The sequence below is a fragment of the Antechinus flavipes genome, chromosome 1, assembly GCF_016432865.1.
Source record: "Antechinus flavipes isolate AdamAnt ecotype Samford, QLD, Australia chromosome 1, AdamAnt_v2, whole genome shotgun sequence".
In the NCBI taxonomy this organism is placed as follows: Eukaryota; Metazoa; Chordata; class Mammalia; order Dasyuromorphia; family Dasyuridae; genus Antechinus; species Antechinus flavipes.
In genome coordinates, this window is record NC_067398.1 from 656,654,039 (window position 1) to 656,791,574 (window position 137,536).

Below are 137,536 nucleotides of genomic sequence, written 5' to 3' on the forward strand. Positions count from 1 at the left end.
ATTAATTTCTATATTTAGGCCGGCTGGTTCAGCATTGCGAGGCAGCTATAAATACCTCCGAGTACACCGCTCCCTGCCCCTCCCCTCTTCTGGCCTGCCTCGGCTCCCTATTTCTCGAACGCCCCTCCCGTAATCCACACTCCCCCACAACCCTGAATTTGGGCCGGTCCAGAAGGGTTAATTGCCTTTAGGAAGAAGATCGAAACTAGCAGGTGGTGGGTGCGGCTTTCCAAGGCTGACAATGGGCTTTGGAGTCATAATGTGTGGGGGACCTCTGGTGGGTGCTAGCCTGCCCAGGCCGGGACTTTGAAAGGGAACCCCTATGTCTTGCCTTATAGGAAAACCAGTGGTTACTACACTAGGCACATATATATATATATATATACACACACACACATACATATATGTGTGTGAATGTATATGTATATGTGTATATATATGTGTGTGTGTGTGTATATATATATTATCCAATATCTTATTACCTCCTTTCCTAAATCATAGAAAATCCAAGAATAATCTATGACCCAGAAACAAACTCTGGGATATGTATGAAGCAGATTGAATTTTAAGGACTTCCAGTAGTAAAATCTCTTTGGCTTCTCTTCTGGGAACATCAGGATCTGGTTAATGTCTAAGATGATATTTTTAAAAGGTGGGGACCCTAAGTTCTTGTGTAAGCACTCAGAATAACACAACATGAAATATATAGAACAGACTTTATTTAGCCTAATCAATCAAGAAAAAAACAACATAATTCAAGAACAAGGTCATGAACAGTCAAGTTATTCTTTTTTTTTTGGAGGGGGTGTCCTGACACAGCACAAGGACAGTGAGGTGGAGAAGGAAGTTTCTCCTCCTGGAAGTTCATTTTGTGGGGGCTCTTTCAGCACATCAACTTCTAATAAGTGAGGTTCCATCTTCAGCACTTGAGAGGACACAGTTCTCCACTCCCCAAGCAAGACCTTGATCTTGAATTCTTCTCCATGTTCCCTTGGTGGTGGCAGTAATTCCTCCTATTTCTCCTCCTCTTCCTATGCATGGGAGGAGGGGAGACAAACATCAAGATAGAGCCCATGTTCGGTAGCATAGAATTCTCAGAAGGATAATAATAGATGCTCTGCAGGACTGGCTCCTTAAATGAAATTCTGAGCTGTTTGTGGCGTCTCTCGGAGGAACTCTTTGCCAGGCAGCTTCGGGTGAGGCTGATGTAATCCCCAACCACCGATACCTCCTCAGAAGTGGGGTACTGCTTCTTTCCAGGGCCAGGGAGCTGGGGTTTAGGTAGGAGAGAGGTTGCCTGAGGCCTAGACCCCAGGTTACTGTGTATCCCGCTGAACAGAATCTTCAGGCAGCTCTTTGGGGTCCACTGGATTGGTGGAGCAGGGAATAGGAGAGGTACCGAGAATGGTAGGGGGTGCTGTGGCCCTGAGTTTCCAATTCTAACTTTCTCGAGTAGGAAAAAGCTGGTCACAGAGGAGTGGCTTCTAAGGGAGCTTACCATCCTGCCTTCATCCCCAGCTTGTTTTTCAGCAGCCTTTGGTGACTGCAACTTCTTATATCTGGGATATAAGAACTCCAACTTCTGTTTTTCAGCTTCCGATCCCTCAGGACACCATTTTAGAGCCTTCCCAGAGTTCAGTCTGTCCTGTGCTTTCTTCAGTCCAGAACTCATTTTTACATTCTCTCTTGGGTTCAGTCTCCTTTCTGCTGCCTCTGTTACCCCTGAACTCAGTGCTCGAAATTCCTGTGTCTTCAAAAGGCCTGACTTCTCCCTGGATTTATTCTGTTCTGTCCTAGGTTCACCTGAGGTCCCTTTGCTTTCTTCTCCTGGGTTTAAACTCATTTCAGATCCCCCAGAAGCCTGTTCTGGAGGTTCTACTAGATTCTTCTTTTGTTCTTGAGCTTCCACAGAGCTTTTCTCCCTTTGCCCTGACTCCAATAATTCCCCACTCCTCTCCTCAGTCTCCTTTGGGCTTAATCTCCCTTCCAAGGTCTCTGTAGGCCTAAGACTCTGCTCTGGAACTTCTGCTACCCCCAGACTCTTCTTCCCATTTCTCCCCCATCTCTGATTCTGATTTCTTGATTTTCTTTTCACCAAACTCTGTTTCTGATCTTTTGAGCCAGGTCTCTGCTCTTTGGTTTCCACTCTCCCTGAAACACATCTTTGAACTTCAAGTGACTTCCTATTACTGAGCTGATTTTTGGTATACTTTTGGTGGTGGAGAAAGGGGTCCTGACAGACAGACTTTGGAGGGGCTTCACATATAACCTCATTCCCAAGACCTGGTTCTTCCACCGGCAAACTTCCTAGTTTGGTATGGGATTTCTTCAATAATAGCTCCCGGGCCATTTGATCCCTCTTGCCTCCAACATCTTGTTCAACAGCCTTCTGTTTTCTGACTAGTAGTTGTAATTTGCAATCTGGTACATCAGCCATGGTCCCAATGGGGCAAAACACTGAAGAGGAATAGATGGAGCTATGAGGGAGTGTTGTCAAAGGGAAGAAAGACGTGAGAGAGACTCAGAGGATGGGAGCAATGATGGGTCAGAGAGATAGACAGGAAGTGTGGTAAAGGGCTTGTATAGGAGTACAAGGAAAAATAAAGGAAGATTCATGACCCTTTGGGCAGAGGGAAAAATGAGAAGACTAGGAAAGGGGAAAGAATTGTTAGAAGAGAATGAGGAGAAAGGGAAGAGCCTAAGAAATTTTATTTGAGAAATGTAGGAGGATGGAAGAATCTGAGAGATATAGAGGAAAGGAAGAATATTGGAAGAAAGGGAGAGAAAAAGCCAAGATAGAGTATTAGGGGTCCAATAGGAGACGATAGAATGCTTTAGATGAGAGAAGACAGTTTGGAGAGGAACTGAGGAATAAAACCAAGTAGGATGGCCAAAAAGGAGGAGAGATGGATGTTAGGAAATATGGAGGTAAGAGTTGTGTCAAAGAGGTTGGGGAAAGGGTTTTTCTTACCTTTTTGGTGAGCTGTGGCTTCCCCAAGAGTCTATGGTGTCCTTCTGATACTGTCTTCAGGCTGAGTTCTTCCCCACAATCGGAAGTCCAGGAGCCCTATCTTATTTTTTATTTTGATCAGTACTTAGCACCTAGCCAGGCACTTAGATACTTAAATGCTTCTTTACTAATCTCTCTTTTGAAAGCAAAGAAAGAAAGTATGGTCTGGATGTGTTAACTATTTGTGATCAATCACCACCCAAAGTTTTATCAGTGGAGAGTGGGAATGGGTGGAAGGAGTGCCCTTATCAAAAAAATTAGCTTAGCTAAGGAAACAATATCTGATTAAGAAATTTAATCTACACCAAGACAAAGATGAAAGGAGTAGGGCAATGAGGACCTAGTATAAAGCCCAGGCACATCCTTCACACCAGGGCTTCTTAAACTTTTTTTACTCATGACCCAATTTTGTCTCACCTGAGTATGTAGGTATATAAAATAGGTATACAAACCAAACATTTACTGATAATAAATGATAAAGAAATTTATTTTAAAATAATTCTGTTGTATATAAAGGACTGCTTGCCATCTAGGGGAGGGGGTGGAGGGAGGGAGGGGAAAAAAATCAGAACAGAAACGAGTGCAAGGGATAATGTTGTAAAAAAAAATTACCCTGGCATGGATTCTGTCAATATAAAGTAATTATTAAATAAAAATTAAAAAAAATAATTCTGTTGTATATATAATTTTACCATTTATTAAAGGTGAAATCACATTTGCATATTAATGATATGGATTGCTTGTTTATTTTTACAAATAATTACAAAGAATTAAATTTTTATTATTGGTCAGAGAAATGAAAATTAAGACAACTGAGATACCACTACTCCTCTCAGATTGGCTAAAATGACAGGAAAAAAATGATGAATGTTAGAGGAAATGTGAGAAAACTGGGACACTAATATGTTGGTAGAGTTGTGAATTGATCCAACCATTTTGGAGAGTAATTTGGAACTATACCAAAAGGGCAATCAAAATATGCATACCCTTTGATCCAACAGTGGTTCTACTGGGTTTATATCCCAAAAAGATCATAAAAAAGGGAAAAAACCCCACATGTGCAAAAATATTTGTAGCAGCCCTTTTTGTAGTGGCAAGAAACTGGAAATTGAATGGATGCCCATCAGATGGAGAATGGCTGAATAAGATATGGTATGTGAATTGGTATGTTCTAAATATGGTATTGTTCTAAAAGAAATGATCAGTAGGGGCTTAAATCCCAAAGAGATCTTAAAGGAGGGAAAGGGACATGTACAAAAATGTTTGTGGCAGCCCTTTTTGTAGTGGCTAGAAACTAGAAAGTGAATGGATGCCCATCAATTGGAAAATGGCTGAATAAATTGTGGTATATGAATGTTATGGAATATTATTGTTCTGTAAGAAACAACTAAAAGGATAATTTCAGAAAGGCCTGGAGAGACTTACATAAATTGATGCTAAGTGAAATGAGCAGGTCCAGGAGATCATTATACATGGCAACAACAAGACTTTATGATTATCAACTCTGATGAACAAGGCTCACTTCAACAATGGGATGATTTAAACCAGTTCCAATTGTTCAGTGATGAAGAAAGCATATACACCCAGAAAGAGGCCTGTGGGAATTGAGTGTGGACCACAACATAGCATTTTCACACTTTCTGTTGATATTTGCTTGCACTTTGTTTTCCTTCTCAGGGTTTTTTTTTTTCTTTCTAGATCCAAATTTTCTTGTGCAGCAGGATAACTATTTAAATATGTATACATATCTTGTATTTAACATGTATTTTAACATATTTAACATGTATTGGACTACCTGCCATCTAGGGGGAGGGAGTGGGGTGAAGAAGGGAAAAATTTGGAACAGAAAGTTTTGCAAGGGTCATTGTTGAACAATTACCCATGCATATGTTTTGTAAATAAAAAGCTTTAATTAAAGAAAAAAAAAAGTAAATGATCAGTAGGATGATTTCAGAGAGGTCTGGAGAGACTGACATGAACTAATGTTAAGTGAAGTGCCAGAACATTATACACGTCAATAATAAGATTATGTGATGATCAACTGTGCTGGATTTGACTCTTTTCAACAATGAGGTGATTCAGGCCAATTCTAATGGTCTTGTGATGAAGAAAACCATCTGCACCCAGAGAGAGGGCTGTGGGAACTGAGTGTGGATCACAACATAGTATTTTCACTTTTTAAAATTTTTGTTTGCTTGCATTTTTTTCATAATTTTTTTTCCCTTTTTGATCTGATTTTTCTTAGGCAGCATATTAATTGTGGAAATATGTACAGAAGAATTGTACATGTTTAAAAAAATTAAAATTTGGTGGAATATAGGATAGTTTTTACTGTGGTGATGATTCCACATTCAGGTACACATCCTCAGATGAGGTCTAAGCCCCATAGTTTAAGAAGTTTTGCTTTATACAAGTCATAGAATGTGAAAGTTGGAAAGGACCTACATTTTTATATTTTACACATGGGTAAATTGAGGCTTAGGGAGAAGTGACCTACTCAAGGTCATACAAGTCAGTATCAGGTCTGGGACTCCAAGCTTCAGAATCTAAAGCCACTGTGCTAGGTTTCTTTTTCTGTCTTCCTGCCTTGGGACAGCTGTTGGGACTCACAATAGTGGGCGGTGATTCCTGCTGGAGCCAGTGATGGTGCTGACCTTCCCAGTTTGGCCCCTTCCTCTGCCATTGTCTGCGATTTGGGGGGTTGGGGGTGTTCCTGTTCCAGGTTTTGTATGATTCTCAGTCTTATTCAGAATGCTCCCTGTCTTTTTCAAATTCTGGGCAAGGGTTTGGTGCTTTCATTAGACAGTTCAATTGTCCTCCCTCTTCCAATTCATCGGTTTCTATTTCAATGAAAAGTTGAAGAGGATAGACAGTGAAATTATTCTAATAATAGTTATTTTTATATAATGGTTTAAGGTTTATGAAGTGTTTTGCAGATGTTGCATTTTATCCTGGCAACAATCTGGGGAGACAGGTATTATTATTGTCCCCAGTTTAGACAGATGATGAAACTGAGTCACAAAGGTCAAATAACTTGCCCAGGATCATACAGCCAATAAAATCTGAGATCATTTTTGAACTCAGGTCTTTCTGACTCTGGGTCCATTTTTCTATTCACTACAAAAAATGAAAAGGGTTTTATTAAATTTATTTTTACCGTTCTGACCCACCCAAACAGCAATATGCTGGTAAATGTTTAATAAAGATTGTTCAGAGAAAGAAAATTTAGGGGTGATATATTCCCTTCCATTGGGGCAGACAGAAATTAAGTGACTTGACCAGGGTCCCAAAACTAGTAAGTATTTGAGGCCAGAAGGGAACTCTGGTCTCCTGATTCCAAGCCCAGCACTGCTTCATCCAACTACTTAGCTCATTCTGAGCTCCTTTAGCTACTTAGCTCCTTTTTTGTTTCCTAGGCTCTGCCTCCAATCAAAACTTGGGTGCCCACTCCTGAGGCTTTGTCCTCTAATTGGTGAGCCTTGCCTTATCTCACCAGTTCTTCAGCAACCACACAACTGCCTAATTATCTCTCTCTCCAGTCATGCTAACCATTGTAAGTATTAAATTATCTTTCTTTTTTCAACTCTAGTTCTGAGAAAGATACTCAAATCGACACTTTTGTTGTTCAGTCCCACTCTCTGTGACCCCATTTGAGGTTTTCTTGGCAAAGATACTGGGGTGATTTGCCATTTCTTTATCTGGTTCATTTTACAAATGAGAAAAGTGAGGCAAACAGGATTAAATGACTTGCCCAGGATCATGCAGCTAGTGAGCGAATTCAGGTGTGAACTCAGGTCTTTTTGTTTCCGGACTAAATGCTTTATTCATTGAGCCACCTAGATGCCCTCAAATTAACACAATTAATCCTGTAAACCACACCAATCATTTGCTGCTGACTCCAATCACCATTTTCTTTGACCTCCCAGTCTAGAACACACTCTTTTGTGTCTATTGTCTTTCCCAATTAGAACGTGAGCTGATTGAGGGAAGAAATTGTCTGCTAGTTTATAATTGTATCCCCAGCTTGGTGTTTGGAATATAAGTGCCTAATTGTCTTCTCATTGATTCATTCATTCCTTAGTTGTGCAGGGAATTTGGACACCAATAAGAGGGATGTGTGTTTCAGGGGCTTGCTTAAAGAGGCAAATCTTAATAAATATTAAATAAACATCCGCTAGGTTCTAGATGCCATGCTTGTCTCTGAGAATGAAAACAAAATAGTTCTTTCTCTCAGTTAGTTTATACTCTACTCAGGGAAAACAAAGCATACTCTTACAAATACAAGGTAAGTAAGTATTCTTTCTGAGAATGGAGACAACAGTTAGCTAGTCCATTTGATGGAACATTAGAATCCTGACTGGCAAGGTAGTTTGGAGAGTGAGAGTTATGTAGGAAGAATGAAAGATTTTGTAATCTAGAAGCCATAGGGAGCCTTTTTTGAACCTATCTCCTTAGCTTGGGAAGAAACAAAATATATGAGCCACCTTGTCTTCATCTATAAAAAGAACTTGAAAATAGACCTCAAGATAGCTGCCTGCCAGGGTTGCCCTTAAGATTCCGATTAGATAACAGAGGTAATAGAGAGTTTGTAGATTCTCCCAATAGCCATCTCTCTCCTGGCTTAGGCCCTTTCTGCATCCTCTCCCCTTAGTTCTTACCTGCACTCTTGGGTTCTCTATCTCTACATCAAAGCCTCTTAAACTTGACCCCATGTATGTAGTCACTTAACTAAATTGTGTGTGTGTGAAAAATTTGGCAATAGTAAAAGGCACCAAATATTCTACCAAGATTCAATTCTTTATGTAAAAATAAACAAGCACATCTATATCATTAGTATGCAAATTTGTTTTCATTTTTAATGAATGGTAAAATTATGTGTGTGCCAAATAATAGTTTTAAAATAAATTTCTTTATGCTTTATTATCAGTTTTTCATTTATTTGACTTATGTACCTATTTTATATACCCAAAATCCTGTAAAGATTTCTTGAATAAGAAGGGGTCACAAGCAGGAAAAAGTTTAAGAAGTCCTACTTTGCCCCAAGTGTCTGCTAGAAATGCCTATCTTATCTTTTTCATATCTCAAACTCATTGCTGACACAATTGAACCGATTATCTCCCTTACCAGACCTCCTCCTCCTCCTCCAAACTTCCCTTCTTCTGTTGAGATCTTTTCTCCCAATCATTTGACATTCAAGTCACAATTATTTTAGATAGTTCATATTTTCTCACCCCTCACATCCTATCTTGATGATCCTCTCTCTATAACATCTCTTAAACTTGTCCCATTTTCTCTCCATTCATGAGAAATGCTATCCTGTTTCAAGCCCTTATTGTCTTTATTGTAGCAAACTATTGGTTTTTCTCCCTCCAGTCAATCCCCTCCCCAATCCAACTTCCTCACAGTTGTCAAACTCTTGCTCAAAAATCCTTCAATAACTCCCTATGGGTTCTAGATTACAAGACACTTTGACCTTCTATTCTCCCTACATAACGTATTCCCCAACCTACCTTACCAGCCAGGTCCATGTTCTATCAAATGATCTAGCTAACTGTTCCCCAAAAACAATATCCCATCTCCTGCCTGCAGAAGTTTGCACAAACAAATACCCAAGAAAGGTGCTCTTTCCTGCTTTCTGCTTCTCAGGAGTCTACGTTTGGGGTTCAATTCCATTACCAGCTCTTCTTTTTTTTTTTTATTCTAACATAACTTTATTTTATTTTTTTTGTGGTTATACATATACATTAATTTTAATACACATTCCTTTTTTATCTTATATTTTTTATTAAAGCTTTTTATTTTTGAAATATATGCATGGATAATTTTCAACATTCACCCTTGCAAAACCTTGTTATAAATTTTTTCCCTCTCTTCCCCACCCTCTCCCCAGATGGCAAGTAATTCAATATATGTTAAACATGCAATTCTTCTATACATATTTCCACAATTATCATGCTGCACAAGAAATATCAGATCAAAAAGGGGAAACAATGAGAAAGAAAATAAAATGCAAACAAACAACAAAAAAGTGGAAATACCATGTTGTAGTCCACACTCAATTCTCACAATCCTCTCTCTGCATGCAAATAGCTCTCTTCATCATAAGATCATTGGGACTAGCCTGAATCATCTCATTGTTGAAAAGAAATGTCTTTTCATGTCTCACTAGAATTGATCATTGTTAATACACATTTCTTTATGAATCATGTGGGGAAGAAAAATTGGAACAAAAGGGGAAAACCATAAGAAAGAAAGAAAAAAAGAAAAAGGTGAACATAGTTGATTTAGATTCAGTCCATAGATCTCTCTCTGGATGCAGATGACATTTTCTATCTAAAGCTTTTTGGGATAGCCTTGGATTATTGAACCTCTAAGAAATACCAAGTTTTTCATAGTTGATCATGGTACTTACCACCTCTTCTGTGAAGCCTTCCCTGATCTCCATACTCACTAGTTAGGCTCCTTCCATTGTAAGAGAGTGCTTACTTACCTTGTATTTATTGGAATATGCTTTGTTTTCCCTGAGTAGATTATAAACTACCTGAAGGAAAGGACTATTTTGTTTTCATCCTCAAAGCCAAGTATGGCATCTAGAACTTAGTGGACGCTTATTTAATATTTATTGAGAATTACCTCTCTAAGCAAGTCCTTGAACCTGCCCCCTTCCCTTTTTTTGGTGTCCAAATTCCCTGCAGAGCTGAAATTTCTGAAGTTGGGAGAGTTTGGAGATTGAGGGCTGGGGGTTAGAGTGGGAGTAGAATATTTTAACCTAATCTCTTGGCTCCCTTGAGTTGATTTAATATGAATGTAATGAAGGGTCCAGGTCCTCTGATAGTCTCCTCTGAGACTATGATTTGCCCATCATCAGAAGTCTGGAATTCCCACCTCTGACACTAACTGTGAGACCTTGGGAGAGCTGTTTGATTTCTCTGGGTCTGTTTCCTCATCTATAAAATAGGAATAATAACTCCCCCTTCCCTATCTAGCTGGGTTGTTGAATGGATAGTCCTGTGCAAAACTTGAGGCCCTATTAAAGAAAAATTTTTAATTCTAGCCAGGATTGAGTAGATACTGATTTTGAACCTTTGGACTATTTCTGACCACTATGGAAGCATATGAAGCCTTTTCCCATTTCAGCACAGCCCTGTGAAGTTGACAAGTGGGACTAGTTACTTCCATAGCAATTTCAGGTTAAGTGACATACCTCAGTTCACACAGCTGGGATTGGAATCCAAACCCTTCAGACTCCAGGGTTAGGTGTCTTTCCACTGGCTTATGCTGTTGCCTGTATCACCCTGTCCTTCCTTTTCAGTGGGCACAGGGAGCTGAGTGCTGGTATTCCAGGCATCTTAAAAAGGGGGAGAAAATCCAAACAAATGTTTGAGCCCCCTCATCTCCCCCCTCCATCCTTCCCTCCTAACTCCTCTTGTTTGCCTTCTCTTTCATTTATGACTTTCTCAGGCTACAAGTGAAGGGAAATGTAGTTCTTTGGCATAAGTTCTGGGTCTTTGGACAGGAGAACTGGAATTTTAATCATGCTACATGGTGGAATGAAAAAAGTACTAGATTTGGAGTTGGGGGGAATCTGGATTCTAAAACCAGTTCAGTTGCTTCCTACTTTTGAAACATTAAATCTCCTTTAGATTTCAACTTTTGTCTGTATAATAAATTTGAAACATATTTCTAAGGACCATTTCTACCTCTTAATCCCATGGTCCTATGAACTTTTCATGTCGCTAAATTTTAATCTCCTTGTATCAGAAAGATAGAAAATAACACTATCCCTGTTGGACCATGGGCAGGAAGGAGTTAATATCCAAAAGAAGTTTAGGGATCTCCTAAGTGAGGTTCTCAGGAAGTACCCTTGACCCTGACCTCTAGATTCTCCTCTTTTTTGGTGTCTAGTTTCTTTGAAGATCTGAAATTCCTAGAGTAAGGGAGCAGACTTCTAAGAATAAGGGCTGGGTAGGGGAAATATTTTAGCCTGGCCCCTTTCTTTTCAGTTCAAGCTCCCTCCCACCCAGCTGCCCTCAGCTCTACAGTTCTATTGCACCCATATATCACACACATATTATATTGGCTCCTACACACATCAAAGTCTCATAGAATTTAGAGCCATAAGGTGTTGTAGAACTCAAATTCAACCCTTCCTTGACTTTTACAAATGAAGAAAATGAGACACTCATGATTGGAGAATCGTTAAACAAATTGTGGTGCATGGATATTGTGGATTCTCACTGCTTCATAAAATGATGAAGAATCCCTGTGCATCCCTGTTGTTCAAAAAACAAATAGTACTAAATGTTGTATAAACATGACCAAGTCTATCTTTGAAGAAGATAGCTATGTGAGATGGATAGAGTGCCAAATGTGAAGTCAAAAAGATTAGAATTTGAATTCTGCTTTAAGATATTTAACTTTGTGACTCTGGGCAAATTATTTAATTTCACTGAACCTCAATTTACCTATTTGTAAAATTGGGATAATAACAGCACCTTCTTTATAGGATTATTTCCAGGATCAGTTAAAATACTATTTATAAAATTCTATTCAAATGATAATGCTGATGATGATAATGACAAAGAGGAAGATGAGGAGGAGGAGGAGAAAAAGGAGGAAAATGTACACCTCCCTCCCCTCTTTTCACAGGAAAAGGTGGGAATATAGGTACAAAAATATATTGGGTGGGGGAGCAGTTAGATGGCACATTGAATATAGGAGCATCAGTCCTGAAGTCAGGAAGACCTGAGATCAAATCCAATGTCAGACATTTAACACTTCCTAGCTATGTGACTCTGGGCAAGTCACTTAACTCCGATTGCCTCTTAAAACATAAAATCATAGGGGGTTTTGCATATACTGTCCCACAATCTATGTTTTGATTAATTTTGCTGAATTGCTTTTCTTCTATTTTTTTAAATCTTTGTTTGAAAAAACAGTTCACTAAATAGGAGAGAGCTGGAGGGATACATTGGAAACATGAAGATTAGGGAAAAACAAAAGATGTCAATACAAAATAAAAAAGAAATAGGGGCACAAAGAGGATCCTCTAGTCTAACCCCAACATTTTACATAGGCAGAAACTTTGGCCACAAACTTTGGTGTGTACAAGACTCAAGTGTACAGGGCCGGAACTCTGGACAAGTATACTTGAAACAAGGTGTTAACTCAGTGGAATTGATGAGATAATGGTTTTCTAGTTCTAAGTACTTAGTACTTATTAGTATGGAAATGTAATAATTCTCTAGTTCACACATATTCAGTATACTGTAATAATGTAATGGTAATAGGGCATTAAACTGGGGACAAAGTCAGACTCGGGGAATACTGTCAGATTGGCAGATTGCTGGAGGAAACTGGCTCCAACTATGACAGACACAGACTGTAAGAGACAATAAAGACTTTGGACTCTGTTCTTGTTCATTCTCGTGGTGTCTATCCTGCTGAGACCAAGGCCCTTCCGGAGGACCTCCAGAAAGCTAGCCAAACACTACACTCAAGGTCACCCAATCACTAGTGTCAAGATCACATTTTATATACCCAGATCCTCTGACTCTGAATATACACCTGAATATTGATGTCAATATTCTTTGATCTTTCCTCTTTTTTATTACAAATTTAACAAATCTTAACCAATATAAAATTTCAGTACACAAAGGAAAATAGAAAGATCACTCATGAGTCTGGAATCTTCTAAGAATTTGGTTTTTTCAAGTTTTCATTCACTTTTATAGGCAGCTAGATGTTGTGGGTAGAGCACCAGGCTGAGCAGCAGGAAGATCTGAGTTCAAATCCAATCTTGGGCACTAGTTTATGTGATCCAATCAAGTCACTTAACCATGTTTGCCACAGTTTCCCCAACTGTAAAATGAGCTGAAGAAGGAAATATCAAAGCACTCCAGTGTCTACTGAGAAAACCCCAATTGAGGGGGCTCTTTCAGGAAGAGTTAGACTGGATTGAAGAATGACTCAACAACAAACAACAATAAACTTCAACAAAACAGCAATAAAACACCCCTGTTAGTTTGTAAGCCCTTTGGAAACTTTTGTTTCCTTTCCTTTATTTTTGCAACAGTTTTGTTGCCACTCTAAAAAAAAAATGAGTTTTATTTTTTGTATCTCTATCATCCCTATTCACGAGGGTCCCCTTTTAGTTCCCTAGTACTTCTGTGTTATGTAAAGGATATCCTTTACATATCCTGGATGTGTGTGTGTGTGTGTGTGTGTGTGTGTGTGTGTGTGTGTGTGTATTGTCCAACATTCAAATCTGTGAGTCCCTGTGTGGGATCCACTAATTCACTGTCCCTGCTCCTGTCCCCAAGAAGCCTTCCCTTGGAACAAATTAATCAAGCGCAATAAATCAAAGCATTGGCCAAGTCTGAAAATGTATGTCTCACTCCATACCCAGTATTCCAGTCTACACCTTTGCTGATCATCAATCTCATACATATTAACACAAAAACTCTCTTTTCTTCTCTCCCTCTTTTCTTCTGGTGTCTATTTCTTTCTCTGTGTCTGTTTCTCTCCCTTTCTTTCCTGTGTGTCTCTATCTCTGTCTCTGTGTGTGTCTATCTTGATCTCTGTGTGTTTTTCTGTTTCTCTCTCTCTCTTTCTTTTCTCTCTCTCTCTTTCTCTTCTCTCTCTCTCTCTCTCTGTCTTTTCTCTCTCTCTTCTCTTCTCTCTCTCTCTCTCTCCTCTCTCTCTCTTTCTCTCTCTCTCTCTCTGTCTTTTCTCTCTCTCTCTCTGTCTTTTCTCTCTCTCTCTCTCTCTCTCTCTCTCTCTCTCTCTCTCTCTCTCTCTCTCTCTCTCTCTCTCTCTCTCTCTCTCTTTCACTTTCTTTTTCTCTCTTTCCCTACACACACACACAATACTCTCAATATAAATATTCCTTCCTGGATCTGAGAAACCTCTTCTTTGACCCTTTTCTAAAGTCCTTCCTCTCTTTCTGATTTAAAATTTTCTATAGGAAGCTGGACCTGGGATTTCACCGGAATAGGGGATTCCCATGTGAGGAAACTTCTTGAACCAAATTTTTTTAATTGAATCTATTTATTTTCAAAACATATGCAAGGATAATTTTTCACCATTGACCCTTGCAAAACCTTATGTTCTAACTTCCACCTCCTTCCCCCCACCCCTCCCCTAGATGTCAAGTAATTCAATACCAATATTTTCTTTTGAAAAAAGTTGCCTAAAGTATAAGAAATTAGATGCTTTGACCAGTCACAGTCAGTACTTCTGGACCTAATTCTATATCATTCTGGCTTCAAGGTAAACTCTCTAACTACTATACAACATTGCCTCTGACTTCTAGATTGTCGGGGGAGGGAGGAAGGAGGGGGGGAGGGAATAATGGCTTGTTCTAAAACATGAACATTCCCAACACGGACATTCACTAATGATTCATGAGAAGGTCTCAGCAAACACAGAAAAGTACAAACTCCTGGAAGCAGTTGGGTATCTCTGCGTGTTTAATTGTTGGACAAAAATACAAGTCTTAAATGTATACGTTATCTCTGTCCTTGCTTGTGTATTTTCATGGACATTCTTCCATGGGTGGTAGCCTGGGCTTGTCTCTGTTTGGGAGCATGTGTCCTGTGTTTATCTGTCTGTCTGTGGCAGTGTCCTGTTTATATGTGTGTGCTGTTCAGTGTCTGCAAGTGTGTGTCTCTGGGTTTGTGCTATTTTTGTGTCTCTTTTATGTTACATGCACTGCTTTGTGTGTGCTGTGTACCCCGAGTTAAGAATGTGTGTGTTCTATAATTCTCTCTCTGTTTGAGATTGTGCCCTATTCATGAGGTAGTCCCCCAGTACTTCTGTGTTATATAAAGGTTTTCCTAGATGTGTGTGTGTGTGTGTGTGTGTGTGTGTGTGTGTTGTCCAGGATTCAAATCTGTGGGTCCCTATGTGGGTGCTTCAATGCTGTGTGTGTGTGCTTGAGCTATGCTGTGCCATGTGCTGTCGGGTTCTGACTGTGTACTCCTGGGCTGGGCTGGGTCTCTGGGAGTCTCATTCCCCCTGCAGGCTGGCCCCATTGGACGAATTCAGGGGAGGGCCCTGACTGGCAGCCGCCCCCAAATAAAGGCTCAGCCGGAGCCCTGCCCCTCATATCACTCACTCCGACTCTTCCCGCTGCTGCTACCGCCGCCAGCGCTGCCACTGAGGACATCCAGGTCTGGCCTCTGGGAGCCAGCGAGCGACCACTCCCACCCCTCCCCGCCGGGCGGTGGCCCAGTCATGTCAAGCCTTCCCCGAAGCCTCTTTCTGGGTGAGACATTTGCTCCTAACTGCTCTTGGGCTCTGCCAGGGAGGGGGGGGGGGTATCAACAGTCTGAGGCACATGGGGAGGCTGCCCTCAGCAGTAGGAGCTCTTGGGAGGGAAGGGTTCCCTCATTTCTGTCCCATGATTGGGTCCTTTTGCCTTCTGACTCTTGGGCTCTTCCACCATCTGTACTCTGGTCTCTGGATCCCATCCGGCCCCCCACAACTGCCACCTGCCTCTCATTCCTTTCTGTTATCTTCTCTCTGCCTCTCTCTCCCTTTGTACCACTTTCTGTCCCTTCCTCCCTCTGACCTCCCCTCCCTTTATCTGCAGCCCTCTGTCCTCCAACTTCCATTTCTCTGTCTCCTCTCTTCCAGCCTCTTCCCCTTGTCCTATAACTAGATTCTGATCTCTTGCCTTTGGCCTCTGCTCTGACAAGCCACGAAGGCAAACTGGTAGTCAGATCAGAGGAGAAAATCATGAGGAACAGGTGCTAGCAGGGCCACACCCTAGGTGGGACCAGCCAGTGAGGTTCTTTTGATCAGCCTGATGAGGTGAGAATGTAGATACTGGCAGTACCCATAGAGATCACCTCTGGCTTCCTACCATCTTACACCAAGGATTGGTGCCATTCATGGAGGATGAGGAAGATGAGGATAGCCATGGAAGCTCCACATTCAGGAATTATTCTATCTTCCTCTTCCTCAAGATGTCCCTAAGTAGAAGTGGGGGTTGGGGAGGTGGAAGGAATTAGAACTGAATAGATACACAGAAGTTTGTAGATCAAATCAAGATTGCCCCATTTTGATCCAAGGTCCCCTGATCCAAACAGTCCTGTTTGGTCATGCTGGAGGTGTAAGATGCAAGCAAAAGAACAATGCATTTGTGCTTAGAGGACCTCCATTCAAATCCTGACTTGTTACTTACTCACCCATTAAGTCCAAAGATCTTCCCCAATCTGGCTTTAGTTTCTTAAAATGAGGGAAGACTGTGCCTACAGGATTTCTTTATGACCCTTCCAGCTCTAAATCCCATCCAGAGGCAGACCCTGTCCTTGGAAGGGATAAGACCTCATCAAAGAGAAAGAAAACTAGTCTCAGATTCTGGCTCTTCCATGTAGTTGCTGTGACTCTCGGCAAGTCCCCTCCCAGCTTCGATTTCTTCATGAGTAAGATGGGGACAAAAATGCCTGTCCTGCCTGCCCTGTGACCTTGTGTTAAGAAAGCTGCTTTGTCAAACTCCATAGAAACCAGTTTAGATTGTTATTTGTGAAGCTCTTACTTTCCTGGGTCATTGGTCTGAATTCACCATATTGTGGCTTCTTGACTTCCCCCTTTTCTCTCTATCTCCTGAGCCCCACCCCATGAGAACTGTGATGTGAGTCAGAGTTCCCTAGGAACAGAGAAAACAAAGTGAGTGAAAAAACAGTAATTTGGGTACAGGTAGAGAGAGGTCCAACCACAGAGACCTACCTTCTCTCCCTCCTCACAGCCCAATCCCCCTCTCCACTTGAAGCACTTGGTTCTCTTCTCAGTTTTGTACATGAGAACCAATTAGAAATTCAAGTCAGAGATTCCAGGTTCAAATCTCTTCAGGTCTCCTTTTTCAGCCTTTATTTGGAGGACTCTGCGATCTCTAATGATCTACTTCATACATTTTATGAGATAGATAGTTTGGTGAATAGAGTGCTAGACCCAGACTCAAGATGAGACCTGATTTAAATCCAGAATAAGATATTTATTTGTCCTGTGACCCTGGATAAGCCTCTTAGCCTGTATTTCTCCATCTATAAAATAGGGGTAATAATAACACCTCCTTCCTAGGGTTGCTATTGTGAACATTAAAGGAAATAATATTTGTAAAGCAATCTGCAAACCTACAAGTCCTACAGAAATGCTGACTTTTGTTTATCATTATGATCTCTCTGAGTTGAGGGCCAGGAGGGAGAGCCAATGTGGTTGGCACATGTGACTAGAAACTCAGGACACTTTCTCCCTTAAATTACTAAACTGCTAGAATTAGAAGGGACCATTCAACATGGTCCCAACTCCCACATTTAACAAATGAAAATGTGCTTTATGTACGTTATTCATTTTATTCTCTTAACAGTCAAGTGAAGTTGAAAGAACAGGTTGTATCATCCCATTTTACAGAGACAGAAACTGAAGCTCAGGAAGAATAAATGATTTGCTGCTGCCATGAGCTAAAATAGTTTCCTTCCTTCCTTCCTTTCTTATTTCTTTCTTTCTTCTTTCCCTTTTTCTTTCTTCCTTTCCTCCCTCCTTCCCTTCCCTTTTTCTTTCTTTATTCCTTCCTTCCTTTCCTCCCTCCTTCCCTTTCTTTCTTTCTTTTCTTTTTTTTCTTTTTCTTTCCTTTTCTTTCCTTCTTTATCTATCTTGCCCAGGCTAGAAGTATAGTGGCCACTCACACCCAGTCTTACTACTGATATATATATATATATATATATATATATCAGAACTTCTGCACTAACTTTAACCTCCCTCAATAGTAGGGCTTACAGGTATGCAGAAGAGATGTCTTCTGCAATCTCTTACCAACAAAGAACTTCTATGATACTAGGATCAGAATCAGGTCATCCAGGTAGATAGGAATAGAGTTGGGCTGGAGCTCAGATCTCCCAACTGCTCTCCATTACACGATGCTACTGCTCTCTTAGAAGGTATGAATCTGTAAAGTGCTTTAAGATCCTCAGAAAAAAGATGAGAGGAGGGTAGGGAAGGAGAGAGAAAGGGAAGGAAAAGAGAGAGAGACAGAGACAGACAGAAGGAGGGAAAGAAAGGGGGAGAAAAAGAAGGGGGAGAGAGAAAGAAAGAGAGAGAGAGAAAGAGAGAGAGAGAGAGACAGAAGGAGGGAAAGAAAGGGGGAGAAAAAGAGGGGGGAGAGAGAAAGAAAGAGAGAGAGAGAGAGAGAGAGAGAGAGGAGAGAAAGGGAAAGGAATAGGGAGAGAGAGAGAAAAAAAGGAATGAGGAGGAAGAGAAAGCATGCAAAGTGACATTTTCTCTCAGTAGATTTTCCAAATTATGCCTGGGACCCATATATGGTACCCTGGCTTGAAAGGTGGAAGTAGGGATGAGGCAGAGCAATTAACGAGGCTTTAGTGGGCCCAGGAAGTAGCTCCAGCCCCAGACAGCCAGGCATGGGGGTAGGGAGGGAAGCAGTAGGTTTTCCCGCCCGCTAAGAGGAAAAGTCTACCAGATGGGCTGGGTGGGGAGACTGGGAGCCAGGGTTCGGCTCCTGTCCCAGCTTCTGTTTGTGGAATTCCCAACTCCTTTTCCAGATGTTGACTAGAGGATCATTCCCATCTGAAGTGGGGCTTGAGGGTGTAGAATCTGGCTTCTATCCTTCCTTTCCCATCCACCCCCAAAATGGCCTCTGCCAGCATCACCACTACTCCTTCCGTCTCCCTCCCCCAGGCTCTTGCCCTTGCCTCCTCCCCACATCAAACTGAGAAGGGGAGAGGCCCAGGTTGGGGCCTCTACCAGATGTGCCGGAACTGCAAAGACTGGGGGTGGGGAGAGTGGACAACAGAAAGACGGCTGGTACTTTCAAACATTTGGCCAAACCCAAGAGCCAGAGAGGGAGCCTGGTGCTGATCAGGACTCTATTGGAGGGGATGCATGTGTGGTGGTAGCGTTGGGGTGGACTCTAAGGACCCAGGTGCCCAGGGTCATCCCTATTCCTCCTCCCTAGCTCCTCACCCTTGGATAGATAGTTAGGAGACAGCCTTACCAAGAAACCCTAGTGGTCAGTGAGCAGCCTAGAGCTGGAGGACCCATAGTGATCATTGAAGCCACTGCTCTCGCCTCAGAGAAGAAAGCTGAGACCCAGAGAAGGTCACACAGCTAATAAGGAGCAGGACTGACATTCAAACTGGAGTTTGCTGACTTTAAAGCCAAGTTTTTCCCACCAAGTGACCCTGCCCCAGATCTCTCTGCTGGTCACCCAGCCCGGAGGCTTCCAGCTCTGCTGTAGCCCTCCTGGTTCTGGAACTCTGGCTCCAGAATTTCCCTTCCAGCCTGAAACCCACCAGGGGCTTAAGCTGAGAGTGGCCCAGGGTGACTCAGCCAGTCCATTCTGTCCAGGAAATGACTCAGTGCCTGCCTTCCACTCCACCATTCTTCATGATCCCCTTCCCCCAATGCAGTCCCTGAGGATGCGTCTCTCTCTCCCATCCCTGACAGTTAGGGGCCCTCTCCAGACTGGAGATTGATTCTTATCAATCCTCCCTTGGCAGAAGCACAGAATCTCAGAGGCCCCTGGTTCAACCAAGCCTGGATGAGAATCCACAGCTATTGGTTGTTAGAGCCCTTGCTTAAAAACGGTCCCAAAATCCCTGGAGGAAGTCCGTTCAAATTTTGGATGGCATAGTCTCCCTGAGACAGAGGATTTCATCTGTATCCCCACCCCATCCCCACCCCCCACCCGCTCCTTCAGGCTCAAGCCTAAGCATTTAGATATTAATGGAATAAAGGAACAAAATAACATCGGTAACAAGAGTTATTAAAGTGCAGCTCTGGTCCAAATCCTCTCTGAGAAAACTGAAGCCCATCTAACTTTTGTTAAATTACTTTCCCAGGATTACAAAAGTGTCCCCCATTTCCTTTTCCAGCTCATTTTATAGATGAAGAAACTGAGACAAAAAAAGTCAATGGCTCTGGCTCTCATCTATGAACTTCTGGGCCAAAAGAGCTTTAAAGCAGTTTCCAGGAGAGTGGCTGAAGACTTGAGAAACTCCTTTCTGGGACTCTCTTGGTTTTTTATCTCTGTTTGCCCTCCTGGGCTCTTAGTGATCCATCCAACCAAATGTGGAACCATGATTTAGAGGCTATGCATTGCCCAGAAGGGCAACTGAGGCCTAGTGAGGGGAAATGCCCTTGGTCACCCAGCTAGATAGAACTCACTCCTGGTTTGCTGACTCCTATTCCAGTGCCTTTTTTCCTACTAGTCTAGAACTCCTTCTCTCCCTTTCAGTTTTTCCCTCATTTCAAACCCAGGTCTCCTGGCTACTAGGCATCTTTCAAATGGAATTCAGCTTCTGTTTTTTTACATTAAACTTTAAGCTCCTCAAGGGCAGGAACGATTTTTTTGGTCCCTTTATGTATCCTCATGTCTACCACAATGCCTGGCACATACTAGGTGCTTAATAAATGTCTATTAATGGATTGATTAGATTGAAACAAGAAGCCTAGGTTTGGAGTCAGAAGACTCAGATTTTATGTTATTTTATTTTTTTTTAATATATTTTTAAAATAACTTTTTATTGATAGAACTCATGCCAGGGTAATTTTTTACAACATTATCCCTTGCGGTCATTTCTGTTCCAATTTTTCCCCTCCCTCCCTCCACCCCTCCCCCAGATGGCAAGTAGTCCTATACATGTTAAATAGGTTACAGTATATCCTAGATACAATATATGTGTGCAGAACCGAACAGTTCTCTTGTTGCACAGGGAGAATTGAATTCAGAAGGTATAAATAACCCGGGAAGAAAAACAAAAATGCAGTTTACATTCATTTCCCAGTGTTCTTTCTTTGGGTGTAGCTGAGAAGACTCAGATTTAAAGAGGCAGAGCCAAGATGGGAGAGTAAAAGGAGAAGACATGGGTTAGAATCCTGTCTCTCCCACCTCTTGTCTGTGGGACCTTAAGCAAGTCATTTCCCTTTGCTTTGAGTCTCAGTTGCTCAAACTGTTAAAAGTAAAATTTTAACTAGATTTTCTCAAAGGTCCCTTCCAAGTTTAAATCCCATCATGATTCCCCAGTTCCCACAGAACAGGGGAAGACTGGGTCCTAGAATTGTGCTAGCAGGACCTTGTGATAGATCTAGCCCAGCCCCTTTTTTTTACAAATGGGGAAAGAGGGAGCACTCTCAGCCCCACCCGAGGAAAGTCCACGTCCTCACAACCCCTGCCCTGTGGAGACAGCACCCAGCCTGGCCCTTTATTCCTTTCTTTCCTTGGAGCCAGAGGTCTGGGTTGGAATCCTTGCACTACTGAGTAATTCTGGGATCGAAACCAAGGGCCTTGGCATCTTTGGGGATTGGGGAAGACAGTCACTAAGCTCCCATATTCCCCCTCTCTCTATTTCAGGGCTCTGTGTCTTGGTCCTTTTGAAAACTGCTGTGTTCCAGAACACCAAAGGTGAGTGTGCTGGGAGCCCACCCCATCTACAGCTGAAGACTGAGGGAAGCTCGACCAGGGAAGGGAAGGGCCTGAGTTGGGGAGAGGAACAAGGAGAAGCTTCCCTTACAATTCCACAGACCACACTGTTGAGTTTGAGAAGGGGGGACCCCCAAAAGTCCAGACTGGTGTCACGAGGTGTCTCGAAAGAATTTGCAGGCTTGAACCCATCTCCTAGTAAGGGGCAAAGTTTTATTGAAAGTAATGATACACCATTACAAAGCTGACTGAATTGTAAGGAAATTCAGTAAAGAAACAGAAGCAAAAGAGATATTTTTATTCAGCTTCTAACATAGATATGCTAATTCTGTAGCTCAAGGGTAGGGCTAAGGAGTAGTCTCCAGATGAATTGAGGGTGGTCTCTGAAATTTGATGATCACTGACCAGATCATCAGTCAGCAATGAACTGAGAAATAGTTTATTCAGAATCAGACAGATTGGGCATGGGACTTTCCTGAGGCCGACTCCAAAACCAAAATATTTAGGATTTTCTGACTCACTGCCAGAAAAGAGGCCTCTCAGGGTTAGGGGACCACAAAATCATATTACATCACCATCAAGTTCCTGGGGTTATATCCCTCCTCCAGTGTCTGCCATCCTGACTTGAGATTGAATTCCTGCTCTATCTTTGTCATCCAGAGCAAGCCAGGACCTCAGTTTCCTGATCTGTAAAATGGAGGTGATAATACTTGTGCCATGTACCTCACAGAGTCGTAAAGAAACCACTTAATAAGCTTTAAGTGGTAGTAGAAATGTGTTGTCTTTTAAAAAATTATCATTAGCCTCAATACATCCTCTTCACCCCAACTAAATCACGAGGAAAAATAAACTATTGTTGGTCTCCCTCCTCTTATCTGCAAGTTTTTGGGTGGCCAGTTAGCTAAGTTCCTAACGTATGGACTCCCCAGTTCCCCCACCCCCAATCAGGTGTAGACATGAAGCTAACAGAATATAATAAGGGCTATTCCCATTGGAACATCTGTAAGTGTCTTACCTGTACAATCTGGTTAATAATCACTATGTTTCATACATTACGGGAATGTTGTGGCAAATATACTTTAAAACTTTAAAGCCTTATGGAAGCACAGTTGTGACAATATTTTATTCTTCTGACTAGATTCTCAATGTCCTCGTGGTGGGTGTTCCCAAAATGCCATTTGTATCAACAAGACCCACTGTGCCTGTAAGGATGGATTTGTTACTACGAGTGGGGAGAAATACTTCAGTGACTTTCTGGAGATCTGTGACGGTAAAGAAGCCACGCCCACATTAGTCCAAGGGTTGGGGACAAGAAAGAGGGAGCAGCTGAGTGAGAGGGAGGGGGATGCAAGGAACCCTGTTAAGTGGCTGCTTTTGGAAAAGAGGGAAAGTGGAGGAGGCAGGAGACAGGGGGAGAAGGGAAGAGGGAAGGGGAGAAGCAGCAGCCAAAAGAGGGTAGCCTGGTGGCGATGGGGTCAGGATGCTGTTGAACCTCAGTGGCAGGATCTCATACTGTTGTCCCACTTGCTGTGATCATCTCAGTCATATCAATGCCTCAGTTTCTCCACTGAGAAAATGGTCACTGTGCTTGGTAATTAAAGAGATAACTCCAATGATCTGTGATGTCATCAATTTGGATATTCCCTCCAATAAAGCAGCCTTCCCTTCCATGCCTTCCCACTTTGATGATCCTCTTGTCTGATCCTGTCCTGGAGTTGGGCACAAACAGCCTTGTGGTTCTTCCCAAGATGCTTGAGACCTTTCTCACTTTCTCCTGAAAAAAGAGGAGATTTACGTTAACTTTTGATGGGACTAGCTGTGTGGCCTTGGGCAAGTCACCCCACTCTGCCTGCATTTACTCAACTGTAAAAAAGAGACCATAATAGCACCCACCTCAAAGGATTATTGTAACCATCGAATGAGATCATATTTGTAAAAAGTACCTGGCACATAGTAGGTGCTGTATAAATGCTTATCCCCTCCCCATCACCACCACCATGCTGCTCTCTATTTCTTTGCATCTGATAAACATCTGAAATTCTTCAAGGATTCTTATGTTCATGTCTTACACCCAAACCCCAATCCTGAGAGAGCCTCAGCTTACAAATATGGACTTTTGTTCAGGGGAAAAAATGGAGATTGTTAGTTTATTGAAGATAATCCAGCCTACTCTCCTCTTTTAATTTAATGCTAGGCCCAACTCACTGTCCATATGTGTTCTCTATCCAGGCGTACAGGACCGATGGACAAGCTGGACAGGTTGTCCATGTTCCTGGAGGTCACAGTTTGGGCAATAGACATGCTTCAGCCACCTTTTCTGTGTGGATGAATGGTCAGGTCAAATTCTTTTAAGTGATTATATATTGGAGAAAAGCAAAGAAGTATACCATAGATCCTGCCTTCAAGGAGTTTATGGTCAACTAGAAAGACACAAATAAATAAAATACAAAGAAGACTGTTGGTAGGTCCCCTCCTCCTCAAAAGGCAAAAAATGCGTGTGGACAAAATTTCATGGGCCAAGGAAATCAGGGAAGATTCCTGTAGAATGTAAGCTCTTTGGGGACAGCAGGACTGTTTTGGTTTCGTCCTCAATGCCTGGCATATATTAGGTATTCAGTTAGTGCTTGTTGAATTGAACTGAACAGAAGAGGATCCATACAAGAGGCAATGTGGCAGGAGACACAGCCTAGGTAAATGCTTAAAGGCAGAGCATAACAGGATGAGGAGAAGCACTGTTTCCTAACCTTGGCTCATGTCAGTATTCTTTTCCTACTATAAAAAATATTTACTCTTTAAAAATTTTAAGATGAAGCCACTTATATTCTTAGAGAGATGCTTAGTACATTAAGTAGTTAATTGGCTTTGTCAGGATCATACAGCAACATGTGTCGGAGGCAGGACTTGAATCTGGGTCTTCTGGCTCCAAGGTAGCTCTCTGTCCATTACAATGTCCTTGCTACTCTTCAGAACACCAGTGAAACATTTACAATCGAAAGAATGAAGCCCAAAGAGTATGTGCTTAAGGTGCTGGTGAACAGAGTGAATTCAACCCCGAATCAGAAAAACCTGAGTTCAAATCCACTTGCCCATGCTTTGTGACCCTGGGCAAGTCAGTTAACTTTTGCCTGCCTTAGTTTCATAAACTGAAAAATGGGGATAATAATAGTACCTAATTCCCAGGTTGTTGTGAGAATCAAGTGAGATAATATTTGTTTTTTTTTATTATTTCATATTTTATTTTTCCCCAGTATATGTTTTGTTTTGTTTTGTTTTTTGCTGAGGCAGTTGGGGTTAAGTGACTTGCCCAAGGTCACACAGCTACCTTCCCCAGTATATGTAAAAACATTTTTTAACATCTGTTTTTAAAACTTTGAATTCCAAATTGTTTTAATTTGCATTTCTCCAATCTTTCATCTCCAATGAGTAAGAACTTTTTTTCATATAGCTATAGATAGCTTTGACTACTTCATCTGAAAACTGTTTATATCTTTTGATCATTTATCAATTAGGAATGGCTGTTATTTTTATAAATTCAATTCAGCTCTCTACATGTTTGAAAAATGAGGCTTTTATTAAAGAAACTTGCTTCAAATTTTTTTTACAATTATTCTAATTGTATTTCTCCATCCTATTCTCCCTCCTTCCCACCCTCCCGCTCCATTTATTCTAATCTCCTCTCCTTTGACCCTGATCCTTCTCAAAAGTGTTTTGCTTCTGCCTACCTTCCTCAATATAACCTCTTTTCTATCACTTTTTCCATCATCTCTTATCCCCTTCCCCTCCAACTTTCCTGTGGGTAATCTCAGAGTTCTATCTTGAATGTGTATGTTATTCCTTCTTTAAGCCAATTCTGATGAGAGTAAGGTTCATTCATTCCCCTTCACCTCCTCACTTATCTCCTCCACTGAAAAAGCTTTTTCTTGCCTCTTTTATATGAGATAATTTATCCTCTTCTATCTTTCCCTTTCCATTTTTTCTCAGTACATTCTTCTCATCCCTTAATTTTATTTTTTAAAGATATTAACCATTGATATTCAACTCACACTTGTGTCCTCTATCTATATATACTCTTTCCAACTACCTTAATAATGAGAAAATTCTTATGAGTTACAAGTATCTTCTTCCTATGTGAACAGTTTAGCCTTATCAAGTTCCTTATGATTTCCCTTTCCTGGTTAGCACTTTGTACTTTCTTGAGTTTTGTATTTGAAAGTCAGATTTTCTATTCAGGTCTGGTCTTTTCATTAAGAATGGTTGAAAGTCCTCTATCTCACTGAATGCTCATTTTTCCCTTGAAGAATTATACTTAATTTTTCTGGTTAGGTGTTTCTTGGTTGTAATCCTAGCTTCTTTGTTTTCTAGAATATCATATTCTAAGCAATCTGATCCTTTAAGGTAGAAGTTGATAAATCTTGTATTATCCTCATCATGCCTCGGTAATATTGGAATTGTTTCTTTCTGGCTGCTTGCAACATTTTCTGTTTGACTTGGGAGCTCTTGAATTTAGTTATAATATGTCTGGCAGTTTTCATTTGGGGATCTGTTTCTGGAATTGATCAATGGATTCTTTCAATTTTCATTTTACTCTTTGGATTTAGAATACCAGAGCAGTTTTTTTGATGATATCTTGAAAAATATCTAGGCTCTGTTTTTTTATCATGGCTTTCTGGTAGTCCAATAATTTTAAAATTGTCTCTTGAATCTGTTTCCCAGATTAGTTGTTTTTTTCCAATGATATATTTCACATTGTCTTCTATTTTTCCATTTTTAAAATTTTGTTTTTATTGTTTCTCTATCTCTCCTAAAGTCATTAGCTTTCATTTGTTGAATTCTAATTTTTAAAGAATTATTTTTTCCAGTGACCTTTTGTACTTCCTTTTCCATTTGGCCAATTCTGCTTTTTAAAGAATTTTTTTTTCTTCAGTGAATTTCTATGCTTTTTTTTTTCAATTTGGCCAGTTCTGCTTTTTAATGAATTCTCCTCCTCGTTGGCTTTTTAAAAAATCTCCTTTACCATTTGGCCTACTATACGTTTAAGGAGTTAATTTTCTTCAGTTTTTCCAGCTAATGACTCATTTTCCACTATTTTTTTTGTATCACTGTCATTTCTCTTCCAATTTGTCCTCTGCCTCTCCTACTTGATTGTCAAAATCCTTTTTGAGCTCTTTTGTGGCCTGAAACCAAATCATATTTTTCTCAGAGGCTTTGGATGTGGTTATGTAGATAACTTTGTTTTCTTCTTCTGAGTGTATGTTTTGATCTTCTTTGTCACCATAGTAACTTTCTATGATCAGACCTTTTTTTTCTGTTCTTTGTTCATATTTCTAACCTATTTCTTGACTTCTGGCTCTTTGTAAAAATAGGGTTTTGCTTCCAGGTTGGAGAGTGCAATGTCCCAATTTTATGGGGTTTTCTGCAGCTGTTCTCAGAAATACTTCTAGGGACTTACTTCTAAGTTTTCAGTTCTTCTAAGGTGGTATCTTCTAAGGAGAGGTTTCTTTACTATTCTTCTGGCCTGTATTTTGGTCTATGAATGATTACAAACACTATTTTCTGCCCTGAAACTGAGGAGAATCCTCCCTCCACTGTGGTCATAAGCTCCGGTATGCTAGTATTCCCCCTCACCTTGGGACTGCCACTCAGGACTGAAACTCATATCCAAGTATAGGCTAAGTCTTGTGTCAGTGCTAGCAAAGAGATTCCTGTAATCTTGTGACCAGTTGTTCTAGTATTATTGCCATCTTTGGGTTGAGAGCTACTGAAGCAGTTGCCACCACTGATAATTCAGTGGATCCCAAACCCTGTTCCTGGTTTACAGGGGTCTGGTCTGTGCTGGCACAGTCTGGGACTGGCTTAACAAGCCTTTCCTATCAGTTATCTTGAGCTAGAAAATTGTTTCAACCCATCTTTTTTTTTTGATAGGTTCTACTGCTCTAGAATTTGTTCAGACCCTTTATTTTAAGGTATTTGGAAAAGTTTGGGGAAGAATTCAACCAAGTCCTTGCCTTTTCTCCACCATCTTATCTCCATGAGATACTATTTGTAAAATGCTTTGTAAATCTTAAAGTATTATATAAATTCTAGCTATAGTTATAATTTTTATCCATAGACAGGTTATAAGTAGCTGCCGAAGACAAATGTGATCACTGAGTGGACATAGTTGTGATGGAGACAATGGAAAGGGCATTGTCCCTAAAGTCAGAGGAGGGAGAATCAAATCCCACCTTTAATATTTACAGGCTGTGTCATCCTGGATGAGTTACTTTCCTCCATGGGCTTCCCTTTCTTTATCTGTAAATGGAGGAAGTCAGGATGATCCCTCCAGCTCTAAGCATGTAATTCCATCTCCTGGATGCAATTCCTGTTAACTGACTTTAGTTAGGTTTTCCTTGATAGACAATAGTGCTTTTGCGCTCTCTCTCTCTCTCTCTCTCTCTCTCTCTCTCTCTCTCTCTCTCTCTCTCTCTATTTCTCTCTCTGTCTCTCTCTCTGTCTTTCTCTCTCTCTCTGTCTCTCTCTCTCTCTCTCTTTCTGTCTCTCTGTCTCTCTGTCTCTCTCTGTCTCTCTCTCTCTCTCTCTCTCTCTGTCTCTCTGTCTCTCTCTGTCTCTCTCCCCTTGGTTCCCCAAGTACAGTAGCGACTCATAGTCCCCATCCCATTACTGATTTGTTAGCAGAGGACTTTTCTCCTATTCCATTTCTTTCCTGGGCCAGCTTCCCCTCTCTAGGCAGCCTGACAACCCTTTCAACTAGGAATTCCCATATTGGTGCCAGACTTAGTGTGGACACTCCACTGACTTTAACCCTCCTGTAGCTCAGAACTCCAGAACTCTAGAGAGCCATTGCAGCCACCCTTTCAAGTACTGCAGGGCATCCTACCTAGCTAAGCCTTTTATTTGTCCACAATTTGATCTCTGTAATGCTTCTAAAGCTTCTAACCTTCTAAAACCTTGCCCTATCTCCTTAAAACCATCATGGCCATGACCTCCTGGGTCTTAGCTGAGAACCTGGCCTTCTACTCCCCTGAGAAGATCAAAGCTGCCTTTCTAGAGCTTCCTCATCTCCTGGACATCATGCCTCCCAGACTCATCCTCTGTTCTTGCTCCTCTGATTCTGGGGAAGGGATGTCTCCTTTCCTTGCCAACCTCAGACCCTTTACTTATGCCCTCCATCTTATTCCCTGTCATCTCTCCAGGAGCTGGCCCAGGAGACCTTGACCCTCCCCTCCCCTCCAAATCATCAGCCTCTCCCTAACCACTGACTCCTTCCCTGCTACTTATAAACACCTAGATTTTCTCCATCCTTAGAAATCCCTGCCTCCAAACACCTCTGGTTACTATACCATATCTTATTTTCCTTTAACTGTCTGAGTCCTGAAAAGAGTTGTCTGTACTTATATGTCAGCAGGAATATCTCATGAGAGGATAGATGAGACTCGCCACTGTCCCTGAACTGACCCCCTTCCATTTTGCTGATCTTTTCCTTTCTTTTTTCTATTCCCTTTTTCTCTTTTTTCTTTTTTTTCATTCAACAAGCATTTCTTTTCTCCTCTTCCCATTCCCTTAGAAAAGAAAATTTTAAAAAAAAGCCTTTGTAATAAACATCATTCTGTAGTCATATGAAACAAATTCCCACATTGGCCATGTGCAAAAAATGTATGTTTCATTTCTTCTTTTCTTTGCTTCTTATGTTGCAGATGTTAATGAATGTGTACCACCCACTAAAATCTTTTGTGGTATGAATGCAGACTGTGTTAATACATATGGAAGCTACCGCTGCACCTGCATCCCTGGATATGCACTTCCTTCTGGGGAGAAAAACTTCCCAAATGCTTCTATGAACAACTGTCAAGGTAAAAAAAAAAACAAAACAAAAAAATCCAGCTGGAGAATCTGCTGAGGCTGAGGGCAGAGAAGTCCCTCCCTGCATGGGCCCCTTCTCCTCCCTGACTCAGGCCTCTGTTCAGTGTCCTTAGCTCCTTCCTACATGGGCCACCTCTGGCCAGTGCCCTTTACCTGCTCATAGGGGCCATCTCTGACCTTCCCTTTCTCCTCTCTGTGGGGTAGAACAGCTCCCTTCTCTCTGATTTCCAGCTGCCATTTTTCTCTTTCCCACCAATATTTCCCACAAATACCCCAATGTTTAAGGAGAGGAGATGGAATTTGTCCGTTTCTTTGAGGAAATGTACTGCAAGCTGACTTTGGAAATGAGTTATGAAGGTTTTATGCAGGATTTTCTCCTGACATTGCTCTTTGGGGGAGACACCAAAGAAACTAGAAGTTCAAGCTTGGGTAAAAGCAGAAGCATCTGGTCACTAAGGAGAAGGCTGTGGGAGTCCTCTGCCAATGTGCAAGAGAAGCCATCTATGAAGCATTTATCATGCACCAGCAATTCCATAAATATTGGCAAAAAATGCGAAGAGAGAGGCAGAGGGAACGGGAAGAGGAGAGAGACAGAGACAGAGATGGGGGAAGGGATCGGAAGACAGAGACAGAGAGAAAGAGAAGGGAGAGACAGACAGAGAAACACAGAGGGAGAGGAAAAGACAGACAGACAGATAGAGAGAACAACCATCTCCAGCCTTCAAGAAGCTTCTATTTTAAACATTCAGGGAACAGAGGCCTGGAGACTTAAGTCTCAAATTCAATGACCCCTGGAACTAGAGCCAGGAGGGAGGGAATTAGGGAGAATTCCAATAGAATAGAAGCTCTTTGGGGACAAAGGAGGGTGTTTTGATTTTGGCCTTGTATCTTCTGGGTATGGCTCATAGGAGGCAGGCACTCAGTTATTGATTGTTGGATTAAACTGGACAGAAGAGGATCCTAACAGGCAGGGATGAGGAGGCAGTGTGCTCCAGGCAGGAGGCACAGCCTGGGTAAAGGCATAGAGGCAGGACATGACAGCATGAGAAGAAGCAGAGTTTCCCAATCATGGATCATGGCAGAATGCTTTTCCCACTCCACCAAACATTTACTCATAAATTCTTACTTATGATCACTTATAGTCTTAGAGCTGCTTTGAGCTGTGAGAGGCTACTAATATTCCCAGGATCACCCAGCTAAGCCAGGTCTTCTGGCTCCAAGTCCAGCAATCTGTCCCTACAATATCCTTGTCTAAGAGCACTAGAAAATCAATCAGAATCCAAAGAACGGGAACCCCGGAGAGCTTGTGATTGGAGATAGAGGGTGGGCACACAGTGGGGAGAGTAGTAGACCCAGAGTCAGAAAGGCCTCAGATCCTGAGTGATCCTGAGCAAGACACTTGGACTCTGCCTTCCTCAGTTCCATAAACTGTAAAAATGGAAATAAAAGCACTTGTCTCCAAGTTGTTGTGAAGACCTAATGGGATAATCTTTGTGAAGTGCTTTCCCAAAGCAGTATGTAAGTGGTACCTATAATAATAATTACTCTCCATAGGCAGGGTGTAAGTAGCTGCTGAACTCAGAACTTGAGGACATAGGAACAGTGGAAGAAGCCTTGTCTCTGGAGTCAGAGGAGGGAGAATCAAGTACTGATACTGACCATGGGACCCTGGACTTGGCACTTCTGCACATGGGTTTCTCTTTATCAGAAGGAAGAGATCAGAATGGTCCCTCCAGCTCTGAGTTTGTGATCCCCTAACTGGATCAAATCTCTGTTGTCTGGTTTTAACTGGACTTCCCCTGCTAGACAATAGTACTTTTATTCTCTCTTTTCATTTCATTCCTTTTATTCATTCTTCCTTCATTCCCTCCTTCCCTCATTCCTTCCTTTCTTATCTTTTTTCCCTCCTTGCTATGTTCCTTCTTTCCTTTCCTTCTTTTCTTTTTTCTTTCTTCCTAACTTCCTTCTTTCCCCTTTCTTCATCTTTTTTTCTTTCTTACGCTCTCTCTTCCTTCCTTCCTTCTTTTTTCCTTCCATCCCTCCTTTCTCTCTCCTTCTTTCTTCCTTTCTTTTCTTCTTTCTTTCTCTGTCTCTCTCTTACTTTTTCATCTCTCTGTGTCTCTGTCTATGTCTCTCTCCCTTTTCCTTTCTCTGTCTCTCTTTCTTCCTTTCATTTTTTTCATTCTCCCTCTATCTTCCATTCTTTTTTTTTTTTTAATAATAACTTTGTATTGACAGAATCCATGCCAGGATAATTTTTACAGCATTATCCCTTGCAATCACTTATGTTTCGTTTTTTCCCCTCCCTCCCTCCTCCCCCCCCCCAAGATGGCAAGCAGTCCTATATATGTTAAATATGTAGCAGTATATCCTAGATACAATACATATTTGCAGAACCGAACAGTTCTCCCACTGCACAGGGAGAGTTGAATTCAGAAGGTAAAAATAACTCGGGAAGAAATCAAAAATCAAATAGTTCACATTCATTTCCCAGTATTCCTTCTTTGGGTGTAGCTGTTTCTGTCCATCATTTATCCAATGAAACTCAGTTAAGTCTCTTTGTCAGAGAAATCCACTTCCATCAGAATACATCCTCATACAATATCGTTGTCGAAGTGTATAATGATCTCCTGGTTCTGCTCATCTCACTTAGCATCAGTCCATGTAGGTCTCTCCAAGCCTCTCTGTATTCATCCTGCTGGTCATTCCTTACAGAGCAATAATATTCCATAACATTCATATACCACAATTTACCCAACCATTCTCCAATTGATGGGCATCCATTCATTTTCCAGTTTCTAGCCATTACAAACAGGACTGCCACAAACATTTTGGCACATACAGGTCCCTTTCCCTTCTTTAGTATTTCTTTGGGATATAAGCCCAATAGAAACACTGCTGGATCAAAGGGTGTGCACAGTTTGATAACTTTTTGGGCATAATTCCAGATTGCTCTCCAGAATGGCTGGATTCGTTCACAACTCCACCAACAATGCATCAGTGTCCCCGTTTTCCCTCATCCCCTCCAACATTCATCATTATTTTTTCCTGTCATCTTAGCCAATCTGACAGGTGTGTAGTGGTATCTCAGAGTTGTCTTAATTTGCATTTCTCTGATCAATAGTGATTTGGAACACTCTTTCATGTGAGTGGTAATAGTTTCAATTTCTTCATCTGAAAATTGTCTGTTCATATCCTTTGACCATTTATCAATTGGAGAATGGCTTGATTTTTTATAAATTTGAGTCAGTTCTCTATATATTTTGGAAATGAGGCCTTTATCAGAACCTTTAATTGTAAAGATGTTTTCCCAGTTTGTTGCTTCCCTACTAATCTTGTTTGCATTCGTTCTGTTTGTACAAAGGCTTTTTAATTTGTCTATCTTCCATTCTTACCAGGCTGGAAATTCAGCAGCCATTCATGGTCCCAAATCCCACAACTGATTTATTTGTGGAGGGGTTTTCTTGTGTTTCCTTTCCTACCTGGGCCAGCTTGCCCCACCCAGAAACTCCTTCCATTGGTGCCATACTAAGTGAGGACACTGACTTGACTTTAACACTCCTGTAGCTCAGAACTTCAGAGCTCAAGAGATCTCAGCCTCCCTCTCAGGTAACAAGGATCATAGGGCATCCTATTTAGCTAAGCCATTAATTTTCCACAGTGTAATCTTTGTAATGTTTCTGAAGCTTTAAGGGCAACCTGATGTCTCAGTGGATAGAGCACTAGCCCTGGAATCAGGAGGATCTGAGTTCAAATCCAGCCAAATGTCAGCGGGTCCTATGTGACCCTGGGCAAGGGACTTCACTTCAACTGTCTTGCTCCCTTGTCTCCTGGACATCATGCCCCCCAGACCTATCCTCTTCTTCTGTTCCTCTGTTTCTGGGGAAGAAATGTCTCCTTTCCTTGCCAAGGCCAGCCCCTTTACTTGTGTCCTCCATCTTTATGCCTTTTTATGTCTCCAGGAGCTGGCCTGGAGGCCATGACCTGATCCTTCCCCTCCAAACCACCAGCCTGCTGCCTGCAAACACCCAGATCTCCCCCATGCTTAGAAATCCTTGTCTTGACCACTTCAAGTTACCATATCATATCTTATAAAGAGCTGTCTGTATTTATATGTCAGCAGAAATATTCCCAGATAGAATTCAGAGATGAGGCTTGCCACTGTCCCTGAACAGATTCCCTTCCATTACCTTACTGATCTTTTCCTTTCTTTTTTCTATTCTCTTCTTCCCCCCTTTTTTTTCATTCAATAATCATTTCTTTCTTCTTCTTCCCAGTCCCTTAAAAAGGAAAAAAAGCCTTGTAAAAAGCAGCATTCTGTAGGTGAAACAAATTCCCACATTGGCCATGTGCAAAAATGTGTGTTTCATTCCTTGTTTGCTTCTGCTGCAGATATTAACGAATGTGCCTTGTCCAATGACACTTGTGGTCAGAATGCAGAGTGTGTTAATGAAAACAAAGGTTACCACTGCACCTGCACAGACGGATATGCACTTCCTTCTGGGAAGAAGAAGTTCTCAGATGTTACCAAGAACAACTGTCAAGGTAACTGCATCCTTGCCGCATCCTTTGTCTAGCTGGAGAATCAGTGAGGAGCTCTTACTGCTGAGGCTGAGGGCAGAGAAGTCCCTCCCTGCATGGACCACCTCTGGCCAGTGCTCTTTACCTGCTCAGAGGGGCCACCTCTGACCTGCCCCTTCCCCTCGCTGACTCTGGCTCTCTCTGTTCAGTGTCCTTAGCTCCTCTCTACAAGGGCCACCCCTAAATTCTGTCATTTTCCCTGTTCTGTTCATTCCAGCTCAGGCTCCCTCAGGAAACTCCTTCCAAGTGCTTTGCTCAGATCCTGGTTCAGGGCTGGGAGATTCAATTGCCTTTCCAAACTGTTGTCCAAAGGAAGAATTGAGGCCATAGGGTTTGACCTACCTGGCAATGTTGCCCCGTGGTACCCAATATTCAGGAGACAGAGGAAGGAGGGATATTGAGGGGGTGCCTGAGGCACTGAGAACCTGGGGACCCTGAAGACTCCTGGAGCTAGTTGGGTCTGAGGGGAAACTGGAACCCAGATCTTCTTCACTCGGCGCCCAGCTCTCTCTGCCCTTTGCCACTTTCTCTCTCCCATCCCATAGCCTTTACCTTCCCCTTGCACCTATGACATGGGCCATCTCACTTATTTTCTTGTGTCCTTTCTTTCCTACCCCATTTGCTCCATCCTAGATAGGGCTTCCTCTTGGCCCAGCCTCCCAAAAGCCAACTAGGTGCCCTGATGGGAGGAGAATTCTCCGCATTAATACCTTGATTTGCATGGCACTTAAGGTTTACAAAATCTTCCCTTCTGTCTGAATTTACCTGCATGCTGTGTCCCTCATTAATCTGTAAGCATGTCTTCCAGTGCAGAGACCACTTGTCTTTCTCTGCACCCCTAGTATACCTAGCATAGTGCCTGGCTCATAGGAAGTGCTTGATAAATGCTTGAGGACTGACTGAGGAAGATGCTATTTTTTAATTTTCTTATGAAGAGTTAAAGGTTCCAGAACATATAGAAGCCTGCCTCGGTTGGCCCCCTCTCTCCCTATGTGCCAGGTCCCCTCCTGGGCCCAAGCCTCCCAAGCATCTCCGATTTCCATCTGCCATATTTATTTTTTCTCACCAATACAGATATTTAAGGAGGGGAGATGAAATTTGTCCATTTCTTGGAGGAAATATACAACAGGTTGACTCTGGAAAGGACTTTCCCCTGACAATGGCCTTTGGGGGAGACACCAAAGAAACTAGCAGTTCAAGCTTGGGTGAAGGCAGAGGCCTTAGCCACCATCTAATCCAAGCCCTATCCTTGGTCTGATCAGGAAACTGATGCCCTTATAGTATTACCAGATGCTCTGGGAGATCAGGTGAAGGATCAGGTGGTTTATTGAGGGCCAGCAGGAATCTCTGGGCCACATTTTGATGCAGCAACACAGGGAGATGGATTCTTGTAGGTCCTAGTTTCTGAGGGAGAAGGGGCTGAGAAGATCCATGGAGGGCCCTGTCCTTCCTGCTCCCAGTCTTGCCCCCCCCCCCCGCCCCTCACACCAAGCCAAAAGATGGCTCCACTGAAAGAGTGACCTTCACTCTCTGCTAGGTCGGGAGGATCTGAGAGTTCTAGTTTGTTTGGATAATTAGGTTCTTTCCAATGCAAAGGGGATGGTCTCAACCAGTGGGGCAGATTTTGAAGTAATGGCCTTCATACAAGATGCGGCCTCCCTCCTCCCCAGATGGATGAGCCCCTCTAAGGCCACAGAGCCATGCTTTGCCCCAACTGGAGAGCAGAGCATCTGGGTCACTAGGAGAAGGCTGGGGGAGTCCTCTGCCAACGTGCAAGAAAAGGCATCTTTGACGCATTTATTATGCACCAGCAATTCAATAAATATTAGCAAGAAAATGCAAAGAGAGAGGAGAGAGAGAAACAGAGATAGATACAGAGACAGAAACAGAGACAAAGAGACAGACAGACATAGAAAGGCAGAGACAGAGCGAGCAACCATCTCCTGCCTTCAAGAAGCTTCTATTTTAAACATGTGAGAGAATAAGTCCCAAATTCAATGATCTCTAACAAGCTTTATGACCTTAGACCACTTGACCTCTTTGCATCTCAGTTTCCACATCTGGCTGATGGGCCAGATGACCTCTAGAATCCCTAACAACTCTTTTTCTCTGGTCATTTTAGGTGTGTTTCATTCTCCATGACTCCATTTGGGGTTTTCTTGGCAGAGATACTGGAGTAGTTTGCCATTTTGTTCTCCAGCCAGTTTGAGGAAACTGAGACAAACAGGGTTAAGTGACATGCGCAGGGTCACACAGCCAGGAAGGGTCTGAGGCCAGATTTGAACTCTTGAAGATGAGTCTCCCTGACTCCAGCCCCGGCACTGTGTCCACTGAGTCCCCAGCCCCTCATAGGAAACTGGTATATAAGGAGCATCTGCTTCCTGGGTCAATTTAATCCAAATCAAGGAATAGGAGGAAATTAGTGTCACAAAAATAACTGCTTCAGGAGGCCAAGGACAAGGTAATATGGAGACTGATGGGAGAGGTCTGGAGGCTCCAACAGCTTGGGATGTTTCTATCCAGCCCAGTTCCATGATACTCAGGAACTAGATCATGACAAGAGGTGCCAGAGTGTCAGGAAGGCCCTCCCAGGTCCAAACTAAGGGTGTTCCTCATTCCCTTTCCTTTTCTCTTACAGATGTGGATGAATGTCAGCGCAATAGCTCTCTCTGTGCCCCCCATGGAGTCTGCAAAAATACACTTGGAAGCTATGTATGCACATGCAAGCCAGGATTTGCCAAACGAAACGGGGATCACTTAATAGAATGCGTAGGTAAGTCCCTAGAGGAGAAAGCCCAGGAACTCCCAGGGGATGAACTGAGGCCCTCAGTCTATGAGAAGCCCCCTGGGTGGGGGATGAGGGGGCAGTCAAGGATCAGAGCCAAGGCAAGAAGTACCTTGGATGGGTACTTCCAAGGGAGAGCCTGTGGGTCAGACCCAGGAGTCCTGTCCCCAAGACCACTGCTGCTGCCTCAGTGAGTGAACACACTCAGGGTGTTCAGCTGTGTGGCCCTCATTCTGTTCCCTGCAGTGCTTGGGCCCACGTGTGCTCTCCCAGATCAGAGGTTCCTGGTTTAGTGTTTGCTGGCTGACTCCCTGCCATCCGCTTGGGACAAAAGCCCAAATCCCCCCCAGGGGGCTTTGCCCTGGTTCCCTGGCTCTGAGTTTTAAGAGAAGCATCACCCCTTTCCCATCCAGAGGACTGGAGTTCAAACCCCACCTTGATGCTTGAGTCTCTTCCCCACCTTGGCCAACCCAATCTCTAGGTTTCCTTCCAGCTCCAGGACCTTCTAATAAAAAGGAGCAGGGAGAAGATGGGGGAGGGAAGGAGGCTGCTTGGGTCAGTCTCCAAGAAGGAAATCAGTGTCACTGGGATCACTGTCTGAGGAGGCCCCGACCAGGAGGGATAAGGAGACTGAAGGGAGAGAGCGGGGCTCCGAGGCTCGCTCTGTTCCTGCCCAGCCCAGTCAGATGGGGCAAGCGGTACTTGAGGGTTTGGAAGCCCCCGGTCCCTGCTGTGCCCAAACTCAGGTCGCTAACCACCCCCTCTCCCTTCCTTTTGGAGATAAAAATGAATGTCAGGACAAATCTCTCTGTGAGCCAAACGGATTCTGTGAGAATACTGTCGGAAGCTATGTGTGCAAATGCAAACCGGGCTTTGCCCAAAGCCGCGAGAACCGGTCTGAGTGTGTAGGTATGTATGTCCCTAGGGAGCAGGAGCGTCCGCGACCCCGGGAGGGGAGATGAACTGGGGACTCAGGGAGTCTGTGAGAAGCCCCTGGGGGAGCCAGCCAAGGATCGGGGCCCTGGATGGGGAAGGGGCGATGCTTCCCCAGCAGTCAGAGCCAGGGCACCAGGGCAGGTCCAGCCAAGCAGGAACCTCAGCTGCTCTCCTGATCCCATGGCAGGGTTAGAGCCAGGAACCTCTGAGCTGGAACAAGTTTGGAGCCACGGGTTCTATGGAGCAGAACATGGGCAGCACTAGCTAAATGCCCTGAAATCTTGAGACCCTGTGAGCACTGAGGCGGCTACGTGCCAGGCTGCTGGGAAGGGCAGTTACTTCAGAATAGGAGTCCTGGGTCTGAGGCACTGGCAGTGCCCACTCCGGGAGCATGGAGAGGTCCCTGCCCCCTCAGAGCTCAGGGAGCTCATCTACAGAACCCCCGGCCCACCTGCCGAAGGTGCGGCAAAGAAAGGCTCTGTAAACCTTAAGGTGCCACAGAAATGGGCCATTGTCATTATCCTTCCTGGCTGATTTCCCTTTGCCACAGGGAGCCCACCCATTGGCCTTCCTCCAGAGTCTCTAACTCTGACTGAGCACATGGACCAGCTCTCTGACTTCCCCCAGTCTCTCCATACCCCTAGACCATCTTTTTCTTTTTTCCTGCATTTCTTTGAGGACTTTGTGCCTTCTATTCTTTGGAGCTCCTCACTGGTTGTTGGATACAGGGGCTCAGTCCTCGTGGGCTTCTCTAGTGTCCCCTGTGAGGACCTCAATTATGTTCTGTGTCTCACAGCCAGTGGAATATGGTATTGAAAATAGACTTTTATTTACCAGAAGAAATTAGGGGTCATTAGAGAAGACTGGCAATTCCCTAAACTCTATACTCTTATTCTCTGCTTCATTTTGAGCCCAATTCAATTTCTATCTGTACTGTTGGTCCCAAATATACATAAAGATGATCATGCTCTATAGGTTTTCCATTCAGCTACAAAACAATCTGGGCTAGAGACATTTTTTCATCCTCTTGGTCTTTCCTGTGTGGATGGTCAGGACACATTCTTTTTGAGTAGTTATGGATTGGAGAGATAGAGATAACAATAATTATCATAGATCCTGCCTTCAAGGAACTTTTAATGGATGGGAAATTATGTGACATAAACAAATGGAACACAAAGTAGATTGTGGTTGGCGCTCCCCCAAGAGAAAAATAACAATAACAAAAACTTGTATATAGGGAAATGTGAACAGGGAGGGGATTTCTTTGAGGTGGAGAAAGGGGGAGAAAATCAGAGAAGATTCCAGTAGGATGGAAGCTCTTTGAGGACAAGGGGCTGTCTTGGTTTTGGCTTTGTATCCTCAGGACCTGGCACACAGGAAGCATTCAATTGTTGTTTGCTGAATTAAACTGAACAGAAAAAGATTCTAACAGGCAGGGATGAAGAGGAAGTGTGCTCCAGGCAGGAGACACAGCCTGGATAAAGGCATAGAGGCAGGACATGACAGGATGAGAAGAAGCAGAGTTTCCCAATCATGGATCATGGCAGAATGCTTTTCCCACTCCACCAAACATTTACTCATAAATTCTTACTTATGATCACTTATAGTCTTAGAGCTGCTTTGAGATATGAGAGGCTACAAATATTCCCAGGGTCACCCAGCTAAGCCAGGTCTTCTGACTCCAAGGCCAGCAATCTGTCCCTACAATATCCTTGTCTAAGAGCACTAGAAAACCAATCAAAATGTAGAGAAACTGAATCCCAGAGAGCTTGTGATTGGAGGTAGCGAGTGGGTACAGAGGGGAAAGTATTGGATCCAAAGTCAAAAAGGCTTCAGATCTTGGATGATCCTGATCAAAGACACTTAGCCTCTGCCTGCCTCAGTTCCATAAACTGTAAAATGGAAATAAAAGCACTTGTTTCCAGGTTGTTGTAAGGATCAAATATTGGAGACAATATCTGTAAATTACTTTATAAAGGCTAACTATAATTGTACTTATTATCCATAGGCAGGTTGTAAGTAGCTGCTGAAGAAAATCATGTTATTACTGGGAGGTTGAGAGGAACAATGGAAGGAGCCTTGTCTCTGGAGTCAGAGGAGGGAGAATCAAGTCCCACTTTTGATACTTACTGGTTGTGTGACCCTATACTTGTCACTTACCTAATCTGGGTTTCCTTTCTTGTTCTTTAAAAAGGGGACGTTAAAATGGTCCCTCCAGCGCTAAGCACATAATCCCATATTTTGGATCAAATTCTATTAAGTCTGATTTTAACTGGGTCTTCCCTGCTAGACAATAGTCCTTTTATTCTTTCTTTTTTTCTATTTCTTTTCTTCCTTCCTTCTTTCCTTGGTCTCCCAGTCTCACCAAGCTGGAAATGCAGCAGCCACCCACAATTGATTTATTGGTGGAAGACTTTTCTCCTGTTCCATTTCAAACCTGGGTTAGCTTTCCCCTCCCTAGGCAGCCTGGCAGCCCTCTCCAAACAGGAAGTCTCTATACTGGTGCCAGACTTAGAGTGGACATTCCACTGACTTTAACCCTCCTGTAGCTCAGAACTCCAGAGCTCAAGAGATCCACTTCAGCCTCCCTCCCCTCAGCAGGGATTACAGAGCCTCCTACCTGGCTAAGTCTTTTATTTGTCTACAATGTAATCTCGATAATGCTCCTAAAGTTTCTAATCTTCTAATGGGGCACTTCAAAGCCTTGCCCTTTCTCCTTAAAACCCTCTTGGCCATGACTCTCTGAGAAGATCAAGGCTGCTCTTCCAGCTCCCTCACCTCCTGGACATCATGCCTCTCAGACCTATCCTCTTCTTCTGTTCTTGTTTCTGGCGAAGAGACGGCTCCTTTCCCTGCCAAGGCCAGTCCCTTTATTGTGCCCTCCATCTTTATGCCCTCTTACCTCTCCAGGAGCTGGCCTTGGAGACCATGATCTAACCTCTCCCTCCAAATCATCAGCCTCTCCTTCCTGGTTGCCTGTAAACACCCAGATCTCCCCCATCCTTAGAATCCCTGTCTTGACCTCCTCAGCTTACTATCTTGTATCTTTTCTTCCTTTAACTGTCAGAGTCCTTACTTAGTGACCTCATCAGCATCCTGGGATTGTTACTACCAGGTATGAGTATGTGGGGGCAATGCTAAGATCAAAGATGTGTAATTGACTGGAGCACAGAAATAGGTGATGAGATTTGAATTGACGAAGGAACTGATGGATTAAGTTTCTTGAGGGATCTTCAGTCTGTATGAAATAGCCTAGAATGAGAGCAGGAATTAAAACAGAAGATGATTATGAGGCAGAAATAGCACTGAGAAGGAAGTCCTGGGACAAAGGCACCAGTATCTGGTTTGGATAAAAATTTGAGAGATGAAAACTCAAATGAGAGGTGACTGAAAGTTGAAGGCAGAGGGAGATTTTGGAAGCAGAAAGGGCGAGTACAAAGTATTGTGGGGAAGTCACAATGCAACTGAGACATGCTGTGAGTCAGTAGGAAGAACTCTGGGGCCAGAGTACCTGGGCTCACATTTCACCTCCGATGCTTAATACCTGTGTAAATCTGTGCAGGTCACATACTCTCTGGGTCTGTTTCCTCATCTGTAACATTTGGGTGTTACATCAAATGACCTCTTATTCCCTTCCAGTTTTCTAATTCTATAATAAATAGGAGTCTGCTAGTTGGACCAATTTCACCCCAAGAGGAGAATGGAAGGAAACTGGTTTTCCTCAGATCATTGTCTCCAGAGGCCCAGGCCAGGAAGTGATATAAACACTGAAGGGAGAGATTTGTGGGTTCCAAGGGCTTGGGATGTTTCTGCCCAGCCCAGTTCCCATCCTTCCCTGCAGACAGACATTGGCAAAAGATGCCAGCAAGCCCCACCCGGATCTCTTCTGTGTCTAAACCATAGTTGCTCCTTACCCCCTTTCCCTTCTTCTTACATGGATGAATGCTCAAGCGCTCACTTTGTGCACCCCATGGGGTCTGTATGGATACACCCTTCGGAAGGTAGCCAAAAGCAGAAAGAACCAGAGTATAGGTATGCCCCTAGGAGCACACAGACCTACAAAACTGGGGGAGACTCCCAGGGGATGAACTGAGACACTCAGTGAGTCCATGAGAAGCCCCCTGAATGAGCCAGCCAAAGCAGAGAATAGCTTTTATGGGGAAGGAGTGGTGCTTCCTCCAAAAGTCAGAGCTAAAGGAGCAAGGCAAGGTCACCCCGGGGGTGGGGGTGGGGGGAGTTGGGGCTTTTTTCCAGAGCCATGGCACAGAGTCAGCCACAAAACATGAAACCAGGAACCTCTGGGCTGGGAGAGGAAGTCTGGACCCAAGCACTGCAGGGAACAGAATGTGGAAAGCACCAGGCAGACATCCTGGAGCCCCTGTGGGCACGGAGGTCGCCCAAGAGCAATGGCTTTGGGGACAGAATTCTTCAGTCTGACCTAGTGGCACTGACTGGCATTCCTTGCTCTAGCCGCTCACAGTGGGCTTAGGCTGCTCCCCTGGAGAGAGCTCCAGCCCCCTCCCGGGGTGCGGAAAGGCAGGCTTTGTAGCTGTCCAGGTGGGACAGTGTTCTGAGCTAATCTTGGACTTCTTAACCTTGCCCTTCACCCTCAGACAGTCCCAGTCTCAGTTTGGGTAGAAGAGCTAAGAAGCTAACTAAGCCTCTCTCTTGGGCAGGGCGAGTCTAACTCACCAGGGCAGGGAGAGAATTGAAAATACACCTTCAATCCCTTACTGGTGAGGAAGGAGGATTTTGTCTCTTCCCCACCCCAGCCTCTAACCCACGGTGGCCACTGAGTTGGACTTTGTAAGGGGAAGCCTGGCAGGAGGAGGTCCAGGTTCCTGTTTTTAAAAGTGGAAGTTGGGGGTAGAGTGGGACTTGCGACCTTAGAGGGGAACAGGAGTCCAGGACACCCATGTTAATACTGGGGGCCCAGGCCAGATGGAAAGGGAGCAAACCTAGAAATGAAGTTCAGGTCCTGGCCTTTTCCGTCCTAAATGACCCTCTGGGCCCATACCCCTGCTCCGTCCTCTTGCAGGGGAGGAGGAGGAAGCGAATTCTCTTAATTTTCCTCATTAGTGAAGGGCAGGTTACTCATCCCTACTCTGCACCTGACTTTGGTGAGTCTGGGTAGATTTTGAGAGAATCTGGGGCAGGTGGAAGATGACTAGAACTCAGAGAAATGTGGGACCAAATGCGGTCTGTGCTGCATATTGAAGGGCCCTTCACTTCTCCCATCTCTAAAATCAGGGGATTTGAACCTTTTCATGCTGGGACCTCCTCTGGCAGATTGTTGAAACCTCTAGGTCCCTTCTCAGAAGAAAGCTTTTAACATAACTGAAAAGAATGCCAGATTTAATTTAGATGTGAATGAAAATGAAGCTTTTTTGTGTGTGTGCAAATTCCCTGGCTCCTTGAAATCTCTCTTTGGATACACCAGAGTCACTGAACTCAGATTTTAGGTCTTTCTTGTATCTCATCCTGGGCTCCCATGGGTCTGGAAACCTTGGATTGAGCAAGCTGAGAAAGGATCAGGAGAGAAGTGTTACTGAAAAAAGATGGCTGTGAAAAGCATCCAGTGGAATGAGTCGTTTTTGTTGATGCTTTATTATCATCAATAATCACAGCAGGGCTCACATGGGGACATTCAGCTAGAGACTGTGCCTGGGAAGCAGAAGGGAACAAGCTCTGGACCTGCAGTCAGGGCTCTTTTGTTCAGGTCTCAGTTTTGCCACTCATTATTGCCCCTTCCCCACTTTTCAGTGCTCAGCTTCCTCAGCTGTAAAGTGAAGCTGGGTGCAATCTTCTCTGAATTCTTCTAGCAGTAAATCCTGCTTCCATGCTACCCCACTAATGGTGTTGCCTTTCCGTCTCCTTCACAGAGATCGGCATCCCTTCCTGGTCTCCACCCCGTGAAGTCCGACAGGTGAGTATTTGCTAGGATCCTGAGACCCTGAGACCTTCCTTGACCCCTTCCTTCTCCCCCTGCTATCCCAACTAGGCTCTGGGACCCCTAATTCTCAGTCCTGTTTTTCCCTCTCTCCAGAACTTCCTCAACCATCTGAGCTCTATGCCCAGCAAATTCAAAGCTGCCTCTGCCCAAAAATCCATTGAGGTAAGAAGACCCTGGATCCTAGGAGGAAAAAAGGGACTATTTCTAGCACTGAGTGATGGCTGGATCTATGCCCATCAAACACTGTTCACACACCAGGATGCACAGACCGGGCCCCCTCTATCAATCCAATCCACACACAGGTGCAGGGGATAGCAAGGGGGCGTAATGAAAAGTACTGAGTTAGGAGTCAGCTCTTATTTTGGACTCCAAATTTCTTCCTTGCTCTTTGGGTGCATTGTGTTAATCACGTAATAAATCTGTGAGCCTCGGTTTATTAATGAAAGTAGAGCTGGGCCTCTAGTTCCTGCCAATGGGGAGATGGAAGCTGGCAAATCACTTTGGCTCAAGGGACCGAGCTTCAGAAAGGTTATGGGTAGGGTATGCCCTGGTCTGGCACCAAAATGGCACCATCACTTAGACATTACCAGATGCCCAGAATAAGCAAATCAGTCTAAGTCAGAAACGTGGAGCAAGTTAAAAGCCTCCAAGCACATCAGCACTGATTAGCTCAAGTCCGTGAGTGGCCGCTGCATGTCCAGCCTAGGGAGATCCAATCTTAGGGTGAAGATGGAGAGGAAAGGAAAAGAGCTGGGGATGGGGTGGATGCCAATTTTAAGATCCTACCAGCTCTTGGGCAAATTTAGCATGATAAAAAAAACAGGATTTTAGGAGTTAGAAAGCCTAGATTCAAACCCTACCACTGCTATTTATCAGCCAGGTGACCTTAGTCATCACTGCCTTTCTCTGGCCCTCAGTTTCCTCATCTGAAAAAGGAGGAAGCTGAACTGGATGATCCAATATTGATACCCCACAATACCCCTAGTTGTTTTTACTTATTGCAAATCAGGGTTCTGAGGCAGGAAAAAAATGAGGGAAAGAGAAGGAGTTGTCATTTTGGGGTGAATTTCATGGTGTCCTGGATCTGCCTTCAATAGATGAACAGCACCAGTTTCTGCTGGCTCGCCTGGTTTCCCAATGTGGTGAGGGATCCAGGAAGGCTGATAGCTTGATTCACTCTCATTGCTCTTCTCCCTCTCCCAACCCCAGAATTTTGTGCAGGATATGGAGCAACTTCTGAAGATATCCCAGGACATGGAGAATCTGCCTGTAGAGATTCGGCTTCAAGTGGCCACATACGTGTTCTCTATCACTGAACAAATCCTTCGAGACCTCGTCCAGGCCATGCCCAATGGAGGCGCAGTCTTCCATACTATGAACGGCACAGGTGAGCAAGCCCCACCCAGTTCCCCACCTCCCTCCCTGTAGCTTCTCCCAGCTTCCACACTGAATTCTTCCTACTTCCTCAGAACTGTCCCTGAACATTACGGACAAACCGATGGGGAACGTTGAGATAGGCAGGAGCCATACCAAGATGATGCTGGACTGGAATTTGGCTTTGAAGCGCGGTGGCTCAGGTAACAGGGGACAAGCCAGGGAAAGAGGAAAGGCTGGGAAAGAGGCAAGCCCACGGGCCAGGTGACAAGCTGAGGCTAGTGACCTGGTAGAGTGAGAACTGGCCCAAATGATCAGGCTAGAGGAAGAGAGCAGGCCTTGGGGGAGCAGGTGCACATTCATCCATTCACCGGTGGTTAAGCACCCTGCTAGGAACTGGACGCCATACAAGGTCTGGATAAGACAAGGTGTTTGCCTTCATGGAGTTTATATTCTAGTAGGAAGAAGAAATCCAGAAGGTTCAATTATATTCAATAGTGCCTTAAATACAAAACTAAATGCTGTGTGAAGTCTGAGGAGAAAGGTCCTTATGGACCCAGAGGCATTGGGGGAGACTTCCTAGAGGGTCCTGGCATGGGAATCTGATTATAAAGAAAAAACAGAAGGTGGAGAAGGGGAGGAATGAATTTCAGAGAAAAAGTTAGGGCAGAAACTGTACCTGAGTAAGCTCAGGACATAAGGAACCATTCAGTCTCATTTAGAACACATCAACATGAGAAAAAGAGAAAAGTAGGAGGCATCTTCTGGGTAGAAGCACACAGAATTGGGGAGGGGAGAGGGAAGATTTCTGGAAGAGATGGCATTGGAGCAGGGGACCAGGGCTGAGGGGAAGAGGGCTAAATCATTACTTGCCTCCAACAGAACCAGCTGTTGTGGGCCTGTTCTCCAGTGATAATATGGGGAAACTGCTGGCCCAAGCCCCGCTTGTCTTGGACCCTGAGAAGCAGGCTCACCTGCAGGAAGTAAATGAAGGCCCAGTAAAAGGGGGCATTCCAGTTCTGCTCTCTGCTGTCAGCACGGCCTTCCTGAGCAACAAGGACACCGCATATCTCGACCCCCCTGTCTCTTTTGCCTTCGCCCACCCAGTGAGTGCTCTTGAGGGTTGGGGGGTAGAGGAACTGGCAAGTCCCATTTGTGCTGTCCTAGACATATGTCAATCAAGTGAAGGATCCTAGGAATGTTTAACCTGGAGAAAAGCAGACTCATGACAGATATCAAATTATCTTCAAATTGAAGGAATCCAATTTAATCCACTTGACCTCATAAGGCAGTAGGGGAGCAGTTGGGGAATGGTTAGTAGTTTTAGGTTTGATGACTGGAAAAACTGCAATGGGCTGCCCAGGAGGTATGGGGCGGGTCCTTCCCGGGGCATCTCGCCTCCTTCCCGGGGTGTCTCCTTCCCAGGGCTCCCCTTTCCCAGGGCACCTTGCCTCCTTCCTAGGGCACCCCCTTCCCAGGGCGCCCCCTTCCAGGGGCACCTCCCCTCCTTCCCGGGGCACCCCCTTTCCGGGGCATCTTGCCTCCTTCCCGGGGAGCCCCCTTCCTGGGGCATCTCGCCTCCTTCCCGGGGAGCCCCCTTCCTGGGGAGCCCCCTTCCTGGGGCTCCTCCTTCCCGGGGCACCTCACCTCCTTCCCGGGGCACCTCACCTCCTTCCCGGGGCGCCCCCTTTCCGGGGCATCTTGCCTCCTTCCCGGAGCACCTCCTTCCCGGGGCGCCCCCTTCCCGGGGCACCTCCCCTCCTTCCCGGGGCGTCTCCTTCCCGGGGCGCCTCCTTACAGGGGCACCCCCTTCCCGGGTTGCCCCCCCAGAAGTCTGCGGCAGAAGCTGATGCAGAGCCCTGTGCTGCTGAACTCTTTAACCTTAGATTCCCAGACTCTCCCACTGCCGGGAACTCGGGGCTTAGCCTCAGTTTCCCTGCTGGGACAGAAGCCTTCTCCGCCCCCAACCAGTTGCTGCCAGCCACAAAGGACTTCCCTCCTTGTGCCCACAGAAAAAGCCTAGCCTTGAGCCCAGGCAGGAAGTGATCTGTGCCTTCTGGCAACATGACAATAATGGGAGTGGTCACTGGGCAACTACTGGCTGCCGGAGGGTGGGGACCAACGAGACCAGCACCACCTGCCGCTGCAGCCACCTCAGCAGCTTCGCCATCCTCGTGGCCCACTATGAGGTGGAGGTGAGAGGGGGCGGGGCAAGGGAGAAGTCAAAGATGGAGTCATTAGGAGGGGTCAGGGGAGTCGGGATGCGGTCAGAAGGGCGCGCGTGGGGGAGGGGGGCGGCGTTCCGCACTAGGGCGCAGGGAATCGCGCCGATCTCGGGCCCCGGCTGGGTCCTGGCCCGCTCGCCGACCCTCTGCTCGGCCCCAGGACTGGACGCTGTCGGTGATCACCCAGGTGGGGCTGAGCGTGTCCCTGGTCTGCCTCCTGCTCTGCATCCTCACCTTCCTGCTGTGCCGCTCCATCCAAGGCTCCCGCACCACCATCCACCTGCACCTGTGCCTCTGCCTCTTCGTCGGTTCCGCCGTCTTCCTGGCTGGCAGCGCCAACCCCGGCGGAGGACAGGTACGCCCCCCCCCCCCCCGGGCAGCCGGGGCGCGTTTCCTCTTGGCCGGGTACCTTAGGCTCCTGTTAAGTGGCGGGGGGAGGGGGGAGGGAGGGGCGGGAGCGCCGGGCTGACCGGGCCGGCCGGGCCTTGTCTCCCCGCGCGCAGGTGGGGCTGCGCTGCCGCCTAGTGGCCGGCCTGCTGCACTACTGCTTCCTGGCCGCCTTCTGCTGGATGTGCCTCGAGGGCCTGGAGCTCTACTTCCTCGTGGTGCGCGTGTTCCCGGGGCCCGGCCTCCGCACGCGCTGGCTCTGCCTGCTCGGCTACGGGACGCCCGCCCTCATCGTGGCCATCTCGGCCGCAGTCTACAGCCAGGGCTACGGCCGGCCGCGCTAGTGAGTGCGCGGCTCCTCCCCCGGGCCTCCTCTCGGCCGGCTGGGGTGTGGGAATGGGGGGTGATCCGCCTTTCCTCCCCTTTCTCTTTCCTCCTCCCTCGGATTCGCCCCACCTTCTTTCTTCCTCCGCTCTGCTCTTTCCCTCTCCCCTTCCTTCTTCCCCCTTTTCAGCCTTCTTTCCCTTTCATCTTTCCTCTTCTCCTCCCTTTTCTTTTTTCCTCATTCCCTTTCTCTTTCCCCCCTCCCCACTCAGGGGGGTATATGGGTCCCCCCCAATACCCTTTTCTTCCCTATGGGTGAGGGCAATGGGATAAGCAGGGGCACGCCACTCAGAGAAGGCTCCCCCCAATCTTGTTCTCCCGGGTGGGAGAGGGAGACAAGCAGGGCACTCACTGATGGTGAGTCTCTTCTCCCCCCCCCCCCGCTTTCTCATCTCCCTTTCTTCCCCACGGGTGTGGGGGGAGGTTGGGCAGGGAGCTCACTGATGGTCCTCTCCTCTTTCTTCCATGTAGCTGTTGGCTGAGCCTGAAAAATGGCTTCATCTGGAGCTTCCTAGGACCCATTACGCTCATCATTGCAGTAAGTCACCTATCATCCCCTATTCCTTGGCCACTTCCCAGATTCCCACTTACAGCTGGCTCCCCCAACTGCCAGGTGCACCTCTTGTACTGATGACCCCGGACATTAACCCAGTCTGGCTTTCTTCCCCAGTTCAATGCCTTCATCTTTGTGGTCACTGTCTGGAAACTCACCCAGAAGTTCTCAGAGATCAACCCTGACATGAAAAAGTTAAAGAAAGCTAGGTAATAAATGTGTGTTAAGGGGGGGGGGGGAGGGAGGGGCGGGAGCGCCGGGCTGACCGGGCCGGCCGGGCCTTGTCTCCCCGCGCGCAGGTGGGGCTGCGCTGCCGCCTAGTGGCCGGCCTGCTGCACTACTGCTTCTTGGCCGCCTTCTGCTGGATGTGCCTCGAGGGCCTGGAGCTCTACTTCCTCGTGGTGCGCGTGTTCCCGGGGCCCGGCCTCCGCACGCGCTGGCTCTGCCTGCTCGGCTACGGGACGCCCGCCCTCATCGTGGCCATCTCGGCCGCAGTCTACAGCCAGGGCTACGGCCGGCCGCGCTAGTGAGTGCGCGGCTCCTCCCCCGGGCCTCCTCTCGGCCGGCTGGGGTGTGGGAATGGGGGGTGATCCGCCTTTCCTCCCCTTTTTCCTTCCTCCTCCCTCGGATTCGCCCCACCTTCTTTCTTCCTCCGCTCTGCTCTTTCCCTCTCCCCTTCCTTCTTCCCCCTTTTCAGCCTTCTTTCCCTTTCATCTTTCCTCTTCTCCTCCCTTTTCTTTTTTCCTCATTCCCTTTCTCTTTCCCCCCTCCCCACTCAGGGGGGTATATGGGTCCCCCCCAATACCCTTTTCTTCCCTATGGGTGAGGGCAATGGGATAAGCAGGGGCACGCCACTCAGAGAAGGCTCCCCCCAATCTTGTTCTCCCGGGTGGGAGAGGGAGACAAGCAGGGCACTCACTGATGGTGAGTCTCTTCTCCCCCCCCCCGCTTTCTCATCTCCCTTTCTTCCCCACGGGTGTGGGGGGAGGTTGGGCAGGGAGCTCACTGATGGTCCTCTCCTCTTTCTTCCATGTAGCTGTTGGCTGAGCCTGAAAAATGGCTTCATCTGGAGCTTCCTAGGACCCATTACGCTCATCATTGCAGTAAGTCACCTATCATCCCCTATTCCTTGGCCACTTCCCAGATTCCCACTTACAGCTGGCTCCCCCAACTGCCAGGTGCACCTCTTGTACTGATGACCCCGGACATTAACCCAGTCTGGCTTTCTTCCCCAGTTCAATGCCTTCATCTTTGTGGTCACTGTCTGGAAACTCACCCAGAAGTTCTCAGAGATCAACCCTGACATGAAAAAGTTAAAGAAAGCTAGGTAATAAATGTGTGTTAAGGGGGGGAGGGGGAGAGAGAGAGAGGACTGGCTGCCATCGGGGTTGTTGGGAGGAGAGGCTTAGCCAATCAGAGGGGAGCCTGGCTTATCAGTCTGGTCTTGCAATTTGCCCAACAGGATGCTGACCTTCACAGCCATCGCTCAACTCTGCATCCTGGGCTGTACCTGGATTTTTGGTCTGTTCCTATTTGGCCCTCAGAGTCAGGTCCTGGTCTACATTTTCACCATCCTCAACTGCTTCCAAGGCTGCTTCCTCTTTCTGCTGCATTGTCTTCTCAACAAGAAGGTCAGGGCAGCCCCTGCGTGGGGGTCTGGGCACATGAGCAGGGAGGAGCCTTAGAAAGCTCTGATGTAATGGGATGAATTCTGGACTCAGAATCAGCCAGTCAACAAGCATTAATCAAGGCGCCTGCTACGAGGTGGGCCCAGCTCTAAGCATTGCTGGGTCAAAAACAGACAAGAGAATCCCTGTAGAAGAAGGGAGTTCAGCTAGGATTTGAAGGAAGCAAAGTGTTTTAGGTATGGGGGACAGCCAAAGAAAATGTCCCATCTTGGGAAAAGGAACAGCTCCTTTGAGGATGTACACTGGGATCACAGGGCAACATGAGACCGAAAAGGGAGTGGTAGGGCTTTGGATACAGAAGATTTTATATTTGATCCTCAAGGGAACAGGGAGCCCCTGGGGTTTATTGACTAGCAAGGATAACATTGGATTTGGGCTTGGAAGATTAAAACTGGACAGCTCAGTGGAGGGTAGACTGGAGTGGAGACTTAACAGGCAGACTTATCAAAAGGTTACTGCAGGTTCAGGCACATGGAAGAGGAAGGCCAGAAAAGGGCCCGCACATAAGGGTGGGGGGCGGGGGGCTTGGGATTCCAGCACTTAACTGCCACACAAAACAGTTGAGACCAAGGGGCCTAAAGCCCGTGACCCTTGGCTCAGGCCCCAGCTAAGATCCATCTCTCCCCACTCGATTCCCCCGTAGGTTCGAGAAGAATACCAGCGCTGGGCCTGCATCGTCACCAAGAGCAAGTACAACGAGTTTTCCACCTCTACAACGAGCCAGAGCCGGGTAAGGGCAGGGGGCAGGAGTGGCCACCAGTGAGATGGGCAGAAGGCCCAGGGGAGGGTCCAAGACTGACTAAGCCCCTTCTCCCCCCTCAGGGCCTCAGACCCTCGCTGGAGTCTGGGATGTGATCGGCACCAACGAGCCCCACGGGGACACAGCAGCTTTTGCACATGCCAAAGAACGATTCTGCCACCTCTTCTCTAGCCTCTTGCCTACTACTCCTCGGGAGGCCATCTTCCTTTGAAGGCAGGCCTCATTCAAGGGACACCCAGCTCTAGGAATACAGAGCCAGGCCTCAAGGGAATCAAAACGTAGCCCCTGCTATCCTGAGGAAGGGTGGAAACTGCCCCGGCTTAGAAACAAGCAGCTGGTGATACCCTCCCCCACCAGAGCCAGCCCCCTGGGGAGGGTGCTCTCTGGGCCAGGCCTGGGCCTCTGTTCCCTCCCCCAGCTTTGGCACCAAAGGCCAGGATCACAGAAGATGAGATGGAACTGGGCCCCATTTCCTTTTTCTCACATTATTAGGGAAAGAGTGTGACATCAGTGACTGAGGCAAACGGTACAAAGGGGCTCGTCCCCATCCCTATCTACTAATAGGGAGTGGGGGGGCACAGGCAGCTCTGTCAGTGGACTTTTAAAATTTTGTTTATATTTATCTTTTTTTTTTTTTTAAGCTTTCTAAGGTTGATATTTCAGATTAAACAGGTTGAGTTGATGCATGAGTTAATAATGTTAATTCTCAACATACCCACAAAGAGGATTCTAAACCCTCATATGCTTCTCTCTTCCCTTCTAAAAATAATTTTTTCCTAAAAAGGAAAAAGATGTGAGATTTTTGTAATAAAAGTTTATTCTTACACAAATCTACAGCTTTAAAACAGTAAAAATAGTTGTGATACCCGTCGTCACTTAGCAAAGAAAACATTAAAAGCAGCAAACGGAGGCAGGGGTCACCCTGATGGTCCCGTCTGTGGCTCTTGGTTATCGACTTTGTTCAACTGCAGGAAAATAGGGAAAAAAAATTAACTCTTTAGTTTGAGAACCTTTCTGCCTTCTTCAAGAGGCCCCAGCTGGCACCACCTCGGTGCCGCTCTGCCCCAGTTCCAGACAGCCCAGTCACGCTCTAGGCCCTGGCAAACCCCAGCACAGACACTCACTGTATGTGGAGATGTCGATTTCCTCGGGCAGCTCTGCCACATTCACTTCAAACCGGTCCTGAACATCATTAAGGATCTTGGCGTCCCCCTCGTCAGAGACAAAAGTGATAGCCAAGCCCTTGGTACCGAACCGGCCAGCCCTGGCCACCTGCAGTAAACCAGAGACGGCAACATCAGAGCCAGAAGGGGAACATCCTTTCCTCAGCTCCCAGAGCAGAGACCCTTAAGCGTGGGCAGTGGCAGAGAGGATGCTGGCAGGTACAGGTGGGGTGACGCTGGCAAACTTAGACGCGTTTTCTCACCTCACACTACGACTGGAGCAGGTGAGCTTTAATCCTAACTCTGATAAGATGGCTCCCAACTCCTACGCCGGCCTTCCCCCAAACCCTTACCCTCAGGGGTAAGCACTGGCTGGCCTGCTGGGGAGTACAGACAAAACTGAGGGCAAGCTCTCACCCGGTGCAGGTAGGTATCGGAGTCCTCGGGCATGTCATAATTGAAGACTATATTGACCCGCTCAATATCCATGCCTCGGCCAAAGAGATTGGTGGCCACCAGGATCCGCCGCTGAAAATCCTTGAACTGTTGGTATCGTGATAATCTGGAATTTGGGAAGGACAGAGGAGAGTCATGAGTAAATTTCAAAAGCTGAGACACAGACGAGTCAGAGAGCAAGTGCTCTCCCCAGAGGGTCTTTCCTTTGGACAGATGCTCAGATTGTCTAATTACTGAAATAAGATTATTCTACCCTAGCCCACCTTTTAACTCCTAGCTTCTCTTCTTCCCCCTCCCCCCACCTCCTTTATCTTTATTTCTTAATGATTAGGAAACTGAATACAAAGTATTCAATACTGAGGGCAAAGAAGACTGATGACTTTGAACCTGGAGACATAAATTCAAATCCCAATTCTACTCCCCAAGAGTTGGGTGTCACAACTTCTCTTTCTCTAGCTGTAAAATGGATTTCACAGTATAGGGAGAAACATACTTTCAAGCTAAGTAAAACAAGCACCATTCAGTGCTTCCTGTGTGGTAGGCACTGCCCTCAAGGAGCTTATATTCTAAGGGAAACTGCGGCCCTCCTGACAGGTGAGCTGGAACACGGCTACTGCTACTCCAGGGAAGCTCACCTCTCCTCCTGAGCCATGCCTCTGTGGATGGCAATGGCGGGGAAGTTCTGTTCTACTAGGAGCTGAGCCAACGCTACACAGCGCTGCACTGACTTCACAAAGATCACCACCTAAACAGGAGAGAGAGAGCTCATCAGACCCTACAGCCCACTTTGGAGGTCAGGGCAGTCACAGTCCAAGGGCTCCTACCCCCAGCTTTACTCAGCACGGAGGTTTCACCTGGTTAAACTCCAGCACATCCAAGAGATCAAAGAGTTTTCTGTTTTTCTCGCTGTCCTTAAGCTTCACATAGTACTGCTGTAGTCCGTGCAGTGTCAATTTTGTCTCATCGTCCACAAAAACTTCCATTGGCTGTGAGGAAGAAGGATGGGAATTCTTACACTTCCACACCGGGCTCCCTGAGAGGTTCCCTGCCTCACAGAACAGAGCGGGACAAACGCTGTGACAAAAAGCAAGCCCAGGAGTCCTGTTCTGCGCTTGATCCCATTCTGAAGGGGTCGCGTTTGAATGCTAGTCCATACTTAGCAAAGATGGGGGTGCATCAGCTAGAGGCATGGGGAATTTCGATGGGGAATGGCAGAAGAGGAAGGGAACAAACTGAGATGGGGAAAGTTGGTGCCTGCTCCTGAATGCACAGGGACCCCTCCCCCCCAACCTTGGCAGAGAGGGAGGCCCTAGTCCCAGGGATGCACCACTCCACCATGGGGAACTCTGACCCCAGGGACCCTGTGACGCCGCAGGTCAGGCACTGAGCAACCTTTAGAGGCAGCCAGGTCCCTTCCCTGCACCCTCTCACCCAGGGAGGGGAGAAGAGCAGGGCTCACCTGTTCAGTGTTAAGAGCTCAGAGTCACAGAACCATTATGGTATGGAAATCACTTAGTCCAACCCCATCATTTTACAGATGAGCCAGAGGGCTGTGACTCGCTCACGGGCACACAGCGAGTTAATGCCAGGTTTAGACCCAGCTCTGACCCAGTCCACTGCTCTGTCTCCACTACACCACGTGGCCTCTTGCCTCTCTGTCGTCGGGGAGGGCGGGCAGCTAAGCCACTCCTGGCTGCTCCCAAGCACAGTCCAGCCTGTGGCAGGCCCCGCTCCCAGGTGAGGGGCGAAAAGCAGCCGGGGCTAAGGGGGGTTTCTCCTCTGGTGAGCTGGGCTGGGGGCATGTTCTCTTCGCACTCACATCCTGCATGAACTTTCTGCAGACGGGTCTTATCTCCTTACTCAGCGTGGCACTGAACATCATGCACTGCTTCTCATGGGGTGTCAAGCGGAAGATCTCCTGAACATCCCGGCGCATGTCTGCAGGAAAGAAAGCCCAGAGGGCGTCAGGTCCCTGCCGGCCAAAGCCTCCCCACACACCAAAAACCATTCGCCCGCACTCTGGTCCCCGAGCCCCGCCCCAACCCCAGCAAACACAAGGTGTGGGCTGAGAGGGCACGGGACCTAGGAGGGAAAATGTCTTGGGACCAAGGCCCACGCCTGCTGCCCTCTGGGCTGTGAGGTGACAGCAGGGAATGGCAGGGAGGAGATGGGTGTAAGAAGGAGCGGTACTTTGACTTACACACGCTGTCAGTGGGGAACCCAGCTGCGCCCGTGTACCTCGTGTCACGGCCTCGGGGTAGGGCAGCCTGAGGTAGAGACAGCTGCTGGGATTCTAGCTGCAGTTGGCACTTCAGACACACTTAAGACACATACCTAACTTCTCACGGTCCCTCCTGACTCGGGGCCAAATTATAGCAAATTACTGCTGTTAAGCCTTGCCTCTGCAGAGAGCCTGGCCTGGGATGCACTCAGAGCCAGGAATTTGGGAGATTTCAAGTTACCCTAGTTCTCCCCTTGCTCCCAATGCTTTTCCCTGACTCAAAAGACCTAAGTAAAAAATAAGGAGGATTATGGGTCAGTATACCTCGGTCAAAGGAATATAGGATTTAGAGGTAGAAGGAAGTCATTGAGGTCATCTAGTCCAATGCCCTCATTCGAGATGAAATTTAGGTCGAGCGGGGGTTCAACAACTTCCTCAAATTCACCAACTAATAAGGAAGAACAGGATCTGAACCTCCAAAGAAGTTGATTCCTAATCGAGTGCTTTTTCTACTTGGAACTCCAAGTTCTAGACAATGTCACAAGAGGCCAAATGAAAGTCCATTAATGCTCTGCCTTCACACTTCCTCCAGGGCATGACCAGGAACAGAAAGGCAGTTGCACTCAAGACAAATTTAGGCTTTACATTAAGTTAAGAAAGTGCTTAGCAGAGTCCACACTAGAAGTTTCTAAGCAAAACTTAGATGACCATGATGGTTGGCAGAAGAGATTTTTTTCATAGAGTTGAACTAGATGGTCTCCAAGTTCCCTTCCAACTTGTAAAGATTTTTTTATGTTTGGGGTTGGGGACTGAGAGGAGGGAGGGTGTTCTTTGGGAAATGAGGATCCTGGCCTCTTCCCAAGTACCCAATGGCCCCCGTCTGTGCTTGTGGTTCCCCAAGGCAGAGTTCAGCCTCGGTCTGAATCAGCCAAATAGCTGAAAACGGACACTGACTTAGGGGAAAATCAGGTTCATCTCCAGGGCTCTAAGGGGAAATGCCTGGAAATTGAATAGGCTAGACCAAGCATGAAAGGGGACCCTAAATGTTCCCCTGAATTGACAGAGAAGGGCCGAGGTGCTAGAAGAGCACCAGGTATGATTGCCATTGCTCTAGTCCCAACTGCCTGACCAAGAACAGACATACAGCACAGTGCATTCCCCTGGTTCTTTCAGAACCCAGGATGCCAAGCTGCAAGGGACAGGGACAGCAGAAACGGTAAGTGGAGACTCACCAAGCTGTTCCAGCATCTTGTCACACTCATCGAGTACAAAGTGCTTCACGTTTTTCAGATTGAGACTCTTGTTGCGTACTAAGGCCAGAATCCGGCCAGGCGTCCCCACCACTACATGAGGGCAGTTCTTCTTCAGAACATCTTCATCTTTCTTGATCGAGAGGCCACCAAAGAACACAGAGACCTGCAAAATATACGTAGAGAAGTTGGGAACACTGATAACATCCCTGCATCATACAAGCACACACAATCCTGAAACTCCTTGGACAAAAGGGTCTTTGCCTGTCCCCAAACACAAAGGCCGTTTTATGGCTGAGGAAGTTAGGTTGTCCCTTGCCTAGATAAGCACTTGTCACTAAAGACCACAGAACCAACCCCTACAGGTGAAACACAGTAAGAGGTTGTCTTCACTTGTGAGAGGAGAGGAGTTGCTGTGGTCCAGCAGATCAGCCTCAGGCCTGGAGCCCCATCGAGGCCTCTGCTGGCCCGTTAACTGATACACATTTAAAAGAAACAACAGGGCTGGGATTCTAACTCTGTGTCTCTGGAGACAGTGCATAATTCATTAGGCTTTTAAAGATAAATGATGGCAAACCTCAAAGGCAGTATGGTGGCCAAGTTTTGTAATGTTGACCAAGCAACAGAGTTGAAGGCACCAGGGACTGAGGGACACCCAACAACTCCAAAATGTGGTGGGAAAAATTCCTTTCTAACAAATAGTTGAGGTTCCTGTCTAATTAAACTTAAAGGTGACCGTAGTAGCAGTCTCAATCATCTCAGCACCCAGAACTTACCTTGACACTGGGCATATACTTGGAGAAGCGCTCATACTCCTTACTGATCTGGAAGGCCAACTCCCGAGTGTGGCACATGACAAGAACGGTTACCTGCAGAGACAAGAACCATAAATGGCCTAGCTAACAGCTCTGGCACTGTCACACGTTTTGTTATTTCTTGTACTCAATACCCAAGACCACCACAAAAATGGTACTTCTTGCTTTTCTCCAAGTATAGATCACATGCCTTAAAGAAACTTGATGGAAGGAAAAAAGGTACAGATATAGACATACAAAATATATCTACCATTAAAAGGAAATATGCTGCCCCACATTGGAAATAAAGGCTATACATAATTACAGAAATGGCTCAAAGATCCTCGATTATTCTGATCAAATAAGCCATAAAAGAGAAAAATCCAATCAAGATAATAAATGATAGCAAGTTCTTTAGTATTGGCAATGGGCTAATAGGGATAAACAAAGTGTGCCGACCCTCATGGAGCTTCCATTTTATTAGGGTTATCTACAGCATGTTCAAAGATATCTAGGTATAATCATTTAATGGAGCATAAAAGGAAGTTGACATTTTAGGTGAGCCTTGGAAGATAAACACTTTGAGATATGAGGACTATCCTCTAGGCCTGGGAGACGGTTTGCACAAGGGCCCAGAGGTAGGAGATAGAAGGAGAGAAGAAGAGCTTGCTCTATTCGCTCCATCCTGACTGGATGGATCATGGAAGAGATCTCAGAGACCACCAACCAATCAACAAGAGCATACCACATGCTGGCCCAAGGGATACAAAGACAAAAGGGAAAGAATCCTTGATCTCTGACAGGGGAAACAACCTATATACAATCTAATTAAGACTGGATCATGGGTTTGGGGAATGACAGCCCCCTTGCTCAGGAAAGAAATTAGGAAGTCTTTTAAGAAATAAAGAGAGGAGGGAATAGTTGTATTCATGTAGAGCAGCTGAAGTCACTGAACAAGAACCTCCTCTACCACAAAGACAGCAAGGGATTATCAGGTCTTTTAAGTAAAGCCTTTTCTTGAGGATGGATCCTACTAACCCCCTATTCCACACCTAACTACCTTAAAGTTGAAAATGACTCAAAAGTCAATGGAGCAAACACAATTTATGCCAGGAAGACAAGAAGGCTGGCTACCCATGCCCAAGATGTGTCACAAGAGATCATTAAAGAAGCTTATTCCAAGGCAGCCCCAGTAAACTTTGGATAGAAAATGCCATCTGCATCCAGAAAAAGAATTATGGAGATTGAATGTGAATCAACACATGCTATGTTCATTTCTTTATTCTGTTTTAATGTTCCCCCTCTCTCATGGTTTTTTCCTCCCAACATGATTCATAAAGAAATACGTATTTTTAGAAAGTTAATATATGTATAACAAAAAAAATTTAAAAAAAAAAAAAAAAAAAGAGAGAAGCTTATGTTCAGAAAAGGAGATGTACTTGTCCCATGGCACACAGCCCATGCACTATCCTGGGACACATAAAACAGAAAAAGTAGAGAATCTTCAGCATACTGGCAGGGCCTTCTATAGAAGAACTCATGGAGAAACAATGGCAGGAATCATGAGAAATTTTGCAATCTCCACTGCTAACATGTGTATTTAAATACATAAGGGATATATAAAAAAGTGGAATTCTGGAATCTAGCTCCCTTTCATCTCTCTTTCGCAGTCTAATAAGGCTGAAAACAAAACTTTAATTTAAATCAATTCCGTAAGAATTTGAAGAGCATCTTTAAAGGGCTCACCTACTTCTTATCTCCCAGGAAGATAATGGAAATAAAAGAATGAAAGAGAAGTTCTTGCCACAATTGCTAAGGCTTCTTACTGTAAAGATAGGCAGACAGACACACTTTCCCACCTCCTATGTCCATACCTGTCCATCCACAGGCTCGATCTGCTGCAGGGTAGCCAACACAAAGACTGCAGTCTTGCCCATTCCAGACTTGGCTTGGCACAAGACATCCATTCCCAATATGGCTTGGGGAATACATTCATGCTGGACTGAGAAAGAAACAGTATTTCTCTAAGTAGGGGAATATGATGTGAAGATTAATGGTCTTGGAATCAGAAGACCCAACTTCTTATCCCAGCTCTGCAATGGGCTCATTGTGTCACTTTAGGCAAATCATTTAAGCAATTTAAGACACATCCTCTCAATCTATTAAACAGACATGATTATATCTAACTTGCTTACCTCACAGGATTGGTGGGAGAATGGGATAATGCAAGCAAAAGGTGCTAAGCAAAAATAAGGAATTATTGTTAAGTGAGAAAATAAGTCCGTATAAGTCTTTATTTTAGTAAACTGAGCAGGCCCAAAGTAAAGAATTGAGAACACCTGATCAGAAAGGACTTAAATAGAGCTTTTCAGTTCTTGAGGAGTGAAGGGCTAAAGAAGGATTTTCATATACCACAATTTACTCAACCATTCTCTAATTGATAGACATCCATTCATTTTCCAGCTTCTAGCCACTACAAACAGGGCTGCCACAAACATTTTGGCACATACAGGTCCCTTTCCTTTCTTTAGTATCTCTTTGGGGTATAAGCCCAGTAGTAGCACTGCTGGATCAAAGGATATGCACAGCTTGATAACTTTTTGAGCATAGTTCCAAATTGCTCTCCAGAATGGCTGGATGTGTTCACAATTCCACCAACAATGTATCAGTGTCCCTGTTTTCCCCCATCCCCTCCAACATTCCCCATTATCTTTCCCTGTCATTCTAGCCAATCTGACAGGTGTGTAGTGGTAGCTCAGAGTTGTCTTAATTTGCATTTCTCTGATTAATAATGATTTGGAGCATATTTTCATATGTCTATAAATAGTTTCAATTTCTTCGTCTGAGAATTGTCTGTTCATATCCTTTGACCATTTATCAATTGGAGAATGGTTTGATTTCTTATAGATTAGGGTCAGTTCTCTATATATTTTGGAAATGAGGCCTTTATCAGAACTAAAGAAGGATTTTCAAAAGACAGAAAACAACTAAGGAGGTGCCTAAGCACATATCACCAGTAATGGAAGTGGGGAGGGGAACAGAGGGAGGTGATTTCTAATTAGTTTTTGATGTCTTTACCATAGAGACTAAACTAAATAATTGCTGTTCTAGATGAACAAATTTTAAAAATCAGATAATACATGTAAAGCATTTTGCAAACTTAACAATGCTGTATAAATGTTAGCCATTATTATAAATCATAAATGTTACCCTATTTCTGTGAATAGCTGGGATTGTGAAGATGAGAAGGAGAAAAGGCCTACCTTCAGATGGATGTTCAAAGCCACAGTCCACAATAGCCCTCAGGAGCTCTGGCTTCAGAAGGAAATCCCTGAAGCCTGAGCTATGAATGGAGACATAAGAGCCCTTCACGTCCTTCTTAGCAGGGGTGGGCGTGCTCTCTGTCATGGGCTGGGGCTCCTCATCCTCTTCATAATCAAGCAGTTCATTTTCTACGTCTTGTTCAGCCATTCCGTCCTGAGGAGAGAAGATATAGCCTCATCAACAGAGGGAAGGAAGAATGGACAGTACCAGCCTCTCTAACAGCAACTGAGAGAGAAAGGACATGGGTCAATCACATAAAATCAAGACAAAAAAACAAATAGATCATTTTCAATCCCTGGATATCTCAAGAGACCAAAAAGTCATTCTGCGCTGTCCATTAAAATTTGTTAGAAATTCTAACTCCTCAAATCAAAGATGCCAGCAAGCATCATGAATCCTGCCCTCATCAAGTCCATTTCTACCTGGCAACAACAAATATTTGAATACTTGTGTTCAATATTTGTCTGCACTCTGAGGGAAGATGGGATAAGTACTCTGAGCCTCAGATGGGGAAAACTCACCACCTAAGCAGGACAAGACCATTTAGAGAATGCCATAAGGTAGAAAAGTACAGTTCAGTGCTAAGATTGGACAGACTGCTACTATAGAGCCCCAAATTAAAACTGCCCTTTCTTCCTCTATTTGGGGCTCATACCAGACCATCCTTAGTTAGAATACTTTGATTAAAGGGCCTCTTGCCAAGTTGTAGATCTATTCCAGAAAATACATGATAAGTCCTATTTCTATCACCTAAGCTTCTTAATTAGGCTAATAGAGCTTGAAAATAAGAATCCAATTAAAAGACAGTACTTATTTTTATTTTAAGCCATGTGTTAAAATGTATTCATGACAAAGCCTTGTAGTTAAAAAAAAAATAAACCAACATTCTCTGTCATAAATTCTGGGAACTTCAAATCCAGAGAGGAAGACAAAGACAAGACAAAGTAGTGTCTTCTTTCCTTAGACTCTGCAACAGTGTCTTTTTGATCGATTAAAACAAAACAACAAAACCTCTAGCAATACCTTTCTCTCTCAATACCAGAAATATCTATTGTTATTCTCCCACCTTTGGGATTCCAAAAATAAAGGTTAAAAAATATTCATTTCAGTCATCAAGAATATTACATTTTTTTCTCCTGAGATTCAGTCTCAAGCTACTTAAAATTTTATGGGCCTCAGAATCTAGCTACAGGTTGCTGGCTCTTATCCACACAGGAACTAGGTGCTCAGCTTAAAGAAGTAACAATTTATGAGCCCCCTAATGGATATGTAACTTAAGCTGGCAATTATAACTTTAAAGAACAATAAGAAAAATTTAGAAAAGTCACTCATCACACAAGCCTTTCCATTCTCTTTTGACCCTGTATTAGCCTGAATGGTTATCCCATAAGTCTCATAAGCGCCTTGGAATTTATAAACCAATTATTTTTAACTTTTAATTTTTAGTTTCACATCCTTTCCTCCATCCATCCTCTCGAATTCCTAAGAAACCTCTAAAAAAGTTTTCTCAAGTCCATTTATAGAAATTTTAGCACAAGTCTACAAGACTGCGTATTTTCAGACAGGACTGTTAAAACCCATCTTTCCAAGTGAACTTGCTACTACTTTGAAAAAATTTCCTGGATCAAATCAAAATCCCTCAAATAGCGAGAGACTCCAAACCTAGACCAGCAGGGAAAAATATCTGGCAAGTTATTGAAAAGGTACTTAAGGTCTCAAACATATGGAACTACGACAACTGGAGAAGGCTTGCTTATTTATGGTGAGGTTGGGCATGGGGTTGTTATTTTCAGTCACTGTAATTCACTAAGTCCCTAGGGAGAAGAGGAATAACAGTTGCAAAAGTGAGAGCTCCCATTCATGAAATCCCAGCTGTCTAAACTAATTAGTTAGACATAAAGACCTGGAGTCAGACATTTTGTCCAATCCGCACAAGAGAGGACTGCACGAAACAGGATGACAGACAGGAAAGGGTCAGTCATGAAACGGACATTTCTCGGTAGGGTTCACTAAAGCTTGTGCATGCGGGGGATCCCCACCAAAGCACAAATAGGGGGGGCTCCCCATAAAACCCAAGCATTGGGAGGGGGTCGTCGGCATGGAGAGATGCGGGAGGCTAGCTTTTGATGACCCTCAATCCAATTCAGCCTCGAGCCTTTTCCTTCGGCCTCCCCCACTCGGGTCTCGGGGTGCATTAGACAGTTTTGGGGACTGTAGTTTCGCGAGAGCAGGGAGTGATCGCGGCAGGAGGCGCTAGGCCCTTTACAACTCTCCCGCCCCATGCGGGCCGAACGCCTTCCCCAGTCCGGAGCCCCAACGGTCGGTCGGCCCCCGCGGTGGCGCGCGCGCGCCCCCAGCCCGGACTTCGACTCCGCCCCCGCCCCTGCCCCTGACCGGCGCGCGGCGGCGCGCGCAGTTTCCACTCCTAGGCCCCGGCCATCTCAGCCTCGCCTCGTGCATGCCCCCTCAATTTCAGCCCCAAAGCCTTTCCCTGCCCGACCCCGCTCCGGCGCAGCCCGACCTTCGTCCCTTAACGGCCTGCGCCCCCTCCTCCGCCGCGTACCTCTAAGTTAAACGCTTCTTCCCGGGTACCTACCCACGTTCCAAGCCAAGAGTTAACTAAGGCAAGATCTCGCGCTCGAGCGGAAACCGCCTTCCTTCTTCTTTCTCTTCCTCCTAAAGTTGGTGCACCACCTCCAAACTTCCCAGCCAACTTGCCTCCTTCACTGGGCTATTGGCCTTTCACTCAGAAGGGACTAAGTTCTGATTGGCTTATTGGTTTTAACCGCGCAAGTTACAGAGGGGGAAGGGACGATCCTAATGTTTCATTGGGTAAAATCTACGTCGATGCGAGCAAAAGCCTTTCTGAGTGGTCAAATTAATTCTAAGGGGATGGGACCATGTGACCAGGCTCGGCTATTACGTACTTACTGCCATGTTTAATAATGGCAAGATTATCTAGTGAAGCCTATCTGGGGCATTGTGCATTGTGGGTAGAAAGGACCTGAACTATAGATGATTCTCCTGCGGAGCTACACTGTGGGAGTTCTATCCCAGCTTATCCAAAGCTACAAAAACATTGTAATTAACAATTCTGACACTCAGACCAAATCCCACAAAGCACGCTCAAGTGCTTCCCAAACAATTTTTTAAAAATAAATTCGGTTAATGAACTGGAGGAGTCCTCAGCACCCAAAGGAAAGGAAAGAAACAGAAAGGAAAGAGATAATAGGAAAGAGTCAGAGATTATGGAAAAGCCGGGGTAGGTCAGAGAGGGTGTCCAGGAACAGCTCTCCATGGTGTTATCTTCTATTTTGACTATTCCTGCGACTTAAGCACCAAGATAGGTAGTTTCCACCTACTCCAGGTACTCCAAAATGGACCAACACAGGGTCCTTTTCACTTGAAAACGAAGCTCTTCCCCTTTCTCTTCTTCTCCCAAATCCATGCCTTTTCACTTGTTGTTTCTTATACTTGAAATACAATCCCTCCTCAATTCACCTGTTGGTTTCTTTCAAAACTAGATTCAAAATGCACCATATGCAAGAGTTCACCCCCTTTCTTTGAGTTCCTTCCACCTGATATTCTCTCCCATTTAGTGTCTTTATCCTAGATCACTGCTTTATTGTGGTTGAGGGACTTGTGAAGCTCACTTAAACGAGGAGCTATGCCATGCAGGGTTACCCAAAACTGCCTGGGTGTAGTAAAGATTTCAGGTGATCTAATGGAATAGTATGACAAAACACTTCAATAACCGTATAAACTATATTAAAGAATGAAGGATAAACTGTATTAAAATGAAAAAGATATACTACAAGCAGCTCAGATACTAATGAAACAATTGGATCAAAGCTAAAAGGTCTGGTGAAATGTGTCTTGGTGATGGAAGGAAAATCTGGTGCCATTAAAAAAAAAAAATCAGTATTAGGTATGATCCTGGAATGTAAACTCTATGAACCAAGATAAGCTGCATGTGGTCAAACAAGATATGAAAAGATTAACAACCACCTCTTATATAAAAGAGGATGGCAGAGGATGAGATAGATAGGTAGTATCATGGAAACAATGAACATGAGCTTGGACAGACCTCAGGAAGTAAAAGAGGTCAGAAGGACATGACTGAACAACAAATATCTGATATTTATATGGTTATCTGTAACTTGTCTTCCCCACTGATACAAGTGTTACATAAGGGCATAAATTTCTTTGTATCTCTTGTGCTTCATAAACAATAAATGCTTATTGACTGACTCACAGCTCTGGAAAAGGGAAAAATTTAGTTACTTCTCCTTAAATTTCTGTGTCCAAGGATAAAGCCCCAAACAGTCAACTCTGGTTCCTAGTAGCCAGGAGATGAATTGTCCTATGTGTGCAACAGCAAATAGGTCAGGATAACTAGATGGCAAAGTCCACGAAGGGGAATAATGTTTAAAATGGCTAAAAAAGCAAAAAGAGGCCACATTGTGAGAATCTTTACATATGAAATAGAGACATTTATATTCACTGTAGGCATTAGAGTTTAATGGGCATGAAAGAGATAAATAAAAGACTCCCTGCACTCCCTCATTGGTACCTACTTTCAAGGAGCTCAAGTAAAGCCTGCTCAAATGATTCAGAATTCTTAAGGGAAATTTGAGAATACAGAAGTCACTTTCAATCAAAGTAATCCCAAGGGCTTCATGGAAGAGAGAAAGACTTGAACTGGACCAAAAAAGAAGAGAGGGCATTCCCCTAATCCTATATTTTTAGTATTTTCTAGTTAAGGAAATAGGCCCAGAAAGGAAGAAACATGATCTAATTAAAAGATAACCGGACTTGGAGTCAAAAGACTTCAGTGTAGTCCCAGTTCCCACAAATGCAACTATGGAGATCTAGGTTCCATTTCTGCATTCTCTGTAAACTTGTTGAAGTTACTTGTTGCTTTCAGTCTGTAATGCTGTCTGATTCTGAGATACTTTTAGTAAATGACAAACAAACTGGTTAGAGCCCAAATAGATTCCCTCCCAGATAAGGAAGTTATAATGTTACAAAGGTAACAAAGGAGTTATAATGTTACCTATATACTACTACTTCTCAAAGAAACTGTTGCTACTTTCAGCTACAGAAGTCTTACCCTCACCAGACTGACAAGTCACATGTGACTCTATGAGTTCTCCCCATATAGGTCTATGGAGAATAGAAATATCTAAAATTGCTTGATCAATACTTCTGTAGAAAAAAAGAAATAATCCTTAAACAGTAAAGAGCCTATGTAACCCTTGGACCAGAATCCCAACTTTTACATTTACTCTTTCTTGTCGTTCAGTTATTTTAGTCTTGTTCAACTCTTCAAATCCCCTGTGAAAGTTTTTGTTGGCAAAGATAGTGGAGTGGTTTACCATTTCCTTCTCCAGCTCATTTAACAGATAAGGAAACTGAAGCAAACTAGGTTAAGTGATTTGCCCAGGGTCACACCTAGTAAATGTCTGAGGTCAGATCTGAACTTGAAAAAGTCTTTCTGACTCCAGCCCTAGGGTTCTATACATTTTGACATTTAATTGTTCTTTAACCCTTTCTATTATTGGTAAATCTGAAAGTAAAAGTTTCCCTTGGAAGCTTGCATATATTTACCCTTTTATCTGAATAGCTTCTCCTGATTCTCCCAGTTGTTGGTGTCCTTCATGTCTCTAAAATAATGAGGTGTTTACACTATGTGTAAGTATACATAGGATACATAAAATTTCACTTCATTTTAATTATTTTAACTTTTGAATACATCTCAATCAATCATAGGCATTAACTAAAGAAAAGAAATCTGATTAAAGAAGAGAGTAACACAATTAAAAGCAAAAATACCTTTGAGTTGATAAATAAAACTAGGGGTAAATTTTAAAACAATTAATTAGACAAGCAGCTAAATAACCTGATTAAGACTGAAAGAAAACTAACTTGTTGCTATCAAAAATGAAAGAAAAAAATGAACTAGGAAAAATTGAACAGGAAATAAAAGAAATTGTTAGAAACTGATTTGCCCAATTATATGCCTACAAAATGACAACTTAGAAGAAACCGATGAATGTTTTAAAATATTTAAAATACTCAGGTTAATGAAAAATGTAAAGGACCCATTATCAATAAAAGAAATTGGACAAGCCTTACGTTAACTTCTAAAGAAAAAAATCCAGAACCAGGGGGATTAAGTGAATTCTAGCAAACATTCAAATGACAATTCCAATACTGAACAGACTATTTACAATAATAAGATATCCTTCTAATTTTTTGTTTGATTCAATTATGATCATGAAACCTAAACTAGGAAGAGACTTTCTGTCTCATTGACAGAATATTGCAGACCAATATCTCCAAGAAACATTAATGCAAAAAATGTGAATAAATTATTAGCAAGTATGACACAGCAACATATTTAAAAATATTATGCATGATAGCTAGTTTGGATTCTAACCAAAAATGTAGAATTGGTTCAAAGACTATAAATACAATATACAATGTTAATAATATGGATAATAAAATCATTGTTATATCAATTGATGCTGAAAGAGCTTTTGACAAAATCTAACACTCATTTCTATTTTAAAAAACATAACCAAAAAAAAAAAAAAACCCCTACAAATCACAGGAATAAGTGGATGTTTCCCTAATATAATTACTATTCCCCCCACCCCAGTGGAGGCAATTGGGGTTAAGTGGCTTGCCTAGGGTCACACAGGTAGGACCTGTTAAATGTCTGAGGCAAAATTTGAATTCAAGTCCTCCTGATTTCAGGGCTGGTACTCTATCCACTTTGCCACCTAGCTGCCCCTATAATTAGTACATTTAAAAAGTTTTATTGACATTTTGTTTTTACATTTAGAGATTACTTCCTATTATATGAGAATTCTCCTCTAACAAAGTAAAACAAATAATAGTATCCACAGCTGAAAGTATGCAAAATTTCACAAATCTCTAGAGTCCCTCACCTGTTTCAAAAAACCATCAGAAATCTATTTTTTCCCTTCTCATTGACAAAAAAAGAAAAGAAAATCCTTGTAACAAATATATTTGTATATATACAAATATGTTGTATGTCTTTCTGTACCTTAAATTCATCACCTCTCTGACATGAATATATTTCACCATTATCTGCTGGAACACAAATGGTCATTATTATTGATCATAGTTCTAATAACAAAATTACTTGGTTTTTATAGTGTTATTGTTCTTATGCAAATTGTTATCCTGATTCTGTTCATTTCATTCTTCATCATAATAAGTCTTTAATATCATTAATTTTACAATATTGATGTTATAATATAAAGCGTTCTTTTGGTTCTGCTTACTTCACTCTGTATCAATTCACCTAAGTGTTTCCATGTCTTTTTAAAATCCTCTTCTTTCCTCATTTCTTACAGTATTCCATGGCATTCATATATCACAACTTATTTGACATTTCTCAATTAATAGGCATCTCTTTAATTTCCCACTTTTTTACTGTCACAAAAAATAAAACAACAAAAAAAAAACTGTTATAAATATTTTTGTACCTGTGGGACCTTATCCTCTTTCTTTGAGTTCTTTTGGTATAGGTAATGTTATGGCTGAATCACACATTGTTTAGTAACTTTTTCAGTATAATTTTAAATTACATTCTATCAATTCTCTAGTCTATCCACAATGTTATCAATGTGTCTATTTTCCCATAGCTCCTCCAACATTTATGATTTTTTGGTCATTTTTGCCACTATAATGAATATGAAATAACATCTCAGAATTGCTTTAATTTTTATTTCACTAATTAGTAGTGATTTCAAGCATTTTTTTTAATATGAGCACCTAGGTTTCTTCCCTTGAGAAGACAATTCTCAGACGAAGAAATTAAAACTATAGACATATGAAAATATGCTCCAAATCATTATTAGTCAGAGAAATGCAAATTAAGACAACTCTGAGATATCTCTACACACCTGTCAGATTGGCTAGAATGATAGGGAAAGATAATGCGGAATGCTGGAGGGGATGTGGGAAAACAGGGACACTGATACATTATTGGTGGAATTGTGAACACATCCAGCCATTCTGGAGAGTAATTTGGAACTGTGCTCAAAAAGTTATCAAACTGTGCATACCCTTTGATCCAGCAGTGTTTCTACTGGGCTTATACCCCAAAGAGATACTAAAGAAGGGAAAGGGACCTGTATGTGCCAAAATGTTTGTGGCAGCCCTGTTTGTAGTGGCTAGAAGCTGGAAAATGAATGGATGCCCATCAATTGGAGAATGGTTGAGTAAATTGTGGTATATGAACATTATGGAATATTATTGTTCTGTAAGAAATGACCAGCAGGATAAATACAGAGAGGCTTGGAGAGACTTACATGAACTGATGCTAAGTGAAATGAGCAGAACCAGGAGATCATTATATACCTCAACAACAATACTGTTTGAGGATGTTTTCTGATGGAAGTGGATCTCTTCGATAAAGAGAGCTAATTCAGTTTCAACTGATCAAGGATGGACAGAAGCAGCTACACCCAAAGAAAGAACACTGGGAAATGAATATAAACTGCTTGCATTTTTGTTTTTCTTCCCAGGTTATTTATAGCTTCTGAATTCAATTCTCCCTGTGCAACAAGAGAACTATTTGGTTCTGCACACATATATTGTATCTAGGATATACTGTAACCTATTTAACATGTAAAGGACTGCTTGCCATCTGAGGGAGGGGGTAGAGGGAGGGAGGGGAAAAATCAGAACAGAAGTGAGTGCTAGGGATAATGCTGTAAAAAAATTTCCCTAGCATGGGTTCTGTCAATAAAAAGTTACTTAAAAAAAAAAAAGAGAGAGAGAGAGAGAGAGAGAATAGTCTATTTATATCCTTAGACAGGAAAGCATGATATATATTCGAGAAAACTTAGAGGACTTTCTAATAAAATCAAGGATAAAGCAAAAATATCCATCAGCATCAATAATATTTAGCATACTACTAGCTACGTATAAGACAAGAGAAGCAAAGAGAAAACAAAATTATTGAGTTTTACAGATATATATGTATAATATATTTAGAAGTCAACTAAAAATTAACTGAAATAACTTCAGCACAATTATAAAATATTAGATCCACATAAGTCATCAGCATTCTTATATATTACTAACAAAATCAAGCAAGGAAATCTAGAAAAAGATATGCCATTCAAAACAATTACAGAAGCTATAAAATATTTAGTAGTGTGTCTACAGATTCACCCTGGGACCATATAAATCTAACTATAAAATGTTTTTTGGTTAAACAATGACAAACCTAAATTATTAAAGAAACTTTAACTACTCAAGGATAGTTCAAGCCAATATAATGACAATACTTTCTAAATTATTTATTCTATGCCATGTTAATAGAACTCAAAAGAATATTTTACAAAACCAGAAAAAATAGCAGAATTCATATGAAGGGACAAAAGGTAAACAATTTCAAGTGTAATATTTTTTAAGTAGGAAAGAAGGAGGTCTATCTGTATCAGATTTCAATCTGTGCTACAAAACAGTAATCATTTAAACAGTTTGGTAATCAGTTATTATTTATTAAGCACATACTATGTATGCTACATGCTACATACTATGCTATGCACTGGTAATTGTTTTTAAAAAGGGAAGGGGGGTGAAGCTAAGTGGCATAGTAGATAGAGCACTAGCCCTGAAGTCAGGAGGACCTAAGGACACTTAATACTTCCCAACTGGGTGACCCTGGGCAAGTCACTTAACCCCAATTGCCTCGGGGGGAGTGGGGGGAATCATGATGTGGAGAAGGGAATCTATCAATAGAAGAGATAAAGTACACTGCATAAAAAAGGAAGCAAAAAAAAAAAAAAAACCAAAAACTAGAGTAGCACAGTGTTTGGTAAACTCAAGTATCCCATATACTAAGGAAAGAACTTGCTATTTGAAAAAAAAAAAAATCCTGAGAAAATGGAACAACAACAGGGCAGAAATTGTTTTAGACTACTACTTTCTATCATATACCAGTTTAAGTTCCAAATGGGTTTGACTTAGATATTTTTTTAAATTACAGCTGGGACCGCTAGGTGGTGCAATGGAGTGGATAGAACATAGGCCCTGGAGTCAGGACACATGATAACAGTTGTGAGACTGGGAACAAGGTACCCATCTTTAATTGCCTTCCCCATCTATTCCCATCCCCATCCCCAGCCCCCCCCCCAAAAAAAAATCACAGAATAAACAAATCAGAGGAGCAAGGAAGCAATTCCATTTTAAATCTATGAATAAAGGAAGAATCAATGAATAAATGATAAAGACAATCATACAAGATATAATGGACAGTATTGATTATATGAAATTTTAAAATTTTTGCACAAGCAAATATAATGTAAAAATTAAAAAGGGAAGCCAATAACTGGGGATATGGGGAAATCCTTGCAATAAGTTTATCTCATAAGGGCTTCATTTCCAAAGAAATGATTCAAATATATGTCTTAAGAGCCATTTCCCAGTTATATCCCCTTAGTATAGTAACAGAAAGTTTTCCAAAAAAGAAACCCAAGTTATCAACAATCATGAGAAAATGTTTAATACCTTTAATAAGCAGAGAAATGAAAATTAAAGTAACTTTAAAGTTTCATCTCACACCCATCAGACTGATAGAAATGACAAATGCTAGAGGCAATACATTAGTATTCCATTGATAGAGCTGTTCAACCATTCTGGAAAGCAAATATGCCTATTCATATGCTAAACTGTCATATCTTTTGGCCTGGCTAAACTAGGCCTTTACCTCCCAAAAAAATTAAGGAAAAGAGAAAAAGATCTATATGAACAAAAACATTTAAGACACATTATAGACAAAATTGGAAACAAAGGTGCTATCCTTTTGGGGAATAACTAAACAAATTATAGTATATTAATATATGAAATAATATTATTACATAAGAAGTGACTTAAGTGGATTAATTTCAAAGGAAACTTAGAAATTCTTTCTGAACAAATGCAGATCCACATAAGCAGAACTAGGAGAACTATGTATTACAACATTTAGAGAAAAATATCTTTGAAGAACTTAGCCCATTTTATTTCTTAGGTTCAAAATAAAATATATACAATTAAAAAAATAACAACAAAGGACTTAGAATCCTGATCAATGCAATAATAAATCACAATTCCAAATGAATGGAGATGATGCATGCCATTCACCTCATTTCTCAGAAAGGTGATTAATTTGAAATCTAGAAAGATTTATACATTTTCAAACATAACTAACATGGGATTTTGTTTTATTGGATTATGTAAATATGTTTTGAAGTGTTTTTTATCATTGGGAAGCAGAATGGTGGAAGGAACAATAGATAAAAATGCTTGTTATTTTAAAAATTAAAGAGAAAATCTTTGAAAGTCATTTGATGGAGTGAAGTGATGGTTATCTATATATGAATATTGAGATCATTAGCACTGGGGATAAACATTTCAGTGAACTGAGAGGGAGGAGAGGGCAATCCTTCTCTGTCTCTTGAATTCCTGGGGGAAGTGGAGGAAGAGGAGCATTTTGGCCTGGAGTTGCTCTCCTCCTATCTTCTTGTCTTGAGGAGTTAGCTTCCCAGTGATGTCCTAGCATCTTTGCAGGACTAATTTACAGAAATACCAGCAAAGATTCAATATGCTCAAGAGGAACTTTGTACCCCATAAATGGAAGAAAAGGACTTCTAATTATTACGAGCTAAACATTGCCTATTGCCCCTTGTCACATAAATTATTTAAACTTGAGTCCACTGGACTCTTTTGTTTTGAAACAGTTGGAGTTAAGTGACTTGCCCAGGGTCATATAGCTAGTAAGTATCTGAAGTCAGCTTTGAACTCCTGTCCTCCTGAATTCAGGCTGATACTCTATCTACTTCTCCTTCTAGCTGCTCTTCCCCTGGATCCTTCATGCACTTATAGGAGAGTTATCACACACTTTGGGGGATATTTTGTACAAACTATTTTTGCTGTACCATTTAATAAATATGCCCGTATAAAAGCTACTGAAGGCTGGTAGACTAAATGAGTTTTAACTGCTAATATATTTGGGGAGAAGGGGAGCAGAACAGGAAGCATGTCAGTGGAAGATTTAGCCAACAGCATTAGAAAATCACCCCTGATTCCTCAGGTGTGGGTTAGACTAGAATTTTGAAGGGGGATATAGCCTTGTTCCAAAATCTGAAATTAATCTGTGAGAATGGGTGTTGGGATAAAGATTTTCAGGACTTATTGGATAATGTGTATATTTTACATTTATTTCTGTGTTTACTTATTGTTTCCCTCCAGTAGAATAGAAATACTTAATAACTGCTATTTTCATCTTCTGTTTCCATATACCCAGTACCTAGCAGAGTATACAGGATATGTGCAGAATGAATCACTGAGTTATTTCTGTGTATCTCTCCCTATTCAATTGTCTCTCTCTCCATATAAACATGTAATTTACATATTATATATAAATAAATATTTATGTATATAGAGCATATATTTATAGTCCTCTATCACATAATAATATACATATTAAGTAAATATTACTAAATACATTAATATGAATATTACTAATAATTATCTAATACATGTATATCTTTACCTAATATATTTCATATAGTATATAATACATAATATGCATATATTACATAAGACACAATGTGTTGGCGTACATAGACATTACATCCATGAAGAGTGACCAACAAAGCTCTTTCCTCTAGCAGATCATTACCCTTAGGAATACCTTTATTCTCACCTCATGAGAGATCAGCAACCCACCATCTGAAGATACATGATTCTTCAGAACAAGCCCATAAGCTGCGGATGAACCTTAGTTCCTCTGACTGGCTACTGGTCGCTACTTCAGGCTTTGAAGTAGTGCTCTAGTCTCTGTTCATTTTTTATATCTGTGTCCATCCTTTTTTTAAAGGCCAAGTCTATGAGTGCAGATCAAATTAATATTAGTGATGAATAATTCAAAGTAATCAAAGTAATATTAGTGATATTCCAAATGTAATATCACTGGGGAAGTTGTCATCTTGTATTAAGAAGTATCTCCAATCTAGGTCACGTGAGCAACAAGATAGAGGATCCCCACAATCTCTCAAACCTTTCTAAATTATACACCAAAGATAAAGTAACTTCAGTTTTCTCCATGGTCTAGAATATCTAGAATCCAAAAAGTTACAAAAACAATCCCAAACTGATGCTCAATGATCCTGAGCTCACTCAGTACCCCTTCCCTACTTCTAACAGACTAAAGGATATAACACAAGCTTACAACAAAAGCAATCAATATCTGGTCATCCCTCCCCCCCACTCCTTTTATTACTAGCCCCAGTCTGTATAAATTTGATCTGGTCGTTATAGACAGCCAGTATAAGTGTAACCCACAAAGAGCAAAAGTTTGTCATAACACCAGTTTTGCAAAGCTCCACATTGTCAGTTCAGATCAAAAAACTTAACAGAGAGAATGGGACAGAAAAGCAGAACAGGTCACTGTGTGACTGGAGGGGCTATGAAGCACTCCACTAAAGCTGAGGGAAAGAGCATAGCAACTAGCTAGGGCCAGTTTTGACCACTCAAAAGTTACTTGAGGCTGAGATCTAGGTTAATGAACCATGAATTGCCTGACATGGAAGAAGACTGAGATACTTCAAGATCCAGCCACAATCAGAGGGAAGGGTATCAGAAAATGAATGATAGGGGGAAATTAAGGGAGGAGGAGAAGAAAGGAGAAATTGAAATGATCAGAATTCAGGAAGTTGAAAATTCAAAGATTTTGAACATAAGCAGATAAATCTGTGAGGAAACAGAAGCAACAGAAGGAAATATGGCCTTTAGAGCTAGTAAATTAGTTCAGGCATCTATGAATAAATACTGCAAAACAAAGGAAAATGATCCAACTCTTGTTGAAACAGAGGACTTTGTGGAATGTGAAGAGAACATGAGAATATGCTGTTCCTCTGAGGTTTAAAAAGGGGTTTCTTAAACTTTTCCCACTAGTCTTCCCTTTTTGCCAGAGAAATTTTTATACAATTCTCTATATAAAATAAGGATACAAATCAAACATTTACTGATAATACATCTTAATTTGTTAATCCCCACATTCAATTATGGAATCCCATGTGGGGTCACCACTCACAGTTCAAGAAGCTTTGGTTTAAAAGAAAAATTACAATTATGAGAGACAAATTTATGGCCTGCATAATGAAAAGAATAGAAAAATGGAATCTGTAAGGACAGCCTCAACAAAGAAACAAAAGAAAGAATAATATATTGGGAATGCAAATACATAGAAGTAAAGGATAATCTGAGAGAAGCAAATATGTATATATATATATATGTATATATCAAATATAGATATGTGTGTGTATCAAATATATGTGTGTATATATATATTAATATATATATCACTGTGTAAGCAAAACATAGAAGATAGGGTATAGAGAGACAACCTAAGGATCATAGATCATAGAAAATTCAAAGATTTTGAACAGAAGCAGATAAATCTGTGAGGAAATAGAAGCAACAGAAGGAAATATGGCCTTCATATTTCCCAGAAGAGATCATAGAAGAGCTACCCAGCACTTCTAAACATAGAGAGGCTGCAAACTCCAAGATATACAGTGGTTAAATTGATTAAATTTATATTTAATAAACTGATTAAATTCAATTTAATTCAGAAACAAGAAGATCTGCAAGGGACTGGGAGAAAGACCCTGATAAGCCAATAATAATAAATCAGACATTTATATAGTTGCCAGGTACTATGCTAAGTGCTGTACAAATATCTCATTTTATTTTCACAACAATCCTGGGAGGTATGTACAATTAATAAAAACCTTAAAATATAAATATGCTATTGATATAAATACAAAGAAAAGGAAAAAAAAATATGTATATATATGCACATGCGTGCACACACACACACACAAACACACACATATCATCAAACCTAGAACAAAGGTCCAATCTTTTAACTTTCTCTTTCTTCTCAAATCCTTTTAGCTCTAATTTTCTGGCTCCATTATTCAACTAAAATAGTGGCCTTTTCTCATTTCTCACCTTTCTTGACCTTGCTATTGATCACCTTTCTTTTGGTTCCCCTCCTACCTATATTTGTTCCCTATCTCTTTTGTTAGATCTTTATCCATGCCATGCCCTCTATTAATGAGTGTCTCTGAGGACCCAGTACTCAACTCACTTTTATCTCTCAATTATCATCTCTATGTAGATAAGTCCTAGATTTGCCTATCCAGTGTTAGTATTGCTCTAGAATTTCAGTCCTTTGTCACTGTCTTTTGGACTTCTGGAACTGGGCATTTCAAACTCAACACAATCAAGATTGTACTCATTATCTTCTCCCTTCCTCCAACACTACCCCCTTCCCAACTTCTCTACTGCTATTGAAGATAACACTTGTTCTAGTCACTTAGATTCTGACATCTTCTGTGTAATCCTCAAATACTCACTTTTATTCACCCCGTATTTAATATTAATTCTTTCTAACATCACAACTCTCACATTTATCCTCTTTTCTCCACTCACAAGCACAGCTCTAATTCAGTCCCTTATAACATTATGCTTTTATCATTGTAGTAATAAATTCTAGTCTCCCTGCTTCAAGTCTTTCTCCACTCCATTCCATCTTCCACCCATTTGTCAAAATGATCTTCCTAAGACATTGTTCTGACCAGAGCATTCCTTACCCCCAGCACAGTAAACTACTGGCTCTCTATTACCTCCAAGATCAAATATAAAAATCCTCTATTTGGCTTTTAAAACTCATCATAACCTAGCTTTCTACTTTTACAGTTTTCTTACATTTTTTCTCACTTTTTTCTATTTAATATCCACCAACACTGTTGCCTTGTCTGTTGCTTTCATGTGATTCCATCCTTTTTCATTGCTTCTCTCCCTGCTCACATACACCTCCCAGCTTTTAGGGCTTTGGTTAGGGCAGGTAAAAAAGTGAGAATCCTTTCCTGGTCCCACAATTGTTAGTGCCTTCTGTCTTGAGACTACCTCTTATTTCCACTGCATTATCTTATATGTATATAATTGTTTGAATGTAATCATATATAGATTATGAGTCTTTTGAGGACAGAGCTCTTGTTTTTGCCCTTCTTTGTAGCCCTAGTCCTTAGTACAGTGATCTAAATTCAGAAAGTGCTTAATAGATACATTGATTAATTAACTTTCTTGGACTATTGCTAGCTAATTGGTTTCTCTGCCTCAAATTTTCAAATTTCTCCCCATTCAATTCTATCCTCTGTTTTTTTCCCTGTTAGAATAAGCTTTCTAAGCAACAAACTGGGAAAACATCTTCACAGTTAAAGGTTCTGATAAAGGCCTCATTTCCAAAATATATAGAGAATTGACTCAAATTTATAAGAAATCAAGCCATTCTCCAATTGATAAATGGTCAAAGGATATGAACAGACAATTTTCAGATGATGAAATTGAAACTATTACCACTCATATGAAAGAGTGTTCCAAATCACTATTGATCAGAGAAATGCAAATTAAGACAACTCTGAGATACCACTACACAGCTGTCAGATTGGCTAAGATGACAGGAAAAAAAGAATGATGAATGTTGGACGGGATGAGGGAAAATTGGGACACTAATGCATTGTTAGTGGAGTTGTGAATGAATCCAACCATTCTGGAGAGTAATCTGGAATTATGTCCAAAAAGTTATCAAACTGTGCATCCCTTTGATCCAGCAGTGTTTCTATTGGGCTTATATCCCAAAGAAATACTAAAGAAGGGAAAGGGACCTGTATGTGCCAAAATATACTTGTGGTAGTCCTGTTTGCAGTGGCTAGAAACTGGAAATTGAATGGATGCCCATCAATTGGAGAATGGCTGGGTAAATTGTGGTATATGAATGTTATAGAATATTATTGTTCTGTAAGAAATGACCAGCAGGATGAATACAGAGAGGCTCGGAGAGACTCACATGAATTGATGCTAAGTGAAATGAGCAGAACCAGGAGATCATTATATACCTCAACAACGATACTGTATGAAGATGTATTCTGCTGGAAGTGGATTTCTTTGACAAAGAGACCTAACTCAGTTTCAATTGATCAATGATGGACAGAAGCAGCTACACCCAAAGAAAGAACACTAGGAAATAAATGTAAACTATTTGCATTTTTGTTTTTCTTCCCAGGTTATTTTTACCTTCTGAATCCAATTCTTCCTGTGCAATAAGAGAACTGTTCTGTTCTGCTTACACATATTGTATCTAGGATATATTGCAACATATTTAACATATATAGGACTGCTTGCCATCTAGGGGAGGAGGTGGAGAGAGGGAGGGAAAAAATCGGAACAGAAGTGAGCGCAAGGGATAATGTTGTAAAAAATTACCCTGGCATGGGTTCTGTCAATAAAAAAGTTATTATTAAAAATAATAATAAGCTTCCTAAAAATGCAGGTCTGAATACATTTTCCTCCTATTTAATAAAGTCAAGTAACTCCCTATTACTTCTAGATCAAATATAAAGTCTTCTGTTTGGCATGTAAAGCTAGCTCTTCTTAATCTACTTTTCCTTCCTACTTTTCCATCTTTATTACACTTTATTTCATGGATTTTATAATCTGGCCACACCAGCCCCCCCTTTACTGCTCTTCTACTGCACTCTATTCTTTAAGTATAATCCATATATGCTCTGGAGATCCTTATCCCATTTCCTTCTCTTACATATTAGTCTTAGGTCCTGGGTAAGGCTATATGTCTTACAGGGTTCTAGTATAATTCTAAGTGTTTTTCTAATTTTATGACTCAAACCTCTATTAGTAAGGAGGTATGGTGATTTGCCCCAAGACTCAAAGTCAACCAGCCTTAAGTATGATTGTTTTGGGTTTTTGTTTTGTTTTGTTTTGTTTTGTTTTGTTTTGTTTTGTTTTGTTTTTCCAAAAACATCCTCCAAAGCGTGTGACAAACTCTCCTACGAGTACATAAAGAATCCGGGGGAAAGTAGCCTCAAGTTTTAGTTTGTGGCAAAGGGCTAATGCATAACTTCTGGTTGCTAGAACACCTTTTCTTCCATTCAGAAGGTGCACAAAAAACTCTCCCATTAGCATGGTGAATCTGTGTCCATTCTGTTCCTGACTCGTGATAATAGACACTGCTGTCAGCTAATCCAGGCATGCTGCTTGGACTTTGTGGAGAAGATGGGAAGTTCAACATCATCTGGGCTTTTTGAAGCTCACAAGGTCCTTCTCTGGACAAAGAGAGGGTGGAAAGAGACTTGTAGATATCAGAAGCTAAGTCCTTGCCTCCTTCCTTTCAACCTAGGTGGCTCCTCCTCAGGGATGTACTAGAAAGCTATCCTTGCTCTACTTTCTAAACTTGCCCAATTCCAGCTAACTAGAAGTTTTTATACAGTATGGGGATAATAGAATCAAATCCTGCAGCCACTAGAAACAGACTTCAAAAGGCTTTCAAAGATCTTTTACATTTAGTCTTTAAGGATTCTGATTGAAATGGATTGATTAGGCATTTTAACACTTACTTTAAGTGACTGATGACTGGATTAAGTAAATCAAACTACAAACTTGGAGTGTTTTCCTTCCTCACTTTCACTTCTGAATTCCCCTGGCTTCCTTCAAAACTCAGCTCAAATATTACATTCTCAAGGAGGCCTTTCCTGGTTTTCCACATCCATACCCAAATTTCTTCCTATCTATTCTGTATATATCTTATCTATATCTAGATGTGTTGTCTTCCCCATTAGAGTATGAGCTTCCTAAGGTCAAGGACTATTTCTGCTTTCCTTTGTATCTCTTTGTATCCCTAGGGCTTATTATTATGTTTTATTAAATGCTGTGGACAGTGATTCACCAGAAGTCTTTTAAAGTCCAGGTCTCTTCCAAGCCTCTTTTTCTCATTTCTGACCATCCATATTCAAAGTTTAATTCAGTTGTGATATTAATAGTTCAATAATGTTGAGTTTTAAATGCTGGATTAAATGATTTAAATACATATATATGTATACACACACGTATTTCCAAAACCTTGACTACCTTGAGCTTTGTACTTGTGATAGATTCTCCTTCCTCTCATAATTTCCTAATGAAGTTTTCTTTCTTACTCTATTGCATCTATCAGGTTGAAGAAGGATTTCATTTGATCTCTAAATCAAATAACATAAATATTTGTTCCTTGTCAATGCTCACAAAAGCAAAAAGGAAGTGGGTGCAATTCCTAGTTGGAAATAAACATGTGACAAATTCACAATGTCCATTCTCTTTGCAAAAAGTAGGTTTATTTAGGAGAAGAGATTACAGACAAAATAAGAGGTAAAATAGGCACCAGGAGTGGCAAATATGAAATAGAGTTAGGAGAGCATTATCAAGGAGAGGAATTTGGAAGAATCCATTAAAGGAATATGTCGTGAAGTCTAAGCATTCCATAGACTGGCAGGTTAGATCTTCAAAGGAATTAAGTAGACTAACCAGAATTAGCTGTATGTAAGGAGAAACACACAATTCGAGGGACACACTATGAGAGGGAAAGAGAGTACCTCATAATGGGCTTAGTCCTGGGAAGAATTTAGTAAAGATCTTCAAGAGCAAATCTTTTAGAGGGAAAGAACAGCCTTGGGGATTTCTCAAGGAAGCTAAGGGAAGAATTTGATAACTCAGAGGGAGGAGGGGTTAAGGATAAACCAGATGGAATGCTTCTGGCTGGCTAGGTCCCAAACCTGTCTAAAGATATGCCAATCAATATCTCAAAAGTTGTTTAAATAGAGGGATAGACAATGAAGTTAGTGAAAATCCTCACAATCATATACAAGGGTAGTCTGGGAATTGGTTATGTCTGAGAAGCCAGATAAGGGTTTCTTCCTGACAGGGAAGAGTGTAAGTCCACATGGGGGTGCCACGATTCTCCCCATTTTGCAGATGAGGAAACTGAGTCTGAGAAATTGTGATCTGCCCAGGATCACACAGATATTAAGTGTCTGGACAGGATTAGAACTCATGCTCTCCTGGTTCCAAGTACAGCACTCTTTCCATCGCATCACCTGGCTGTTCCTAATAGTAGTTTACTCACACTAATAAAATAATAATTACATATGTATAATATAATAATTTCACATTTGTGTATGCATTAAGTTTTACAAAGTGCTGTATAACCCCCATCGCTTTTGATCTATGGTCATCTGTGTTCTCTCTTTTGATCCTTTCAGTTCCTACATTCTGAGCTTTCCTTCTCTCCTTCGTGGCTGAGTTTCTTACACACACACACACACACACACACACACACACACACACACACACACCAAACAACGCAGCAAAACAAGACCAAACAAAAAGATATCTCCTAAACCCTAATCCTAACCCCAGTTCCCAGGGATTCCAGCCCTAGAGAAAATTATAAACTGAAACCAATTGGCCAGAACTAGTTAGTTATTCTCTCCGCCCTCTCCGTGGCACCCGCTCCCCTCACCCCAGCTCGGCTCTTTGTTTGCTCCCTCTGGGCGCGCGGGGAGAGGGCGGCTCTGGGCTCCAACCTCCCCTCCTACGTCCCGGGGGCCTTTGCAGTTCCGGGCGCCATGCCCAGCCTAGGCCTGGAGCTGGCACATCCTTAGGGGCTGTTCCCAGCTAGCCCCAGGGTGTCCTCAGTGATATCCCAGGGGCATGGAGTAACTGTGGCAAGGTCAAGGACAGGTCTCTGATTGGCCTCCAGGACTGTGACCGCCTTCGATTTCATGAGCGTCCGGGCAAGGCTGGGATGTTAGAGCCGAGAGGGATAGTCAAGATTATCTAGTACAATCCCCCCATGGTAAGGAAACTAAGGCAGAGAAAGGTTCTATGTATAAGCGGCGGTTGTAGTTATCGAACTAAAGCCCAATGCTCATGCCAATCCAAGACTCCAAGTCTAGTGCTCATCCCATTGCACCCAGCCCAAAGAAAGAAAGTGCAACTCCGGGACCTCGGACACCTCGGGAGACTCGTCTCCAAGCGAGGCAGACTGGTTTGCACGCTCGGGAGGCCGAGTGTGCAAAGCCCGTCCACCGCGGCGGTGTTTGACCTAGGGACTAAAAACATGCAAGGTGGAGCTGGGGTGGGAAGGTATATATGTAGCTCAAATTACAAATTACAAAACCCCAGAGTGTCTGCTTCGTCCATCCTCAGATAGCCAGGAGGTGCTAGGGGCCAGCTACGCCCTCTCCCCTCCTCGCCCACCCCCACCCGGCGCAGACTCGCTCCCTCCCTTCAGCTCCCACCCCAGCAGCCCGGCAAGGCTAGAGAGCAGCCCCAGGCCCCAGGCGCTCCACCCCTCTCCCGACTCGGCCTGGACTCCCCTCCTCCCTTTCCCCCAGTCACGTGTCCATCCCGGCTACATCTCGGACTGGCGAGAGAGCCGGACTAGGGGCCGTCTGGTGTTGGGGGGCGGTGACTTTAGCGAGCGTGGCGCGCGCGCGCGCGCGGCCCGAACTAACAGGATGGAACGCGCCCGGGAGGACTCTCTTCACTCCTACCCCCCTTCTCCTCCTCCTCCCCGCGCCTAGAATCTAGGAGTTGGGGAAGCTCCCCACAGGGGAGGAGGGAGGGAGGAGAAAGTGCGCGAGACCCGGACCACCTCCTCCGCCCTAGAAACAGGGGCGGGGCAGTGCCCCGAGCCTAGTGCATGCGACCGGCTGGGGCATCCTGGAGAAGCCTTGGTGTCCGGCCCTCGCGCCGTGAGTGACCCTGCCGCGCGCGTGCGGGAGGGAGGAGGAGGAAGAGAAGGAAGCGGCAGCAGCAGAACGCGGAGCCGGGCGCGGAAGGAGCCGAGACATGGCCAGCGACACGCTTCAGGTACAGGTCTGTGGGTGGCAAGGAGGCACCTGCCCCAGGCCTCTACTTCCAGCCAGCCCCCCGCACCCGACCCCGCAGCTTGGGTGGGGAGACACCCTTCTTACCGTGATCCTCTATCCTTTCACGGGGGAAGGGGCCTCTGTGTATTTGTGGCACCTCTGTTTATCTTTCCAACCTCCACTTTCCCCCTCAAAAATAGAAACCACACCTGGTTCAGTCTTGAACACCTAAAATCCTTCCCATGCAAACCACCCCCTCCTCAGCTACAGTGAAGTTTCCTGTGTACGGTTTGTCCCTCCTCCCCCTTATCGGGTCTCCTAAGTCAGTCCTGAGAGTCCTTCCGGCTCTGAGATATTATGACTGATTCTTGGGGCCTGGAGCCTTCTTTCTGGCTCAGTGAGTGGGACTAGATGATTGCCCATCCCTGCCCTGGTTCAGAAGGCCAACCCTCTCCTGCTGCCAAGAAATCAATCCCTGTCTACTTCACTATTTCCCCTCAGACTGGGGACCTTGGAGAGCAGCCCCTAGCTCAGATCTCTAGTTAAACTTGCTGGGAGATTCTCTGGACCTAAGTCCTTCTGAGCTCCATTGTAGCTTTATTTTCTTGGATGGGCATCGAAAGGAAAGCTATATTAATCTGATTCTGGGAGACTATTTCTTAGCCCTTAGGCCTGACTACACCTCCTCCACTATTTGTTTGTATATCCCTGTGCCTGCCTCCACCACCTAGTTTAGGATCTGAGACTGCCTTCCCCATGGCCCCGCCTCCCCAGCAGGTGCAGCTCCACCTGTCAGCCCTGCCTCCTTCCTCCCCATCTGCCATCAGTGCCAGACCTCAATGATCATAGGATCATAGAATTTGGAGCTGGCAGGCAGCATAGAGATAATCTTGTCCAGCATCCTTTTACAAATGAGGAAACTGAGGCCCAGGGAGAAGAAATTTGCCTTAAATTTTAACAGGTAGCAAGGAGAGGAGCCAAGAGTCAAATACAGATTCTTCAGATCCAAATATAGTGCTCATTCCTTTTTCCCACAATGCCTGATTCAAACCCTAATTCCTCCAAAAATCCTCCCCAGACTTCTCCAGCCTGTAACAATTTTTCATTTTTGAATTGGAGTGTAGTGGACAATGGCTTACTGAGTTGAGGTTCGGTGGGTGACTATTGGCCTCCACCCTAGAGTTCAAAGAGAGAGGAAAGAGAAGGCACAGAAAAGTCCCATAGGTATCTTCCCCAGTAGCTGTTGGCCAAGACCTTGAGCAGTGCCACAGAGCCTCCAATAGAGTCTCAAACCTTGAGGATGATATTTAATGTTCTTCTGATTGGCACCTGTTGATAGATGCTTTTGTAGTTCTAATTATGCCTCAAAAAAAAATCCAGGAATCCAGACTTCTATCTTAACCAAGAAACAGTTGTTCAATGGATTATTACTACTACAAACTACTAACTCCCAATTCTATAGGAGTCTGATTAACAAAGTGCTTTCTTCACAATAACCCTGTGAGGGAAACTCAGAGAACTGAGGTGATTTTCCCTATGGTCACTCAGCTAATCCTCAAATCAACATCTCTCTGAGTCCAATTGTCTCTTCACCATATCATACTGCATTCCACCTAGAATCTAGAATCTGGAACCCAGAGTCACTCAGGCTACCTACCTCCTGTGCCCTCCTCTGTGACCACATGCTGACTACCTGTTTGTTTTCTAGATTTGGTCCTATTCTCCAATAAAGATATTCTATCATTTTAAAAAGAATTAATTCATATCCAATTTAGAAAAAAATGTAACACTTCATGGAGCATAATTGCATTTTAAGGCAGCTTTAATGATATTGCATTGTAGAAGACTCTACCTTAGATGTCAAAAGGTTTTTCTGAACATAATCAACTCTTAACAAATTCACAATTCACATCATCAAAAACTGAGTTGCCATTTTCTGCCATGGACTCTGAGTAATGTTAGACAAATCCCTCCTCTCTGGGCCTGTTTCCCCATGTATAAAGCAAGGGAGATAGAATCTTTCAGCTCTTACATTGTATGAGTTTACAACTAATCATCAGGTAAGCTTCCTTTCTAACATCATTACTGAGGGCCCAGCCATGTCAGAGAATGATTGTTTAGGCTGTTGGTCTCCTGTCCCAGAACAATTGAATTTCACGAGTCAAAGGTGGAAATAGGTGTAATATTGTCAGTCACTACTTGCCCCACCTCCACCCCCACCCCAACTAACTCCCCTGGCTGTCCAGCTGTTGCTTTATAACTGGGTTTTCATCTCCTTCTGCAACCTTCCTGTTCCTCCACCCTCTGTCCCTTCTGTGTCTCCCCTTTCCTGGTGGCATTCTCCCTCCCTTCCATCTCTGTCCTTCCCTACTACCAAGTCTGGAGGGAGCACCCCTCGGCCAAGCTGATGGCAGGGCCCCCGTGTGGAGGAGCCAGCCGCGTCTGGTGCTGCCGATCGCACAAGGTTAGACACCAACCCACTGTTGATGAGGTGGGCAAGGGACTGGGGGTGGGAGGGACGTAGAGGTTTGGGAGAAGGAACACATTGAGGGGGGGGGGGCACAACTACCTAGCGCTCCTCCTCTCCCCTTTCCAACAAGCAGGGAGAGTTAAGCTTGAAGAAGGAGCAGACCATTGGGGGAGGATCGCTAGACATCTGGATCCTCAGTATCATGAAAGGAAAGGAAATGACTGATTTTCCCTGTGCCTCAGTTTCCCCCACTTTGGAACACTTTTCCCCAGGAATCCAGGGGTTCTTTTATGATCACTTAACATCACTTCTCCTGAATCCTGAAAAGGACCTAAAAGGAAAAGAGCTGGGTTGTCTTACCGAGAAACAAACCCCTCTCATTGCCAAACCTTAGACCTCCTCCCCCTCCCAGTCATAACCGTCAGTAGTCTTGTCAGTTCCCTGACAAATTTGGCAAAAGTTCAATACTGTGTGATTTTGGGCCTTGTCACTCCTGAGTTAAAGGGATCATAGTTTCTCATCTGTAAACAAGGGTGAAACATCTGTGTTCTACCTCAGTTTCCCTGTCCTAGAGTCCTAAAATACAATAAGTAGTCTCATTTTAAAAGCTTGGTTTCAAAGATTCCTCTTCCTTCCAGCTCCAAAGCTGAGATTGCAGATTAGATTGGAGCTATTGTTAAATCTTTTTCTTTCCTCTGGGAGGAGACCCTGGGACAGCCCTAGTCTCCTAAGCAATCCGGGTTGCCTGGATCTAGATCCTTACCCTAGGGCAAAGTCCTGACCCCTCAAGGACATTAGCTAGATTTTAGATAATGATCCCTAACAGAGACTGTAAAATACATGGGGAAAGTATTTGGCAAAGCACAGTTCTAGTCCTACTTTTGTCCCTAACTTTCTGTGTGACCTCCTCTAAATCACTTAACCTCCACTGACCTATTTGCCCAACAATAAAACAAGGAAATTGAATTAAATAATTTCTAAGTTCCCCTTCATGAAGGGGATAATAATAATATCAACTTAGACTTATGTAACATTCATGAATTGCAAAGCGCTTTCTCAACAATAAAATTTATATAAATGTGTTGTTACAAAGTGCTTACCATACATTATCTCATATAATCCTCACACATATTACCTCCATTTTACAAAGGAGGAGACCGAGCCTGAGTTTGTGGCTTAACAGTATTTCGTATTTTGATGGCACTTTCTGGTTTATTCCTCCTGACAGACAGGAAACCAGTAATGGAAAGAGCCCTGGGTTATGGAATCAGAGCGCCCAGCTCTCCCATCTATGTGCTACTTCTCTCTGGGTCTCAGAAAATGACAGGACTGAATCAGATGCTCTCTAAGAACTCTCCTAGACCTAAATCCTATTACCCCTATGACATCCATAGTATTGGTATTCATAGCCTCATTTTACAAAAAAGGAAACTAAATGATTTACCCATAAATGAAAGCTAAGTTTGTCAAGTAGTAGGGAGAGGTCAAAGTAGGTCAGGAACCCCAGTTTTCGGACTGTAAATCCTCCATTCCCATTATGCCATAGCTGCTCCCATGGACTATGAGTCTGCTCTTAAGTGGTGCTGAAGGGGGGCTGGGGTAAGGAAGGAGAGAATCTACACTCAGCCCATCTGTCCCAGAACAGATGGTAGAGGGCTGCTTCTCAACTCCCTCTATCCTTCCATCAACTGTTTTTATTCTGCCCCCCACCCCCACTTATGATGGGATCAGGGCAACTGGGGAAAGCTGCAGGTTCCCCTGTTTTCTTTCCTCTTAGTCCCCATTCCAGGATAAGAACAAAGGATGCCAGGAGTTTCAGCCCATGTCAGACTTCGGGAAGTGTGTGGGTTGGAGAAGGGAGCCTGGAGTCAGGACGCCTGGGTCCACAATGGGGGTAGGGGAGGGCCTGGAGCTGTGTATTCAGGATGCTTAGGACCTTGAGGGAGGAAGGAGCCCCTCCATGACTCACCGCTCCCCCCCTTCCAGGGGCCAAAGGGTTAATTAGCTGTCAAGGCCCTTGAGGGTAGGAGAGTTACAGGCATATTTATGTGGCCTGTTGCCCTATCCTCCTCCAGCTCAATAATTTTCCTTCCTAACCTCTCCATCTGCTGGCTCTCAGTGGCCTCCTCATTCCCCATTTTGCCTGTCTTGTCCTTCTGTCTGTCTCTATGTTTCCATGCTAACACATGTCTGTCTGTCTATACTGTGTCTGGATAGGATGTCCGGTTTCTGCTCAGGAAGCCTCAAAACTATTCAGAATGCCAGATATCACTGGGGGTGGGGATGCCTGGGCCCAGGACTGGTGTATAGGCTGGTAGGAAGAGGAAAGTATCGCTTGGATTCAGGGACAGGGGATGCCTAGGACTTGGGGACCCTGTCACAGGAAGTGGTGATTCCTAGAGACAGAAATGCCCTGCCCAGCTTGACTCCTTGTTAGCTGGGCTACTCTAGTAATTCTTAACTATTTTTCTATCTGTCTTGGCAGTTTAGTGAGGTTTTTAGAATGCTTTTAATTGCATGAAATAAAATGCATACAATTACAAAGAAACCTAATTATGTTGAAATTCAGTAATAAAAAATATTTTTAAAAAATGCATTAGTTCGTGGGTTAAGTAAGAACCCCTGGTCTAATTAGTCAGTTCTTCCCTGTTAGCTTCAGTTTCCTCCACTGTCAAATGAAGAGGAGGTTGGATTAGATGGTCTCTAAGGGTGTTTCTAGCTCTCATTTATATAATTCCTATAACTCCAGAATCTAGCTACAATTTTCAACCTGGAGGAAGGGGAAAGTTTCCTCCTGACCCTAGGTGACCCGGGGGCAGCTGCAGAGCTAGGCCCCAGAGCCCCAAAGGCTGAGCATCCCAGCCAGGGAGTGAGTAGGGATTGGGGCAGGCCCTGTGGCCTCTCCCCGCCCCACATTCCTGGGTGACTGAGGTCACCAGGTTCCAGTCCTGCTGCTTATACAGCTGAGTTCAGCTGGCCCTAGAAAGGAAGACCGGGGGAGTCTAATCAGTGACAGGAGGCCAGCACCGTGGGAAGAGGAGGAGGCTGAGAGAACTCAATGCCCCCTTCCCATCTCTGTTCTCTCTGAGGGCCTCTCTGCCTCCCCCTGAAGTGGCAGGGAAATGGAAAAAAATACTAAAATTAGACCGAAGGAGACCTTGGCTATCACTCATTATGGCTTTCTTCCCCCAGGTCTCAGTTTCCCTATCTACAAAATCAAGGTATAAACTAGATAATCTTTAAGGTTTTCTCCTTCCTCCTTGTGATCCTTAGTGAGAGAGGAGCAGATAGTTTTCTCTCCCCTCATTCTTCCCTAATGAAGCTGGTTGGGTTGGAAGCCTGGACTCTTGGGTCCCGATATTAGCAGGATTTAGAATACCTGGGCTTCAAAAAGCCTCCAGGGTCAGCATTTGTCCTTTTTCTCCATGGTAATTCAGAGAGATAAGCTGGGAGTTTGGGAGACCAGAAGAGTGATCTTGATGTTGTGGCTTTAGAGTTGGAGATTTGAATCCTGCCTCTGAGATTTAGCACCTATATGATCTTGGCCAAGTCATAACCTCTCTGGCCCTCTGTTTCCTCATCTGTAAAATGAGAAAGTAATGGCCTTTGAGGTCCCTTCCCTCAGTAAATCTGTAATCCTAAAATCCAGGTCTGACTCTTGCATAGGCTGCTCATTTAGGCATGAGCTTCAGTGCTTGGGGTATTAAGAAGCAGACTTAGAACAATGGAGGGGGGTTGAGGGGTAGAATAGGGGATGTTGGGAAGGAGAGGGAACCTCTTCTTCAGTATAGGGGAGTGGCCTGAATAGGCCTTTTGTGGAGCCTGGCCCAGCTGGGCCCCAGCCCTGGGGGCATTGGGTGAGAGAAAGGAGGTCACAGACTAGTAGATGTGGCTCCTGAGTTCCAGAGGACCACTTTCTCCTCTTTCCTCCCTCCCAATTCTGCCCTCCTTTGGAAAGCAACCTGAACTTGGAGTCACCCCAATTTTTTGTGGAACTCACAGGAACCTAATCTCCAGCCTTAGGACTCACAGAGGAAGACCAATTATGGAGTGTCTTGTTTAAAAAAAAAAAAAAGATTAGTTTTCGATTCAGAAAGGGCTAATTTGAAGCCTATTTTGGTCACTTATTAGCTGTGTTTGGAAAAGTCACCACTTCTCAGTGACAGAATGAAGGAGCTTGGGTTTTGATTATCTGTAAGGTGATTTCTAGCTCTAGATCCCATGTTCTCTCCATTCCCAGACCCAGCTCATCACAAGGCTGGTGGGAAGTGGGCTTGAGCCTGGGAGGAAACAGGAAGTCTGGTTTGAGATTCAGGGAAGGACAGACCTTCGGTCCGGGGGGTAGGGGGATGGGAAGAGAGGAGTCAGGATGCAGAGAAAAGGGGAGCAAGGTCCGTTAAAAAATTGTGTTGTAACAAAAAGAACACTGGTTTTAGAATCAAAAAGATGATTTGAATTGTCTCCTCCTCTTACTGGCTATATTTGGGTATCACAAAAGTAATCTATACTTCCATTTACTCTTCTGTCAAATAAAGGGATTGGACTAAAGGATTTCTAGTTCATTCCATCTAATTCATATGATCCTTAAATCCCATGGGCCAAGGCAGGTCTCTGTGCCTTTATAGGGACACAGACATATGGCTGAATGCAGTAGGGGAAAAGGCCCACCAGGAGGCACTCACACGCATCACCCGGGTCCTCCCTGATGACCCAGGTCTGACCTAGAGCAGGAGGGGGGAGTGACCCTCACCCTCTTATTTATCCTCCTTTTGGGAGGCCCTTCAGCTGGACTTTAGCAGTCTGGTTCCTTCCGTGTCTAGGAATGGGGATGCTTCTTCCCAGCCTGTATTCCCCTGAGTCTTTGGCCCCCTTTGTCCCCCTCCCCCAGGGGGACCCACATAGAGAGGCCTGGGACAGGCAGGAAAGAGGAAGTGGCAGCCACAGAGCTCTGGGCCCAGCCAGGAAGAGAGGGCGGAGCCGCCCAAGGACCCAGGATGGCGGAAGCTGAGCCCCCCACGGACCCGGAGCTAGAGGTGGGGGCTGGGCCCAGGTTGGGGGGCTTTGTGGCTTGGGCTACTATGCACTGGACAGGGACTGTTTGCCTGCCTCTTCGGCTGTCTGTCTCCTTCCCCAGCCTCTTCACTCCCCAGCTACTATCAGGGCAGGAAGGCCAGGGACAGTGACATTTCTTCTGGGGCCACTAGAATGAGGGGTCTGCCTGGGCAGTCCAGTAGGAGCCGATGGCTGGCAGGATGGGAGTGGGATGCTACTGGGGGCCCTCCAGGAGACTATTAAGGAGTTTCCTTGGCTGGGTCAGACTTAAGGGTCCTGGGTGAGCCTGAGACATTCTTGGCCAGAAATCTGCATTTATTGGAATCACTTCCCAACCAGAATTCTGGGTCATCTAGGGTCATTCCCTCCATGTTGTTGGATGACACTGTCAGTTGGGCCAAGATTACTGAGGACCCTCACACCTCTTCTATTCGAACCCTTGTTACACATGACCTTCACTCCAGGTCTGATTCTGAGCTTAGGGAGAAGAATGTTCTAGGCTCCTCTGGGGAGGAACGAGGGGAGGAAAGCAGTCCTTTGCCCTTAAGTTGAAAAAGAAATATTAGAAATCAAAGATAAATGAGACCTCTGAATCCCCAAGGATTTATCACATCAGGGGTGGGTCCTTGGGCCCCTCCCTCTGTAGTACTCCATCCAAAAAGTCTGTACTTCAACCTACTGTGTGTATGACTAGCACTTTGTTAGGGTTGTGTTGTCTGAGAGACAGAGACTAGGTCCTACCCACTGTATGGTGGGAAACTCAGTCCCTGTTTCTCCTTCTTGAGAATTGTGAATATAGGGGAGGAGCAAAGACATCTCTATAGGCAGGGTAGTCAATGATCACTTTCTGGAGTCATGGGATTTCACTTAAAAAACAGACAGAAAGGGAGGGAACTGCATCCACTAAGGTAGGAAAGTCTGGCCTTTTCTGTGACATAGAAGGGGAATTTGGGGGAGCACAGAGAAAGGTAGGGAGTATGGGGACCGTAGGGAAATCACTTTCTATAGGCCTCAGTTTCCCCCTGTGTAAATTGAAAGAAGGTTGGGCAAGATGATTTCTGTGGTTCCTCCTAATTCATAATCTTTAGATTTGTGAAGGGAGGAATATGTTTTCAGGGGCTTTAAAATGCTGAGGAAGCATAGCATTTAGGTGTGGAAGGGACCTAAAATGTCATCTGGTCCAACCCCCTCATTTTTTGGAGGTGGGGATGGGGGTGGGTGGAAACAGGCAAGAAAAGGTGGAATGACTGCTGGAGGTCACGTAGCAGCAGAAATGGGATTCAAGATTATGGTGTCTGACTCAAATCCCTTTCCCCTGCCTCTGCTTCTTCAAATGGAGGGATTTGACAGGGTGTTTCCTAAGCTGCTTCTTCCAGCCCTAAATCTCCTAATCTCATGAGGTTGGGCTTACCATCTCAAAAACCTTTCATGTCAGTTTGAGGAGGCGGAACATGGTCCCCCAAATGAAGTCTTTCCTCCTCTTCCTCTGGTTCTCTTAATCCTGGGTCCCCAGAGCTCTGAGCTACAGCCTTTCCCTGTTCCCTTCACAGAGCGAGCCCGGGAGCTGGTCAGTGTTGGAGCAGCTGGGCCTGTCAGGAGCAGACCTGGCAGCCCCAGGGGTACAGCAGCGCCTGGAGCTGGAGGTGGAACGGTTGCGGCGGGAGATCCGAAAGGAGCTGAAGCTGAAAGAGGGGGCAGAAAACCTTCGGCGGGCCACCACTGACCTCGGCCGAAGCCTGGGGCCAGTGGAGCTGCTCCTCAGGGGCTCCACGCGACGCCTGGACCTGCTGCACAGCCAGTTGCAAGAGCTCCATGGCCTTGTGGTGCTACATGAGCCCAGCCAGGCCCAGCCTCAGGTGGGCCAAGCCCAAGGTGAGCAGGGGTCCCTGGGGGGAGGGGGCTCTGGGGAGAAAGGCCAGAGTGAGGGGCAGTGCCAGGGCTCCAAGGAGAAAAGAAGGACTATACTGCTGGTCTTTTAGAACAACAGTAGGGATATTTACATAGTATCTGGAGGGGGGGTGTTATAAAATGTGGGAGACCTGGACCACTCCTCATCTCTTGAGGCTGTCCTTGGAGCTGGGTGCAAGAAGCCTCGGTCTTAATCTCTAAACTGGTCTCTAGGAAATATTGTGGAAGGGAGGGTAAAGAAAGGGGGATAGACACAAAAGGGTCGGAATTTCAGGCCTCCAGCCTCCCAACCCCCAGCTTGTCTTTCTGGCTTAGGGTGGAAACCACACCAGCAGCTCCCCTTACCTCAGCTCCCCATGAAATATTCAGACTCCAGGCAGGCAGGACAGAAGCAAAGCAGCCAGCTGCTCCGGACTGGGAGTGGGACACTGGGGTTCCCAGTTTAGCCTCTATTTTTCAGGGGGAGAGAATTCTCTAACAAGGAAGAAAGGAGGAAATTTGGACTACTGTGTCCCAGGACCAATCAGTCCTTCTCAGGGAAGTCTTGGCTGAGTCTTGTGTAGAAGTAACTCTGACCTCCCCTATCTCTGCTTCCCAGATGGCCCCCAGTCCCCCAACTGCTCGGCCACCAGTCTGAGTCTGGTGGCCGGCTTGGAGAAGCAGCTGACCATCGAGCTCAAGGTCAAACAAGGGGCAGAAAACATGATCCACACCTACAGCAATGGCAGCACCAAGGTGAGCTCAGAACTGAGGTCTGGGCCTGGGAGGGAAGACACTCCTGTAAGCTCCTCTTCTCTGGGCTTTTCAGAGAAGGAACACTACCGGAGGTTTTTTTTTTTTTTTTAAGAATACAATTTTATATATCTTTTATCTGCAAAACACATGCACAGATAATTTTCAACATTTATCCTTGCAAAATCTGTGTTCCAAATTTTTTTCTTCTTCCCTTCCCCCTACCCTTTCCCCCAGACAGCAAGCAATCTGATGTATGTTAAATATGTGCAATTCTTGTATACATATCTAGGGGAGCCTTATTTTGACCAAGATTTAGCTAATGCATCTGTGCTAGAGTGGAGAGTCACCCAGACTCAGTCAGAGGATCTGAGGTGGAAACTTGCACTCCACTTCCCTAGCCTTGTACCCCTGGGCAGATAAGTCCTCTTTCTTTTCTGAGCCTCAGTTTTCTGTTTTTGAGATTATGGTCTCATGCTTTTCAGCTCAATCTTTCTGGGCTTAAGGAGTCGGGGGAAGGGGAGCAGGGAGAGTTGGGAAGGACTTTACAGAACATCTAGTTCAACTCTTTTTTTTAAAGATGAAAACTAAGGCCCAAAGTAGGGAAATATTTTGCATGAGGAAATAACAGATATAAGAGAAGACTTTTATGAGGGGAAAGGAAAGGAAACATGGGTAGTCAGTGACTTTAAAAACAGGAGATTCAATTAAATATATTTTTGTAACATACAGAAAAGAGTAGAAGGAAGCTCAGGAGACAGGGACAAGCTGGGCATTGTTGGAACTGATACGTTCAATTTAGTAAAACCCAAACAAAGGAAGAAATAACAAGAGATTGTGGCAGAGCTGGGATGCTAATCCAGGACTCTTTCCATGGCTAGACTGCTCTTTGAGGTTGGGTTTGGGGGCCCCCTGACAACAGCAGTACTGAAGGGAGAGGGAGGTCCCATTTCTTCTCTGAGCCCCCCTTTTTCTGCATCGGGGAAATGACTTAAGTCCCCTCCAACTGGGCGGTTCTCGGAAGCCCTGGTAGAGCAGCGTGGGTACTTCTCCATAAGTCCCTGCTCTGCCTCTGCTGCAATGTGACCTGGGTCTCACTTGCCCTAAGTAAGGTTAGATTAGCCAGCCCGGCTTCTGACTGTCTATGATTCTGTAGGGACCTAGGCCGCAGAGCGGTCCCAGACTTGTAGGCCCCTCCCGCCCCTCAGTCCTTCGTGTGACCACACAGGGACCCCCCAATCCTGCAGGAACACCCCTCTCCCCTTCATTAGTCTGGGGGGTGATTTTCCCTTCCCTCTACCCCTCCCATCTCTCTCTTCCAGGACCGGAAGCTGCTGCTCACGGCCCAGCAGATGCTGCAGGACAGCAAGACCAAGATCGACATCATCCGCATGCAGATTCGAAGGGCCCTACAGGCCGGGCAGCTGGAGAACCAGGGCTCGGAGGAGTCGCACGGTGGGTCCCTGCACTGGGGGAGCCGAGAGGGAGGGGCAGGGGGCCGAGAAGGGCAGACTCGAAGCCGGAGGCGGGATGGAGAGGGAGGGGAGGAAGCAGGGGGAAGGAGGGCGGAAGCTCTCTCGCTGTGTCCCATCGTGGGGGAGCCCCCGTGTGTGTCTGCAGCTGGGGGGCGCTGGGGGTGTGTCCCGGGTATCCTCGCCGCCCGTGGGATGGGGGAGACCGCCTTCCACCCGCGCCTTAATTCCTCGGGGGCCGCAGGGGGCCCGGACCTGGGGGCCGTGGAGCTGCGCATCGAGGAGTTAAGGCACCATTTCCGAGTGGAGCACGCTGTGGCCGAGGGGGCGAAGAACGTGTTGCGCCTGCTCAGTGCTGCCAAGGCCCCGGACCGCAAGGCAGTCTCCGAGGTGCCTGGGGAAGGAGAGCCGGGAGGAGGCGCAATCGGAGGGCTCGCGCCGAAAGGGCGGGCCCTGGGGGTGTGGCATTGGTGGGCGGAGCTTGGGCGGCGGCGTAGCGGATTGGGGAAACCTGGAAGGGAGGGTGGGTTAGCGGGAGTAGTAGCAGAAGGGTCCCTGGAGGGCTGTGGAGGCCGAGGGTCCCGGCCTGAGGGAGCCTCGCTCTTCTGCCCCTCCTAATGCTCCGCCCCTTCCTGCTTCAGGCCCAGGCCAAGCTGACAGAGTCCACCCAGAAGCTGGCCTTGCTTCGGGCAGCCTTGGAACTCCGCCTTGGGGAGCTGCCAGCGGAGCACCCCAAGGGGCGACTGCTGCTGGAGGAACTGGCCATGGCTTCGTCCTCTGCCTTCAGCGCCCGCCTTGGCCCTTTCCCCGCCACTCAGTACAGCACGCTCTGCAAGCCCTCCCCCCTCACAGGTGTGTGCCGACTCACCGGTCCCATCTGGCCCAAACCGGACCTCTGGGAGTCCCAGCCCTGCCCCCACCTTGCCTCTCTATCCGCATAGGCCTCTATGGTCCCTGTCCTCAGGCACAGAAGCCCAGACTTTCTGCTACAATGTCCAAACCCTGGCCGCTCCCTTTCCCCAGATAGTCCCAACGCGCTTCCCTCACTTTTTCCTGACTGCACCAGTTGGAGGGCTGGATTCTTGTCCAGCCTGGATTAGTCTTATCCAACTCTCAGCTCTTCTGGATCTTAGCCTTTGGTTCCTAGCCTCTCAGATGCTGACATCAGGGTCCCCACTCCCTATTCTACGGGCCCGGTGCAAGGGATTGGCTCCTAGCCTCTAAGACTCACTTATGAATCTGTCCCTTGAAGATGTTAGCGCCCATCTCAGCCCCCCAGATAAGCCTGAACTTCAAGAACTCTCCCTCAACCTAGTGCATCCCCCAAATCTCTTCCCAAATAGTTATCCAGGTTTTACTCCCTCGTTTCTTAGGACATCATGGTCCAGCTTTTAACTCTTCTTCAGCCCCATAAACCCCACAAAGCCCTCCTCAAACTCTCCAAGCTCTAGCTTTCAAACTCTACTCTTCACATTCTCCAGGCCCTTGCTTAAAGCTCCGGGCTCCTCCAAGAACCTGAACGAGTTCCTTAAGTTCTGAAGCCAATGTTTTCCATTTCTAGTAACTTTGCCCTTTGCTTCTCTAGGAATACAGTGCTGGCTCCCAGCTCTAGATTTTCTTCAAGGCTCTTACATCCAGTTGCTGCATCATGTCCTCCTTGGGACCCAGGGACCTGTAGCTGGGGATCCTAAACCTTAGCCTTTTTGGTACCTTACTGATCCCCTCTCTCCCCACAGGAACTCTGTCAGTACGTGTGCTGGGCTGCAGTGGGCTTCCTGAGACTGTCCCTTGGAGTTCTCCACCAACTTCAGGGAGCTCAGGCACCCCCGAAGGCCGTACCCCCTTCTTGGGCCGCCCAGCCCGGGGCCTCTATAGCAGAAGTGGCAGCCTCAGTGGCAGGGGCAGCATCAAGACTGAGGAACCAACCAGCTGAGTATCCCTCTGATACAATCAGGGGAAGGATAATATTGGGGCGAATCTTCATGGGTTGGTGTTGGGGGAGGAGATTTGAAAAGAAACTGACACCAGGGTTCCTTCACAGATGAAGTCAGTGCTGTGCTCAAGGTAGACAACACAGTGGTGGGCCAGACGCCATGGAAGCCGTGTGGCCTGAATGCTTGGGACCAAAGTTTCACCCTGGAGCTGGAACGGGTAGGTGTTGGCAGAATTGGGTCTGGGAGCGACAAGGAAGCATGTGGGAGCCACAGCTCTAGGGTGGGGCTATCCTTCTGCTGGAGGGAAGGCTATGGAAGCACAAGGACCAAGGACAGCACCCCCCATCTACCTCCAGGCCCGAGAGCTTGAACTATCTGTATTCTGGAGGGACCAGCGTGGCTTATGTGCCCTTAAGTTCCTGAAGCTTGAGGATTTTTTGGACAACCAGAGACATCAGGTGCAATTAGAGTTGGAGCCTCAAGGCTGTCTTCTGGCAGAGGTATGATCCCTGGATCTCCCAGGAACTCCCAAATCCCTATGCACTTCCTGCCCCCCTCAGTCTCCCTAGGTCTCACACATTCCCACGGCTATCTTCCAGCAGAGATATGGGCCTGGACCTTGTCTCTTCCAGGAGCCCCAGGATTCCTATGTTTATCCTTTCCCAGAGATCCAAAATTCCCAGGAATGCCTGTCTTCAGAAATATGGCTTCTCATGTGTCTAGTGCCACTATCCTTTCCTGAGGCTACCAGCTGCTGGAGGGTCAGCTTCCAGCCTCCAAACTTCCTGCTAGGATATTGCTTTCTACAGCACTGTCATCCCAAGTCTTCTACCCATAGTCCTGGCCTAGGCTCAGACATCAGGGTTTGGGGGTATTTTTCTTCCCTCCCAGGTCATTTTCCACAACCCAGTGATTGAGCGGATCCCACGGCTACAAAGGCAAAAAAAGGTGTTCTCCAAACAGCAGGGTGAGTGAGGTGGGTTGGGCAAGGAGAGCAAGTAGAGTAAAAATCAGACCAGTGCGTGATCCTTTCTCTCCACTGATGCTCAGGGAAGGCCTTCCTTCGAGCCCGGCAAATGAACATTGACATTGCTACATGGGTGCGGCTCCTTAGGCGGCTTCTTCCCAGTGCCAATTCCACGGGCACTTTCAGCCCTGGGGCCACTACAGCTGAAAGTCGGACATCAGGGTAAGAACCTGTAGCTAGATTTTTTTGCCCAGCTCCTCTCCTTTACCCAGTCTAGAATCTCTGATATCTTTATCATGTGAGCACATGGAATAAGAAACTCTGATACCTTTTCTCTTAGGGTCTGGGATTCCCCCTTCCTCAAAGCCCAAACTTAACCCCAAAGATAAGGGACTCTAACTCATATTCTCATCTGAGACCCTTTCCTTTCAGTACCTTTTTGCCCCCTTACATATGGGATTTTCTACTCTGACATTCTCTCCAAATATTGGGAATTGAATTCAGGCACCCATCTAGCTCTTCTCCCTCATCTCTTAAGCAAGGAAGAAAGAATGTGGAGGCTCATTCAAAGGGATACTGAGTCACTGACAGAGCCAAAACTAGAAAGACCAAAGCAAAATAGTCCCTGTCCTCAAAGAGCTTACATTCTTTCTAGGAAAGACAAACATGGATGTGCATGTGTAGGGATATTCAAAATAGATACAAGATAAATTTTGGGGCAAGGGAGAAGCACTAATAGTTGAATGGATTTTGTAGAAAGTAACAGTTGAATTGTCTTGATGAAATTAGCGATTTTAAGAAACAGAAGTAAAGAGAGAATACACACAGTGCTCCATACTTTTGCACTGCAGTTTTTACAGTGCAAAGGTATGGAGCATTGTGTGTGAGGAGTTGCAAGAGGCTCTTGTTAGCTAGCCTGGAGAGTGCTAGAGAAAAATATTTAATAAGACTAGAAAGGTAAATTAGGTTGAGGTTTGGCAGAGCTTGGACCCGTGGACACACTGACAACCTATATGTCTTCTTCCTGTAGGGACATTTCCATTGAGAAGCTGAACCTGGACTCTGATAGCTCCACCCAGAAAAGTCCTCTGGACCTCCTCTCCAGCCCCTCTAGCCTTTCCAGCCCCTCTTCCCTGGTGAGAACTCCTTTACATTACTGGGGGGCGTAGCTGACTGGGTAGCTTAGTTCCCTGCATTTAGGGATTGGAGTTTTACAGAGGAGAGAGTGGAGGCTCACTCCAAGTGATACTGGGTCACTGACAGCCCAAATTAGAAACCAGATTATCCAAGTTCCATTTCCTGATCTGAAATGGAGACCTTCTGAGAAAGGAGCACCTGTGGGAAGAGGTTTGGAGTTGTTAGAACTTCCCTTCATTTCCCCTGACCAGAGTCCCAGAAGCCAAGATCCCCCACAGTCCCTGGAATTGATGCCTGAAGACAAAGAGAGCCATGGACCCACCCCATCCAGGTAATCTTACCTTCCCTCTAGTCCTCTCCCTTTCTATTCAAAGGTCGGGGTCTCCACAACTCCCTCTCTCCCCTGTTACAGCCCCCTGAGGACATCCCCATTGAGCCTGAACGACTTCAAATTCCTGGCAGTACTGGGCCGAGGCCACTTTGGGAAGGTGAGGTGGGAGGGGCTGGGACTGATCCGGGAGGACCCTGAGTCCTGAGGAGTGGGGAGCTGGGCCCTAAGTCATATCTGCCTGTGCTCACCTCCAGGTGCTCCTGTCTGAGTATCTGCCCAACGGGGAGCTCTTTGCCATCAAAGCCCTGAAGAAGGGGGACATAGTGGCCAGGGACGAAGTGGAAAGGTGAGTTGTGGGTGGGACTGGGGCTGGAGGGGGAGCTGGGGACGGAACTTCTGACCTAACTCTTTCTGGCCCCCTCCACAGCCTGATGTGTGAGAAGCGGATTCTGGCCGCGGTGACGGGCGCCGGCCACCCCTTCTTGGTCAACCTGTTCGGCTGCTTCCAGACCCCCGAGCACGTGTGCTTTGTCATGGAATACGCGGCCGGTGGGGACCTCATGCTGCACATCCACAGTGATGTCTTTACAGAACCTCGAGCTGTGTAAGTCCCGCCCCGCCCCCGCCCCAATCAAACTCCCGTTCCATCCCTCGTTGGTCCTGGAGCTCTCACCTGTGCGGCTTGGGCCCCATCCCACTCCCGCAGAGCCCCTCCCCCAGGCCTACCGATCCCCTGTTGTTGTCTGGGCCATCGGTGATGTCCGACTTCGTGACCCCCATTTGGGTCCCTCGCCAGCTTGACCTGCCCGGGGTCTCAAAGCTATTAAGTGTTTGACGCTAGTTGAACTCGGTCTTCCTCTCTTCACCTCGCTGCCCGCTGATTCCCTGACCTCTCCTTATATCCACACTCCTGGGCTCCTCCCATGTGCCAGGCCGCTTGTTCCCTACCCCTCTTCTCTGGAGAACCTCCTTCCTTCTCCCAGGGGCGCCCTGGCCTGTTTCTTGCCCCAGACAGAACTGCAGCCATCCCTTTTACTTTTCTTCCCACAGCTTTTATTCGGCTTGCGTGGTGCTGGGGCTGCAGTTTCTGCACGACCACAAGATTGTCTACAGGTGGGCAGCAAATAGCCAGTTGAAATTTCTATGTGGGGAATGAGGGTCAGAAAAGGACTCAGGCCCAAGGTGCAGCTCCTTGCTCCTGCACCCGGGCTAGGGAGGAGATCCTGATTACTGCTCCCAAACTCTCTAGGGACCTGAAATTGGACAACTTACTGTTGGACACCGAAGGCTACGTGAAAATTGCGGACTTTGGGCTCTGCAAGGAGGGTGAGGGTCAAGGCCTGGCTTGGGAGGGGAGGGACCTGGTGGTGGTGCTGGTGTCAGTGTGCCGAAATAGTGACTCTCTGTCTCTGTGTGTGTGTGTGTTTCTCCTGTCTGTCTCCCTCCCTCTCTCTCTCTCTCTCTCTCTCTCTGTGTCTGTCTCCCCCTCTCTCTGTCTCTCTTTCCTCTTTTTCTCTTTTCTCCATGTCTTTCTGCCTCCTTTGCTTCTGCCTGTATGTAGGGATGGGTTTTGGTGACCGCACCAGCACCTTCTGTGGGACCCCAGAGTTCCTGGCTCCTGAAGTGCTGACTGATACATCCTATACCAGGGCAGTGGATTGGTGGGGACTGGGTGTCCTCCTCTATGAGATGCTGGTGGGGGAGGTAAGTGTTGTGACTCCAGTTTGAGGCACCATTTCCTGGTATCCTTGACACTAGCTAGTTATTAGGATGGCGAGGAAATCATAGGATGGTAGATTTAGACCTGAAAGATAGCTTAGAGGTTAACTAGTCTCACCTCTTTTGTTTTACAGATAAGGAAGCTAATGCCTGGGGAAGTTAGGTTTGGGGCCCAGGGTCATACAGCTAGTAGGTCTCTGAGTCAGGTTTTGAATTCAGATCTTCTTGTCTTCAAGTCCCATGCTGAGGCTCCTCAGCCAAAAGAGGCTTCTCTCTCCCTGTGTCTGTGTCTGGTTTGGAGGACACCCCATAGTTACTCTAGGCTTCCTGACTTGGCCTGAAATCTAAAAGATGACTGGCATTTAGAGAAGGGGACAGGAGACAGGGAGGGCATTTCAAGCTTGACTATAAGGGGCATGAGTCATTTGTAATGTGCAAGTGGCCAGTGAACCAGGGGAATCGGCATCCTTCCCACACTCTTTCCTTCCCTTCTAGTCCCCATTCCCTGGAGATGATGAAGAGGAGGTGTTTGACAGCATCGTCAATGATGAGGTCCGCTACCCCCGCTTCCTTTCCACAGAAGCCATCGGCATCATGCGAAGGGTGAGGGCCTCTGAACTCAAATTCCCACAAGCCCCTGGCACAGTCTCACCCAGTTCTTGACTCTGTAGACCACCCCTTGCCTATGGCACATCATTGGATGTTTGAGTCTCTTTATTTCTCCCAGTCAGGGCACGGTTGGGGCTGGTTCTTGGAGAGCTCTTTGAGCTCCACAGAGAAGGACTTGGGATCCCAGCTACAAGGGCGTTATGGGTGGGGAGTGGTATTGTGGTTCTAACTCTCCTCTCCTCTCAGTTACTTCGACGGAACCCAGAGAGACGCCTGGGTTCTGGTGAGCGGGATGCTGAGGATGTTAAGAAGCAGCCATTCTTCCGGGTAAGACCCCTGTGCCTCAGTTTCTTTCCTGACACTCTTAATTTCTCTACTTCCTTATGCTTTCCCTCCCCATAAATTCTACTTTCTCTATTTTCCTATACCTTGTTTTCTGTACCCACTCACATCTTTGGGATACCTTTTCCCCAGTTTCCCTACAGATAGTTAATTACATTGGAGAGAAAGTGTGAGGTTTAGTTTAAGAGATCTATGATAGATAATGGTTGCTGAAGACTATCAAGGTTGCTTTGGGTGGGACACGAGTCAAATGGAAGATAATGCTGGGGATGCAGGAATTGGGGTGGAAGACTCAGTGTCATGTCAGGGGGAACATTTGGGTTCATGTTGGAAACCCTTGGTATCCATTTAGATAGACATTGATTAGAGTTGGGTAGAGAAAGGATAATTTTAGGGAACACTGCTAGAGTGTTGTTAGGAACTAGGGATGATTTTTGGGAGAACATTAGAGAAGAAATGTACTCAGTGCTGAGAATATTGACTTAGATTTCCCAGTGGATGGAACACTGGGCCTGACTTCAATCCTTAGGTCCCAAACACTCACTAGTTGTATGACCTTGGGCAGTACATTTAACCTCTGTTTGTCTCAGTATCCGCAACTGTAAAATGAGGAGTAATAATAGGATGAGGATCAAACAAGATGATATTTATAAAGCACTTAGTGCAGCGTCTGGTACACAGGAGGTGCTATATAAATGTTTATTCCCTGCATTCCTCTCTAGACTCTGGGCTGGGAGGCATTACTTGCTCGCCAGCTGCCGCCGCCTTTCATTCCTGTGATCAAGGGCCGAACAGACATCAGTAACTTCGATGAAGAGTTCACTGGAGAGGCCCCAGCTCTGACACCACCCCGAGAGGCTCGCTCCCTCTCAGCTGCTGAGCAAGAAGCATTCAGGGATTTTGACTATGTCTCTAAAAACTGCTAGCACTGCCTCTCCCCGAAGGACAATGAATGGACTGAAGCCTTCTCTCCAACCAATTCTCTGCAGTTTGTAGTTTTTAAAAGGCCTTTGGGGTTTGCCCCATCAGAGTAGCCTCTGCCTCCTTCTTATGCGCCAAGAGTTGTGTGGGGATGTGGGAGGGAAACCTCAGTTCCTGGAGGAAGTGAGGGAGAGGCAATGAGGATTATACATGATTTTAGGCAAATAACAACTGCTTTGAGCTTTATCTTCTTTATTGGAGAGGCTTAGATGATCGATTAAGTTTATTCTAGGCTGAAATCCATAGTCCTGTTATTTGATGACCTTGAGGGGAATGGGGTCTTGACCCCTCTAGTTTGGCCTTTGGTGGGAGAAGGAACAAACTAGGGGATTCTGCTGAGGAAGGAGAAGAAACTGTGAAAGAAATTTGGAGGGATGTTGAATTGCCAAGAAAGTCAAAGAGTGAATTTGGAAGGAGTTGAGAAGTTGAAGGAGGGGAAAGATTTAAGCTCAAGGAGGACCCAAGGAGGAGGACTGCCAGGGGGAGAGGAAAGTAAGAGAAGGTAAGAGGGTATGGATCTCAAAGTGCTAACAGGAAGAGAAGTGACCACCCCATGTTTGAAGATCCTCATTTGCAGTTTGCCACAGAGGTTCTCCAGGAAAGCTTCTATCAAGAAGGAAAAAAGATGCTGAGGACCTCACTTCTAGCAAAGTGCAAAGAGCAGGGAGAAATCTGCAGTGACCTACAGGGAGTGAGAAATGGTGTTTCTGTATCTGCCATGACCACGTGTTAGCTGAGCTCAAAAACAGGCTGGCCTCCCTCCTGGAAGACAAGGTACTCTCCTCAAGACAAGCGAGTGCCTCCCTGCTCTCCAGGTTACCAGGGAGAATTGTGGGCCTATAAAAAGTAGAATGGATGGTTTCAGAGGGAGGTAACAAAAGAAGAGATCCGAAGAAGCAGCTGGGAATCCTCACCTGTTTTGAGAGCTCTCAAAGAGGAAGGAGAAATAAAAGAAAAATCACTGAACTTTCAGAGCTCTGTGACAGATAGAATGAGGCTAGTCCTCATGAGTAAGGAGCTGGATTCTGAAAGTAGTTATTTCCTCTTCCTTCCAGGAATGTTGATGTAGATTCACAGGTGAGAGGGAATCCAGGAAGGGTAAGAGGAAGAGGAGGTCAGGAGTGGGACTTGTAGATGGCTCTGCAGAATGCATAATAAGGAAGTTCTTTGTCACCCTGATAATAACAATTAAAAACAAAAGTCTGCTTTCTTCCTGGAGCAATTTCCAGGCAGTGACAGATGACCCTTCATGACTAAAGTCATGCTTTTGCTTGAAGGGAAAGACTTGATTTGGGAAGTGAATAGCTAGTTTGGTTTAGTGTCTGAGAATGGGATATGGATTTCTGGATCATAGAATAAAATATAAAATTGACATGCCCCTGGTCAGAGACTAACTGTATTAAGGGCTAATAAGAATTTATTTGCCCACTGTTTCAATCCTGTCCAACTCATGACCCACATTTGGTGTTTTCTTGACAGAGATACTAAAGTGGTTTCCCACTTCTCCAACTCATTTTTATAGATGAGGAAACTGAGGCAAACAGGGTTAAGTGACTTGCCCAGGGTCACACAACCAGTAAATGTTTGAGGCTACATTTGAATTCTTTGTCTTTCTGACTCTATTCCTGGTGCTCTAACTGTCCTTGTATTTGCCTAGGGAGTTAAATGATTGAATGAATAAATGAATGAACAAATTAAGCTTTTATTAAGTATCTACCATGTGCAAAGCATTGTGCTACACCATGTGAATACAAAACATTTTCTGGCCTGAAGGAGTTCACATTCTAATGGGGTAGACAATACATATAGAAGTATCAGCTTTAAGTCATATAGAAAGATCCTGTGATCCTAAAGATACAGCTGCAAAGCAGATGTTAAAATCTCTTCTTTACTATCATTTTCATTGATAATATCTTACTATATTCTTATGTTAAACCAATGTCGAAGGTTTTGGTAACAAGAATTATCTTTTCGGGGTCTTCAGTAACTATGGTTCTAGCATCTGTAGAAGCAATTGCCTGGTTCTCTCCATAGGGGTTGCTTTCCAGGGTGATGGCTGTGGCCATCACATTGAACTAGAAGCATTGCTATTCCCAAAGTTCTTGGGTTCAGGGTTCTAGGTTATCTCCACCAGATCTTTGGTGGTCAAAGTGGCAGTGATGATGGTGGCTGAACTTTAACCAGGCAGCCTTCTGTCATTCCCTCATGAATGCTTTGCTGCTTTAGCCACGCAAATCTTGAAAGTGGAAATGGTGAAGAGGAGATAGTCCAAACGCACACACCAAGCTTGAGAGCATGGAAGATTGCTACCATGTAGGGAAGAATAGTAGTAAAGACACCCAGAAAGGAAACAATATGGAAAGAAGGAAACAATATTAAAATATTTGGCTTCAAATGTCCTTAAACATAATAGACACAGTTTGGTTAACAAGCAAGGAAAGTTAGATCTCTTAACTCCAGGAAGCCAATTAGAACTCAGAGATGTCATTTAAGACTTGAAGGGCTGTTGGACATGATGTTTCATGGCTTAAATAAGGCTCCGAAAGGGATATATGAACTTTATTTGAAAGAGGTAAAATAGGTAAAGGGCAGGAATAAGGTGGCATAGAATACTACTACATATTTTAAAGTAAAAAAATTCAGTGAGCTAGAAATACAGTGTATAGATTTGGCAGAAATAATATTGACATTTATGCATGTTGTAGTCTACCAGAATATTAAGAACTAAGTGAGGAACTTGGGGAAAAGTTCACAGCCTTATCCATGACATGACAGAATAATGAGGGGAGACCTCAATGATCCTGGCTCATGCTGATATCTTTCTTTACCCAAAGCAAACCAACTAATAATTTCTGGACTCACTGAAACAAAAATGCACCCTCCATCCCAATGGCATGGCCCACTTGGAGCAATAGATAGACTTATATATTTCTGTGCACCCCTTAGTTTTTCAGGCTTAAAGCAAATAATATCTCTTGCCTTGCATTGTTAAAGCTCTGGGAGGAACTAGTGAGAGAAACTTCAGTTTTCGATCTGGTTCTGAAGAAAGAAGAGAATTGTCTTTTGGAGTAGATATGGCAACTTAAAATTGTCATTAGGTAGAAAAGAAGATGGGCAGTTAGGTAGAGAAATGGATAGAGGACCAGTCCTAGAATCAGGAGGACCTGCGTTTAATTCTATCCTCAAAACACTGATTAGCTGCATGATCTTGGGGAAATCACTTAACTCTGTTTACCTCAGTTTCCTCATCTGTAAAATGGGCTGGAGAAGGAAATGACAAAGCAGTCCAGTATCTTTGTCAAGAAAACTCCAAATAGGGTCATAAAGAATTGGACAGGACTGAAAAACAACAAAAAAGAAAAGTCTAACATCATCTGGAACTTAAAAGAGCAGAATTCAAAAGCTTGAGCAAAAGGTTAGAAAAGCATGGCCTAAAATTCTACTGGGGAAATCAGCCTAGGAAGAAGAGGACATTCAAATGAGGAAGAAGAGAGTTATCTTAAGAGACTGTGTGAATTCAAAAGGAAACCACTGACCACTTTAGGTTTTTTAAAGGACATGAAAATACAGGGCAGGTAAGAAGATAAATGCAAAAGTATGGCCTAGTTTTATAAGAATGGTGTCAACCAGTCATAAGAATTTCTTAAGTATTTACTACAAGTCTGGTCCTTTGCTAAGTGATGGTGAATTAAAAAAAAAAAGACAAAATATAGTCCCCGTTCCTGGAAGCTTGCAATCTAATGTCAGCAGGGCTATAGCTTAGAATTAGCTGGATCTGGCAAACATGTTTTGGAGAGATAGGACCACTTTTTAGGGTGGAGGAAATAAATGATAACCGACATCCTAGAGAAGGAAGAACCAAAAAATGGGCTTTAGGGAACTAACACACAAGGTAAGTAGAGAGTTTGAGGACACCTGGTTTCCCTTAATTTCAAATCACCTTGCCTAGGTGGAGCTAGTGTAATAATGATTGCTAAACCATTATCAAGAATGATGACATTCTTGATAGGTAGCTAGATCGCTCAGTGGATAGTGCAACTGTCATGTAATCAAAAGGATCTGAATTCAAGTGACCTTGAGACACTTAACATTTTCTAGCTGTGTGATCCTGAGTAAGTTACTTTACTCCAATTAGCTTGCAAAAAACAAAAGATACTAAAAGCTAATATTTAAATATATATCTTAAAGAGTTTTTTGTTCTTTGCACAAAAGAGAGATCAGGATTCAATTATAAAGTGGACACAAAACAGGTCAAAGGGCCAGAGATGAAAAAAAATCTTTAAAAGTTCAATGCCAGATTGGACACTGGTTTCTATTGCTGTAGAACAATAATTTGGATCAAGGCAGGAATCATATTTATTTTGATAGATTGGCAAGAAACAATTAAGATGTGAAGCAGATTTGGGCTGCAATGTGGGTCCCAACTTAAGATGACATTTAGTAAGATAAGACATAATTTCTTTTAATAATCACTTCAAATGGATTTGAGACCTCATCAATTTTGAATGTTCTCCCCATATTGTACATCAACTCATTTTTTGCTTTTTAGGGTTTTTTTTTTTTTTTAGATAATTGGGGTCAAGTGACTTGCTAAGGGCACATAACTAATAAGTATCTGAAGCCAGATTTGATTTTAGGTTCTCTATCCACTGTAGCTCTCATTTTTTTTTAAACAACAAAGTTGGAGCTGGAATTATATCTGGATATTGAATATTGAATTCTGGCTCTTTTATTTACTGCCTTGTGATCTTGGACAAATAACTTTAGGAAAGAAAGAAAGAAGAAAACAATGTTCATTAAATGCCTGCATTGTGCCAGGCACTGTGTATTTTACAAATATCCCATTTTATTTTCACAAAAGGCCCCTAGAAGTAAGTGTTATCATTATCCCCGTTTTACAGATGAAGAAACTGAGGTAGATATGGGCTTAGGTGACTTGCCCAGGATCACAAACCTATAAGTATCTAAAGCAGAACCTATAAGTATCTAAAGTCAGATTTGAACTTGGGTTTTCCTGACTCCCAATCCAGTGCTCCATCCATTGTTTGCCTTCTCTGGACTTCAACTTCTTTATTTGTAAAATGAGAGGGTTGTAAGAAGAGACCTCTAAGATCTTGTCCACGTTCCAGACAATGAGAACCTGAACCAGAATTGTGATTGTATGAAAGGGATTCCTATGAGATGCTGCAAAGTAAAATTGATCAAATTTGGCAACAGATTTTATACAGTAGGGATACTGAGGGAGATACTCATTCAGCTTCTCAATGTCCTTTCTCAGATACAGCATCCAGAACTGACCTCAGTGCTCCAGATACAGCCTAACCAGAAAAGAGAACAGTCAGACTCTCATCACCTCCCAAGACCTCATGAGCATCATAGGTCTAGACAGAGACTAGCCATGTCACTTCATTAATACAAGAAACTTCTGAGTGAGAATTCCCTATAACATTTCAGGTCATTCCTTTCTAAAATGTATAATTATAAAGGACTACCCAGAATGGGAGAGGGAGAATGAGGGAGGGGTCCAGAATCACAGCAAAGTTGTAAGCCTATGTATCTGGGAAGATGGTGGTACCCTCAGTAGGGAAGTTCAGAAGAGGATTGGGGTGAAGAAGAAAATGAGATCTCTTTTGAATATATTGATTTTGAGATGTCTCTGGGACACTCATGCAAACCTCAAAGCACTATATACATGCTAGACTAGATTATTATTACAAGAAAGGAGAACTGCAGTTAGTCAATGGTTCCTTGGAAAAAGATTTGGGGATTTTGGTGACTGTGAAGTCGATGTGAATCAGTGGTGTGATGGAGACAACCAAGAAAGTTCATGTGATCTCCAACCGCATTAAAAGATATCTACCACTCTGAGTAGTCCTTTACAATTATACGTTTTAGAAAGGAGTGACCTGAATTGTTATAGGGAATTCTCACCCAAAAGTTTCTTGTGTTAATGAAGTGACATGGCTAGTCTCTGTCTAGACCTATGATGCCCATGAGGTCTTGGGAGGTGATGAGAGTCCGACCGTTCTCTTTTCTAGTTAAGCTATATCTGGAGCACTGAGGTTAGTTCTGGATGCTATATCTGAGAAAGGACATTGAGAAGCTGAAGTGTATCCTGAAGAGGACCCTCCAGGATAGTGGAAGACCTTGAAATCTTACCATTTGAGCATTGGTTAAAGAATCAGGAAGTTAAAGCCTTTATGAAAGATTTGGGGAGGTGATGACCTCACAAGAGCAATCACCTTAAGCAGTTGATTTATCCTGTTTGTTCCAGGGTATTTGCTCCAAATAAATATGTATAAAGAAAATAATATACAGGATAGATAGGAGACAATCAAAAGAGGGACAACATTGTAATTAAGAAGGGTTGGGGAAGGCTTCCTGTAGAGGGTGGGATTTCAGCTGGGATTTGAAGGAAGTCAGAGAGATCAGTAGTCCGAATGGAAGATAGAGAACATTATGGGGAACAGAGAAAATGGTCTAGGAAAAATGAGGGGAAGTTACAAAGCAGCAAATTTGGGTTTGATGTAAGAGGAAACTTCCTAACAGAATCATCATGGAATGGAAAAAGCTACTTTGCAAACTACTGCAAACAAGTATATACTTATTGGAGATCCTCCTATGATCGTATTTAAAGTTAAAAATGACCTTGGAGGTTACCCCATCTGACCCTCTCATTTTCCAAAGTGGAAAGAGAGGTCCAGAGAAGTTAAGACATTTGCTCTGGATCACACAGAGCCAGGATCCCAGTTCCAAGGTCACAGATTTCATGTCCAATGCTTTTGATCTTATTGATTTTTTTTTTTTAATAAACCAAAGTGGGTTTTGAACTACATTATTGACGAAAACATCCCAAATTGACTCTGAGGCTTTACACTGATTTCTATTAAATTTCATTTCTCTCCAGCAAACCCTTGCTATCTCAAGAAAGTGATTGCAATTTAGTGGTGTCTCCAAGGTCTAGGAGGCCCCTTTGGACTCTGAGATTGTTGACTGTAAGCTTTAAAAGTCTTTAAGTGAGACAATATTGAAAAGGGAGATTATGGTGAAGAGGCTGGGAAAGAAAGGGTCTATTTGGAGAAAGGATTATAAAAGGAGGGAGGGGCCAATGTATGAGTAGTTGTTGTTGTTCCCAGTTTCAGTCCTGCCCGACTCTTCATGACCCCATTTGGGGTTTTCTTGGCAAAGAGCTTAGAGTGGTTTGCCATTTCCTTCTCCAGCTCAGAAACGGGAAATTAGAAGACTTGTGAGTGACCCTTGTTTAAGGGTCTTATCGCCTGGATCAAAGTCCAAACTTTCCATTTCCATTTCCAGGCCCTTCTCCCATCTGCCCCTCACCTAGATGCCAAATTGATATTCCCCAAATACTTCTCAGTCATCCACCTTTTATTTAAAAATCTCGAGTGTCTCTCTATTGCCTCTAACAATAACTTACAAAATCCCTAGCCTAGCACAAGTCGTTCTCAGTGGAACTTCCAACCATCTTTCACTTCAATGAACATTGAATGATGAGGTTGGGGTCCAGCACTACCAAATGATAAGGTTTTGCACCAAATAATGGGGTTCAGTAGAAATCCATGTGTGAAGAATCCAGATTGGCTTTCTTCTTGCCAAAAGCAACTTTTATTTATAAGAAGAGCTTATGGACAAAATGAAGAAAGAGGTAAAATTGAATTCAGGAGCAGTAAATATGAAATAGTATGGGAAGCGCATATAGTTAGCAAGGAAAGGTGTTTTTTTTTTTTTTTTTATAAACAATTCAACAATGAAAAAGACAAGTTCTTTAGTGGACCTCACAATTAACCAGAAGAAAGGAAATATACTGTTGATTGGCAGACTAAATCCAGAGGTTAGTACCCTAAAAGAGTTAGCTATAACAAGGAAAAAGACACCATCAGGCATGGGGAAGGGGGTGAAAGGAAAGACAATAAATACAAAGGCAGAACTTGTGGGCCAACCCAAGAGACTGAGCAAAGATGGCATAGACCATAAATAGATTTATATGGAAAATTTAGCCTCAGGAATTTGACATCATAACTTGGCTTTTCTGATTGGGAAAGGTGGGGTTGTAAGGCTGAGCTACTTCCCACCAATTCCCTTCCCCACTTGCTTCAGGGAGTATTATAATCTTATCAGTACTTCAGGCTTTCTCATCCAACCCCACCTAGTTACCCAGGACCTTATCTCCTACTTTATGCTAAGCACTGTGGATACAAAAATAGGTAAAAGCTCCTAGCCCTCAATCTAATGGGTGTATATATGTGCAAAGAAAACTATATGCAGGATAAATAAAAAACAATCAAAAGGGGTGGGGGGAGATACTGGAATGAAGAAGGGTTAGGGAAGCTACGGGGAAGAAGGTAGAGTTTCGGTTGGGACTCAAAGGAAGTCAGGTCAGTAGTAGAAGTGGAGGAGGGAGAGCATTCCCAGCAGAGAAAATGCCCAGAGTGCTGCTTCACAGAGAAGCCAGGAGGGAGAGTCACTGGATCCAAGAATACCTGTTGGGGAGTAAGGTGCAAGAAAATTGGAAAGACAAGAAGGGGCTGAGAACTCCTAACAGAGCATTGTCTTCATTCTTTCTCAGGGACTCCTGAGTCCTATTCCGAGCATGCCCAGAACCTTCCTTCCAAACACAGCTCAGGGACCATCTTCATTCAATCTCCTCCCCCCTTCCCCATGTTAGTGCTTTTCCTTTGAATTATTTTGTACTTCTAATGAATCTCCTCCAAATAAATATAACAATAGTTGACATTTACATTACGCTTTAAAGTTTGTACATTTTAAAATCTCACTCTGAGAGATAAGTGCTATTATCTCTATTTTATGGATGAAGAAATTGAGACAGAGGTAAGTGACTTGCCTAGCTAGGGTCTTCACAGCTAAGTGGCTGAGTCTAGAGGACTTCTGCTGAGCCACCTAGCTGTTTCTGAGTAGAATATAAACTCCTCGAGGGCAAGGATTGTTGTTTGCCTGCCTCTCTCTTTTCTTTCTCCCTTTCTTTCACCCTTCCTTTCTCTCCCTTTTTTCTTTCCTCCCTTCTCCCTTCCTTCCTTCCCTCCCTTCTCTCTGTCCACATAGGGTACCATACCCTTACCTAGGAGATGCTCTTGAAAGCTTTTTCTTTCTTTTGGATCTCTGCATCCTCTTGATATCTTGGAGTTTACTGGCTAGATTTCTTTCTTAATGACCCATGCCTTAAACCAAAACCACTCTGATTCTCATTGATTGGCCACCCCAGGCCAAGCCTCGTTTGATTATTATTTGGGTCCTGATTTAAGTCAACCAGATTGAAGATAAGTAGCAATCATTTCTTCTTTGACCAGAGCCCTGAGAGTCTTCCCCTCTCAGATTTATTTATTTAGATTGGGGTTTTTTTTGGATTTAGGTGAAAGGAGATTCTTTGCTTCTATTGCTACCTAGCCTCAATCACTGAATGGGTGCGGCCTCAGTCAAACTGAAATCTGTTGAAGACCTTAGCTTAAAAAGGCCAAGGTTTCCCACTGCATTCAGGGCCATCTCCAGTCCTCCTGATCTGTAACTGGCCTCTGAACCTAGATGGCTCTAGAGGGAAAATTGAGGCAGGTGACCTTGCCCAGCTCACCCTCGCTACAATCCAGTTCACTAGCTTGTCATGTAATCATCTCCCTGATGTCATGATCCTCTTCAAGAAGAAGGACTAACAACACCAGTCACTAGAACCTAGCACCTAATAAGAAATACCTAGGTGGTCCACTGAATAGAATGCTGGGTCCGGTGTCAGGAAGACCTGTGTGAAAATCCAGACTCAGCTACTGACCTGTGTGTGCCCCTGAGTAAGTCACTTTGATTTAATCTACTGCAGAGGAAATGGCAAACCACTACATTACCTCTGCTAAGAATATCCCATGTACAGAACTGATGTGGTATTGTCTTTGGACACAAAAAAACGCTTAATATGTGTTGTTGAAGTTAAATGAATGAGGGAATAGAGGTGTGAATGGAGAGAGGACTATGAAGCAGAGAGTTGTTGAGGTGAGGAACTCAGAAAGGCCAGAGGAAGGGAAGAGACAGTAAGGGAAGGAGTTACTAAATGGAAGGGATAAGAAGGGGGGCAGAAATTGGGAAAGGGGGGCTATAAAGGGAGAGGCCCCACATCCCAGTACTTTTTCAGTCTAGACACTCCTAATTTGCCATCTCTTAACTCTATCCTTTTCACCTCTTGCTTCAAGAAACTGCCTCTCAAAATGACTTGCAAGTTGATTGGGACAATGTCACTTTTACCTTTGTAAACCCAGTAGTACAGTACTTATCAATTCTTCTTGTTTTCATTAATCCATAATGAGAGAAGAAAGTTGTGAGGAGAGAGGCAGTGAATCCAGTGATCGATTAGAATTTAAGAACCTACTATGTGCTAACACATGAGGATACACTGATAAGTATAACAGCCCCTGCTCTGAAAGAACTTAAATTCATAAGGGGGACAACATGTGCACATGGAGGATAACTGACATTAGGGTAGGATATAGCAAATCTAGGACCAAGTGGTTTCTCCATCCCCCAACTGATGTATTCACAGAAAGCAAAGGGTAGATTACAGAGGAAATGAGGTATTAATATTAGTGAAGATGCATCTACTCCCTGTCTCTCCTTACAAAGTGCAGAAATATTTCTGTGATTGAATTGGAAGAGATGTTTAAGATTGGCTGAAATTGTTTATGTCCCTGGAGGCCTTTAAATAGCTAACCCTGCCAGTCCCTGCAAGCAGTCAATGGAGAGAGAGCTCCAGAGGAACGTTAGGGCAGAAGCAGCTTGGTGGAGCGTCCCCTTTATCTACACCAGAGGGCAGCAAGCTGAGTGTTCTCTCTTCCCCTTCCCCCACCTGACATTCTGCTTAGTAATGGAGCTACTTACTCAGAAGAAAACACCCCATCCATCAGTTTGGGAATTTATTTTAAGAGTTCAAGGAACAGTTGAAAGACAAATTCCAGGCAGACAAAGACACAGAGAGGCAGAAACTTGAGGGAGAAAGTAGTTTCGAGGAGTCGGACCAAAAGGCACTTAGAGAAGAGAGGAATCTGCAATGGGTTTCAAGGTTGAGAATTGAGATGTGGAGGGAACTCCATGGAGCAGAGAAAGGCCTTTGAATACTAGAGGCAAAAACTGCCCTGGCTGACTGTTCTTTGCCTCACTGATACTCTGTGGCTAATTTTCTCAGAGAGTTTTTTGGGGGGCATATTTGTGGAGAGCGAACCCAGGAGATTTGGGGGGGGGGGTTCATGCTACTGTTCTTAACGCGTCCTCTTCGTTAATGACCTTGCTTCCAGCTAGGATGTCTGCGGGCCAGCTGGACCCCCAGAAACCGTATAAATAGTAGCTAACCTCTGCGAACCGCAAAGTGTTGAGGCTGACACCAACAATTCACCTTATATGGGCGTTTGTTGGTACAAACGAAGTAATTTGAAGCAGGGAACCAGCGCTTAAGGAGATCTGGTAGGAAGTGACATTTGAGCTGGGTTCTAAGAGATGACAAGGAGAGAACTGTGGGGGAGGGCGGGGTTCCGGAAGAGGTTGTGGAGGAAAAGACTAAGTAGGGAGCCACGGCCAGGCTGGGAGCCCGGACTAAGGGAAAGGAGGGCAGAGGTAGTTGCTTTTTTTTTCCCTCTCAGCCTCAGACAACTTGGCCGTAGAGCAGGCTGGGAAGAGCTCTGAGGGGTGGGCCAGCTCAGCGAAGTTGTGCGCATGCTCGAAGGCGGCCGCGGCTGCTCTTCCCTCCCCCTTCGCCCTCCCTTTCTTTTCTTTCCCCCCTTCTCGGTCTGGGGTTGAGGCGGCCTCTGGCTCGCTGTCGTCCGCCCCACCCCTCCTGTTGGATGTAGATCCTGGGCCGTGATCCCTGGGGCTGCGGTTCAACCAGTACTGGGACGGGGGTGGGGTGGGAGTAGGGAGGGAGTTATGGGGTTGGGCGACCCGGCCCTCGACTCCCGCTGTAGGCTCCGGCGGCTCGTGTGTCTGCTGCCCTCCTGTGGCCCCAGCTGGGAAAACAGGCCCCTCGTGGCGGCGCTGAGGACGCCTCTGCCTCCACCTTGTGGCCGGAGCCGTCACTGCCCCTTCCTGCTCCTCCGCCCCTCCCTGCCTTTCCCGGTCCTCGGCCCGCCGGTGCTCTGAACGGGGCGAGGCGCATGTTGTCAGAGGCTGGAGGGGACCTCCCAGGCCATGGCTGTCCGTGCCCTGAGTTCCCCGACGGCTGGGAGGTGAACTTCATAGCGGCAGGGACACACACGTGGAATATGCAAAATATCTTTATTTCCCTTGGGCTCCGCCCCGCGGACCGCCCTTACCCCATCTCCCTCCGGGCAGTGCCTGGAAGCCCCGGGTCAGCACCAGGCGAAAGTTGGAGTTACTCCCTCCCGGCTCTAGCTCGTTGCCCTCCTGCCCTTCCTTTGTCTCCCCTCTCCCATCTGGGCAGCTTAAGAGTTGAGCCCCTCTTCCAGGTTCCCCGTTTCCCCTCGGTCTCTCTTAGCTGACCCTCCAGGCTCCACGGTGCCTCTCAGTCGCGCTTGCACGATGCGGCCTGGCCTGGGACCCCGGCGCCCCCAAGGCCCTACACGCGGCCGATGGTGCTGCGCTGCGAGGTGCGCAAGGAGCTCGCGTCCCAGGCTCCCCGGGGCAGGCCCTTGGCCTCATGCCAGGGCGGGAACAGGCGCAGCAGCTGGCGCAGCACAGCTTGGCGCAGCAGGATGTAGACCCAGGGGTCCAAGATCTGATTCCAGGAGGCCAAACGAACAGCCAGGAAGAGCAGGCGCTGCAAGGAGCCTGAGCTCCAGCCTCCCAGAGCAAGCACCACCAACACCTGGGCGGAAGGAAGGCGACAGACAAGGGGGAAGACGTAAAGTCCTATTTCTTTTGGGATCCGCAGGGTCATGGCGCATTTTTTTTAACCTTATGTGATATAGAAAAGTACCTTATGAGACAGTGTATGATTATCGCCATTTTGCAGATAAGGGAATTAAGGCTCCGTGAGTTTAGATCACTTCTATCTCACGCATCTTTTAGGGAGCCAGAATCAGATGGGCAGGGGCCGGGAGGGAGGAGCCCAATGTCCAAACTGGGGAAAAGGAGCTTGGGGCTGGTAAGGGAAAGACCTAGGCTGGGATTCTGAAGGATGGGGAATCACAAGTTGGGATGTCCCTGGGGCTGAGAGGCTCAGGAATCTCAGGGAAGGCATTTGGAGCAGTGATCTGGAAAGGAGAATGGGATGAAATCACAGGATGCTGATTTAGGAGGCCATGGAACTCATAGGAGTAAATGTCCAAGGGTTTCTCCAGGAGTCCTTGGAGGAGTTTATCTACTCAGACATCCATTTGTCCAAGAAAACCAAGGGGTCTGCCCAGAAATACATCCACTCACCAGTAAAGGGCTCCAGCAGATGCAGGATACCACCATGATGCCCACCAGCTGGCCAACCATCTCCACATCATGGGCCCGAGCTCGGCGTGGGGCAGGAGAAGAGTAGGAGGAGAAGGAAGATGAAGCTGAAGAGGATAAGGAACCGCCAATGCCGCTACGGGCCACTCTGCGGCTGCTCCCCTGGCGCCGCCGCCAACGTGCTCGGACTAACGATAGTCCGCTGAACATGTTGCACACCAGGGCAGCTAGTAGAGAGGCCAGGCCAAGGCCAGAGAAGAGCATCGCCAAGATGGCTTCACCCCAGCCCCTTGGTTGGGCCAGCCCGATGAAGCACCAAGTTCCTGGGTACTGCAGCTCATAGCGCCCCACATGCAGCAGGGGCAGGAGAGCAATGCCTAAGGCAATGCCCCAAAGTACCCCGAGTGCCAGGCGGGCTCGGGCAGCTGAGACCAGGCTGGCATGGAGCAGGGGGCGGGTCACTCCTACGCAACGCTCAACTGCCATCCCACAGCCCAGCAACAGTGGGCACAGGCCAAAAAAGACCATACAAGCCCCCATGAATTGGCAGGCAGGGCCAGCGGGAGCCAGACCTGTGGCATAGAGCCGCAGGACCAGGGCTCCTGGAATCACATGGCCAGCAAAGTCTGTGGCCACTAAGCCGGTGGCAAAGAGCAGGAAGGGGGCCCGAGAACGGCGGCGGCGGAATCGGATAAAGGCGCGGGCGAGGATGGCCAAAGCCAGGACATTAGAGACAGCACCTAGTGTCATGGAGAAGATGGGCATCGCTGGGGATGGGGCTGGCTGGGTTTCTGAGCTGTTGGTCTCTGGGCATGTTGAGTTCTCCCCTTGCCAGCTGAAGTTGTACAATGGGCAAAGGGACATGTCAGGTGGTAGTGGATGTCTGAGCAAGAGGAAAAAAAAGAGGGAAAGGAAATGATAGCTAAACAGGGAGGCTGGTTCCCTTTGCTGTCCCCATCCAATTGCTTCTATTCTTTGTCTCTCTATACTCCGTCATCCCAGTATCCCTCCAATTCTGCATCCTTTCTTGCACAGCACACCCTCCCAGCCCTCTCCCTGCCTCCTGAGTCTTCACCTCTCTACATTATTCCCCCCCTACTCCCAAGCCCCACCCAATTACATTATCCACTCTTCCCATCATTCCTACCCTTATTCAGGGCTCTTGAACCCCAAAGACTGTGGCAGCTTTGCTTCATCCCCTTTCAGAGACCTTTGGCCTGGATCTGAACCCAAGTATCCTTGGGACTGGGAGGAGAGAGAAAAGGGTAGAGGGAGCTGATTCAGATATACAAAAGAAGTAGGTGGTAGGTGCAGGGGCAATGGAATGGGAGAGACAGGACTGGGGGGACAGATGAAGTTGGGTGGAAAGAATAGGACAGAAAGGAGACGATACAGAATGGGCAGCCAAGAACCAACAGACGGTTCAATCGGAGATTAGTGGGACAAACAAGAAGGCAACAGGATAGGGAATAGAGGGGAGGATCAGATACAAGTTGGGGGATAGAAAAGCTAGGAGGAGTAGACATGGAGAAACGGTGCCGGGAGACAAAGGTGGATGGCACAATAGACTGGGGGTAGACAGAGCAGAGGGCATAGAAGGGTTCTCAGGGCTCTGAACTCTCCCAGGCAGCCCCACCCTGAGCCCCTCAAAACACTGCTCTCTGTATCTCCCAGTTAGTATAAGCTGGGAACCCAGACTCCTGGGTCCAATCCACTCAAGCCTTTTACCTGATGCTTCTCCTGTGGCCCCGGGTCCCCGGGACCCATCCCTCCGGGCTTTGATCGGCAGCAGTACTCCTTCCCAGTCTCAGCGCCCAGCTGTACTCTCCCCAAGGCCAGTAGCTCTCCAGGGCCCCGGCTCACTGAGCTCAGGGGGGCGGCTCCTTTGCTCCCTCCCGCCCCCATCCCGCCTCCAGCAGCCTAGAGCCGCTCCTCCTGCACCACCCTAACCCCCTATCACCCCTCATCCCTCCCCCCAACCTGAATGAAGTCTCCTAGACCTCCAAGCCCTGATCCTATTAACAAGAAGATATCCCCTCCTCTTCTTTAATATGACATTACCCAGCTTTCTTCCTGGGAGCCAGGGTCCACGAGGAGGTCCCTAGTTTCTAGGTAGATGAAAGGTGGGGCCTTGGCAGAAACAGGAGTAGGAAGAACCTTGGGAATGCTGTTGGCACTGCCACAGCCCCCTCCTCCCAGGCCTAGGGCTGCCAGGGCCGCTTATTGGCAGCCACTTTTCTCTGGCAATCTGGGAGCCCTCTCCTAGATCTGAGTCCAACTCATCCAGTGAGACAGACCCAGAAATGGAGGGAAAATAGACCTTTACTACCTGGTCCCACTAGTTTGTGACCATTGGGTCAAGATGAACAATTATCATGACTCAATTAGAGCAGGTTGAAGTTTACCAAATGCTTTCCCCACAACAACCCTGTGAGGTAGGCAATGCAAAGATTATTCTTTACAGATAGGGAAACTGAGGCTCCAAGGGGGTAGATTTGCCTGTGGCCATAGAGCTATTCAGTAATTGAACTGTCCCCAATACCAGTTCTTTTCCCACTGTACCACACTCAAGGCATCCCTTCTTGCCACCTGTTCTTTTAGGGTGGGTGGGTGGGGGGAGTCTGACCTTCTGTCCCCATCGTCTCCCCTCCACTAGACCTACAAAGAAAGCCTAGAGCGCTTCACAGAATCGAGTTTAAAGCTGACCATCTAAATCAACCCAACCCCGATCGAGAGGAAACTGAGCCATCCTCCACCCCTCCCTAGTTCTTTACCCCCCATTCTCAGGCATGGGGCCCTCATGCTTTTCTCATTAATAACAATAATAATGCTGAGAAAATCCAAACACTGGAAAATGTGAGTCTCAGATACACATTCCCCTTTTCTCTCCCCACTGCAGCCCTCTCTCTGGGGCTCCAGGCAGCAGGGCATCCCAGGTGAGAGGACTCCTTCCCAGCTTCTTGTACCACCCTGTTGCCCGACTTCTCAGTGACACTAAAGGCTTTAGAGCTGGGATCTCAGAAATGATGTAGTTCAAATCTCTTATTTCCAACAGGCAGATTCAGGGCAGAGAAGTTAGGTGAGCCTCTCATGGTCACAAAGTATAACTAAGTAAGGATTCAAACTCATCTCTTCATCCCAAATCCAGCCCCACTGCCTATGGTGCTGAGCTCTCTCCTGCTCCAAACAGTTCGTGGACAGGCAAGGACTCTCAGGGAATCCTGGCTTGTGAACAAGACGCTGCTGAGCCGACCCTGTTCGAGGATAGGGACACCAAGCAAGGCATATCGATGCCAGGAATGGAGAGGGCAGGCAGCTTGGGGGACATAAACTCTGAAACGAGTTGAGGAGAGGGAGGCAATGTTCTCTCCATGGGTGGGGGGGAGGAATGGATAGATTGGAGACAGCTCCCCTCATTCTTTTATTTATGTCAGGCTTAGGCTGGAGGCGGATCCCCAAGAACATGTAATCCCCTAGGAGGCCGAAGCTGGGATAAGGACAAAGGGTGGGCTGGGAAGGGGACCCAAGAGTCCTGCCTCCCTGCAACAACTTCTCTCTCCTCCCTCTTAAAGCCCATCCTACTTCTCAGCAATTCTAGACCCCCTAAGACCCATACACTCCTCCCCCCTCTTACTCAGACAAAGTGCATGATGAGACCAAGAGTCATCCAGATACAAAATGGAAGACACATCCCAGATCCAGAACCACTTCTCTTCCCCATTCCCCAGGAGAAGCTATGGAACCATCTACCCAGCCAGTTCTTCCCCCCACCTCTCCAATTCACTTTATGTTCCTACTTGGAACTCTAGGGGTCAAAACTGGTTTTTCTAATTTCTCCCCCACCAACCAACAGATGCCCATTTCCCTGAGGACCCCCTCCCCCTTCCCAGGTATAAAGAGCTGACTGTCAAAACAATGGTGTCGGATTTATGTCAATCTCCCTGCATCTTCCTCCATCAGCTTGGTCCAAGGCCTGAGGGGTCTGGACTCAGGGCAGAGTTCTGGCTTCCAGTCCCTCTGTTCCTTCAGGGTCCAGTCATGGGTGCTTGGTGATCCTCCTCTCAAAGGCTGGTAAGATTGCCTTTAGGATATGCCTGGCCCTGGGAAGAAACTGAGGCCCAGAGCCAGGCTTCTAGGAACCACAGGATTTGGATTCAGAAAGAGTCAGAACTAACTAGTCCAGCTGCATCATCTTACAGAAGGATAAACTGAGGCTAAGTGGAAGCAATCTTAGTCACTCATCAAGTATATGCTGATGCTGGAACTTGCCCAAAGAGACCATCCTGAGGAGGGTTTCAGGTTTCTTTCCCCCAGATTCCATCTAGCCTATTCACCTGTGTCATTTCAGGGACTGCACTTGGGAACTTAGATGTTCCTACTAAGAATGCTGAATTGAATCAACAGATATGACTTCCAGTCCCCACCTCCTCACTCCTCTTCCCCGGTCAACTATAAAATGGGAAAGTTATCTCTGCATGGGTCCTTCTGAGGATTGTTTTGGAAGATATTTTCTAAACTGAAACACAAAAATGTGTTACTCCTGATGGGACAAGGCCCCTGCTATGGGCCTAGTGTCTGGAGACAGAGGGTCCCAGATAGGCTTGAGAGGTCAGGGGGAGCCCAAGGTCACTGCCTCTTCAGGAAGTGTGAAGAAACTCTGAAAGGGACCTTGGAGACCACTGAAATACAACCTCAACTTGCACAAGAAGAAAAGAAGGCCCAGAGAGGGGAAAGGACCACCAAACTAATGGCCCAGTAAAGACTCAGGCAGACTTTCAGGACAGCTGAAAACTTCCCTTGCTGAGAAGTCTGGAGGGAGGGCCTGGGCACTAATCAGGCAGAACAGTGGGCGGGAGGAGTCAGGGGAGGCTGGGCCAAGGTCTCCTAATTCAATTTAGGGCACAGGGGGGATGGATTTCAGTCTACACATTCTTTCCCAGCTCAAGCTCAGCCCCCCACCCCTTAGGCCACGCAGCTCAGCTCCACTCAAGAGATCTCTTTATGTTAAAGATAACTCAAATATAAAACCCCCAGTCAAGGCCTGCCCCACCCCCTCAAAGTCAGTAAAGGCAGTTGGGGACCCATGGGGACACCTAAGGGAAGTCAGTCCTAGGACAGGGGATGGGTTCACAGCAGTCAAGTTCAAAAACAGAGGTAACAGGGCTGGGGAGACTCAGTGGTGATGGTGACCTTATTGCTGGAGTGAGAGCTGGGGAGAGGGGAGGAAAAAGTGGCTGCCTGGTCACCACTCCCCTCCCCTGCGTCAGGGAAACCGGCAGAGGTCACAGCCTCCCCCCTGAAACAGAGCTGGGCGCCCCAGGGAAAGGAGTGGGGCCAGTTTGGCAGCTGATGTGGAAAAGTCGAGGCGGGAAGAAGGGGGCGGCTTACCAACTCTCCCTCCCCCAATCTAGACACTGAGGTAGGTGGGAAAGGAAGGAGGGGGGCTCCCTGGGGACCCCAGCCAGGCTGAGGGAGGGGCTGTACCGATTGGATGGAGAGCACTGAGGGTCAGGCGTGCTCCCTCCTACTCTGGCTGTGTGGAGAATGTTGGATTCCAGTGGTGGTAATGGTGGTGAGGGCCTGGGGGCCTGGATCCAGATTCAGCCCCTCTCTCTAACCCCTCCTTCCTCTCTCTCTAGGCCCCCAAACAAAGACCTCTTCAATGCTCTCTTCCCTAAACAGCAACGATGGCGCTGGGAGGAGCCCCTGGTGTCTGGTCTCCCAGACTTTTTGCTTCCAAGGCCCCATGGCCTGGCTCATGTTAACTCTGTCCCACATTTCCTCGGAGTCAGTCCAATCTGAGTCCTAGTAGCGCCCAACTTTGGCATCTCCAATCGCTCCCCAAACATCGAAGACAAACTCATCAGGAAAGGCGAAGTCACCTAGTCGTTCATCTAGTGCCTCTGCCAGCTCATCTGGGTTCCGCTTGTCCCTGCCCAGCTCTACCATGGTGGCAGCTGCTCAAAGGAAAGAATGGGTCCAAAGCTCAGATCCTCCATTCCTAAGTCCTCCCGACCCCCTCTAAACACCAGCCCAGTTCCTGCCACCCCTCAGTCCCACATCCCCGTCTAAAGAACCTCACCCAGCTCGGTGTCCCGGATGCCCATGTAACTCTCCAGCAGGTCATCCACCTTCTCGATGGCCTTCTCCTCGAATGCTGAAGGCTGGGGCAGAAAACAATTCAATTCAACCCAATTTACTTTAATTACTTACTCTGTATATGATCCATATACACAAAATACTGCAAAGCAGGATGACAGGGCAGGGGGAGATGTGGGCCAGGGAACAAAAGGCAGGGGAAAGGGAAGATGGAGCCAGCAGCATGACCACTTACCAATTCCTCCACTGTAGCTGGACCCCGGGAACGGAGTCGAAGGGTCCCCCTGCCAGTGCCAAGTTGGGGTCCTGAGCCAGGGCGGGCCCCTGCTGACCTCTGACTGATCATATCTGAGATAGCAAAGAGGGGGTCAGTATCTAACATGCCCTTTGCCCCTCAAACCCTGAGTCTAAATATCCCTTCTCATCCACTGACTCTGAGCTTCCTCAGAACCTGATGGAACCCTAGGCATGAATCACCACATCCAACACCCCCCTTTCACAGATGAGGAAATTAAGGCTTACAATAGTAAAATCACATCCTCAAAGCCATAAAGCTAAAAACGAACAGTGGGCTTGGAGTCAATGTCAGATTCAAAACTAGAGCTCTTTCCACTGCCCCATCAAAATCCCAACTCCAGCTGGGGTGGAAGGGCTTTTACCTGGGGTCACAGGGACCCAGAACTGAATAAGAGCTTTCATTTGGGGGTGCTGTTGGAACTATCTAAGGTAACAAACATGAAAATGGCCCAGGCAGGATTCAAACTCAAGTCTCTGGGCCTGTAACATAAGACTCTAAACTGCCTCAAAAAACCAAACAACAACAACAAAAAAAAACCTGCCTGTTTTAAGAAGTGTCTCAGTCTCTGGTCCTCCCTCCCTTGGGTCCCCCTCCCAGGGCTGGGACAGGATCCAGGCATTCCACTGGGAATGGGGAAGGCATAGTTGGATAAGAAGGAGACTAAGAGTTGGCTGGGAGCAGGGGTTCTGTAGCTGGGAAAGGCTTCTTGAGGAGGAGGGGTAGGAAATGAAGGCGTTAGAGTCTGGGGCTCTGAGCTGGGACTAGAGCACAGAAGGTAAAGCACTGGATATGAAGGGCCTATGTCCCAGTTCTGAGGACTACTTATTAAGACCACTTTGGCCAAGTCATCACCTCCTTCTGGGACTGAGCTTTCTTTAACTGTGAAATAAAAGATGTTGGACAAGATGATTCCCAAGGTTCCCTCTAGCTCTAAAGCCTTTGCTCCTAAAAGAGAACTGAGAAAAAAAAAGGGAAAGAACTTCCAGAGCTCCAGGGAAGCAGACAAACAAAATGTCCAACCCAACCCTAAGCAGTCCCTGAAGCTAGATCCCTGAGCAGTGAAATAAAGTGGGGAGAAGGTGATGGGGAACAGGATGTCTTGCTTCTCCTCTCTCCATTCCAATATGGGAGCAGCCTCTGGCCCCTATCCAGCCTCCAACATTTCAGCCTGTGCTGGGGAAGCAGCTGGATAATGGCTGCCCTCTTCCCCTTCCCCCATCTTGGCCCAAGGCTGTGGTCCCATTCCGGAGAGGCAGCAGAGCCAAACGCAGGGGGGCTAGAGATGGCATCAGTTATGGGCGACCAAGCATCCCCAGTAGGGGCTCTCTATGACCTGGAGCCTGGAGGTGGGGCCCTCAAGGGTTTGCGAAGTCTGAGTATGACAGAATGTGTGTGTGTGAGTGAAAAAGAGGGAGCTGGAAGGTGTGGAATACTGTGGAGGAAACTGGTATGAGTCTGGAACAGGAAAGGGGAGGGGCAGGGAGATTGAAGGTATTAGCCTTAGGGAGATTTTTAGGTAAGGAATCACGGGAGGGTTTAGTGGAATTACATGGGGAGGGGTGTGTGTCCAGAAAGTTTGTAGAGACTGAGTAGAGGAGAGGATATGGGGGAAAGAGATAGAGGTCTGGTTGGGCAGGAAGACAAAGCTGGGGCCCAGGAGTTAATAGATAAGATGGGACTGGGTTGCTAGAGCAATCCCCAGGACAGGAACACACCAGGGGGTGGCGGGTGCTGCCACCTGAAACCAGTGCTGGGGGGAGGGTCATATGACGCAGAAATTGGGGGGGAAGGAGTGGGGAGAGAAATTTCCCCCTGAGGGGTGGGTCACAGGCTGGTGCCCGTAGAGCCTGAGGCTCTACCAGAGCATGCTCCCTGGTAAGAACCTCCTCCTATGACCTGAATATAAGGGTGAGGGAACACTTGACGGCTGCTGGAGATGGGGTATGCAGGAGAAAGGGATCTCAATTCACCCTGGTAGAAGGTGGAGGATTGGCTCATGCCTCCCTCCAGTGTCCCTGGGCTTCTGTATTTCAGATCAGATAAAGATTCTGCTCTTCCCAATCTAGGCAGGAAGCCTAGGCTACTTTCTCAACCCAGATCTATGATCTAACAGTGCCTTCCTCCCACACATTCTGCCCACTTCCCAGCGCCCACCCTCTTGTAGAGTCTGTGCCTCCAGACTCTGCCCCTCACCAAAGGCTTTCCTGGGCTCTGTAAGCTTGAGGGTGAAGGTGCGGCCTCGGGGCAAGTCCTTGAGCATCTTGGCCACCTCGTAGTGCCGGCAGCCCAGCAGGTTCTGCCCGTTGATGGATTCTATCATGTCACCCACACTGATCACTTGGATCCGGTCAATGACACTCCCCTCCTTGATCCTCTGTGGAAGGAGATCTGCATTCAGCCACAGCACCATTGGTTTTTGTCAACCTGAGCCCTGGGTGTCTGCGTGTCTCTAACACTTTTCCTTTGGAGAGGGAGTGGACAATTCCCACATTCCCCTTCATTTGATAAATAAAACTGGGGATTCTGGAGATTATAGGACTTGGCTAAGGTCACACAATTAAAACCTGTTAGAATTGGTGAACTCCCACTTCAATGTTCCTTCTGTCATATTGTATAAAGGCTCATGTCAGGGATCCTCACATTGCCCTCTGCCCCTGTACCTTGATGAAGGCATAGCCAGCCCCATTGTCTGTGATGGTGAGCCCCAAGGCCTCTTCTGACTTGAACACTTCCACTTCCTTGCGCTGACCTTTGACGTGGGCAAAGATGAAATCCTCTAGCCCTATCTGGCCTCCAAGCAGCTTCTCCATGTCCACTTTGTGTGTGTTGAGAGTACAGAACATCACCTGGGAAGAGAAGCTGGCTTGAGGATGGGCAAAGGACCAGTACCCAAGTCAGCAGCTTTAGCCCCCGGGGCAAACCTTGTCCCTTGTGGGCAGGCCTCTGATGGACAGAATGGTATGTGCACTTAAATTTTTATATTCTGGGAAGAATACCTTTCCTTCTAGATCCCAAGGGAAGCTGTTCTCTAGCTTGTAATGTAGATTCTTCCCAGAATGGTCCCCAACATCTGCATGTCGTCTCAGATACAGACACAAACACCCACCACAACTCCTGTCTCCAATCTATGATTATACTCTTGGGAGTAGCTTTTCTTCTGCCTCCCTCTTAGAACATACTATTAACAAAAAGGAAGCAGCAGTTAAAAAAATCTCCTTTTAGTTCTTTTGGGTGGAGTTACTAATGCAGAAAATCAGGGGGTTCCCAAAGATACAATTTACTTAGATTGTAGCAAATCAATGATGAAATAGTTCATGCTATTCTTGTGAAAAAGACAGGAAAATGTGGGTCAAACAACATTAAAATCAGTTGGATGTAGACCCAGCTGAATGGCCAGAACCAAGAGTAACCATGAAAGATTCAATCTTAGGAGTTTGGTCTAAGCATCCACACATGAAAGATGAAATGGAGGAAGACTTCTATTGTATTGAATGACATGGATTGAATGTGGCTATTTGTATGTATATCAAGGACAGTACAAATGGATGATGAACTAGGTCCTGAATTAAGCAAGAGAACAACATATTAGAATGCCTTCAGGAAAATGCAAATGATCCTAAGGCCCATCTTCCAAACACCCATTTCCTAACAGTGTTGTTATATGGATGCAAGATATGGGATACAATTATCTCTAAAGAACTGAAATGATCACACAGACTGAATAGGAGACCTAGAGATGAGACTGTAATGTATAGCCAATGAAGAATGTCCAAGAACAGGAAGAAAACATGGTATGAAGGGAAATGATGATAAGAAGAGCTAGGCTGGTTACAGGGTGAGAACAAGGAGGACATGCCAGCAGACTGTACTCCACTGGCATCTTTTCAGTGTCAGGGGAAAATAAGGCCTCAAGTTCATTGGATGGAACCCTTGAGATGACCTTATGGGAGGGGAAGGGTAAGAACAGCACAGGATGGTTTGAGAAAACTGTTTTAAGTTTTTGAATGAGTCAATTTGGAAGGACTTCTTCAGTGGAGTGTCTGGATGAATCTGTGCTCAACTTTATGGTAGATAAATTTGTTTCAATAATTAGGGGATAAAGGCAAAGATAATATGTTTCAGTCAAACACGTAGATGACATAAAGCTAGAATGGACTGCAAGTATACTGGATGACGGATTCAGGGTCCCAAAAGACTTTGACAGGATAGAAAATTGGATTGAATCAATTAAGATAAAACTTAATAGGGATAAATATAAAGTCTTATACATGGGAACAAAAAAATCTGGTGCACAAGCAAATTGATTAGAGAGCACTTTGTCTGAAAAAGTTGGGGGTTCTGGTGGGCGGCATTAAGAAATGCAGAGCTTCCAGGAATAAAGTAATGAACCTGCTCTTCTATAGTCAAATCACATCTGGGCTTTTGTTCAGGTCTGAGCAACACGTTTTAGAAAGGCTATTGATAAGCCGAAGCTTATCCAAAGGAGAGCAACAAGGTCAAGTATCTTGAATAAAAAAATCATTAGAAGGAACTGGGCATCTTTAGCCTAGAAAAGAAAAAGGGGTAGAGGGCGAGGAGAGGTGACACACATAATAGTTGTCTTGAAATAACTGAAAAGTCTCATTGAAAAAAAGTGGAATTTTTTTTTCATTTAATTTCAGAAACCAGCTAGAAACCAGGGATGGTAGCTGCAGAGAGAGAGAAATTTAATTTTTTATAAGATGCATTCCAAAGTGGAAAGAGTGGAGCAGTGGTTACTCCTCAAGCAGAGTCTGCATGACTATCTGTTGGCATACTGAAGTGGGGATTCTTTTGCAGGTATCTATTGGACTAGATAGCTGCTGAGGCTCCTCCCAACTCTGAATTCTTTGATCTTAGCAACCAGCATTCCCATGGTCTGGGATCTAGGCCTGGGGATATGGCCCCCCCAGCTTCTGAGCTTCCCTCCAGCCCACTGTTAGGTGCTTGCCATCCAGTTCTCTCAGCCCTGTCTCCCTGTTACAACTCTATCCTGTCCTGTCCTACATCTAGGTCAGGGTCCCAGCTCCTAGCAGCCATACCTCAGCAGGGGGCAGGCGAAAAGCCTCAGCAATCTTGCTGTATAATTCTTTTACATTTGTGAAGCCTTCTATTCGACCAGTAGGGCTTCCATGGGCCAGTTGGGTGTGGAACACCAGTCGGGGCCGAAGAGATGGGGGTGGGGGAGGTAGACCCACATGAGGGCCCCCTCCCCCACCCCCACCCAGAGGCCCCGACTCCCCCACACCCAGCCCACCTCGCCCAGGCTCTGCTTCCTCATTTTCCACCAGGGGCGGTGCCTTCTTTCGTCTGCCAAGTCCCAGAGGCATGGGAGGTGATGGAGGGGGGGGCTCCCAGGAAATCTGTGGAAGGCAAAAAAGTAAACCTTTCAAGCCCAGACAGGTTAATGTAGTGGAAGTCAAGGATTTAGAAGCTGGGGAGCTGGATTTGAAATCCCAGCTCTGCTTCTTATTCCCTGGTACGACCTCAGGCATTGTCACAGGACTTCTGTGAGCCTTAATTTGCTGGTCTATGAAAGGAGATAGAACCCCAAGGTTTCTAGTGTCTCTTTCAGTTTTCAAGCTCCAATCTTATGAGTCTCCTACTCCAGGAAGGTTCCTCCGACATCAGTGACCTAAAAGAGCGTCCCTAGGATCTTCCCCCTCTTCCTATTGCTTATTGATTCCCTGTGCTTCCTTCTCAATGTCCCAACCAGTAGAGACGTCTCTACCCCCTCTTCTCAATTTGTCCTGCCCTTCTTCTAGGTTTCTGTTCATATTATCCCTCATGACTGTACAGTTTTATCTACTGAAATTGTTCCATCCAAGGCCGTTGCTCCTTGCACGAAACCTTGATTAACTCTCCAAGCTGAAAGTGATTTCACTGGATTCATATTTTTCATAATCCTTTGGGGATCCCTCATTTGTGTGGTTTAATTGCCCATGAGGAACTGTAGTATAGTGGAATGAGAGTCTGGTTTGAAATTGCAGGACATGAATTTGAATCTCATCTCTGACACTATCCGTGAGACCTTGGATAAGGCTTGTCCAGGCTAAACAACTAAGGAGACTGTTCTCAGATTCTCTTTACCTCAATCTTCTGATCTGTAAAAAGAGGAGGTTGTATTAGACAAGCTAGGTAGGGTCTCCTCTAGTTCAAAATCTACAATCTCAGGGTTGCAAATTTACTGATGCAGGGTCTGTGTCATATTTGTATACACAGGGATTTTACACATTCGGAGGTTAATATTGATTTCTTGAATGTATGTCCTTTTAAAACAAATGAAGCCTCAACTCAAATCAATTCCATAAACATATATTATATCAAATTTGTGATTTACCATATTATCTGCTGGGAAGATGTAAAGTTTCAATAAGAAAGTCCTTTCTCTCATGCTGTTTATGGCATAGTAGAGAGATAAAGCACAAAGATTGAGTATAATACACTACACTAAATCAGAATATAATAACAAACTAAATCAGAAATATGAAAAAACAAAGGGTACTAAGTAAGGTAGCAAGGAAAAAAGTTATTCCAGGGATAAGACAAGTTTTCCTGGAGGATGTTAACTAGAGTTGAATAGGTTGAGTTAGCATACAAGTGAGAAAAGTAAAGGATTCTAGGGAAAGGGAAAGGACAAAAGAAGCACTTGTATACTGCCTACTATGTGCCAGGTGTTTGTGGAGGGGAGCAGTAGAAGGCTGGAAAGGTAGAGTGGCACCAGAATATATATTATACCTTTTCTTGTATTTCCAATACCCAGAACAGTACTCTCTTACATGTAGAACACACTTGATGTTTGAATTGAACTGAAATTAAATGACTCTTCATTCATTCATCTATCAATCCATTACTGAGATCCTTGAAGCCAGGCACTGATAGGGAGATATGGGCATCAGTAGCAGTTCTGGCCCTGAGGGAGATCACTGTAGGGATGCCTCTTATCTCTAACCAGCTTGAGGTTTGAGGATAGTGTGAGCACAACTAATTCACAAAGACTCAGTAAACCTATGGTGTTCTGGCTGTGAACTCTGTAAAAGGCAGGTCAAGGACCTTATTCCTCTTCCTCTTCATTCATCAGTGCTGAATAACAGGCTTGTTGTATTCTGTCAGAGCTTTCAGCTTAGACTCCAGTAGCATAGTGGGAGTATCTCTCCCCCCTCCTCCTCCCTCTAAGCTCCCATATTTCTAAGTTTTCATTTCTCTTTCTACCAGGCATAAGGAGCCAAGCGGTCAAGCGAGAGAGGTGACAAGCATTTCAGATGTTAGGAAAAGAGCTTGTATCTGTTAGAACAGAGAACTTGGTAGGAATACACTAAAGTTCTTGGGGATTGGGGGGTGGGGTGGATATTTAGGGCATCTGGGAGGCAAAAACAGCCACTTAACATTAGGAAAACCTAGAAACACCACGAAACTTGATTTTTATTGGCTATGTGCCCATAGAATGTCTCAACTTAGATAAGCCTCAATTTCCTCATCTGTGAAATAGATATAATATTCCATCTACCTCACAGGTAAAAGGAAATATTATACAAACCTTAAAATATGATAAAAATGCGAGTCAGGGAGAAAAAATTTGGGGAGGAAGAGGTTTCTGTAAGCTTACTGGGCAAGGAGCTAGGATAAGCAAGCACCCTGCTCTGGCTCCCCATTTCATCTGGGGTGTTGTTCTGGATGGAATGAGGGCGGGCCTGGCAGCACTGATTCAACCAGACAAACCAAACCGGCTACTGGGTGTTTCCTGGGGAGAGAATGCTGGCTAGATGCCTGCCCTACTCAGGGATATTCAATGTCCCTCAATCTCCCACCTTTAAGCTGTTCTCCCAACACCCAGGATACTTGGGTCTCCAGGGAACTACCTCATCTTTCTAATTCAGGTTTAGTTAATAAGGCCCCATTTCTACAGTGTTTCTGGTTGCCAAAACCCTTAGTGTAATTGATATTATATCCATTTTACAAATGAAGAAATTAAGGTTCAGAGAAGAAAAGTGATTTCTACACACAGCTCACAAATAGCAAAGTAAGATTGCAAATACAGGTCTCTCCAACTCCAAATTCAAGGCCTGCATAGCTTATTCTACATGAGACTTTTGAGTCCGCGGCAGGGTAGGGAAATCTCAGGGCACTCTTTTTCAGGAAATCAGCACCAGCAACTTCCCTAAAACAAAAGATGAGGTGGAGGTGGTGAAACCTGTAGCAGGTGACCACCCCACCCATTAGGGACAATTCGAGCATGAGAAAACTGGAGTCCTGACTCACAGGGGGCAGTCACAGGAGCTCCAAGGGGAGGGGCTCAGCCATCACAGCCACACCTCTCCACCCTGGGCTGAGGATACTCTCCATGAATCCTCCTATGCAGTCAGCTCTGGGTGGAAAAGCCTGAAAACCAGAACCAAATTCACTCCCTATATCATCAGGTCCTGTCTGGAGAGGATAAAACCCCAGGTTTAAGGGAGCCTTAGTGGGGATGCAGGGAAAAGGAAGGCCAGGATATGGGGGCTCCAAAGGGGAGCCCAGCACCATCTCCTTGACCCCCTTCCCGTGAATCTGTAAAGCCAACCTAGGACTTGAGGTTTCCGGTCCTAGCACCTGTCCCACCCCCTTCCCACCTCCTCTCGGGATCTCTTAAGCCTCTACTCTCCACACTGGCCCCCTTAATCACTCCAAACTCTGGGGACCTAGCCGGCCTCTCAGCTACCTGGCGCTACATGATTTTGGGGAATGTGTTCCCAGATGCTCTCTAGGCCTCGGGCCTTTGTGTCCAGTGCCACAGCGCGTCCGCACTCCACGTTGGGACAAGCCCCACGCCCCCATCCATCCCTGCCTTCCCGCGTGCCCCTGGCAGTCGTGGCCACTCCAGGTACCCACTCTTGCGCCGCCTGTGTTCCCGTGCCCCTCACTGACCAATGCTCGGTGCACTGGGTGCCAACCTCCTTATGCTTCCGTGTCCGTGGGCCTGTCCCCACTCCTGTCCTTTACAGTCCCGTGTCCCAATGTGTCACGGCTAGTCTGGATCCCCATCTCAAGGATACTTGTGTTCCTCCACTGGCCCGGCCCCTCCCCGCGACCCTCCCAGCATTTCCCCCGTGTCTGTGCCCTCAAATCCATGTCGCAGGACCCGCTGCCCTCCCTCTCCGCCCCCCCTCCCCCCCGCCCCTCGCGTGCCTGAGTGTTTGAGCCCCCTGGCTTCCCAAGTCAGTCACTCCGTGTTTGTGGGTGTCCCGATCCGCGCGCGCGCTCGGGACCCGCTATCACTCCCGACCCCCGTGTGCATTAGTCCGGCCCCCAGGGGGCACTCACCTGCGGCCGCCGCCTCCGCCAGAGGATAGTCCCTCCGCAAACTCCAGCCGGCCGCTGCCGGGGCCTCCCTCTCCCGCAGCGGCGCCCAAGAGAGGGGCGGAGCTGAGTCCTGAGGAAGACCAATCGCTGACCACCTCTCAGGCCTCTAAACCAATCAACGCTCTTATAGAGTCGGGGTGGGGTCGGCGGACACATTCCAGAGGGATCCCTCCGCCTTGTCCTGCCTCTTCTTCATCCACCCCACCCCACACTCCCCCGTTCTCTGTCAGCATGAAGCAGTCCTACCTCTCCAAGTCACGATGGACTATACCACTTAGGAGGATTCATAGGGGGAAGAAGGAAATACTCAAGAGCAGAGGCCTAAAACTCTGAGCCAATCACAAGAATGGAGAGGAAGTGTGAAACCAATCAGATCGTAGGATCTCAGAACCACGTGCTGCACCCTGGGTGTCAGTCAAAAGGGTGTCTGGAGACTGGTATCCACGGGACGGGAATCTAGTGAGTGAGGGTGGAGATGAGGGCGAGGACCCCGGAGGCAGAAAAGAACTCAGAGACCGGAAGAGGGGAGGGGAGCCCACTCTAATGACCACGCGTTAATTCTACCCCTATAGGTCCCGAACGAGGCCTCTCTTAAATAAGAATAAGCATTACTCTTTACATTTCCCCAGCGCCTTAATGTTTGCAGTTATTCTGGCTAGCGTCAGCATTTCCATTTTGCAGCTGGAGAAACTGAGGCTCCAGGAGTGAAGACATTTACCGAAGGTCGCAAGCTGGTAAATGTCAGAGCCGAGATTTTTTTTTTTTTTTAATTTTTACTATAGGGAGTCGTAAAAAGTCGGAAAATCACTCTACCAATGCAGTTTGGCAGGCCCTCAGAAACTGGAGAGTTCGTAAGAACTGCCTAAAGAGAGTTTAAGTCACTTAAGTTAGAATTAAGTCACACAGTTAGAATGTCGCCACGATGCGTCTTTGCAACCCTTAAATCACTAAATTCTTGTTGCTATTATTAATTAATAGAGATGAGGGCGAATTCCACTACATCATGCTGTGTTTTTCTAAAATAACCTCCTCCCAGCCTGGGGCTCGAGATTCAAGATTTTAGCACGGAGTCAGGAATACCTGTTTCAAATTAGTTCTTTTTTTTTTTTTTTTTAAATAAGTTTTTATTGATAGAACCCATGCCAGGGTAATTTTTTACAGCATTATCCCTTGCACTCACTTCTGTTCCAATTTTTCCCCTCCCTCCCTCCACCCTCTTCCCCAAATGGCAAGCAGTCCTTTACATGTTGAATAGGTTACCGTATATCCTAGATACAATATAATGTTAGGTCATGAACCCATTTTGACCTTATCTTGGTGTACGGTGTTAAGTGTGGGTCAATGCCTAGTTTCTGCCATACTAATTTCCAATTTTCCCAGCAATTTTTGTCAAATAGTGCATTCTTATCCCAGAAACTGGGGTCTTTGGGTTTGTCAAACACTATATTATTAAAGTTATTGGCTGTTTTGTCCTTTGAACCTAACCTATTCCATTGATCAACTAGTCTATTTCTTAGCCAATACCAGATGGTTTTAGTAACTGCTGCTTTATAATATAATTTTAGATCTGGTACAGCTAGGCCACCTTCATTTGATTTTTTTTTTCCATTAATTCCCTTGAAATCCTTGACTTTTTGTTTTTCCATATGAACTTTGTTGTTATTTTTTCTAGTTCATCAAAGTAGTTTTTTGGGAGTCTGATTGGTATAGCGCTAAATAAATAGATTAATTTAGGTAGTATTGTCATCTTTATTATATTTGCTCACTCAATCCAAGAGCATTTAATATTTTTCCAGTTGGTTAGATCAGACTTAATTTATGTGGAAAGTGTTTTGTAGTTTTGCTCATAAAGTTTCTGATTTTCCCTTGGCAGATAGATTCCTAAATATTTTATACAACCAGTAGTTACTTTAAATGGAATTTCTTTTTGTAACTCTGTTGGGTTTTGTTAGTGATATATAAGAATGCTGATGACTTATGTGGGTTTATTTTGTATCTTGCAACTTTGCTGAAGGTGTGGATTGTTTCTAATAACTTTTTAATAGAGTCTCTGGGGTTCTCTAAGTATACCATCATATCATCAGCAAAGAGTGATAATTTGGTTTCCTCATTGTCTATTCTTATTCCTTTAATCTCTTTCTCAACTCATTGCCAAAGCTAGCATTTCTAATACAATATTAAATAGTAACGGTGATAGTGGGCAACCTTGTTTCACTCCTGATCTTATTGGGAATGGTTGCAGTTACAAATTAGTTCTTAGACACTTAGTTTAGCAGTGTGATCCTGAGCAAGTCATATACCTGCGCCTGCTTCAGTTTCCTCAACTGAAAAATGTAGATCAAAATAACACCTATCTCACAGGGTTGTGAGGATCAAATGAGGTAATTATAAACCACTTAGCACTAGCCTGCCACCTAGCATGTGCTTCATAAATCCCTGTTCCTTTCCCTTCTGCTTAGCCTTACTTACTTTCATGTTGCTGCAAGGGAAAACAGGGGTCATTGGTAAGCAGAACCTTATCCTCAGAGCCTCCTTCCCCTTCCCCTAAAAAGCCCAATAGAAAACATTGAATAGAGTTTTAAGTGCAAAAGCCTTGGAGCAATGAGATTTTATGAATCATTCCTGTACATCTGCAGGAAGAATAGGGCTCAATAGAAAAAGCTGGGTAAATTTCCTTTGGGACTTTCTTCCACTGTAAAATGAGAGAGTTGGATTAAATTATCTCTGGTTCTCAGAGAACTGTATGATTCATTCCAGGGATCTAGAAGATAGCTTCTTTAGATCTAGATAGAAAAGGAGTGAACTTTTTAATAGGTATTCTGGGAATGGTAGTTCTTTTAGCCTCCCCTGGGAAATAGGCAGAGTGGGTGGTGTTTGTTCCCCTTCCCCTTTACTTCAAGATGGAATTAATTCTTTCATTTCCAGGCAGGAACAAAAGATTGGAAGCTGGTCTCAGAGCAAGTTTTTGGGAAAGACTAATAGACTGAGGGATTTGTGGATTATAACTAGCAAATGGAAGAGCAAAATAGAGGAAAAATACCAAGGAGAAATGGAAGCATCTCCTACTATCAGCCCTTTAGGGCAAACAGAGCAATCTGGTGTATCCGGAAGTCAGGAACAACAGAGTTATTGTTCCCTCTCCCTGCTGGGATGGGGTTTGGTGGGGGTATGGAGGGTGTATAATCTCTGCCATTCCAGTGGAGTGACTGGTTGTCATAGTGAATGCCAACAATACTGTGGGGTTGGCAAACCAACTGGTCCCCCAGCACCACAAATTTGTCTCATCCCAGCAACACTTACAGGATCTAGAACAGGAAGGAACTACAGAGAACATTGAATCCTCTCCTTTTACAGAAGAAGAAACTGAGGTTAAAGAGAAGGGAATTGGCTCAGGTCAGGCAGCTAATAAGAACTAGTGAATCGGGGTTGTGGTCCCTTTAAGATCTTTTCGGATTGATTTGTGATTCAGATTACTCCCAGCCCCTCCTGGCTAATGCATTATCAGTTCAGGAAGCCTACACCTTTGATTCACAAATCAATCCAAAAAGATCTTAAAGGGACCACAACCTGCTTCACTAGAATTCAATACCAGGTCTTCTGATTCCAAATTCAATGTTCTTTTCACTATTCCCCACCTGTATTTGGAAGGGGAAAAGTATGGACAACAGGAGATAGACAAGGGCTAGCAAGTCATCTGTTCCTAAGGGACTGAAACTTCCGAAGGCAATCACTCAGTAGGGAGCAGTGGGACCTGGATATGGAGTCAGAGCCACACTTATTAGGTTTATGGTTTTGGATTACTTGCTCTACCTCTCTGTTTTCTCTGTTAAATATAGACCTAAAATCCCTTTTTGTACCAAATTCACTATTCTAAAGATTGGACTTAGTCTAATTTTGCCACTTCATGGACAGGTAGAATTAATCCCACAGATTTAAGTAGCACAACTGAGGTTCCTATTTATTTCCTCCCCTACTCCGGACTATTAAATCAATCCAGGGCATTTTGCTTGTTAGATAACCTCTAAGCTTCCTCCCAATTCTAAATCCTATCATTTTATGACCTCTAGATACTTCGCTTAAAAGTAAGAACACCATTGTGTCACCAGGGGAGGAAAGGAGATGAGAAAATAGGCTCCTCTGAAAGGGAAGACCCTAAAGAAAATGAAAGAAGCCTGGGCTGGGAAGGGGCTGGTCTAGAGAAGCCTGGAGGGCAGTAAGAGATTAGTTTGCCATCTCCCCTCCTTTCCCCCCTACCCCCCCCCCCCCCCAGTTCTTTTTACAGGTGAAGAAACTGAGATCAGAGGCAGAAGTAGCTCGCCCAAGATCACATAATAGCAAATTAGAGAAATGGGATTTGAATGTAGGTCTTCCGATTTGCTCCCCTCACCCCTTTGCCATTTTCCCACCATTCTAGGATGTACTTTGTTGATATGCCTGAATGAACCATCTCAGTGCTCATGCTGCCCTTCCTGAGGCTCTAGCTCACCCAACCAGCCCAACAGGATCAGACTGGGCAAGGGCACTTTTGGGAAAGGAAATCTGATGTGGAAAGGCTGGAAGCAAGGATAGGGATTCAGGACAGAGCCTTTTCTTGGTCAAAGAGACCAACCCCAAAGCCAAAGGGATAGCAAACCTCAGGAAACAAGCAGGATTTGCTTTTAAGTTCTGCTCACCAAATGGGGTGAGGATGTTCAAAGAGTGCTTGGAAATAGATGAAAACCCCATTTGGAATCAGGCTGACTTACTCCGAGATCTTGTGGTCTAGTGGAAAGGGCCCTAGTTTCTGCCTCAGAAGGTCTGGCTTTATTTAACTTTTTAACATTCTTCTTACCTGAGTGACTCAAGCAAATCACCTAATCTCTCTGGGCCTCTTCTGAGTTGGACTAGATTAATCAAACAGCACTTATTAGAAGCTTATTGTGTAGCAGATCCTGTGCTATTGGACACACACAAAAAAGGGCAAAAGAAGTTCCTGCTCTGAAACAGCTTACATTTTAGTGGGGCAGACTGCTTTTAAAAAATAAGACACATATGAGGACAAACAATAGTTTGAAGAAATCAGAGTAAGGTTCTAGCCACTAAGCAGGCTGGGAGGAGGAAGGAGGCAGGAAAGGCCCCCTTTAGAAAGTGATCTTGCATGGAATTCTAAGAGATAGGGAGTCAGGAAGGTGAGAAATCTAGGTATGCCAACTGCTTCATGCATGCTTATCTTCTGTGACCCTCAGAGTAGGCCGGGTGTGGCTGGAGTGTAGAGTGCAGAAGTGAATGGAAGGAAGTAAAGTGTGAGAAGACTGGAAAGGCAAATTTAGGAATCGCTTTAATACCAGAACAAATGACCTTAATTTCTAAGTTCTCTTCCAGCTCTTCTGATTCTGAATATTGTATTACGAAGAGAACCCTGGATTAATGAGCAGGAGACCTAAGTTCAAATTTCATCTCTGCTGCTGTGTGAATTTTACTCAAGGCATTTTATCACTCTCTGGGGTTATTCCCATCTATAAAATGAGGGGACTGGCCCCTTTCAGCTCTAAATTCTTTGATTCTCTCACTAACTTACGGGCATTTTCCTAGACGGATGAAAGGCAGTTTAGTATGGACGGAGTCCTGGAGGAAGGTCTGGGTTTGAATTCTGCCTCAGAAGTTTAGCAGCTGGGATCCCAACTCGACTGATGAGATTATTATAAAGGTGCCTTCCAGCTGACAATCTAGGATTCTAGTCCTGTCTTAGTAGAAAATTATCAAGTACTTGCATGTAGACCTAGAAGCAGGGGTGGGGAGAGGGAAAGGCTAGAAAGATGCAGGCTCCCTTTGGCAAAACCTTTCCTGAGCTTTCTAGTCACCACCAGAGAGGCCAGGCATGAAAGAGCTAAGCTGCTGGTTCTCAAACCAGATCACTGGGGGCACAGAGGGGTTAGCTTTAAATTCCAAAGCTCAGCAGAAAAGGGCATTATCACCCTCAGCTGACAGCACAGCCACTGAATTCCTTTCAAAGCCAACCTCCAAGCCTACTTTACATGAGCGCTAGCTTTCTTCCTCTCTAAAAACTAAAACTACTAATCTGGCCCTTGTCCTGGAAGCTTCCCTACTAAGCTCTGGGAATGAGTTCTTCACCAGTCCCTTCATGAACAGGGATCATGGAGGTCTAGAGAAGGGAACCCATAACAGCAATGAAACCAAAACAAGGACTGGAGTAAGATCTAGAGCTGAAAGGACCCTGGGAAATTGATTGCAATCCCTATATATGTAATGTAAAAGAATAAAGTGAGGCCCACAGAGATGGTGACTTGTTCAAAATTGTACAGGATGAATAGCTGAGTTGGGGTTTGATCTGTCTTCTGGCTCCAAATTAGTCCATGATTTCCATATTAATGTGTTAGTGAACCATCTATCATATTGTATCTCATCCCATAAAAATGTATTCCCAAGAATAGAAACAGTTTCATTTTAATCTGTGTACTATGCCTGGCACATAGCAGGTGAATAAATGCTTCTTTATCAATTTTGAATCAGAAAACTGGAGCTTCTTGTGGTATGATCATCAGTCAGTAACTTTATCCTTCCAAACTTTTTTCATCTGAAAATGAATTTGGTATTGTCTGCCCCAGAAGACTCTCATAACATTCAAGGGGTAGAATACATGCTGTCCTCCACCAAACATGCAGATGTCAATCATATGAACATATAGGGTATGCCAGCTGTTTCATGCATGTTTCTGAGACCCTCAAAAGTAGGAATCATTCACAGGACTTGCCCTGATCACACAGCCAGAAGCTCCAGATGT

The 137,536-nt window shown here is 45.1% G+C and overlaps 6 protein-coding genes across 18 annotated transcripts; 2 read left to right on the top strand and 4 right to left on the bottom strand.

The window, feature by feature from the left end:
• Nucleotides 1-639: 639 nt before the first annotated feature.
• Nucleotides 640-2,140, bottom strand: LOC127541022 (phostensin-like). Its single transcript, XM_051966104.1, has one exon. The coding sequence runs from the start codon at nt 1,841-1,843 to the stop codon at nt 920-922; it is 924 nt and encodes a 307-aa protein (XP_051822064.1). The 5' UTR covers nt 1,844-2,140; the 3' UTR covers nt 640-919.
• Nucleotides 2,141-14,915: 12,775 nt separating this feature from the next.
• Nucleotides 14,916-51,765, top strand: ADGRE5 (adhesion G protein-coupled receptor E5). Of its 6 annotated transcripts, none has more exons than XM_051971699.1 (20): nt 14,916-15,278; nt 21,381-21,431; nt 22,588-22,719; nt 29,144-29,299; nt 33,702-33,854; nt 36,529-36,663; nt 37,456-37,584; nt 43,494-43,537; nt 43,658-43,726; nt 44,774-44,951; nt 45,034-45,141; nt 45,821-46,044; nt 46,951-47,133; nt 47,324-47,518; nt 47,667-47,893; nt 48,406-48,472; nt 48,605-48,696; nt 49,950-50,118; nt 50,819-50,905; nt 50,998-51,765. In XM_051971699.1, exons 1-20 carry the CDS (start codon nt 14,954-14,956, stop codon nt 51,028-51,030), a joined length of 2,757 nt encoding a protein of 918 aa, XP_051827659.1. In that variant the 5' UTR covers nt 14,916-14,953; the 3' UTR covers nt 51,031-51,765. The 6 variants fall into 6 exon arrangements, with proteins under 6 accessions (XP_051827659.1, XP_051827662.1, XP_051827660.1 ...); XM_051971702.1 differs by lacking the exon at nt 48,605-48,696 and adding an exon at nt 49,723-49,814; XM_051971700.1 differs by lacking the exons at nt 48,406-48,472; nt 48,605-48,696 and adding exons at nt 49,524-49,590; nt 49,723-49,814.
• Nucleotides 51,735-82,167, bottom strand: DDX39A (DExD-box helicase 39A). 3 transcript variants are annotated; one of them, XM_051971715.1, is made up of 11 exons: nt 82,052-82,167; nt 60,083-60,296; nt 58,694-58,821; nt 56,802-56,894; nt 56,008-56,191; nt 54,374-54,492; nt 53,409-53,540; nt 53,190-53,299; nt 52,516-52,660; nt 52,060-52,207; nt 51,735-51,900 (listed from the first exon to the last, which is right to left on the bottom strand). In XM_051971715.1, the coding sequence occupies exons 2-11, from the start codon at nt 60,288-60,290 to the stop codon at nt 51,884-51,886; spliced, it is 1,284 nt and encodes a 427-aa protein (XP_051827675.1). In that variant the 5' UTR covers nt 60,291-60,296; nt 82,052-82,167; the 3' UTR covers nt 51,735-51,883. The 3 variants fall into 3 exon arrangements, with proteins under 3 accessions (XP_051827675.1, XP_051827673.1, XP_051827674.1); XM_051971713.1 differs by lacking the exon at nt 82,052-82,167 and adding an exon at nt 62,740-62,857; XM_051971714.1 differs by lacking the exon at nt 82,052-82,167 and adding an exon at nt 62,707-62,851.
• On the top strand, nt 81,581-103,298 carry PKN1 (protein kinase N1). Of its 3 annotated transcripts, none has more exons than XM_051971697.1 (22): nt 81,581-81,953; nt 91,019-91,340; nt 91,975-92,111; nt 93,431-93,563; nt 93,825-93,970; nt 94,222-94,432; nt 95,317-95,508; nt 95,622-95,731; nt 95,871-96,014; nt 96,406-96,481; nt 96,565-96,703; nt 97,512-97,617; nt 97,870-97,949; nt 98,031-98,106; nt 98,204-98,295; nt 98,377-98,553; nt 99,000-99,062; nt 99,199-99,275; nt 99,511-99,653; nt 100,164-100,271; nt 100,524-100,604; nt 101,342-103,298. In XM_051971697.1, exons 1-22 carry the CDS (start codon nt 81,927-81,929, stop codon nt 101,543-101,545), a joined length of 2,844 nt encoding a protein of 947 aa, XP_051827657.1. In that variant the 5' UTR covers nt 81,581-81,926; the 3' UTR covers nt 101,546-103,298. The 3 variants fall into 3 exon arrangements, with proteins under 3 accessions (XP_051827657.1, XP_051827658.1, XP_051827656.1); XM_051971698.1 differs by having other exon boundaries at nt 81,581-81,947; XM_051971696.1 differs by lacking the exon at nt 81,581-81,953 and adding an exon at nt 89,396-89,449.
• A 10,561-nt stretch (nt 103,299-113,859) lies between these two features.
• Nucleotides 113,860-116,977, bottom strand: PTGER1 (prostaglandin E receptor 1). The gene is given in 4 exon segments (XM_051971712.1): nt 113,860-114,426; nt 114,984-115,884; nt 116,730-116,812; nt 116,814-116,977. Coding segments are annotated over 4 exon segments (1,326 nt in total). The 5' UTR covers nt 116,907-116,977; the 3' UTR covers nt 113,860-114,177.
• Nucleotides 116,978-117,385: 408 nt separating this feature from the next.
• GIPC1 (GIPC PDZ domain containing family member 1) lies at nt 117,386-130,828 on the bottom strand. 4 transcript variants are annotated; one of them, XM_051971721.1, is made up of 9 exons: nt 130,717-130,797; nt 129,676-129,795; nt 129,427-129,574; nt 126,459-126,779; nt 124,059-124,244; nt 123,592-123,772; nt 121,336-121,448; nt 121,084-121,165; nt 117,386-120,958 (listed from the first exon to the last, which is right to left on the bottom strand). In XM_051971721.1, the coding sequence occupies exons 4-9, from the start codon at nt 126,744-126,746 to the stop codon at nt 120,807-120,809; spliced, it is 1,002 nt and encodes a 333-aa protein (XP_051827681.1). In that variant the 5' UTR covers nt 126,747-126,779; nt 129,427-129,574; nt 129,676-129,795; nt 130,717-130,797; the 3' UTR covers nt 117,386-120,806. The 4 variants fall into 4 exon arrangements, with proteins under 4 accessions (XP_051827681.1, XP_051827680.1, XP_051827682.1 ...); XM_051971720.1 differs by having other exon boundaries at nt 129,420-129,574; XM_051971722.1 differs by lacking the exon at nt 129,427-129,574.
• Between the last annotated feature and the right edge of the window lie 6,708 nt (nt 130,829-137,536).

Excerpts from the sequence above, each read along its gene's own strand:
- LOC127541022 (XM_051966104.1), bottom strand. The coding sequence starts at position 1,843 with ATGAGTTTAAACCCAGGAGAAGAAAGCAAAGGGACCTCAGGTGAACCT.
- ADGRE5 (XM_051971699.1), top strand. The coding sequence starts at position 14,954 with ATGCTGTGCCATGTGCTGTCGGGTTCTGACTGTGTACTCCTGGGCTGG. Across the intron at positions 21,432-22,587 it reads TGTGTTCCAGAACACCAAAG|ATTCTCAATGTCCTCGTGGT; the intron begins GTGAGTGTGCTG and ends TCTTCTGACTAG. Across the intron at positions 47,894-48,405 it reads GGCTACGGCCGGCCGCGCTA|CTGTTGGCTGAGCCTGAAAA; the intron begins GTGAGTGCGCGG and ends TCTTCCATGTAG.
- DDX39A (XM_051971715.1), bottom strand. The coding sequence starts at position 60,290 with ATGGCTGAACAAGACGTAGAAAATGAACTGCTTGATTATGAAGAGGAT. Across the intron at positions 56,192-56,801 it reads AGTATATGCCCAGTGTCAAG|GTCTCTGTGTTCTTTGGTGG; the intron begins GTAAGTTCTGGG and ends TATATTTTGCAG. Across the intron at positions 52,661-53,189 it reads GGCATGGCTCAGGAGGAGAG|ATTATCACGATACCAACAGT; the intron begins GTGAGCTTCCCT and ends CCCAAATTCCAG.
- PKN1 (XM_051971696.1), top strand. The coding sequence starts at position 89,411 with ATGGCGGAAGCTGAGCCCCCCACGGACCCGGAGCTAGAG. Across the intron at positions 93,564-93,824 it reads GGGCTCGGAGGAGTCGCACG|GGGGCCCGGACCTGGGGGCC; the intron begins GTGGGTCCCTGC and ends CGGGGGCCGCAG. Across the intron at positions 96,015-96,405 it reads AAGGCTGTCTTCTGGCAGAG|GTCATTTTCCACAACCCAGT; the intron begins GTATGATCCCTG and ends CTTCCCTCCCAG.
- GIPC1 (XM_051971719.1), bottom strand. The coding sequence starts at position 126,746 with ATGCCTCTGGGACTTGGCAGACGAAAGAAGGCACCGCCCCTGGTGGAA. Across the intron at positions 121,166-121,335 it reads CAGCTACAGTGGAGGAATTG|CCTTCAGCATTCGAGGAGAA; the intron begins GTAAGTGGTCAT and ends TTTCTGCCCCAG. Across the intron at positions 120,959-121,083 it reads CATCCGGGACACCGAGCTGG|CTGCCACCATGGTAGAGCTG; the intron begins GTGAGGTTCTTT and ends TCCTTTGAGCAG.